The following is a 125,148-nucleotide window of genomic DNA, read 5'->3' as shown; positions in this document are numbered from 1 at the left end:
GGATGGACGTGAGAATTGGACCATGAAGAAAGCTGAGCATCGAAGAATTGATGCTTTTGACTGTGGTGTTGGAGAAGACTCTTGAGAGTCCCTTGGACTGCAAGGAGATCAAACCAGTCAGTCCTGAGGAAATCAACCCTGAATATTCATTGGAAGGACTGATGCTGAAGCTAAAGCTCCAATACTTTGGCCACCTGTTGTGAAGAACTGACTCATTAGAAAAGACCCTGATGCTGGGAAAGATTGATGGTGGGAGAAGGGGACGACAGAAGATGAGATGGTTGGATGGCATCACCGACTGGATGGATATGAGTTTGAGCAAGCTCCCAGAGTTGGTGATGGACAGGGAAGCCTGGCGTGCTGTAGTCCATGGGGTCGCAAAGAGTCGGAGACGACTGAGCCACTGAACTAACTGGCCGAAAGTGAAGAGGCGCTGCCCTGGCTGGTCCTGGATCAGGGCAGTCCCCGTGGAGATTGGGGGTGCAGGGTTCGCAGGCGGGGCTGAGGGCAAGGTGGAGACCCCCGTCTTCCCACCATTGCTTTCGGTTCTCTGGCGGCCTTCCCTTCCCTCCCAGAGACTCTCAACAGACGCGAAAACCACGCAGCCCTGCGGGCCGCGGGGTGGAAGGCGGTCCGGGCGGTGGGCGGGCCCCGAATGGTGGGCGGGGCCTGGAGGCGCGTGGCCAATGCGGGGGCGGGACTGGGAGGGGCGGGACTGGGGGGCGGGGCCGGGGCGGCGGGACCGTTTCGGCCTACTCTCCCCACAGGTCCCTAAGCCCTGGGTTCCTGCCGCCGCAGAGCCCGGCTCCCACCGTCCCCAACCCAGCGGTTGCGGAGAAGGGCAGCCCGGCACGCGCGAGCTGGCACCCTCCAGGGAGGCGGGCTCTGACCCGGTGCAGCCATTCCTGCCTGGCTCACAGCCGCCCCCGAAGCGGGCACTGCGCTATTGGTGTTACCATTTCTCTCTCTCGCTCGCTCTGTCACACACACACACACACACACACACACACACACACACACACGCCTCACAACCTGCCAAGTTTATGCAGCTAGGAAGAGAGGGGCTGTAGTTTGAACTGTGTCCCCACAAAAGGCATGTGCGAGTATAAACTCCCACCCTGTGAATGCAACCTGATTTGGAAACGGGGTCTTTGCGGATGTCGTCAAAATGGGGTCATTAGGTGGCCCTAATCCAATCACTGGTGACCTTGCAAGAACAGAAACCAGAGTCAGGTGATAACGCAGGGAGGAGGCCCTGTGAAGACAGAGCCTGGGAGTGGAGTGATGCAGACACAGACCGAAGAGCACAAGGACTGCGGCCCCACCAGAAGCTAGGGCCAGGCCAGGAGCGGGTCTTCCGCAGAGACTGAGAGCAGAGAACCTCCTCGCACCTTGGTTTCAGGCTTCTGGCCTCCAGATCTTAGAGAACAACTTTGTGTTGTCCTGTGGCACCTTATCAGCGGTCCTCAGGTGCCCCCACAGGGGGAACCAGGACTGGAGGCCCAGCAGTCTGTCCCCAGGCAGCACTGGCACCTGGAGGTAAACCCCAGGGGACTCAAGCAGACGAAGCGGGGATGGGGGAGGCTTCTGGAGAGAGTAGTGTCCCCACTGAGAGCTGGCATGGGGATGGGAAGGGAAGGGGAGAAGTTCAGTTTGGTATCTGTCCAGGGGTGGGTCCACGTGGCTGTCCAAGGGGCATATCCAGTGGGGAGTCAACTTTGTTGGTGAGGAGCTCTCCAAAAAACTAAGATCATGGCATCTAGTCCCATCACTTTATGGCAAATAGCTGGAGAAACTATGGAAACAGTGACAGACTTTATTTTTTTGGGCTCCAAAATCACTGTGGACAGTGACTGCAGCCATGAAATTAAAAAGCAGTTGCTCCTTGGAAGAAAAGCTATGACAAACCTAGACAGCATATTAAAAAGCAGCGACATTACTTTGCTGACAAACGTCCATCTAGTAAAAGCTATGGTTTTTCCATTAGTCTTGTATGGATATGAGAGTTGGACCATAAAGAAAGCTGAGCGTTGAAAAATTGATGCTTTTGAACTGTAGTGTTGGAGAAGATTGGGCCTGGCAGGAGCTGAGGCAAGCTGGGCCTTTGGAAGGGCAGGTTGTTAGCCTAGGGAACACAGGTCCGAGCTGGGAAGGGGCCGCAGAGAAGGCCTGGGGTGGGAGGCCCCCTGCCCTTGGACTGCAAGATCCAACCAGTCCATCCTAAAGAAAATCAACACTGAATATTCATTGGAACGATTAATGCTGAAGCTGAAGCTGAAGCTCCAGTACTTTGGCCACCTGATGCTAAGAGCCGACTCATTGGAAAAGACCCTGATGCTGGGAAAAATTGAAGGCAGAATGGGACGACAGAGAATGAGATGGTTGGATTTGTCACTGACTCAATGGACATGAGTTTGTGCAAACTCTGGGAAACAGTGAAGCACAGGGAAGCCTGGTGTGCTACAGTCCATGGGGTTGCAGAGTTGGACACCACTGAGCAACTGAACAACAAGCTCTGGGGAGAGGGGTGGGCTGGAGAGGCACAGCTCCATGTCCTCCCCATTCCTGAATGTAGGATTCAAGTCTCACTGAGGAGTGGGCTTTGTGTTAAGGGTGCTGGGGAGCCATAGCAGGATTTTATGCAGGTGGGTGACATATTGTGGTTTAGAAAAGTTCCCCTGGCTGGGTGCAGAGAATAAACTAAAGGAAGAGAAATCAGTGGGTTGAAAGCTGCCTCCTAATTCCTAGTAAGAAGCTGAACTAAGGGCCTGTGGGGGAGGGGCAGAGTCACAGGGAAGGAGCGGCGGGCTCAGTGGAGGACTTAGGAGGAGGGGTGAGCCCTCGGCCGGAAGGGGACTTTGGTGGGGGTGGGGAAGATGGTTCTGAGGTTGCCCTCAGAAGCGGCCCACTGTCCTGGGCTGCGGTTTCTTCCTGGAGACTGAGGACAGACACTGCAGGCTTCTCAGGGCTCCCAGAAGTCAGCCCTGAGGCGGCTGGAGAGGAGGTGGGCAGGGAAGCTGGGAGGCCTCTGGCTTGGGCCTCCCAGCCAGGACTTGGGCGGGGGGCTTCTCAGCAGGGCTTCAGTCTCCATGTCCATCTCCTGGCCTGCCGGGGGCCCTGCTCAATGGCGGGTTGGCCCACGTGACCCAGGGGCCTTACGGCCTGCTGGCTCTGTGGGCTGGCCAAGGGAGCTGAAGTGGTGCTTGGGCCTGGCAGGAGCTGAGGCGAGCTGGGCCTTTGGAAGGGCAGGCTGTTAGCCTAGGGAACACGGGTCCGAGCTGGGAAGGGGCCGCAGAGAAGGCCTGGGGTGGGAGGCCCCCTGCCCGTTAGGCCTGGGTTCTGGCCTGCCCTGGGCTGAGAAAGGAGGGTCTCTCCCCTCCCCTCCTTGGAGGCAGGGGCCACCTGGGGCATGGGAGGAGGGGCAGCTTGAGACCACTGGTTTCCACTTGGAAGCCCTCTTTCTTTGGCCAGGGATGGAGAAAGGCTGGGGTCAGAGTGCACACATCCCCATGGAAACAGCAATGAGCCTGGCCTCTGGGGGACCCTGGCTCTGATGGGGGATGGGGCGGCCAAACCGGGGCTCAGGGACTCCTTTAGCTAAGGGGCCTGGGCTTGGCCTCTGGTAGCAGCTCTGATAGGGAGGCCTGGGCCTGGGTCGATGGGGAGCAGGGAGGCAGAGTGGGCTCCAGCCCGGGTCACATGGAAATCATGGAGCGGGTCGGGCTTCCTAGAGCTGTATGCCCTGGTGGGTGGTAACAGACAGCAGGCAGCCAGAGGTGGCCTGGCTGCAGACTTCGTGGCCAGGGGATGCCCAGCTCCGTTTGACCCCTTGTTCTGTCTGCTGGGCTGGTCCCAGAGCTAGCAGCCAGGCCTGGGGTACCCTGGTCCTAAATGCCTTGCCAGCATGGCCTTGGTCGGAGAGGCTGGGTGGGGGGCAGCAGCTGGGGGCTGAGATGGAGGACCACTGAACCCCAAAAGGTCAGAGCAGGGCTGGCTTTGCCCTCTGAAATCCTCTCCTGTGTGGTCACTACTTCACATCGGGAGCAGACTCGCAGTCCCTTGGTCTTCTGTAATCTCTCCTCTCTGAGTGTGGGGCTTTCATTTGGAGAAGTGACTGAGTCTCCAAGAGGCCGAAAACAAGCTTCAGCCCCAGCTGCTGACGTCCTTGAGTGCCCCGCAGCCCTCTGGGCCCACTGGGCTTGGGGCTCCCACTGCCCTGGGCCTCCCCAACCAGAAGCCTACCTGTCAGTCCTGTGAGGGCCTCTTTCTCCTCTGCACGGATGGAGACCCAATTGTGGGAAATACACTCTCCACGGCAGAGGCCCCAGAGTGTGCAGGGCTGGGGCTGTCCAGCTGGCCAGATTCGATGAAAAGGGCTCGGGACCCCCACAAGACAGCAGGGCTGGCCCAGGGAGGCCTGCGCTGGGCGGGAAAAGATCAGCCAGCCCCAAATAACTTTCAAGAAAATCCAAACACGCACTTCCATGTTTTGAATAAATTTACATGTTGATCGCACTATTCTAAATGCAATTTTTTTTTAAGAGGAGCCCTAATTCCAAATCTGTGAAATCAAAAGAGATGTGGTGGTATCTGTCTTGTACTGCCGTGATTTAAAGCTACTGAGGAGGCAAGCAGTTTTCAGGCTTGTGCCCCATAGGGATTCCAGAGCCAGAGAGGCAACTAGTCTTCTCCCTACAGCCTAGAGATACGGCAAAGTGCAAATGTGAACGGGCCAGCACCTAGCAAACACCTTCCAGGGGCTCCTGGAGGCCGGAGGTGAGTCCTGGTAGTGCCAGATGGGGGAGGGGTGTCTTTTCTGGCCGCTCAGGCTCCCCAGCACGCTGCAAGGGGGCAGCACACAGTAGGACCTCACCACATGGCTCTTGAACGGAAGGATGAACAATCCTGTAATCCCTTTCAGCTGGACACCGCGAGTGGCTGCCCCTGGGACGGGGGAGACCAGCGATGAGGTGGCTCTCTGGAGCTAAGGCTGGATAGGAAGACCGTCCTTGAACAGGGCCCCGGTTGGCACACTCTGTCCACCCTATGCACCAGCCCACTGTCCTCACGGCATGCAACAGTGATCTTCCCAAAGCTGGCCCCTGACCATGGGCTGGCACTCCTGGGCCTGCCCTGCCGTTCTTCCCCGCCCCAGCCTCACTAGAATGGCACAAGCCCCCAGCAGTTTTGGGGCCTGAGACGAGACCTGTTTCTGACCACGGATTTCCCCACCAGCCCCAGATCCAGACCAGCCAGACAGGAGCCTGGGCGGTGGGGGAAACGGGCTGAATCCTCGCCCTGCAGATATTCTGCAGAAGGAGCCACCCGCCTCCTCTCCACCGCGCCAGCCTCCCTGTCGTTTGTGACCATCTATGCCCAGTTTGTAATGTGGGATCCAGGAGCGCAGGCACGGCGAGGACCTCTGCACTGGGAGCCCCCTCCACAAAGCTCCCCTGCGAGTTCCGGCTGGGATTCGCCGGCGGGGCCGGCTGGAGCCTGACCTCCGCCCTCCCGGATCGCGGCGGCACGACCAGACAAGGTACCCACCCCCGCCAGCGCTCCTGCTGGCCTGGGACCCCGAGCCACTGGCGCGAATGACTGCTGGGGAGCGGGGCCCGCGGCCAGCACGGGCGGACCCCCTGCGCAGGGCGCGCGGGGCGGCCGGGAGGGCGCCACCTCCCACGTCCCGGCTTGAGGGCCGCCGGGGCCGCGCTCGCGCGGGGCGGCCTCGCCGGCGGCGATTGGGCGCGCGGCCGTGACGTCACCGCGCGCGCGCGCGCTCAGGGGTCTGGCTCCGGGCTCCGGGCTTTCGGTTGAGCCGCCGCCTGGCGCGCGCCCGTGCCGAGTAGCGGGAGCGGGGCGCGCGCCCGGCGCCAGGCTGAGGCGGCTCGCGGGGTTCCCGCGCCCCCTTCCGCGGCCCGCGCCCTCGGCACCCCCGCGGCAGGCCGTTATCCCAGACCCCCGGCCCCGGGGCCCCCGCCCGCCCGCCGGGCCGCCGCCGCCGCCCCGCCCCGCTTGGATTTGAAAAGCCCGGCCGCAGCCCCGCGGGCGCCGCAGCCAATCAGCGGCGCGCACTTTCCCGCGGCTTCTGCGAGGCGGCGGCGGCCCGGCGGCGGCGGCGGCGGGCGGGAGGCGCGGGGGCGGGGTCGGCGCCGCGCGCGGAGAGCCTCGGCCTGGCCGCGCTGCGCCCGCCGCCGCCGCCGCCGCCGCCGCCGCCCCCTCCCCTCCCTCGGCCCTGCCTCCCTCCCCCGCGCGGTCCCGGCCCCGGCCCCCTTCCCGGCCGCCGCCGCCGCCGGAGCCGGAGCCGCCGCGCCGGAGAGCCGCCGCCGCCTGAGGATGCGCCGCACAACAGGTCACTGGCGCCGCTGGCCCAACCGCCGCGGGCCTGAGGGGCGGAGGGCTGAGGGGCTGAGGGGCTGAGGGGCTGAGGGGCCGGGCGGGCGCGGCCATGTTGGGCCCGGCGGCCGGCGGCTGCACCTGTGCCGGCCCGACGCGGGCCGGCGGCCTTTGTTCGCTGCGGCGCCGAGCGGGCCGGGCCGGCCTTTGTGAGGCGCGGGTCGGGGCCGGGGCCGGGGCCGGGCGGCGGCGGGAGGGGCGGCCGGGGCCGCGGGGAGGCGCTTTTTTGTCCGCCGAGGCCCCGGTTGACACTCGGGCTACCGGCCGTTGGTCAGCGCGGGCGCCGGGAGCCCCAGGCCTGGCAGGTGGCGGCGCGGGGACCCCGCCCGGGGGCTGCCGGCCCTCGGCCGCCCGCGCTCGGCCGGACGGTGGTTCCCTCACGGGGCCCCGGGGGCGCGCGCGATGGAGCGGCCGGGGCCGCCCGGCAGGCTCTGCCCCGCTCGCCAGAGGGCAGTTAAAAAAAATCTCGGCGTTGAAGACACGCGGGTCTCGAGCCCGGGCAGAGGGCACAGGAGCCGGTGCCGCCGGCGTCTGCTCCCCCGGTGTCCGCGCCGGTGCCGGGACGTGAGCGGCCACAGGCTTGACAAGTTAGTGCCGCTGAGGCAGGTGATGAGGGCTCGGGGCGCGTGTGCGCGCGTCCCAGAACCGGGGACCCCCTCGGTTCGGGGGACTTCAGAGCGAGGTTAGGGAAGTTCTTGAGGACTGACAATCCCGCGCTCTAAGGCCTTGACTTTTAAATGACTTAAACGCCGAGATACGTGTTCCCTAATCGCCCAACGACTTAAAAAGTTAACGTTGCCACTGCGCGTTGATAACACCGACCGTCATATTTATGTATTTTAAAATGAGATGGTCGAGATGGAAGATAAGTTAGGAGCCATCTCATTTATGCAGCGCTTTCATTTTCCCAAATGTTTTCCATGTCCTCGTTACATGTGTAAGTGTGACCAGAGCAACATGAAAAAGCACCACTCCAACCAGTAGCTCGGAGGAAACCAGTCGTGGGAGCGCAGCCCTTTCCTGGTGTGCTCCGTGCGTGCTCCGGCGCCCCACCACCGACCGGAGTTCAAATCTAAACTGCCGCCTGGAAGTGAAGAGGACTCAGGCCTTAAGCACGATTACTTTGAGTCATTTCCTTTTCTTTTCTTCCATTTTCTCAGACGCTCCGCAGCCTTCAGTTTTGGGCCAGTGGTTGGTAAAGTGAGTACTTTTGCACGTTTGTGAGTTTCTGTAAGCCTTTTTTTTTTTTTTTTTAAACTCTGATCTATATAATACAAAAATCCTCGCCTCCTGACTGCATTACTGCAGATCAGGCTGGGCTGGGATTCCAGTGGTGAACATTCCAATTTAAAAGTATCAGAAAAATAACTTTCTGAATTTCAAAAAGTGATGGGCTTGATACTCCCTGGTGGTCCAGTGGTTAAGACTCTTCGCTTCCAGTGCAGGTCCATGGGTTTGATCCCTAGTCAGGGAACTAAGATCCCACATGCTGTGTGGCACTACAAAAAAAAAAAAAAAATGGGCAGTTTATTATTCTGTGTGCACATTTGTGATATATATTATGTCTAAACTAACATAATTTGAAATTTATGGAGACACAACAGAACAAAACAGTGAGTTAAACAGGCTACCATATGTGACTACTACGTTTATGGGTTTTATTCCACCGATTTAAACAGGGCTGTTTAAATAGTACCTGCTTAAATGTGAGGACTCAAATGAGGAATAAGTCGGAATTGCGAGACTTACACGTTAGGAATTAGAGATCTTGTGACTTAGGGAAGAGTGGGTCAAGCCTGCCACCTATTCAAATGACCTCTCCTCCTGCAAGTAGTCCAATTAAAAAAAAAAATTTACTTTTGGGCGTGCTGGGTCCTTGCTGCTGCTCAGGCCCTTCTCTGGTTGTGGACAGTGGGGGCTACTCTCTAGTTGCGGTGCGTGGGCTTCTTGAAGTGGCCTCGCTTGTGCAGCACAAGTCCGAGGGTCACTCGTTGTGGCGCACGGGCTTAGTTGCTCTGCAGCACGTGGGATCTTCCAAGACCAGGGATGGAACCCATGTCTCCTGCTTTGGCAGGCAAATTCTGTACCACTGAGCCACCAGGGAAGCCCCTACAAGTAGTCCAGTTTTAAAAGGCTTACTCATATGGCATAATGTAAACTAACTAGTTACTTCCTTTTTTATGGCTTGACGCTTCAGTTTAAAACAGGTAAAAGTAGGTGAAGTTATATTTACTAAGAAGTGCTGGTGAGGGGATAGAAAACACTAATAAAATGTTGCTATATGAGATTGGGGTTGTCCTTGAGCACACACAAGCATGTGCTCAGGTGAAGCTAAAGTTCCAAATTTATTTTCTCCTGCCATTTTTAATCTAGACAAATAGCCTTTCTCAGTAAACAATTCTAAGTAAACATTTAATCAGTGGGAGTTGAAATTATTAAGCTTTTTACTTACATATTCTGGTATATGGTTTTTGGTTGGTTGATTTTTGTTTTTTGTTTGGATATAATGCTTGGCTATAGAATGTATGCAATTTTGGATAAGCCTCTTAGTCTTCTAAGCTTCACTCCTTGCCCGGCTGCAGTAATTGGGTCCTTGTTCCTCAAATATGTGGTGACCTGTCTTGATCCCGGCCTCTGCGTGGACTGGTGTTGTGTGTGGACCACTGCTTGTCTTTTCCTTAAAGTTTTTTTTATTATTTGAATTTTATTTTTGGCTGTGCTGAGTCTTCCTTGCACTTGCACGGGCTGTCTCTAGTTGTGGCTTGCAGGGGCTACTCTCTTTGCGGAGTATGGGCTGTGCGTGCTCAGGCTTTCGTAGTTTGTCACGTAATTTCTCCGAGGCATGTGGAGTCTTCCCGGACCAGGGATCAGACCTGTATCCCCTGCACTGGCAGGTAGGTTCCTAACCACTGGGAAGCCCTGTCCTCCCATTTTGAACACAGAGGACTCAGCCCTTCAGTGGCCTTATGTGACCTTTTTCCCTTTTGGATGAGCTCTTGGAGGTAGGATTCTTACAGTCTCGGGTGATCTGGCCTCTGCTCATGCCTTCCTATGGCAGGCACTCAGTGAGTGCTGAGTAAATGGGCTTATGACTTGGGACAAACAACCCATTTTAATGCCAGCGTGTGGCCTGTTTGCTTCTCTTTTTTTAAAGTCCTGGTGAAGCAGAAAGGGCCCTTCTGGAAGTAACTGAATATGGAAAGTAAGGGGCTGGCTTAAGGTCTCCCTGCTTTAATCAGGGAGCCAAGACACTGTTTGCCAGGAAGGCCTGTTTCCTTTCTTTTCCTTTTGTCTTTGTAGCTAACTCAAATGTTAAATAAAAATTAACTGTGAAATATTGCAAGCATATAAGTACAACAAGTAACAGAACAGACCTGTATGTACCACCAGGATGAATCAAGCAGTGACGTTTCTACCGTACCTCTCTCCCTGTCCCTGGGGAAAGTAAAAATATATACAGAAGCAGGAGGTGACATGGAAGTTCCAGAGGATTATGTTTATACTTTGCAAACTGTCTTTATGTGATTTGTTAATTTTGTTTTTAGGAATTGTTATTTAGGGTAAGCACTTTGGGGAGAAAAAGACTTAAATGAGTTACCCCAGCGATTGGTCAGCATTTTGCACTTTTCTGTTGGTTACAGTATAGTGTTTGAAGGAGCTGATTGATTTGATGAGATTTGCTTTGCCAGTTAAAAAATTCAAGATATCTCAAATTAGTATTGTTCTTGAGTCTGTCTTCCAGAAAGCAAAGGGCCAAAGATGAATTTTTCAGAGCGTCTTAATATCTGTAATACTTAATACTTTCAACAAGGTATACAAGGATGGAAATGGCTAAGTGGTGGTTGAGCTGAGTGCCAGCCTGGTGCTCAACAGCCCTAGTGGTGAAACTTCCCTGGTGGATGTGGAGAGAAGAATGTTTTGTCTTCCTGGAAGGAGTTGGAGTTGGGAGCTCAATTTTTAAGTTAACTGGGTTGTCACAGAAAGAATCAATGGTATGAAATAAGTTTGTTATGCTGTTAAGGGTATGTTTCTATCAGTAGTGTTTCACATTGTAATTAATTTTTCACTTGTGTTTGCTGTTGTGTTACGGAGGCTGACAGGTCAGGAAGAGTGTTTCCGACTCCAGCTTTCCTCCCCTCAGTCATCTCTCCGTGCTCTGCCTGTCTTTCTGAAATGCGCTTGTGGTCCTGTGAGAGCCCACTTTTCAGGGATCTCAGGGCCCTTTGGGGTTCAAGACCAATCTCTCACTGCTCTTTCTGCCTTTCACTGCACTTTTTTTTTTTGGCTGTGCTGTGCAACTTGTGGGGTCTCAGTTCCCCAACCGGGAATTGAACCTGGGTCCTCCGCGGTGCAAGCTTGCAGTCCTAACTGCTGGATGGCAGTGGGAGTTCCCTCACTGCACTCCTTAGCTTGATCTCACCTGGTCTTTTCAGCCCTCTGTTGTGGCTGAGCTTTTCCTTGGGCCTCTACTCGGTCAGTTTTACCTCCGCTTTCCCCTGTGACCCTCACACACACACACAGACTCACTCCAGTGCCTATGTGGGCACCACTGGCTTTCCTATGCATTCCTTCTCGTTCAGCTCTCATCGTGCACCTCACTCCTAGAAAGTGGCCCCAGACCCCTGCCTGCCTTGGGAGCCCTCAGGAGTGTGTCTTGAGCTCTGGTGCTTGGCCGGCCCCTTCCCGGCCCGCCCGGCCTCTGTCTCAGCTGCGCTCGCCTCTGGCCTGTGTCAGGCACTGCAGCCACACTTGGCCCCTGGCCCCTGCATCTGCAGTTCCTTCTACTCAGACACCTGCCTGGCTGGCTCTTTACCTGCCTTTAAGTCTTTGCTTAAACTTCCCTTCTCAGGCACCACCCTTGACCCCTGATTTATGATATCCTTTTGCTGTCTGGCCCTACCCGTCTGCCTCCACTTCTTTTGCCTAGCTTGTATCCTCTGACATTCCGGGTGTTTTCCTTATTTGTCTATGTGCCAGACTGCATCAAGAGGTCTATAACAGTGGAGATTTTTCTCCTTTTGGCTTTAACTACTGTCAGGTTCCCAGTGCCTAGAACAGTACCTGAGTGAATGTCAGTCCTTCAGTGACTGTATGAAGACTCTCAGCCCCTGTGTGCTGGCCAGTGCGTGAGAAGTGGTGTGGATCGAGGGCAGTGGTGTGACTGTGCTTGCCCTGGTGTGAGGTGGCAAAGGTGGAGGCCCAGGGCAGGTGAGACAGGCCAGGGAGGAAGCTGGTAAGCCAGTGCTCGAGGACGATGGCTTTCCCCAGACCCAGGGAGTCTCCAGGAAGGGTGGACTGACGCAGGAGAGAGGGCCGGCGTGGCCCTCATGGGCTGGGGCAGCGCATGGCACTGAGGGTAAGGGGGGACGGCTGAGTGACCCTAACACTGACATTTCGAAAGATTTGAGAGGGCACCATTTTTGTCTCACTGCAAGCTAGTAAAATGGAAAGTGGGCCTCATTTCTGATTTACCTCGGTACCTTCAAAAAGAAACTGATCTCACCTACCAGCTGAGAGGTGTCCCTGGTGCCTTCCTATTCATAGAGGAGGAAGCCCTTGGTGTTGGGCGTGGTGTGAAGGCCCTGTGTTTTCCTGAGGTCTTCACTGGCGGGCCCCTTGCAGCTGCTCTGAGGTCTCATCGCCATGCTGCTGCCCCCAGGATGAGCCGCGCTCTGTCGCGTGGCTCCCTCCGTCCCCTTTCCCCGCCGGTGCTGCCAGCTCTGTATCCACGGCACTTGGGATGCTCCCAGGTTGGCTGTTCCTCTGAGCGCCAGGCCCTGTCCTGGCAGCACATGGCTTGGGCTCTCACCCTTCATGTCTCCAGGTTCTGAGTTTTTCAGGGTGAGCTCTAAGTTGTCTTCTGGGCTTCAAGCGGCGCCCAGTGTTAACTGAGAGTTAACTCGTGGAGATGTTCATGCTTTCGAGTCTTCTGTTATCCCAAAGATGTGTGTGTGTGTGTGTGTGTGTGTGTGTGTGTGTATGGCTGTGCTGGATCTTAGTTGTGCCAGGGGGGAATTTTTTTTTAAGTTGTGGCATATGGAATCTAGTTCCCTGACCAGGGATCAAACCCAGGCCCCCTGCATTGGGAGCTTGGAGTCTTAGCCACTAGACCACCGGGGAAGTCCCCTAAAGATTTTTATTTAATAAAAATTGAATTCCTGGGTTTTTACAATTAAAGTATGTGTTAGAAATAAGAGCTTCCTGGAAATTCCCTGGTGGTGTGGTGGTTAGGACTGCCCGGTTGCCCTGCTGAGGGCCTGGGTCCAGTCCTTCCCTGGGGAACCAAGATCCCCCAGGGCGCACAGCAGAAAAAGAAAAGAAGAAATAAGAGCCTTCTGTTTGCATCCCCCCAAAGATTGGAAGTCGGTGCCATCTGTGCAGAGTGGCTCCCCCTGTGTCTTAGAGCAGCAAATCTTCGTTCCCTCCTCTCACTGAATCCTCACAGCAGGAATCTGAATCCCAGAGATGTTAAGTACTGACCCAGAGTCACAGGCTATAAGTGCTGGACCTCCTGCAGGGCCTGACCTCTGCTTCTGTGCTCTGGGAACTCATTGTTCTGCCTCTCAGGGGACATTTGAACATCAGACCGTCTAGACAGGAATAGGAGGATGGGCTGTTATATTTCGTTAGTATGGCCATGTACTTCTGGTGGCATTCCTCCATTCATGGAGAATTAGGAAATTAGCTGTGTTCCATTGATGAGCCAGAACTCGTGTCCTTGCTCCCCTGGACTTGACAGACCTGTGAGGGGGCTGAAATGGGAGAGATGGTGGACAGAAGACTACATCTTTGAAAAATCTGTGAAACTGTCTTGCTCAATAACCGAACCTGAAAACTGATCAGGCCTTTGGTCCCATAAGCACTCACCAGGAGATCCGGGGTGGGGAAAGGAGCACAGGAGGCTGCGCTGCAGGGTCGCCGTTTGGCTGAGGACGAGCGGCCCTGCAGGACTGGCGACAGGCCTCCTCCACCGGAGAAGAAGGGGAGTGTGGGCCATGCAGGCTCCTGGAGGCACCGTGGCCGGTCGCCCTCCCACAAAGGGGCTGTGTGTCTCCCGGGCAGGCCAGTTAGGTGGGGGTGAGGCGGAGCGCGACTTGTGTGTTTGTGACAGTGGAACGCTGCCTCGGTTTCTCATTCAGGAGCTTTCCTGTTTTCAGCTGTTACAGTGGTTTTGTTTAAGAAAGGAATTAGTGTCATGTAGAGCCACATACAGAATTTGTCAAGAAGGGCCCCATCGTCTGGGGCTTGCTTCCCAGTTGTGTGGCGAAGGAGCAGCTGGGCCGGCTGGCCTGGGTGCTGGCGGCACACGGAGCGGGTTCGTGCATTTGTGGTCTCCATGACAGAGGGGGAAAGTCGTGAAGGAGACTTGCTGCAGACTCTGCTGCACTTGGTCCGTCTGTACATCCACAGGGCGTCACGCCTGCCTGGGGGCTGAGGCGCGTACAGAGCGTGGAAGAGGGCCCGGGGTCGGGTGGTGAGGGCTCTAGAAGAGGGCACGCCGGCGGAGAGCCCGTGGCAGGAGAGGGCCGAAGGTCAGAGGGGAGGGCGCTGAGTGCCTAGCAGGCTGTGGGGCAGGGGCCGCTCTCGAGGCTGCACGGAGCATTTTCATCTGCAGAGGAGCGTGAGGCCTTGCGGGTTCAGGCGGGCGTGTGAGGGTGGGCGATGCGCCTCTGTTTGCTTTGGAAAGCGCGTTTCTCAGGGTCATCTGTGAGCTGGTGGGGGGAGGATCGGGGCGAGGCCATGGGAGGTGGCCTGTGTGTGCTGGCTGTCTGCGTTAGTCTCCCCAGCTGTCTCTCTGAGTGCCCCATGGGACTGGGCAGACTGCCCCCCTTGAAATTGGGTGTGGCTTCGTGGTTTGCTTTGGACAGTGGAAAGGGACACGTGACCTTTGACTGGAGCCCTGAGAGCCGAGTGCTTGGTTACGTTCCCGTGCCCCTGCTCCTGGTGGCAGCGCACAGGTACACGTTCCGAGCGAGAAGGAAGCCTCGGGGTGAGCCAGGTCGCTGCCCGGTAACTTGGTCCTCCAGACCTGGTCCCCAGATTGGCCGCGTGGGCCACCCTGGACCATCTCAGAAGCACGGGCTGGGGCCCACCTTCTGCCTCCCGAGGCCTGAGCTCTGGGGCAGGTGGCCACCTTCGCAGGGTGCCTGAGCCCACCGCGCTGAGGACTGTGCCTGGAGTTCCCCAAAGGCCCAGCGCTCAGGCCTGGCGCAGCCCTGCTGAGGGGCGCGGGTTCCGCAGAGGAGTCAGCGGGAAGGGCCTACAGTCAAGCCACGAGGCCCGTGGGTTGTGGGGAGGGTGTCAGTGACCCCTGAGTTTCTGACAAAGCCAGACAGCAGCCCATTCACTGTCCAAGCAAGATCTATTCTTGTGAGATTTCATTTACTTGGGTTTCGAGGTTTAGAAACAAGGACAAGGCTAAAGAGGAATTTTTAAAACTGTCGTCGATGCCCTCACCCCCAGATCAGTTTCTCCGGGGCACCCACACTGTCACTGCCCTTTCTCTCTGGACTCCCGGCTTGCTGTCCCCCACCTGCCCTGCCTGCGAGTGGAGGCTCCTTGCTGGCGGCCCTCGCCCCTGCTCCCCACAGTGCCCCAAGGACAGTGCCACCTGGACGCCTTTGATGGGCACTGAGGACCCTGGGCACGTCCGTGTGGGGCAGCTTGCTCTGGGCCCACAGGGGTCCCGTCTGTGTGACTCGGAGCCTGGGCCCTGCCCAGTGTGGGGTGCCAAGATCTCCGACTGGTCTGTGGCTGGGGTCCTGGGGCGGGAGCACTGGCCGGCTTCAGGCTCTTTGCTCTTCCTCAGGTGCGAGGCGGGGGCCTGGGGGAGCAGCGCCCGCAGGGGAGCTCAGGGAGACCCCAAGGGCGCGCCCCTGAGGGTTCCCCTCTTTATTATGCATCAGAAATTGTCCCTGATTGCGGAAGACCCCTTGGGATTAGGCCTCATGTTGACAGTTTACGGATTCTCTTCTGTTGAGTTCTGAAATCTGTATAAAACAGTATTTATTTCTTTAAGTTCAGCTTCTTATAACTTCTTTGAAGATGTGACCGGTGTTCTGTTTGTGCAGCGCGGAGGCTGAGCCTGTGTGCATGTCTCAGGCCCTGGGTGCTCACAGCAGCCCTGTCGGCAGAGGGCCCGAGCCGCTCCGTCTTCGGCCGGTGCCCCAGGCCTGGCGCCCCCTCCCCTCCCCTCCCTCTGTGAGTTCCCAGCACGGGAATGAGGTAACAGAAACAGTTGTGGATTCCAGCTTAGAGTTTGTGGAAAGCTGCTTTTCAAGGGCATGTGGTTCCTTGACGGATTGTCAAGGCGAACAGTGAGCTAAAGCGGCTCTGGTGGTTTGATCAGGACGTCCCTGGGGGCCAGGGGCTCGGACTCGGCCCGCCCAGTGCTGGGGCCGCGGACGTTCCTGGTCCGGAGCGGCCCCCCACACGCTGCACCTGGAGATCCGCCTGCTGCAGCAGAGCTGGTGCGGCCAGAACAGTTATCTCTTGTAATCGGAATACATTTCATGAAAAATTTGTATGAATCAGAAAAGTGGGAGGAAACTTAGATAACTAATCCTACCAACCAAATGTTTAGGGATATATTTCCTGTTTGCTTTTCATTCATCAGACTGAACCAGGTGCCCTAAAGACAGTTGCCTTTGTGAGGGTCAGAACGAGATGCAGCAGTCTAGGTGACTGTTCCAAGGAGACAGCTGCTTTGCTCTTTCAACTGTTTCTTATATCTATCTATTAAAAAAAACTTGCCTATCTTACAGAGTTGAGAACTTTGAGTTTTGTGTGTTACGTGTTCAGTTCTATCTTCAAGAGATAAGAATTTAGTGTTCTTTCCGCCCCACTTCCCCTTCCCCGGTCTTCCGAGTCCAGTGGTGTCCGGCTGTCTGCGCCTTGCTGATGAGCTGTTCCAGAGAGCCGTGGCTGAGAGCACAGCGGTGTGTGTGTTTACAGTCTCGCAGTGTGGACTTGTGTGCCAGGGCTCACCTGTCACTGCTGGCGTGCTGTCGGTCTGCGTCACTCCCAAGGTGCCCGGTGCCGGGGGCTGTTGGCCCCGGTCCGCCATGCTCCCCGGCTGGGGCCACCCTTGAGGCAGCTTGGGCCTCCTCACAGCATGGTGGCTGCTTCCTGCCGCAGGAAGTGAAGCTGCCCATCCTTTTGCTTATTTCTTGGTTGCACCACGTGGCTTGTGGGATCTCAGGTCCACTGCCTGGGCTTGAAACTGGCCCACGGCAGTGGAAGCCCGAAGTCCTAACCACTCAGCCGTCAAGGAGCTCCCCTGCGGACAAGCCTTTTATTTATTTATAAAAACACTTAAAAAAAAAGGATGTGTTTGATCTATTTGTTTTTTGACTGTGTGGCACGCAGGATCTTAGTTTCCCCAGCCGGGGATTGGACCCGTGCCCCGCAGGGGAAGCCCAGAGGCGTAACCCCTGGGCCACCAGGGAAGCCCTGCCAGTCCTTTCGGAGGTGAGGCCAGCTCTAGCCTGACATCGCTCTTGCTGTGTGCAGTTGGGAGCAGCCACAGGCCTGGGCGAGGATCAAGGATGTGGAGAAATAGACTTTATCTCTTGGTGGGGGGATGACAAAGAATTTTTGGCCATCTTTAATATGCCACAGGTTTTGTTTGACTTTTTTTTTTCATTTTAAAAAATTATTTTAATTGGAGATAAATTATTTTACAATATTGTGGTTTTTTTGCCATACGTTGACATGAATCAGCCATGGGTATACATGTGTCCCCCCATAATCCCCCTCCCACCTAATATACCACAGTTTTAACAGTTCTTACTTATTTTAAAAATTTTGTTTTGTGTTTTAGCTGCACTGCAAGACTTGTGGGATCTTGGTTCTCTGACCAGGGATTAAACCTGGCAGTGAAAGTGCAGATTCCTAATTGCTGGACCACCAGGGAGTTCCAACAATTTTTGGTTTGAATGAATATTTATTAATTGTTACATTGTTTAGCTGAACACAATTTTCCTAGTGAAAAAAAATTTTTTTTTTTGTCTATTTGCTTAGTTTTCCATGCATCTGTTACTAATGCAGGCTCAGGTTTTCCAGATGAGTTGTGTAAAAAGCCTTTTGAGATGGTCAGTTACGCGTTTTTCCCTCGGGGAGCCTGTCTGCTGGAACTGTTTGTCTTCCTGCTCCAGACGGGGCTTCCTAGACGTGTGCCACGGCTGCAGGCGCTTTGTCTTCTGCGGGAGACCACTCACCCCTTAGGTCTCATGTCTTCCAAGGTTTGCCATCATGTTTTGGTGGTACGTCTTTTGGGGGGTTATCTCAGAAAGTGTGGGAGGCAGCGTTAAATTTTAGAGACCTTGCATGCCAAAATGATCTGTTCTGTGTTTAAACTTGATGATAGCTTGTCTAGATACGTAATTTAGATTGAAAATAGCTTCTCTCAAAAAACTGAAGATGGGAATTCCCTGGTGGTGTAGTGGTTAGGACGCCTTGCTGTCACTGCTGAGGGCATGAGTTCAATCCCTGGTCAGGGAAATAAGATCCCACAAGCTGAGCAATGTGGCCAAAAATGAAAATAGCTGAAAAATCTGACGATACTGCTTTGTTATTCGGGGGTTTTTCATGAGTGTTTCCTTTTTTAAGATAACTGATGCTGGCCTGTCACCTATCTTCACCCCAAACCACGTGGTCTCTTTTGTGTTCATCCTGTGGAGTGCTCAGTGGGTCTTTTCAACCTCTTGATTCTGGGCATCTTATTTCTTTGCTGATGTTTAGAAATCTTGACTCCACTTGTTTATATTTCCCCCAGCTTTATTATGGTGTAATTGACAAGTAAAATCTTCAGTTTTCAGTGTGCAGTGTCTAGGGGTGTGACAGGCAGCTCTCCGTGGGGTTGAGAGTGTCATCATGTGTCTGTGAGGTGATGGGCGTTCACTGAACTTAGCGTGGAAATCATTTCCTTGTGTACATCAGAATCATCGTGCCATACACCTTCAGCTTACACAGCGTGTGTGCGTGCTCAGTCGCGTCCCACTCTTCGTGACCCCTGGACTGTATCCCACCAGGCTTCTTCATCCATGGCATTTTCCGGCTCAGAATACTGGATTAGGGTGCCATTTCCTGCTCCCGGGGATCTTCCCAAAGTCTCTTGTGTCTCCTGAATTGGCAGGTGGATTCTTTACAACTGTGCCATCTGGGAAGCCCTGAAATTTATACAGTGCTGCATGACTGCATGCATCTCAATAAAACTGGAAAAGAAAAGGAATTAGGACTGAAAAAATTGTGTACAATGTAAGGATTTGATCCACCATATGCACTGTGAAGTGGTCCCTCTAATCACCTTAACACATCTGCCTCCTCTCTTAGTTCCCTTTCGTGTGTGGGGGTGAGCGTGCTTCACATTTTCTCTCCCAGCAAGTTTCGAGTACGAAGCCCGCTCTTCTGATTATAGTCCCTGGACTGTGTGTCTTTAGAACTTGCTCACCTCACAAACGAACGTCTGTCCCTTTGGCAGTACCTCTCGGTCTCTCCTGCCCCTCAGCCTCTGGCAACCAACCACCCATTCTACTCTCTGCTTCTACGAGTGTGACTTTTATTTTACATTTCACGTAAAAGTGAGAGCATGTAACGTTTTAATAGAGCGTCCTCTGAGCTGATCCATGTGCAGATGGCAGAATTTCATTTTTAATGCCTGAATGATATTCCACCATGTGCATAAGCCCCCTCCTGTTTTTTGGCCACTCTGTGTGACATGCAGGATCTTCGTTTTCCCACCAGGGATTAAACCCTGGCCACCTGCATTGGGAGCATGGAGTCTTAGCCACTGGACCACCAGGGAGGTCCCTAAAGCCCATTTTCTTTTTCCATTTGTCTCTGCGCGTGGACTGTTGGGAGTGAGGCTGCAGAACGTGAATCTGTGGACGTGTCTTCAGTGTCTGGGCTCATTTCTGTCTGGTGCGTCCTCAGAGGTGGGCTTGTTGCGTCCCACAGCAGCTCCGGTTTCCATTCCTGAGGAATCTGTTCTCTCTTCGCAGTCGCTGCACCGGCTTACATGCCCACCAGCAGTGCGCAAGGGCTCCCTTTTCCCTGTGGCCTCACTAACGCTTGTGATCTCTTTTTGATGATAGCCATTCTGACAGGTATGAGGTGGAGGCTCATTATGGTTTCATTTGCGCTTCCTGAGCATCTTTTCCTGTGCCTGTTGCCCATCTGTATGCCTTCTGTGGAGGAATGTCAGTTCAGGTCTCTTTCAGAATTTTAAAAATCTTGTGTTTCTGGAACTTGTGCCACATGGATGTTTCGTTAGCGTGGTCTTCAGATTTTTTCCTTTTTCTGCCCCGTGCTGCTTCCTTCCTGCCCCTTCCTCATTTACTTTCCTGTTTCCTTAGGTTTCCTCTTCCTCCTCCCCTCACCTTTCTTCTCCTTCCACCTCCTTTCCCGCCCCCATCCCTCCTTTCTCCTGCCCTGGCAGCTCTGTAGGGACCATGGTGTCTGGGTCTCTCTGTTTGTCCCCTTAGTGGCTGTGGAATGCAGTTACAAAGAGAGCAGTGGTTTTTAAATTATTTTGGAAATATTTTTACATTTTCACAATGTTCCTTTAAAAATCGAAAGAAAACTATAAATAGATAATATGTTCACATGCTTCAGAGTTGAAAAGTTTAGTGTGAAAACTCTCTCCACTGCCGTGTCCCCAGCCACCTAACCTCCTCCTGGAGGCGCCCAGGCTCCAGGGTGGCCCGAGCGAGCCGAGGACAAGTATGTGTGCTTGGCGGGTTCTCTCTTTCCCTCTAGTGTGTGCCTCTAGATTCCTAGCTTTCTTTTGCTTTTACATTTTTATCTCTCAAGTTAAATTTTCCCCAGATGCCTAATGGCCCTCGATGCAGGCCCGCTGTTGAGATGGAGGTCCAGGAGCTGATGACGGGGCTCTGGGTGGGGGCTTCGCCGAGGGCCGATGGGTCGGGACCCACCGGCAGGGTCCTGGCAGGTGGCCTCAGCGGGCTGTTTTGCAGTCTGCCGCCTGGAGCGCCTGCTCCAGTGCCCCCGTCCTTTGAGTGCGCTCCACTTCTCCCACTGGCTGCAGGGCTATGTGTGGGGCGGTTGGGACTTTGGTCTTCAGACTTCGGGCTCCCAGTGTCGTGTAGCACATGCCCCTGCTCTTATGCCTTGTAAGGCATGTTTTAGAGGGAAAATAGGAACTACCTTACAGATATGTGAATGATACATCTTAATATGATGATGCCTTTCCTACTCAACAAAAGATTTGATAGTTTAAAAATTAACATAAAATTAATCAGTTAAGCTCTTTTGAAGTATATAATTGGGTGGTTTTTTTTAGTACATTGTCAGTACAGTGTTAATGCAACCATCACCACTATCTAAATCCTGAATATTTTTGTCACCCCAGTAGGAAGCCCGGTGCCTGCTGAGCAGTCACCCCTCCTTCCTGCGTGTCCCCAGCCACCACTCTCCTTTCTGTCTCTGGACTCTCCTGTTCTAGACGTGCTGTAGAGACAGAGTCGTGTGGTAAGTGGCTTTCTGTGACTGGCTTCTTCAGCTCTGCGGTGTTTCTGAAGCCTTGAGGTTTGTCCGTGTTATGGCATGTGTCAGTATTTCATTTTTATGACTGAAAGTCCTATTGTATGGCAGGGTCCACTTTTTCCCCCGCCAGGTGGCTTGTGGGATCTCAGTTCCCCCAGCCAGGGGTCACACCTGGGCCCCCAGCAGGAGAAGCATGGGGTCCTAACCGCTGGACACCAGCAGAGTCCAGATCACTTCTGATCTCATCTGTTTATCAGTTGTTAGGACATTGGGTTGTTTTTTTTTCCTTTTGAAAAATAATTTTGTGAAAATTCTTGTAAAAGTTTTTGTATGAATATATGTTTTTAGTTCTCTCTTGGGTAGATTCTAGGAGTGGGATTGCTGGTTCGCGTGGCAGTTGAGGGACTTCTTGATTGTTCCCAGCTTCAGCTGCTCTATTTTCCATCCCTGGCAGAGTGCGAGGGGTCCCGAGATTTGCCGCTCTGCACAGAGACAAGAGGACAAGCAGGCCTCGGGCCGGAGGCAGCGCCAGCCTGAGTGTCCGCGCAAGGCTAGGGATGGGCCACAGGCAGAGAGCGCCCGGGTGGCTGTGCCCAGGGCTGGCCTCGAGCTGGCCTGTGCGCCAAGCTTCTCTGAAGTGAGCACAAAACAAGGAGCAGGTCCGTTACAAAGGCCTTACTGTCTGCAGAAGGAGCAAAACTTTTGCTGTGAGTGAGTTCTCCGTTCTGTAAACTAAAGCCTCTCAGTAGAGAGTCTGGCAGAGTGACGAGCTGCTGGGTCCTCAGTCCGTATTCTGTAGCAGATTCCATGCTGATCCCGCTGCTCCACACGGAGTTTTTTGCCCTGAGACTGGAGGTCCTATGGTCATTGTGCGGAGGCAGCACCAGTCTGTTCCAGGGAGACTTGTGCAAACGCTGGAAAGCAAGGCAGTGTCAGGGAGTGTGTGTGCGCGCTTCCGTTGTGCTCGCAGACTTGACTTTTCCATTTAAGTCTCTCTTCTGCTTCCGGACGAGTGACGAGCTTGGTGCCTCTCTGGGTTCTGGGGGAGGCCTGCCTGCTGTCCGGCACTGAGCCTGCCCCTGGGGACTCGGCTCAGCGTCGCAGCATGGGCTCCGCAGGCTGCAGCTGCACCTGGAGCTCCAGGAGGGCGGGTGCGGCGGCCTCCTGAGCGCAGGGAGGACGCTCTTCTGCCGCCCTTCCACCCTCCCCCAGGCCTTCCCTTCCCCTCTCCCCGTCTGTACCTTAGACCCTCCGTCTCCCCCTCTGGAATATCAGCTCCCCAGGAACAAGGTGTGTGCTCTGTTTACCGCCCTGCTTCCGCATGTTGGAAAGGGGCCTGTGCGCACTGGCTGGTTCTAAACCATGTCGTGTCATCCGGGCACTTCTTTGGAGAGTGGTGCTTTTCCCTTCATCGTGGACACCCCTCCTCTGTTCCATGTGGCCTCCCCAGCTGCTTGCCATGCCAGCGCCGGCAGTGGAGCATCTGTGACGTGCATGGAGTGGGTTACGCCGTCTTCAGAGCTTGTTCCACAAGGCTGCACGGTGATGCTTGGCTCCCCATGGAAAACCATTCGTCACCCTGAGCTGTTAGTTTCTGCTTTAACTAACACGTTTTTGGTTTTCACTGTAAGGGCATCAGGGTTTTCTTTCCTTTTATAACGACTGTATGTTGCATTTTGTTTTTAGACATTTTAAAAGGGAAAGGCTTTGTAGACAAGAGGTGCCCTAAGCCGCCAGCCTCCCTGCAGCAGCAGCAGTAGCAGCTTGCCTCTTGGAGAGGTGACTCTTCCCTTCAGCTTCCCCACGTTCGCTCTGCTGACCCACTCCTCTGTTGTCTTTGTCCTTGTGGATTGACCCTTCGTTTGTAATTCTTTTTTGAAAGTACTTACTTATTTACCTGGCCGCGTCAGATCTTTGCCGCGTCGTGGGGGTCTTTTGCTTTGGCGCGCAGACCCCGGCTGCGGCACGTGGGCTGCGCGGCTGTGCTGTGTGAGCTCTGTCGGCCTGCGGCATGCTGGGGGTTAGTCCCCCGGTCTCCCCTGCATTGCACGGCAGACTCCTAACTGCTGGACCACCAGGGAAGTCCCTGAGATTCTTGGCTGTCGTTGCAGTTGGGGTTTCTATAAGGAGTGTAAGTAAATGTGAGAAAGGAAGCCTCACATTTTTTTAAATACAAAAGTGGTTTTAGAATTACCACTCCCCCTATTTTCTGCGTCCTGTGTTTTCCCTCTGGGTTTGTATTTTTGCTCTAGTATGTCTTTTAGCATTTCTTTTGTGGAAGGAATATGTATATTAAACTCCCTTAGTTTTCGCATGTCTGAATATACACTTTGGCTCATGCTTGGTAATAATTTAGATTAGAAATTCTCTCTTCCCTGAGCACTTTGCAGAGGCTCTGCCATCTGCTCCTCTCAGTTGAGGCTGCACAAAGCCTGTTTCCGTTCCTCTCCTCTTGCTGAAGTCTATCCATTAACTTATTCTTTATGGGGACTTAGGTGTAAAGATTTTCTTTTTTGTCCTTCATATTCACAAAAGTATGTGTTTAGGTATTGATTTGTTTCTCTTTATCTTGCTCAGAACCCTGGTGCCCTTTTTAATCTGAATACTTAAGTTTTGTTTCATCTCTGGAAAAATTTCCATCATTATCTTTTTGAAAACTGCCTTTCCCAGATCCTTCCTAGTTTCTCCTGGAACTCCAGGGGAATGTAAACTCCCTGAAAGCAGAATGTTCTTCACATGTGTATGTGTGCAAAAAATTGGCATCTTAACCGTCATTACATGCACAGTTCAGGGGTATTAAGTACATCCGCATTATTGTGCACCCATTACTGCCACCTGCTTCAGAGCTTTCCCATCTTGTGAGACGGAACTGTTTTCCAGTTGAACACCAGCTCTTCATTCTCTTTTCCCCATTGCCTTGCAAGCTGCTTTCTATCAGTACTTCCTGTCTCTATGAATTTGATTACTCTCAGGACCTCATAAAAGTGCAGTCAGGGAGTTCCCTGGTGGTCCAGTGGTTCAGTTCAGTTCAGTCGCTCAGTCGTGTCTGACTCTTTGCGACCCCATGGACTTCAGCACGCCAGGCCTCCCTGTCTATCACCAACTCCCGGAGCTTCCTCAAACTCATGTCCATGGAGTCGGTGATGCCATCCAACCATCTCATCCTCTGTCGTCCCCTTTTCCTCCTGCCTCCAATCTTTCCCAGCATCAGAGCCTTTTCAGATGAGTCAGTTCTTTGCATCAGGTGGCCAAAGTATTGCAGTTTCAGCTTCAGCATCAGTCCTTCCTATGAATATTCAGGGTTGATTTCCTTCAGGATTGACTGGTTTGATCTCCTTGCAGTCCAAGCAACTCTCAAGAGTCTTCTCCAACACCACAGTTCAAAAGCATCAATTCTTGTGCTCAGCTTTCCTTATAGTTCAACTCTCACATCCATATATGACCACTGGAAAAACCATAGCTTTGACTAGATGGTCCTTTGTTGGCAAAGTAATGTCTCTGCTTTTTAATATGCTGTCTAGGTTGGTCATAGCTTTTCTTCCAAGGGGCAAGCGTCTTTTCATTTTATGGCTGCATTCACCATCTGCAGTGATTCTGGAGCCCAAGAAAATAAAATCTGTCACTGTTTCCATTGTTTCCCCATCTATTTGCCATGAAGAGATGGGACCAAATGCCATGATCTTAGTTTTCTGAATGTTGAGTTTTAAGCCAACTTTTTCACTCTCCTCTTTCACTTTCATCAAGAGGCTCTTTAGTTCTTCACTTTCTTCCATAAGGGTAGTGTCATCTGCATTTCTGAGGTTATTGATATTTCTCCCGGCAATCTTGATTCCAGCTTGTGCTTCTTCCAGCCCAGCACTTCTCATGATGTACTCTGCATGTAAGTTAAATAAGCAGGGTGACAAGATACAGCCTTGACGTACTCCTTTTCCTATTTGGAACCAGTCTGTTGTTCCATAGTCAGTTCCAACTGTTGCTTCTTGGCCTGCATACAGATTTCTCAAGAGGCAGGTCAGGTGGTCTGATATTCCCATCTCTTGAAGAATTTTCCACAGTTTGTTCTGATCCACACAGTCAAAGACTTTGGTGTAGTCAATAAAGCAGAAATAGATGTTTTTCTGGAACTCTCTTGCTTTTTCTATGATCCAGTGGATGTTGGCAATTTGGTTCCTCTGCCTTTTCTAAATCCAGCTTGAACATTTGGAAGTTCACGATTCACGGACAGTTGATGCCTGGATTGGAAAATTTTGAGCATTACTTTGCTAGTGTGTGAGATGAGTGCAGTTGTGAGGTAGTTTAAACATTCTTTGGCATTGCCTTTCTTTGGTATTGGAATGAAAACTGACCTTTTCCAGTCCTGTGGCCACTCCTGAGTTTTCCAAATTTGCTGGCGTATTGAGTGCAGCACTTTCACAGCATCATCTTTTAGGATTTGAAATAGCTCAGCTGGAATTCCATCACCTCCACTAGCTTTGTTCATAGTGATGCTTCCTAAGGCCCACTTGACTTCGCACTCCAGGATGTCTGGCTCTAGGTCACACCATTGTGGTTATCTGGGTTGTGAAGATCTTTTTTGAATAGTTCTTCTGTGTATTCTTGCCACCTTTTCTTACTATCTTCTGCTTCTGTTAGATCCATAGTGTTTCTGTCCTTTATTGTGCCCATCTTTGCATGAAATGTTCCCTTGGTATCTCTGATTTTCTTGAAGAGATCTCTAGTCTTTCCCATTCTGTTGTTTTCCTCTATTTCTTTGCATTGATCACTGAGGAAGTCCCCTGGTTAGGACTCTGCAATTTCACTGCTGAGGGCGTGGGTTCAACCTCTGGTCGGGGCACTTAATATCCTGCAAGCTGTGTGAAAAAGTGAAAGTTGCATCCGACTCTTTGTGACCTCATGGACTATACAGTCGTGGAATTCTCCAGACCAGAATATTGGAGTGGATAGCTGTTCCCTTCTCCAGGGGATCTTTCCAACTGAGGGATCGAACCCAGGTCTCCCACGTTGCAGGTGCATTCTTTACCAGCTGAGCTTCGGCAGGCTGTGTGATATGAGCGGACACAGTGGAGCCGTCAGCACTGTCCTTCTGTGAGCAGCTTCTTCCGCTTAGTGCAGTGCATGCGGGGTGTGCGCGTGCTGTAACGTGTCTCATGCTTCGTTCCTCTTTAGGGCAGAATAATATTCCATTGTCTGAGGATCTCAGTTTATCAATTCATTCACCTGCTGAAGGACACCTTGATTGCTCCCAGGTTTTGGCAATGATGAAACTGATATAAACCTCCATATGCAGGTTTTTCTGTGGATGTAAGTTTTCAGCTTCCTTGGGTAAATTCCAAGGAGTGGGATTGCTGGATCGTATGATGAGAGTATGTTCAGTGTTGTGAGCAACCACCAAACTGTGTTCCCAGCAGCAGTGAGGAGACTTCCTGCTGCTCCGCATCCGCTCGGGCAGCTGGTGCCGTCAGTGTGGTGGACTCTGGCTGTGCTGAGTGGCGTGGAGTGACTGCTCTCCCTGCGGTCCTCCACGGGGCATGCCTCAGGCCGGCTCTGGAGTGGAGAAGCCCCTGAGCAGTCCCAGCTGCCTGGCAGGGCTGCGCAGCATCGTTCCTCCCAGGCCCACCGTTTGTTTCTTGGCTCGGGGTTTGGGCCCCCACCGCCTTCCGAGGCAGTTTTTGAGGGTGACTGTCTCTTCAGGGGCCTCCAGGGGTGTTTGCTGTGGGCCCAGCCCTGGGCTGCTGGAGGAGCGGCTCAGCACACAGCGCTCTGACCGCTGACCTGTGGCGAGGCCGGTGCTTAGTGCCCAGGAGCTGCAGCATGGGGGCGGCCACTTGCTGAGAGGAGGCAGTGGTGGAGCCCGAGGCTGGCCCAGGCCACGACCCCGCACTCTGTGCCCTCTGAGCCCGCAGCTCTCTGGGGTCTGGGCGCCCACCTGATCCTGCCTGCTGCTCCAGGCCTGGCTCGGAGGCCTGTGTCCTGTCCTTGCTGCCGTGCCCGGAGGCTCATTGCTCTTCCCATCTCATTTCTGAATCTGGAGATTTCCCTCTCTTGTTTTGAATTAGGTGATATATATAGTTCACTTTTTTTTTTTCTTTAAAAAAAATAATAATTTGGCCATCTTCACCAGAAATCTCCTGAAACGTGTTAAAATGGTAACGGAGTTCATCCTAATGTTGAGCCGTCATTTGTGAATAAATGCTCTGTAGCTATGATACCTTATTTTACTATGTATGGCAATAACTGGGTTTGATTTGCTTCTGTCATGTCATTGTTTTTTATGGTCCTACTCTACTGATCTTGGTCGATAGCTTTTTTTTGTACTACTTCTCTGGCTTTGGTGGGAGAGGTATGCCGGCCTTACGTAGTAATGTTTGGGAAGCTCTCCGTCACTTTCCATGCTGTGGAGCAATTTAAACAATAGGAACGCTGCGTTTACGTGATGAATAATACACAGCAGTTGGAAAGACTGAGTTGTGCTTGTTTTTTATATCAACAGTGGAAATCAGCGTGTGTTGATCGAATCGCAGGTCCGGTGTGGTAGCATTTCTTGGCATGCAAACCCCATGCAGCAGTTCTCCATTCCTGGGTGTGTTGCATAGCCTGGAATGGTGGTTTGTGAACCGATGGTGGGGGACTGAGTGGGACTTGGGCTTCCTGAACAGGCAGATGCCATCTTTGTTTTCCTCAGTCACCCTGTCCAAGGCCTGCAGGAGGTGGCGCTGTGCTGGTAGCTTGTGTTCGGCTTCTAGCTGTTGGACTTGGGGCTCCCAGTGGGTGCTGTGGGCACGAAGAACCAGAGCCCCAGGACACTGTTGTGGGTGTGTGGTGGGCGGTAGGCAGCCTGCTAGACTGAGCCTGGCTTTTCTCGCCTGGGGCCCTGGGTGCCCTGAGCCCGTCTTGCCTGTCCTCGGCTGGAGGTGCACATTGTCCAGAGGTCTTCTTTTATGTCAGAAAAGCTTGAAGCAAATGTGGCAAGATGTTGAAAGCTGTCACTTTGGACTGGTGGGCGTGCATATGTGCCCTGTCGTTATTTGTACTGTTTTGCTTCTAAAACTCATCCCTCTCCCCCGATTGAGGGTCACTGAGCCAGTGAAGCCCTCTGGGCCGTTCTTCCGTGAATTTTGTGGGCTTTGCAGGTTTTCTACCTCTTGGTTGGGTTTTATGTTTTTCTCGGAATGCTAGATAGAATGAAAGATTTTCTAACTTACTGGTATAATCTTGGTAAAAAATGAAAGCTCCTTGAAAGATCAAGTCAATGGTCGGTGCCGTGTTGTAAGTGAGAGTGGACCCTCTTTAGAGGGCCATGCCTTCAAGCGTTGTCCCAGATGGAATCCTGAAAAGTAGTGAGCAGCCCACAGTTTCAAGTTGAGGGAGGGAAACAGACCAGATGCACAGAGAAACAAGTACCTTGGGTGAAAATAAAGCACCAGCAGTAGACACAGGTCTGCAAAGACCAGATATTCAATACTTGTGTCTGATATATGCAAAGATTTAAAAGAAACTTGAAAATTCCAACAGGAACAGGCAATCTTGAAAATGTGGTTCACATGTAGATAACGATCACCTACGCCAGGCATTAAATCCAGGGGAGCCAGAAATCTGAATCTTTGTGTAAGTATTCCAGACTTCAGTGTTGGGACTGGCCTCTTGATTACCCGTCTGTTGGCTCTGTCTCTTAGTGTCGTGGTCTTAGCTGTTGCTCTGACCAGGGCTGCCGTTTGCACCCTCACTCGCACAGGCTCCTTGGAGCTCCGCGGAGCCTCTGGGCAGCAAGCACGGGTGCTGCAGCTGTTGTCTGTGTTGTGTCTGTGAGGGTGTAGCGCGGCGTTGCGCCTTTTGCTGTAGTCACTTGAATGTTAAGAAGCTGAGGAACAGGTAGCCTCACTCTCGTTCACCGTTTCTGGTGTCCTTCATTTCTTCCTAAAGGTCCCATGTCAGTCTGGTCTCATTTCGCATCAACCTCGAGAACTTCTGTTAGCATTTCTCATAGTGAAGATCTGATGGCAACAACTTCTTAATTGGTATTTCTTTTAAAATATATTTAGTCATCATTCTTGCAGAATATTTTTTCTGGGTATCAGATGCCGGGTGGACAGTTTTTTCTTCTTCTCCCCATTACTCTAATCATGGCTGGATTCTGTTTCTCATGAGAAGTTGAATGACCATCCATGTCATTGTTTTGTATTTAATGGACCTTTTTTCCCCCTCTGCTATTCAGGGTTTTTCTTTATCTTGGTTTAAATGTTTCCACTGACTATATAGAAGAAAACAACAGAATGGGAAAGACTAGAGATAATTAGAAAATTATCAAGAAAATTAGAGATACCAAGGGAACATTTCATGCAAAGATGGGCTCGATAAAGGACAGAAATGGTATGGACCTAACAGAAGCAGAAGATATTAGAAGAGCTGGCAAGAATACACAGAAGAACTGTACCAAAAAGATCTTCACAACCCACATAATCACGATGGTGTGATCACTGACCTAGAGCCAGACATCCTGGAATGTGAAGTCACGTGGGCCTTAGAAAGCATCACTACGAACAAAGCTAGTGGAGGTGATGGAATTCCAGTTGAGCTATTTCAAATCCTGAAAGATGATGCTGTGAAAATGCTGCACTCAATATGCCAGCAAATTTGGAAAACTCAGGAGTGGCCACAGGACTGGAAAAGGTCAGTTTTCATTCCAATCCCAAAGAAAGGCAATGCCAAAGAATGCTCAAACTATTGCACAATTGCACTCATCTCACACACCAGTAAAGGAATGTTCAAAATTCTCCAAGCCAGGCTTCAGCAATACGTGAACAGTGAACTTCCAGTTGTTCAAGCTCGTTTTAGAAAAGGCAGAGGAACCAGAGACCAAATTGCCAACATCTGCTAGATCATCAAAAAAGCAAGAGAGTTCCAGAAAAACATCTATTTCTGCTTTATTGACTATGCCAAAGCCTTTGACTGTGTGGATCACAATAAACTGTGGAAAATTCTGAAAGAGATGGAAATACCAGACCACCTGACCTGCCTCTTGAGAAACCTATATGCAGGTCAGGAAGCAACAGGTAGAACTGGACATGGAACAACAGACTGGTTCCAAATAGGAAAAGGAGTACGTCAAGGCTGTATCTTGTCACCCTGCTTATTTAACTTACATGCAGAGTACATCATGAGAAGTGCTGGGCTGGAAGAAGCACAAGCTGGAATCAAGATTGCTGGGAGAAATATCAATAACCTCAGATACGCAGATGACACTACCCTTATGGCAGAAAGTGAAGAGGAACTAAAAAGCCTCTTGATGAGAGTGAAAGAGGAGAGTGAAAAAGTTGGCTTAAAGCTCAATATTCAGAAAACAAAGATCATGGCATCTGGTCCCATCACTTCATGGGAAATACATGTAGAAACAGTGGAAACAGTGTCAGACTTTATTTTTTGGGGCTCCAAAATCACTGCAGATGGTGACTGCAGCCATGAAATTAAAAGACGCTTACTCCTTGCGAGAAAAGTTATGACCAACCAATAGATAGCATATTGAAAAGCAAAGATATTACTTTGCCAATAAAGGTCCGTCTAGTCAAGGCTATGGTTTTTCCTGTGGTCACGTATGGATGTGAGAGTTGTACTGTGAAGAACTAGCTGAGCACTGAAGAATTGATGCTTTTGAACTGTGGTGTTGGAGAAGACTCTTGAGAGTCCCTTGGACTGCAAGGAGATCCAACCAGTCCATTCTGAAGGAGACCAGTCCTGGGTGTTCATTGGAAGGACTGATGCTAAAGCTGAAACTCCAGTACTTTGGCCACCTCATGCGAAGAGTTGACTCATTGGAAAAGACTCTGATGCTGGGAGGGATTGGGGGCAGGAGGAGAAGGGGACGACAGACGATGAGATGGCTGGATGGCATCACTGACTCGATGGACGTGAGTCTGAGTGAACTTCGGGAGTTGGTGATGGACAGGGAGGCCTGGTGTGCTGCAATTCATGGGGTCGCAAAGAGTCGGACACGACTGAGCGACTGAACTGACTATACCTGGGTGTGGGTTCTTTTACATATATCCTGCTGAGATTTGGGCTTCCCTTGTGGCTCAGCTGGTAAAAAATCCACCTGTAATGCAGGAGACCTGGGTTCGATCCCTGGGTTGGGAAGATCCGCTGGAGAAGGGAAAGGCTCCCCACTCCAGTATTCTGGCCTAAAGAGTTCCATGGACTATATATATATAGTTCATGGGGTTGCAAAGAGTCGGGCACGACTGAGCGACTTTCAGTTCACTTCACTTCTGCTGAGATTTGGTGAGCTTCTTGAATCTCTGAATTTATGTCTCACTGAATCTGAAAAGTTTTCTGTTTAATTTTTCCCAAGTGTTTTTTTCTATCTCATTGTTTCTTCCCTCTCCTCTGGGTAGGAGTGGGAATCCAGACCCTTTGATGTTGGTCTATAGCACAAGATTGCTGGGAGAAATATCAGTAACCTCAGATATGCAGATGACACCACCCTTATGGCAGAAAATGAAGGGGAATTAAAGAGCCTCTTGATGAATGTAAATGAGGAGAGTGAAAAAACTGGCTTAAAACTCAACATTCAAAAAATGAAGATCATGGCATCCAGTCCCATCACTTCATGGCAAATAGATGGGGAAACAATGGAAACAGTGACAGATTTTATTTTCTTGGGCTCCAAAATCACTGCAGATGGTTACTACAGCCATGAGATTAAAAGATGCTTGCTCCTTGGGAGAAAAGCAATGACAAACCTAGACAGAGTATTGGAACTCTGACATCCCCTATAGACAGTACTAGAGATATTACCTATAAAGGTCCGTATAGTCAGAGCTATGATTTTTTTCAGTAGTCATGGATGGATGTGAGAGCTGGACAGAAAGAAAGGTTGAGCACTGAAAGATTGATGCTTTTGAACTGTGGTGTTGGAGAAGATTCTTGATAATCCCTTGGACTGCAAGGAGATCAAACTAGTCCATCCTAAAGGAGATCAGTCCTGAATATTCATTGGAAGGACTGATGCTGAAGCTCCAATACTTTGGCCACCTGATGCAAACAACTGACTCATTTGAAAAGACCCTGGTGCTGGGAAAGATTGAAGGCGGGAGGAGAAGGGAAGACAGAGGATGAGATGGCTGGATGGCATCACCGACTCGGTGGACATGAGTTTGAGGAAGCTCTGGGAGTTGGTGATGGACAGGGAGGCCCGGCATGCTGTAGTCCGTGGGGTCGCAAGGAGTTGGACACAACTGAGCGACTGAACAACAAAACAGATCACTGAGGCTCTGTTTCTTCTTCTTCTTCTTTTTTTTAAATAATTTTACTCTTTTTAAAAGATCATTTCTACTGATCAATTTTCAAGTTTCTTTTTTTAATAATATTTGTATTTTATTGAAGTGTAGTTAGCTTACTATGTTTCAGATGCATATGAAATAGAAAAAGTGAAACAAACTAGACAGAAGTAAAAGAGCATCATATAGTTGGGTTGTTTTTAAACATGGCTGCTCATTAGGAACATGTCTGGAGTCTGGAGGGAAAAGCAATAGCTGAGCATTTGTATTTTTGAAAAGAACTTCAAGATACTTCTGTAACACATCTGGATTTTAAAAAGGGATAACAAGTTTTTCTGTTAGATCCTAGTTTTGGTGATATAGATTTCTATTGTTTTTCTGTTGACCAATCATGATACAATGGTATTGAGTAATAATTACATAATCACAATAGTAAAAGATGTTTATTGGTTTTCACAATCGGGTTTCACAATCAGTTCAGTTCAGTCACTCAGTCATATTCAACTCTTTGCTACCCCATGGACTTCAGCACGCCAGGCCTCCCTGTCCATCACCAACTCCTAGAGCTTGCTGAAACGCATTTCCATCGAGTCAGTAATGCCATCCAACCATCTCATCCTCTGTTGTTCCCATCTCCTCCTACCTTCAATCTTTCCCAGCATCAGAGTCTTTTCCAATGAGTCAGCTCTTCGCATCAGGTGGCCAAAGTATTGGAGCTTCAGCTTCAGCATCAGTCCTTCCAGTGAATATTCAGGACTGGTCTCCTTTAGGATGGACTGGTTGGATCTCCTTGCAGTCCAAGGGACTCTCAAGAGTCTTCTCCAACACCACAGTTCAGAAGCATCATTCTTCGGTGTTCAGCTTTCTTTATAGTCCAACTCTCGCATTCATACCTGACTACTGGAAAAACCATAGCTTTGACTAGATGGACCTTTGTCGGCAAAGTAATGTCTCTGCTTTTTAATATGCTGTCTAAGTTGGTCATAGGTTTTCTCAATCAATAACCAGACAAAAAGTAAAAGATAATTACAATTGCAACCATAATGGGAACATGATTAACAGTATAAAATAGTTACATACAGTTTGGGCATCAGGCAGAGTGTTGTGGTAAGTGGAGGTGTGTGCGTGCCTGTGTTTTCATCCACTCAGCCAGTCTGTATCTTTTGGTTGGTGCATTTAATCTATTTGCATTTAAGGGAATGGTTGATAGGTATGATCCTATTACTGTTGTCTCATTGTTCGGGTTTATTTTCTGTAGGTCTTTTCCTTCTCTGTGTTGCCCGTCTAGAGAAATTCCTTTTGCATTTGTTGTAATGCTGGTTTGGTGGTGCTGAATTCTCTTAACTTTTGCTTGTCTGGAAAGCTTTTGATTTCTACATCGAATCTGAAGGAGAGTCTTGCTGGGTAGAGTATTCTTGGTTATAGGTGGTTCCCTTTCATCATTTAAAATGTAGCATGCCATTCCCTTCTGACTTGTAGAGTTTCTCTTAGGAAGTCAGCTTGATGGGAGTTCCCTTGTATGTTGTTTATCGTTTTTCCCTTGTTGCTTTTAATGCTTTATCTCTGTCTTTAATTTTTGTCAGCTTGGTTGCTGTGTGTCTCAGTGTATTCCTCTCTGAGTTTATCCTTCCTGGGACTCTGTGCTTCCTGGACTTGGTTGACTCTTTCCTTTCCCATGTTCAGGAAGTTTTCAGCTATTATCTCTTCAAATATGTTCTCAGGTCCTTTCTCAGGTCCTTTCTCTTCTCCTTCTGGGACCCCTGTAATGCCAATGTTGGTGCGTTTAATGTTGTCCCAGCAGTCTCTTAGGCTGTCTTCATTTCTTTTCGTTCTTTTTTCTATATTCCGTTCTGTGGCAGTGACTTCCACCATTCTGTCCTCCAGGTCATTTATCCGTCCTTCTGCCTCAGTTATTCTGCTGATGATTCCTTCCAGTGTGTTATTAATCTCTGTTTGTTTGTTCTTTAGTTCTTCTAGGTCTTTGGTAAACATTTCTTGCATTTTCTAAGTCTTTGCCTCCATCATTTTCTCGAGATCCTGGATCATCTTCATTATCATTATTCTGAATTCTTTTTCTGGAAGGTTGCCTGTCTCCACTTCATTTTGTTGTTTTTCTGGGGTTTTATTTTGTCCCTTCACCTGGGACATAACTTTCTGTTTTTTTGTTGTGGTTAACTTTCTGTAATCTGTTTTTGTTTTAGCTGCTCTGAGAGTGCTTCTTCTTGCTTCTTCTGTCTGCCCTCTGATGGCTGAGGCTAAGAAGCTTATGTAAGCTTTTTGATGAGAGGGACTGAAAAAGGGAGAAACTGGGTCTTCCTCTGGTGGGCACTGAGAACATCCAGGGAATTTGACTTTGGAAGCCAGTGGGGCTTGACTGTGGAGCTTCCACAGAACCGGGGAGACAGGCCATTGCAGGGCACAGGCAAAAGCTTGCGCACCAGGAGCCAGGAGAGAGGAGCAGCGCCCCACAAGAGACCGAGCCAGCTGTGCCTGGGAGAGTCTAGGAGCCTCCGGTGGAGGCGTGGGCTGACAGTGGCCTGTGGGGTCAGGGGCACTGAATACAGCAGTGTGGGCATAAGTCCTTTTCTAGAAGGTCACCATTACTGGCATTATCCCTAGCATAGTTTGGGCTCAGGCCAAACAACAGGGAGGGAACTCAGCCTCGCCCATCAGAACAAGACCCAGATTCCCCCACAGTCAGTCTCTTCCATCAGGAAGCTTCCACAAGCCTCTTATCCTTATCCATCAGAGGGCAGACAGAATGAAAACCACAGTCACAGAAAACTAACCAAACTGAACACGTGGACCACAGCCTTGTCTAACTCAGTGAAACTGTGAGCCATGCTGTGTGGGGCCACCTGAGATGGGCAGGTCACGGTGGAGAGTTCTGACAAACGTGGTCCACTGGAGAAGGCAGTGGAAAGCCACTTCAGCATTCCTGCCTTGAGAACCCCATGGACCGCATGAAAAGGCAAAAAGATAGGACGCTGAAAGATGAAGTCCCAGGTCGGTAGGTGCCCAGTATGCTACTAGAGATCAATGGAGAAACAGCTCCAGAAAGAATGAACACACAACCAAACTGAAAACAGCGCCCAGTTATGGACATGACTGGTGATGGAAGTAAAGTCCAGTGCTATAAAGAACAATATTACATAGGAACCTGGAATGTTAGGTCCATGAATCAAGGGAAATTGGAAGTGGTCAGACAGGAGATGGCAAGAGTGAACATTGACATTTTAGGAATCAGTGAACTGAAATGGACCAGAATGGGTGAATTTAACTCAGATGACCATTATATCTACTACTGTGGGCAAGAATAGAATCTCTTAGAAGAAATCGGGTAGCCCTTACAGTCAACAGAAGAGTCCAAAATGCAGTACTTGGGTATAATCTCAAAAATGACAGAATGATCTCTGTTCATTTCCAAGGCAAACCATTCAGTATCACAGTAATCTAAATCTATGCCCCAACCACTTATGCCAAAGAAGCTGAATAGTTTTGTGATGACCTTCAAGACCTTCTAGAACTAACACCAGAAAAAAGATGTCCTTTTTATCATAGGGGACTGGAATGCGAAAGTAGGAAGTTAAGAGGTAGCCAGAGTAACAGGCAGGTTTGGCCTTGGAGTTCAAAATGAAGCAGGGCAAAGGCTGACAGAGTTTTGCCAAGAGAGTGCACTGGTATAGCAAACACTCTTTTCCAGTAACACAAGAGATGACTCTACACATGGACATCACCAGATGGTCAATACTGAAATCAGACAGATTATATTCTTCGCAGCCAAAGATGGAGAAGGTCTGTACAGTCAACGAAAATAAGACGGGGAGCTGACTGTGGCTCAGATCATGAATTCCTTATTGCCAAATTCAGACTTAAATTGAAGAAAGTAGGGAAAACCACTGGACCATTCAGATATGACCTAAATCAAATCCCTTACAATTATACAGCATACAGTGACAAATAGAGTCAAGGGATTAGATCTGATAGAGTGCCTGAAGAACCATGGACAGAGGTTCATGACATTGTACAGGAGGCCATAATGAAAACCATCCCCAAGAAAAAGAAATGCAAGAAGGCAGAATGGTCATCTGAGGAGGACTTGCTAGCTGAGAAAACAAGTGAAAGGCAGAGGAAAAAAGGGGTGATACATCCATCTGAACGCAGAGCTCCATAGAACAGCAAGGAGAATAAGAAAGCCTTCCTCAGCGATCAATGCAAAGAAATAGAGGAAAACAACAGAATGGCAAAGACTAGAGATCTCCAAGAAAATCAGAGATACTAAGGGAACATTTCATGCAAAGATGGGCTCAATAAAGGACAGAAATGGTAGGGACCTAACAGAAGATATTAAGCAAAAGATATTAAGATATCTTAAGCAGAAGATATTAAGAAGTGGCAAGAATACATAGAAGAACTATCCAGAAAAGATCTTCATGACCCAGATAATCACGATGGTGTGATCGCTCACTTAGAGCCAGACATCCTGGAATGTGAAGTCAAGTGGGTCTTAAGGAAGCATCACTACAAGCAAAGCTAGTGGAGGTGATGGAATTCCAGCTGAGCTACTTCAAATCCTAAAAGATGATGCTGTGAAAGTGCTGTCCCCAATACACCAGCAAATTTGGAAAACTCAGCAGTGACCACAGTACTGGAAAATGTCAATTTTCATTCCAATCCTAAACATAGGCAATGCCAAAGAATGTTCAAACTACCGCACAATTGCACTCATTTCACATGCTAACAAAAGTAATGCTCAGAATTCTCCAGGCAAGGCTTCAACAGTACATGAACCGAGAATTTCCAGATGTTCAAGCTGGATTTAGAAAAGGCAGAGGAACCAGAGATCAAATTGCCAACATCAGTTGGATCATAGAAAAAGCAAGAGAGTTCCAGAAAAACATCTACTTCTGCTTTATTGACTACGCCAAAGCTTTTGACTGGGTGGATCACAACAAACTGGAAAATTCTTCAAGAGATGGGAATACCAGACCACCTGACCTGCCTCCTGAGAAATCTGTATGCAGGTCAAGAAGCAACAGTTAGAACTGGACATGGAACAGACTGGTTCCAAATAGGAAAAGAGTACATCAAGGCTGTATATTGTCACCCTGTTTATTTAACTTATATGCAGAGTACATCATGCGAAACGCCAGACTGGATGAAGCACAAGCTGGAATCAAGATTTCCAGGAGAAATATCAGTAACCTCAGATATGCATTTGACACCACCCTTATGAAAGGGAAGAAAGCAAAGAGGAACTGAAGAGCTTCTTGATTAAAATGAAAGAGGAGAGGGAGAAACCTGGCTTGAAGCTCAACATTCAAAAAACGAAGTTCATGGCACCAGTCCCATCACTTCATGGCAGATAGATGGGGAAACAATGGAAACAGTGAGAGACTTTATTTTCTTGGACTCCAGAATCACTGGGGACAGTGACTGCAGCCATGAAATTAAAAGACGCTTGCTCCTTGGAAGAAAAACTACGACCAACCGACAAAGGTCCGTCTAGTCAAGGCTATGGTTTTCCCAGTGGTCATGTGTGGATGTGAGAGCTGGACCATAAAGAAAGCTGAGCACTGAAGAATTGATGCTTTTGAACTGCGGTGCTGGAGAAGACTCTTGAGAGTCTCTTGGACTGCAAGGAGATCAAACCAGTCAATCCTGAAGGAAATCAGTCCTGAATATTCATTGGAAGGACTGATGCTGAAGCTGAAACTCCAACACTTTGGCCACCTGATGCAAAGAACTGACTCATTGGAAAAGACCCTGATGCTGGGAAAGACTGAAGGCAGGAGGAGAAGAGGACAACAGAGGGTGAAATGGTTGGATGGCATCACCGACTCCATGGACATGAGTTTGAGGAAGCTCCGGGAGTTGGTGATGGACAGGGAGGCCTGGTGTACTGTGGTTCATGGGGTCGCAAAGAGTCAGACACGACTGAGCGACTGAACTGATCTCGTGGAATCTCTGTTTTCCCCAGTCCTCTGGAAGGCCTGTAATCAAATTCCACTGGCCCTCAAGGCCGGATGCCCCGCCCCTTTGTTGGATCCCCAGGCTGGGAAGCCTCACGTGGGGCCCAGAGCCTTCACAGCAGTGCTTGCGCTTCTTTGGTGTTCCTGTTTTCCAGTTTGTGGGTCACCCGCCCCGCGAGTGGAGTATTGATTTTATCCTGAATGCGCTCCTCCTGCCGTCTTGCTATGGCTGCTTCTTTGTCTTTGGACGTCGGGTATCTTTTTTTGGTGGGTTCCAGCATCCTCCTGTTGATGGTTTTTAACAGCTAGTTGCAATTTTAGTACTTTGGCAGGAGATGAGCACGCGTCCTGGTTTTATCCTGTATATTGTGAGTGATGCGCCTGGAGACACTCTTTTTTCCCATTATGTTCTTCTTGAGTAGTCTTTTTCTTTCAGTTGTGTTAAAATTCTCGTAACATTTACTGTCTTAACCATCTGGGAGAATTACTCAGCTGTGCTGGGTCTTAGCTGAGGCACGTGCGATCTTTCAGTTGTCGCACAAGAGCTCTTCGTTGCAGCGTGTGTAATCTAGTTCTTTGACCAGGGATCGAACCCAGGTTCCCTGCATTGCGAATACGGAGTCTTAGCCGCTGGACCACAGGGAAGTCCCCCCTCTTAACCATGTTTAAATGTGCAGTTCAGGGTGTTAAGTACATGCACGGTGTTGCAGCCATCGCCACCAGAACGGTTTTGTCTTGTGAGCCTGGAACTTGGCCCCCATTAAAACACCAGCTCCCTGTCATGCCCTCCCTTAGGTCCTGGCATCCACCTTCCTGCTTTCTGTCTGTGGATTTGACTACGCATGAGAATGCAGCCACACAGCATTTGTTAGCCTTTTGTGTCTGGCGTACTGCTCACTCAGCGTAACGTCCTCAGGGTCCGCGTGTGGCAGGTAGCCACCTCCCCTTCCTGTCCGAGGCTGCAGCACGCCCCGCTCTGTGGATGGACACAGGGCAGCGATACCCCACGTGCCTGCCTTCCGTTCCCTAGTGTGTCGGGTGGGCTCGTTGGTCCTGTGGGTGCTCTGAGGAAGCCCTGCTGTTTTCCTTCCTGTCCCCGCCCCCGTGCACAGGGCTCCAGGCTCCTCGTGTCCCCCCGAGGCCCTGCTTTCCATGTTTTGATAGTGGGTAGCCATCCTCATAGGTGCTGTGTGAGGTGGCATTTCTTTTGGGGTTTTGATATTTTCTCTTGTTTTTTGGTGGGGGAAGGCCCTCACTGCGTGACTTGTGGGATCCCGGTTTCCAAGTAGGGACTGAACCCAGGCTCCCAAAAGTGAGATCCTGGAGTCCCGGCCGCCGGGCTGCCAGAGCTGCGGTTTGCCCATAAGAGTGGGCTTGCGGCCCCGTGCGCAGGCCGTGTGGACCCTGGGGCTGGGCGAGGTCCGTGTCCCCTGCTCACCAGCCACAATCGCCCTGCTGTGCCTCGAGGTCGTTGGCTTCTCTTTCTGTCCAGTCAACCTGATGTGAGCGGGACTGGGAACCCACTCAGACTTGCCTTAAAAACCCCATGTGGGTCACAGCGGACGGTCCTGGCCTGTGCTCGGTGTGGGGGCGATCCCCCACTGCCCGGCCCCCACAGAGCTGGCCCAGCTGCACGCTTGGCCCCCCAGGGGGTGTCTCGGTGTGGTGGTCTCTTGGTGGTGGCAGGGCTGAGCTCCGGTGCAGTGCTGTCCATCGAGGGCACCCCGATGGGGGCATTCCGTCTTGGGGCTCTGCTTCTCCCCGGTAGCTCGTCCTGGAGGGCCTCCTTGCTGCCGTCGTGGTGTGCTCTTGGCGGGGGTCTTCCCAGCGGAGTGGGTGCTGGCCTGTTCACTGTGAGCTGCCTTCACGGGGTGTCCCGAGTGAGGGGCAGCGGCTCCCGAGGAAGCCCCCTCTGCCCGTGGGGCTCAGACAGCCCATCTGGCCCCGGGTGCCACGCGCGGTCCTTGGTGTGCCCCGTCCAAGGAGAGCTGAGTGTCCTTGATGTTGCGCCCCCTCCTCGTCCCTGCAGTTAGCGTGGGCCAGGCCGATGGCAGGGGGCCTGCCGCCACCTTCCCCGTCCGTCTGGGCTTAAGCTTTGCCGCCCGGTGGCTGTGGGCGGGCCTGGAGCCCTGCCCGGCCCTGCTTTCAGCTGTGTCTCGGGTCCCTCCTCTTGTCCTCTGCCCAGGCCTGGCTTTGCACTGGCCGCCTCTGGTGCTGCCCTGGCGGCAGGTGGAGGGGCAGCCTCCGTTTCCTGCGGGCTCTGGGGGCAGTGGCGTGACTTCCTTTCCGCGCCTGACTTGTGTGTTCTGCCGCGAAAAACCGGTCCTCATCCTTTCACTTTGTGGTTTTGTGACTCCTGTCATTTCTGTGATATTAGAACTGCGTGTTGGGACTGAAATCACAGGAAACACCATAAATTGCCTCAAAATCCCCGAAACTCCCCAAATGTATAGAGTTCCCTTGGCGTACTCATCTTAGGTTTGAAATTAAGATGTTTCTTTTCTCCTCTTTTTCTAACGCTGCAGTGTTCTGAGACGGAGGCACCTAGGCTGAATGGAATTCAGCGTCAGGAAAAGCCCTCTTTCTGCTCCAAAGGTGGTGAAGTGCGTGAAGATGAAGCAGGCCCCGGAAGTCCTGGGCAGTGCCAACGGGAAGACCCCTAGCTGCGACGTGAGCCGCGAGTGCTCCGTGTTCCTGAGCAAAGCCCAGCTCTCGGCCGGCCTACAGGACGGGGTCGTGCAGAAGTTCAACGGCCACGATGCGCTGCCGTTCATCCCGGCCGAGAGGCTGAAAGACCTTACCTCCCGCGTCTTCAATGGAGAGCCTGGTGCTCACGATGCTAAACTGCGTTTTGAATCCCAGGAAGTGAAGGGACTTGGGACCCCACCTCACACTACCCCCGTCAAAAATGGCTCTCCAGAAATTAAGCTGAAAATCACCAAAACCTACATGAATGGGAAACCTCTCTTTGAGTCCTCCATATGTGGCGATGGTGCGGCCGCCGTGTCCCATTCGGAAGCAGACGGACAGAGACCAGAGTACAAGGCCCGGAGGAGCCGCAAGAGGAGCGCACAGCGTGGCCCTGTGCTGGAGCACGGCCTCGGGGAGGCCGCCCTGGCGTCCAGGCTCTCCAGTCCCGTGGACAAAAAGGTATTTGTGAACGAGGGGCTCTGGGCGGGTGGCAGGGGGCCTCGGAGGACACGCAACATGTGAGAAGCGATAGGAGGTAGGCGCGGCCCCCGCGGCCTGCTCTCCACTTGCCCTGAGGGCTCGCGGTGGGGACATTCACATCCTGTTGAGCAGCACCAAGGCCTGGAGACGAAGTGTGAAGACCGAATGAGGTTCTGAATCTGGGCCTGGCCATTCCAGAGCCCTCAGCCTTCAGGCGATCCTGTTTCACAGAGCTCCTCTCCACCTGATGGCGGTCAGTGGGGGACCCTGTGGGGCTTCCTCGGTCTGTGCTGTCTGAGGAGTGCTCCCGCTGGCTTCCCCTCGGTCACTGTCCATCCGGGGTTCACTGCCCCCTGCAGGGGCCCTGCAAACGGCTTGCCCCAGTGAGCACGGGGCATGCCTCCCACCTGCATGCTCTTGGTCCCCAGCGTGGAGCGTGGTGCTGGAGTGCGTGTGAACGCATGTTCATTCGCATGAATGCTGCGGTGGGAATGTGGGATGGAAACATGGTGCTTATGCCAACAAGTCTTCAGTGACGTGCGGGAACCTTGACCCTGGCAGAGGAGCTGCCGAGGGCTTTGTGGCGCCCGTTCCTGAGCTGGTCGTCCGCATAAACAGGGTCTGGCAGGCCTCTGTGCGCTGGCCAGGTGAAGCTCCAGGCCTGCTTTCAGGAGTAGGGGCACCAAGGCTGGAGTAATCACTGTAAAATTATAGTGAGGAATCTTGTTTACGGTCCCACAGATAGGATGGGAAAGGACCGACATTTCCCTGGAGGAGTTGAAATAATGAAGACCTTCAGGGTTTAAAAGTGTCTGCTGAGTGCTGGGGTGGGGGGCGCGGGGCGGCTCTGACGTAATCACGGTGGTGGCCTGGGCTGATACGGCCCTGCTTGAAGCCCCCTGATGGATCCATGTTCCTTTATAGGGAAGAGGCTGCTGGTTGATTTTGTTAAAACTTGGGCAAGTCACCTGTTTTTGTCTCTCTGAGTCTGACTGCACCCTCCGAGTGGGGACAATACTTTGCCTCCTGAGGGCATGGGCATGAGGCCGAGGTGACACTCAGTGTGATGCTGGGATGTTGTGACACAGCCTGAGAGCTGGCGTCTTTGTAGGAGTGTGTGATGCGCCCGCTCTGTGCCAGTCCTTACCCCGTGATGGGGCGTGGTGACTGCGCTCTCTTCCGTGCACGTGTGTGGGACAGAGGCTTAAAGCCGGTCAGCGATTCGACTGTGCTCAGCCCCCTGGCGAGGGTGCCACTCTTGCCAGGCCTTCAGCCTCCTCCTGGCCTGGGTTCTGAGGTGCAGAGGCTGAGGCTCCGAGAGCCCAGGCCTTGGGTGGTGGAGGTGGGGCTGGGCCTGCTGCCGAGCCCCCATGTCCTGGCACTCCTGGGGTCCTCTCTCCCGAGGACTGACTGTCAGACAAGGGGTCAAAGGGGCGGAGGGCCAGAGGATGAATTCCATGAGAATTCTCGACCAGCCTGTGAATAAAGCTCCACTGAAGGCCTCCCCCCAGGCCAAGGAACAGGGTTTCTGCGAGACTTTTGTGATGTGGGCTCCTCTGTGTGCCAGGCACTTGCTGACCTTTTAACCGAGGGCAGGAGAGGAACGGCTTTGATGAGGTGCTGTCAGGGCTGTTACCTAAAAACCGTGAGGGAGCCGTGTGGGCAGGCTCACTTCCGTTTAGGTGTGTGTGTGCACGTGTGTGTATGGAATCCCTGGTCTGACTCACCCTTGGTCTTCTGTGGATAGGAAGCTGGATTTAGGGCTAGGTACTCAATGTATCTCATGTTCATTTTCAGATTCCAGTTAAGAGAGAATCCTGTCCGAATAGCAGCAGAGACAAAGGCCAGCTGCTGAAGTACGATGTCGGGGACCTGGTGTGGTCCAAGGTGTCTGGCTACCCGTGGTGGCCCTGCATGGTCTCTGCCGACCCGCTCCTGCACAGCCACACCAGACTGAAAGGTACCATGGGGGGCATACTGGGGGCTGCTTTTCCGTCTTGTCTTCTGCACTTCATTGTTCTCATCTCCCAACTTCTTTCTTCCTCTTCCTTCAACAGCCCTACTGTGGTTCTTTATTTCCCCCTTTTTTATTGTGCTTTAATGCACAAACATAAGATTTACCATCTTAACCGAGCGCTCAAACGAGTGGTATGAAATACATCCACACTGCTGTGCAGTGGTCCCCGCCACCGGTGCCCAGAGTCCGCTTCCTCTGTAGAGCTGGAACTCTGTCCCGTGAGGTGGCGCGTCCTCAGGGCCCACCCCGGACCCTGGTGGCCCCGCTGTGCTTTGGCGCTGTCTGTGGTGTGCATGTGCATCTCCCTAGTGACTAGTGACGGGAGCGTCATCTCACAGGCTTATTGGCCATTCATACACCATTTCAGTCGGCTTGTTGGTGGAGGTGGGTTGGATTGTTAACACTTTTTTTGTGGTTCATTTTGCAACTTTGAAGTTAGTGATTCAGACGTGACATATTGTTTTTATTTTTATATCCAACTTAGTATGTACTTTATCTGATTGAATTAGTATTAAAAGAGAATGGTTTTTGCCTTGTCATTTGCTTTTCAGGTTTTATGATAATTTATTATTATTTAGATATATAGTAATTACTTATGTCAGCATGATTTTCAGAAATTAGTATTTTATATTGTATTTTAGTTTAAAAAATGTCCCAGTTTATTTTATTAGGTGGGAAAAAGGAAAAAAGACTAGAAATAATCATGTTTGGTGTCATGAAACTGGAGTTATAAATCAGAGAAGGTAGAGCTAGTATGAAGAACGTAATGTGTCATGATACAGATTAGAGCACATGCTGAAATAATAATTGGACAATGAAACGTAAGAGCTCATGTGGTTTTGGAGGGAAAAAAAACAAAATCGAGTGGTTTGAGTGTCTCATAAACAGTTCTTCTAGAGTAAACTTTGAGTTTGGTGTGAGGAAGGTGAGATGTGGTGATGCAGGGCTGGAGCTGACCACGTTGGCGCCCAGGTGGCTGTGCCCTCCAGAGGTGTGGGCAGGCGGGGTGGGGCCTGCCCCAGTGGCCCCTCTTGGCCTCTGGCTGGAGGCCTGAGCCTTGCCGGGGCCTTGCTGCTGGGAGTGGGGTACAGCGGTGCCCCCTGGCAGGCAGACTTGGGAGGCACAGACGGGGCTGAGAGGCCCTCCTGTGTCCTGAGACCCCGGCACACATATGTGTGGTGCAGGTGTGCCGGACGGCGGGGCTGGGGAGGAGCCGGCGGGCTGGTTCCGGTTCTGACTTGGTGCAGGATGTGTTGCTTCCTCAGCTTGCCAGCATCAGGGAGTCCCTGTCAGGGCTTCCAGGGCCCCAGGATGCACCGCAGAGGCCTCTGGATTTGGTCAGAGTACGACAGAAATACCAGTTGAGGCAGAAGCCAGGCTGCCCTGCTGTGGTCGGGGTGGGCCTTCTGTCTCGGTGGCAGCCCTCCCTCCCAGCTCCAGGTGGCCCAGGCAGAGCCTCCGGGCCCCGCGACTCCACACCGCTTGTCTGCAGAGCGCATCACATGCAGTCTCTCGGGGGCCTCTTTAGCACTGGGTTTCTGCCTCATTTCAGCCTCTCAGTGTCTCAGACCGTACTAACTGAAGGCGTCTTTCCATGTCTCTCTGTTCCAGTTGCAGGGCTTAATTAACTTCATTACACGGTCCCCCGGTTTAGGGTTGAGTCATTTCTATAGTCTGCAGCAGCTTCATCACTTCATGGCAAATAGATGGGGAAACAGTGGAGGCAGTGAGAGACTTTATTTTTGGGGGGCTCCAGAATCACTGCAGATGGTGACTGCAGCCATGAAATTAAAAAAAGACACTTGTTCCTTGGAAGAAAAGCTATGACAAACCTAGACAGCATACTAAAAAGCAGAGACATTACTTTACCGACAAAGGTCCGTCTAGTCAAGGCTATGGTTTTTCCAGTGGTCATGTATGGATGTGAGGGTTGGACTATAAAGAAAGCTGATCACCGAAGAATCGATGCTTTTGAACTGTGGTGTTGAAGAAGACTCTTGAGAGTCCCTTGGATTGCAAGGAGATCCAACCAGTCCATCCTAAAGGAAATCAACCCTGAATATTCATTGGAAGGACTGATACTGAAGATGAAGCTCTAATACTTTGGCCACCTGATGCAAAGAACTGACTCATTGGAAAAGACCCTGATGCTGGGAAAGATTGAAGACAGGAGGAGAAGGGGACCACAGAGGATGAGATGTTGGATGGCATCACCGACTCAGTGGACATGAGTTTGAGCAAGCTCTGGGAGTTGGTGATGGACAGGGAGACCTGATGTGCTGCAGTCTGTGGGGTCGAAAAGAGTCAGCCACGACTGGACTGAACTGAACTGAGAGCAGCGTCTCTGAGTGAGACTGACACACCTCCACTGGTGTGCGTGCTCCGGCTCAGCACTTCTGCACGTTTGCTTAAGGAACGGCAGCCATGTCCTCCTGGTTGAGGTGCAGACTCTGGAGAGTTGGCTGCCGGGGCCCGGCTCAGCCTGTAGTAAGCTGCTATGCAGTGTCATTAAGCTCCAGAGATGATTAGGGTGTCTTTCCTGAGTATGAAAGACAAAGGTGATGATAACACTACTTTTGGGGAAAGGTCTTAGCCCAGAGATAGTGAGCTCTCAGATGTTATCATCATCCTCTTTTTTTTTTTTTTAACTTTTAAAGCCAGAGTTTGTATTGTGTCTACCCCCTCTCCCCTGGTCACCTCTGGGCTTCTTCCTGAAAACATTGCTGTTTGCGCAGTTATTTCCCCTGCACAATCCTTGTGTTTGGTGATTTAATTTTAATAATTTTGTGCCAACTTCCAATATTTATGTTGCCAGGTATCCCCCCAACTTTCCTAATGCCAAGTGGTTACAGTTGGATTCTGTCTTGTCTTGTTTTTCATGTGAAATATTTTGTTTATTATTATTTTTTTTCCATTTAGAAGTTTTTCAAGCCCACTGTTCAGAGTGGAACAGTGCTGTGGATGTCATCCACTCTCAGCTAGACTTGCCAACCCTTAAATGCTTTGTTTCACCTGCTCTCTCTCTCTCTTTTGTATATAAATACATTCCCCTTTGCCAGCTCATCTGAGTGGGTGCTGTACCCATCCTGACACTTCACCCTGACTTGTCAGTGGGAGTCCTCCTGGAACAAGGCCAGTACCCCGCCTGCATGTGAGAAAGTGGCCCATCAGTAACTGACCCTTCGTCTCTTGGGGCCTTGCTTAGATCTCCTGGGAAGCTCCAGTGTGGCCATGTACTTGATCTTTTTTTCACCCTGAGGTTGAGTCAGGGTGCCTTCCCAGCCCCTGTAGGCGAGAGCAGACCCCCAGCCCTGGCCTTGTGAGCAGACTCAGGCCCACAGAGTCAGGCGAACACCATGCAGGTAGGGCCCAGACTTGGCCCTTCACTGAGACCTTCTTGAAAGAAGGGGTTCAGTCCAACAGTGTGCTTCACTAGGAACTGTCTTGGGTTGCAGGGGAGGCAGCCTTGGTCAGCACAGGTCAGCTTCAGAGGACTGACAGTGTGCGTTTGGAAAGCATCTCAGAAGGCTGAGAGCCAGGATGAGTTGCAAGGGGAATCAGATGACCTTTGGAAAGTGAAGGGGTTAGAGGAACCTGTGAGACTGTGGGGCTGGCCTATGCCGTGGCTCCCGCCCACGAGGTGTGGACCAGGGTGTCCAGTGGGCTCTGGCCACTGTCTTGGTAGCTGACCAGTGCTGCACTCGGGGCCCGGCTCCCTGACTGCCTTCCTCTGAGGTTTGGTCCTCCCTGAGGATCCACTGGTCTGCTGAATGCTGCTTTCCATTTTATCCTCTTTTCATGGTTAAGGAGCTGGCGCTTTCCTGTGAAGGTGAGCTCCCTCCTAAGAGATTCCTTAGATATTGAATGTTGCAGTCTTCACCCTCTTTAATGCTCCCGTTGTTCCAGATGTGGCCCCTGGGAGCCCACGGGGCCCTTTCAGCTGTGTGCTCCTGCCCTGGTTCCATCTGTCTTGGAGCGCTTTCTTACGTGTGTAAACACTAACCACACTGTGGGCTCCCTTTACACTTTCTTTGCCCCGGTCCTTGAACCAGCTATTCCTCGGAGGAAGCCTGGGTCCTTTTAGTAGCGAGTGGTGTGTGGCCGCCCAGGTCTGGGTTCTGGTTGTGTCCCAGGCCTGGAAGGCAGAGGACGGAGGGTGATGCGGGTCTGCTGGCACGCTGTCCCCCTCCCTCTGCAGCACCTGGGATGGCGGGCCTGAGGCTCAGGAGTCCTTGCTGGGAAGACGGCGTGGAGGAGGGTGGCTTCGGGTGCAGAGCTGGCCGAGCAGGGGCTTGGGAAGCAAGGCCTTTTGATTCCTGTAAGGTGGAACTCCCTCAGCCTGCTCCTGATTCCCACCCCCGATTTTCTCTTTCTGTATGTGCTGCTTTTTACTTATCATACTTGGGATTACAGGAGTACTTGAACCTGAATCGGTAGCAACGCATTTAAGCTTTTTTTAAAAAATAATTGTATTCATTTATTTTTGGCAGTGCTGGGTCTTCTTGCTGCTCAGGCGTCTCCCCAGGCGTGGGGAGGCGGGGCTCCTCTCTGGTGGCAGCATGCGGGCTTCTCACTGCAGTGGCGCACGGGCTTGGAGGCCCAGGCTCAGGAGTTGCAGCGCGTGGGCTCAGAGCACAGGCTCAGTAGTTATGGTGCCTGGGCTTAGTTGCCGCACAGCATGTGGGATCTTCCCAGATCAGGGATTGAACCTGTGTCTCTTACGTTGGCAGGGGGATTCTTTACCACTGAGCCACCAGGGAAGCCCACACTTGAGCTGTAAAAACTGAAGTAGAATCTGTGTGCGGAAGAGAGCACAGCTGTTTAGAGAGTTCAGATTTCCTTTGCAAATCTAACCGCGTTTTTGTCATTTGTAGCAGCAGAACTTGTCTTGGTGACTGTCTTCCAGGGCATGCGTGGACAAGCCAGCAGCTCTGAGGCCTGACCCTCTAGGTTGGAATCAGGAGATGATTGGTGTTTTGGGTATTACACCTAAGAAGACTGGATTCTCTTGAGCCTGGGAACGTTACGGTCTCCCTGGTGTACCTGGGTCCTGCTGGTCTCCCTGCAGACACTGGGGCGTCAGGTCCGCCTCTTCTCTGTGTGGAGGCTCTTATTCTTGCCTTTTCTGTGTTATATAGAAAGGAGCCCTCATTGCTGTATTTGTAAATTCCAGCATTTTCTGAAAATACTACAGATAATCTGACTTTCTCACCTTCTGAGTTGATATTGTGATTGTTCCTTTCTGCTTGTTCTGTCAACTAGGAAGAGAGGTGAGTTAGGGTTTCCCGCTGTGGTGGTGGACGTGCCCTTTCCTATTTGAGTTTTTGTCAGTTTCTACTTGACCTGTTCTGGGGTTCCGGTGACCCCCAAGGGACTGAACCAGGAAATGTGGGCCTGGCCACCCTTGTCCTTTGTTTCCCATGGAGCAGACTCTGGTCTGCTCGGTCTCGCCCAGGTTCAGGGTCCACGTTGCGCCTGATGGGCCGTGATGGGGAGGAAGCGAACTCAGCACAACATTAAACTGCCCGAGCTCGTGGTGGAGGCCAGCTTCTCTCAGGACAGAGGGCGGGTGGGGCCTTAGTGAACAATGTTTTCCTCCAACTTACACAGGATGAAAATCCAAGGTTGCTAACGGGTGGTGGGGCAGTTGGTTAGTTATGGTGGTCAAAGAGAGTAAGGGATTCTCCTCTCAATTTGGACCAAAATGAAATTCAGATGGCTTAGAAAAAACCTTAAAAATAAGAGAAAGTTGGGTTATGTTTGTTATGACATTTCTGAGCAGAAAAGAACTTAAAAAATGTTAATTTTATAAGCTTGGGATCAGCCTGTCATATTCTCTGATTTTTTTTTTTTCTAGCTGACATGTAAGGAGCATTTTTACTGTCTTTAGCTATTTATTTTAAAAAATTATGTGCGTTCATATTATTTTATCATATATACTATAACATTTTTCTTAATTCTGCAAATGCTATGGCATATATCTATATTCATTTTCATGATCAAGAGGTCTTTTGAAATACTAAAATAATGGAAGAAGTCACAAATCTTTTGACATAGTTTTGAATCTTAGCTGTATTAAAATCAAAAGAGGTATACACACTTATAAACAAGTCAAATTGTCCTGAGAGATTAATAGTGAAAAATAGTCCCCTGCCCCCCCAGAAGTCATTATTTTTAACTCTTTAAGCATTTTCTTTTGGTTTTAGCTACTCTTTTATCATTAGATATTTTCTGTTGACTTTCTGTTATGGTAAATGAAGATTGATCTCTTCAATCATTTCCTGTTTCTTTCCCTTCCATTCTTCCCATATAATTAACTCACTATTTTTATTACATCAAACATAAGTGTTCATTTAATTTTGACCATGTAAATATCATTCAGTGAAAAACAGCTGTGTTCGGTAATTGCATTTTATTTCTTGTACAACCTTTTGTCTTTTTTTGGAGATAACTATTGCATTTCTTGTGAAATTGTATAGTTCATTGCCATTTAGCTTAAATTTTTTCAAGTATTTATTCTTCTGTCTTTAAAACTCATCCTGTCATGTGGTGAGTTTCCCTGATTGGGGGTAAAAATGGGCCGCTCTGTGCGAGTCCCGCCTCCCCTCTGCCGCTTGGATCTCGTGTTCGCCTGCCTTCTTCTTCCGTGGAGAGCCCATGCGGCCGTTCCCCTCTTCCTCCGCTCGGCCTCTCTCCCCTTCTCTCTCCCCTTCCTCGCGCTAACGGGCCCCACTTCCCCCTGTTTTACTGTCACTGGCCGGCAGGCACCTGAGACTCCGTGAGATGCTTTCCTTGGTTACCGATCGTTTCTGGGCTCCACGCTGTGCTCTTTCTCAGTCAGTTCTCCTGTTTTGCTGCAGCATGGTTTTTGGCATCCTGAGGAAGGGGTGGAGGTCGCTTTGAGATCCTGGGCTCAAAGGGTGCAGCTGTCGTCACACTCGAGTTTTGGTCTGACTGGGTGTGGGATTTTATGTTGAACGTAGTTCTCAGAATTTTGAAGGTATTACTGCATTTCCTTCAAGCATCCAGAGTTGCTGTTCTCTGTCATTTCATGAACATGGAACTGCCTCTCCCTCCCTCAGCAGCTCGACTGTCCCAAAGATGTGCCCGGACCTGGGTGTTGGGTGAGGTGCTGGGAGGGGTTAGTTCTGACACGTGTTCCTGTGTTTGGTAAATTCTCTGATGAGTTTCTCTGTTTTTCTCTTTGGAAGGCCAGTTATTTATTTTCATGGTGGTATTGTTAAATATCAAATGGCGCTTTCTCTCTCGTTCTTTTCTTCTGACAGCAAACTCGAGTTCTTCTCTGTCGAGCGCCACCTCCTCCTGGTGTGGTGTCTGTGGCCCTGCAGAGACTGTTGGCTTCTGTGTGCTTTGGACTCTGTTAGAGGCTCCTCTGGGTCTGGGGTGCCTGCGCTGGGCCTTCTTCCAGAGGACGGCAGTCAGCTGCCTGCGGCCCGTAGGGGGAGCTGTTGGCTTGTCTTAGAGGCGCTGGCTGGCTAGTGGTCGCCTGGTTGAGGGAGTCTCCAGCTTTGGGGGCAAAGACAACACGGGAAGGGTTTCCTGTGGTGTGCTGGTTCCCTGGGGAGTGCGCTTTGCTGCCTCGTGTCCAGTGTCCTGTGTGAGGGGACAGGGGCCGGGGGTGTGGCTTCTTCAGCATCTGGGGGCACTTCGTGGCCTTGAGCTGCCCCAGCCCCCAGCGTGGTGAGGGCGGGGGGCTGGGATTTGAACTCACGGCTGCCCGGCCTCCTGGCTGGTGTCCTCTCTACTCTGACTGATGGAGTGTCTTCTTCTGTGGCTCTTGGAGGGAGATGAGTTGTGAACCTGGTCAGGGGTCTTTCCTGGCCAGCTTTGAGCCCTGAGTCTCCCGAACGCATTTCCCCTTTTGCTATAGAGTGTGGTCGGGAAAAAAAAGGATTTATTTTGTGGTTAATGGATTCTAACAGCACCAAGTGAAATGACTTCAAAGCCACTCCTAACTTGATATCAGTAATTATTAATAGATTTGCCTAATTTCATCCCAAATTCTAACTTTCAAGTTCTAACATTTTATTTTAAAAACTAGGTCAGAAAAAGAGTGCACGCCAGTATCACGTACAGTTCTTTGGTGATGCCCCAGAAAGAGCTTGGATATTTGAGAAGAGCCTTGTAGCTTTTGAAGGAGAAGGACAGTTTGAAAAATTATGCCAGGAAAGTGCCAAGCAGGCACCCACGAAAGCTGAGAAAATTAAGGTGACAGATGTTCCTTAAGTACAATTTTAGACGAAACTTTTATTTTTATTCTTAATTATTTATCTTGTTTTGAACTTGTGGTTGCTTGAAACACTGTAATGGCCTCTTATGTCTGTCACTGCTCTCTTTGCCCAGCGCGCTGTGTTACACAGTACGGCAACTTTGTTTAGACGCATGGTTTATCCTGATGACTCCCAGAGATAGTTTTTCTAAGTTTTGTTTTCCTTTATGTACGTGCACACACACACACACACACACACACACACACATATCTATATATGATATTATATATAAGTATTTGTTGTAATTGCAATTGATTTCTAATTTCAAGAAACAGTTATACTGGTCTGAACTCTAAAACCTTCAAGTTAATTGGTTTTTATAGTTTTTGGTTTCTAAATTTACCTGAAATTCTAAAAGTATCCTTCTTTAAAGTGAGTTAATCTTTAATGTTTGTTTGATGAAACTTACATGTGTCTCATGTTTTCTTTGCAGCTGTTGAAACCCATTTCAGGGAAGTTGAGGGCCCAGTGGGAAATGGGCCTCGTTCAGGCAGAGGCCGCCGCACGCATGGCGGTGGAGGAGCGGAAAGCCAAGTTCACCTTCCTCTACGTGGGGGACCAGCTCCGCCTCAACCCCCACGTGGCCAAGGAGGCGGGCGTGGCTGTAGAGTCGCTGGGAGAAGCAGCAGAGCCCTCAGGAGTCGAGGAAGAAGCTGCAGACAGCCCTAAGTCCTCGGGGGAGGAGGGCGCGCCTGTCAAGAGGAGAAGGAGGGCCAAGCTGTCCAGCTCCACCGAGAACCTCCCCGGCGACCCGGGGCCGGGGCGGGCTACACCGCAGAAGGTGGCCGAGGCCGACTCCAGGAGGGGCGCGGGATCTCCCCCCGGCAGGAAGAAGGCTGCGGCCTCCACCCCGAGGAGCCGGAGGGGCGATGCGGCGTCCCAGTTCCTGGTCTTCTGTCAGAAGCACAGGGACGAGGTCGGTGTAGGGATGGCTCTAAGGGGTTGTGCTAAATGCAGGGGTCTGCCTGTGAGGCCCGTCCTTTCAGCACCCAGCCCCAGCCCCGGCCCCGGCCCCCAGCACTGTCGGCCAGGCCATAGTGCGCCTCTGTACACGCGGGTCTCAGGGGCAAGTGTCATTAGGGGGAAGCCAATGCAACCCTTGGGGGCAGAGATCCTTGCCTTTGTGCTCTAGAATATTCCTCCTGACTATGGTGGGAAGGTCCAGGGACAGTGGGAGGTGGGCTGCTCTTTGCTAGAAGCTTGTCCTCACCCTGACCTCCAGCCCAGGTTAGTGCCTTCCCCAGGAGGCAGCCCAGAAGCCTCCAAGAGGTGGTGCGAGATTGGATTTACGGAACCTAATGCTGCCATGGGCCTGAGCGTGTTGGCACCTGCTGCTGTGGTGTGTGAAGGGCAGCCTGCTGTCAGTGGCTAAACATTTGACTAGTTTTCTTTTTTTTTAACGGTTTATGTTTTTTATTTCTTTATAAGCTATGTCAGCATAAGCACGGAGGAAATACGCCTAGAATTTTGCCAAAGAGGTGTCTTGGGCAAGATTTTCAGTTACCAAGCATAGAAATATTCACGGGTGTATCTTGCAAAGAGGTCAATTAATAGATTCTTATAGCAGTCTGAAAAGTTCTCAGATCCACTCACCATCAGTATTATTTATGTTTAAAAAGCACTTTTTATTTTGAACAGTTAAAATTCACAGAAAGTTGCAAAGGTGGTATAGAGAGGTCTAGTGGATCCTTTACCCAGTTCCCACAGTTCACACGTTACGTAAATATCAAAACCGGGATATTTACATTGATAGAAAGTGTGTATATAGCGCTATGTAATTTTTGTCACGTAAATAGCTTTGTGTAACCATTACCACTATTAAGATACAGACCTACTCCATCACCACAAAAGATCTCCATCATGCTACCCCTTTAATCTTGTCCTATATGTGACCATCTCTACCCTCTGGCAATAACTGACTTATCCTCCATCTTCATAATTTTTTAAAGGCAAGCTGCTGCTGCTAAGTCGCTTCGGTCGTGTCTGACTCTGTGCGACCCCATAGACGGCAGCCCACCAGGCTCCCCCGTCCCTGGAATTCTCCAGGCAAGAACACTGGAGTGGGTTGCCATTTCCTTCTCCAATGCATGAAAGTGAAAAGTGAAAGGGAAGTCGCTCAGTCGTGTCCGACTCTTTGTGACCCCATGGACTGCAGCCTACCAGGTTCCTCCGTCCATGGGATTTTCTAGGCAAAAGTACTAGAGTGGGGTGCCATTTCCTTCTCCATTGACTAGTTTTCTTAATCACTTATTGTAGAGTGAACTGAGCTTATTTGGACATCGTCAAGTCTCGATTCCACTTGAAGGGCTCAGGCCGGTATCGTTGGTTCTTTGCTGTTACTTGAAATGAGTGGGTTGGTGGGACTCTTCTCAGGATTGCAAGGCAGGTGTGATATTAGAACGCCTGTTATGATTCGTCATTGCAGGTTAAATAATCACCTCAGTAGGTGGAGAAAAAACATTTGATAAAAGTCATTGCTTTTTTTTGGTCACGCCGTGTGGCTTTTGTGGTCTTAGTTCCGTGACCAGGGGTTGAACCTGAGTGGTTGGCAGTGAGAGCATTGACTCCTCACCCCTGGACCCCTGGGGAGGTCCTTAGTCGTGATTGCTTTTTGATACAAAGTTAGCAGGCAGGAGTAGACAGGGTCTGCTGAGGGGTGATTTTCAGAAACAGTTAGCATCATGACGGTTGAGGATACTTCAGAAGCGCCTTCTCGGATCGTGAACGAGGCAGGGTGCCCTTGTGCCACCACTGGTGTTAAATGCAGTGGAAGCATGGCCGAGCAGCAAGAGGAGGCCCTCGGCAGAGCCCCCGGCCCTGGGGGAGACAGTGACGCGGAGCAGCCCAGCACCGGGGAGCTGGAGCATCACGGGGTCGTGTCCGTGAGGCCGCAAGGAGGGAAGGTAACAAAATAGATATGACTTTGGAGAAAAACGACTGATGTTTCAGCCGACCTAAGTGGAGATTAATGGGAAGGCTCACTGTCCTGAAGCTAAAGTTGTCATCCCCCTCTCCTAAGTCCAGTGTCCTCCGGGGAAGCTCCCAGCAGGAGTGTCTGCCTTTTTAAGCAGGTGCTAGCATAGCCACGTTGGAAGGGAAGCTCGGCCTGAGGACTGGCCCTGCACAGAGGAAGCGCTCCTACTGCCAGCAGTGGGTCTCCCGCTCAGGACCGGTGCTGGCCCACACTGCGGACTTCAGAATTCAGTGGCTCCAGGAGGAGAGTTCTGTCAGTCTAGGAGAGGGAGGGCTTCTTCAGCCAAACAGTTCACAAACTGGAAAGGAACGTTGTTAAAATGAAACGAGAGCTGCGTGTGCAGAGCTCAGGACAGTCCTGGAGGAGGAAGGGGAGAGGCTTTGAGAAGAGCAGGTCATAGGAGACCCCAGGTGCCAGTGAGCTGACCGGCTGCTGAGCCTGAGGCGGCAGGGACCACACATCACGGCCACCGCACAGCCAGCACCTCTGTGGCCAAGGGCCCGGGGCTGCAGTGGGAACCCATGTGCACGGCTGTGGAGGGTCATTGCTTACGTCTAGTTTCAAGAGAAATTCGGCAATATCTAGTGAGACTGAAGATGCACGTTCTTTTTGTCTTAAAATTTCACCCCTAGGGATTTGCCCTAGAGAAATTTCGCCCTAGCACGATGTTGAGAGCTGTAAGACGTTCTGGCAGGCCCGGCAGGCTGTGGTCCACTCCTGCAGTGTTCCTCAGTCGTGAAGGCAGCCTTGCTGCACGTCCAGGATAGGGACCCTCAGATCCCATCGCCGAAGTGTGAAAGTGTAGCACGCTCGCCCGCTGCCCGCTCCCTGCCTCCCGCATCTGTCCACAGAGGCTGGGCGTATCCAGACCTGTGCCTGCTCAGGTGCCAGGCAGTGCCGCCGTGACAGCCTGCCCCCCAGCCGCGCTTGCGCCGCTTCCCAGTCTGCATCTCCCTAGAACGTGCACTCGTCTGAGTTTATGAGGGAGACCTCGGGCCGCTTTCCAGAGGACACCCTTTTTGCTGTGGGGACCCAAATTGCTCTTAGTCAACCCTTCTAGCACTAAGGTATGTGCTGAGAGCAAGCAGGCTGACCACTCCAGCAGGTGCTGATGGGTACAGCCCTGCAGCTCCTGTAAGGGAGCCCTGCAGCTCCCTGCACAGCCTCTCTGGTCTGAGCATCCCTCCAGAGCTTTGCTGTGGGCACCCTAGTGCACGCTTACCCCAGACTGCAGGTGCGCGGCCACAGTCAGGCCTGCAGCAGACCCAGACGCCCGCCTGGCCCTGCCTCTGCCGGGTGGGGCCCGCAGGCCTGCCCTCCTGCGGGCGCGGGGCTGGCCCGGCTCTGAGGGCCTGGTGCTGTCAGCATGGTGCTTGCCTGTTCCTGCAGGTGTGCTGTGCTGCTTCTGTAGTAAGTGACACTGGTCTTGAATGCACCAAACTGCTGACTCCAGCGTGTAGAAGGATCTGGCTTTTCTAGGTGCTCTTTTCCTGTGGAGAGTGGCCGTGCACCCCAGGGTGGTTTTTGTTTGGTGGTTAATGAACCAGTGGCCGGCCCTGGAGGAATGGAGTGGGTGGAGTCTCCTTTTCTGGAGTCACTGTGCCCATTAAGGACATCTGGTCGCCACTTGCTGCTCTTTTAAAAAAGCAATTTCCAACTTTCTTCTTGCAGGTGAAGAAGAGGCCGTGCTCCTTGCAGTGGTTTTCGTTCCTTGTTACACGCTGTGCCCAGTAGTCTTTGTGCAGCAGGCTAGGGTTGGCCGTGCAGCCCTGGCTCCTCCTGGAGTCCAGCTCCCCCTGAGGCCAGGGACAGGAGCGTGCAGGACGAGGGTCCACGGGGCCAAGGCTTCTGCCGGGACCAGGCCAGGGGCGTGGCCCCCAGCAGCTGGGCGGCACCCGCATGTGGCTTCCAGGCCTCCCGCGAGGAACGTTGGCTTAGGGCGCCAGTGTCCGTGGCGCTTTGATCTGCTTGTTTGGCCATGTGGGGCCTGAGTTGTGCGCGGGCGTCTCTGGCGCACGCTCAGTAGTTGTGCTGCTCGGGCTTAGTTGCCCTGTGGCCTGCGGGGCCTCAGCACCCAGACCGGGGCCTGAGCCCCTGCCCCCTGCATTGGAAGGCGGGTTCTGAACCTCTGGGCCACCTGCGAGTCCCCAGGAGCAGTTTTATTAGCAGATGTTTTCAGCACAGTTTCTGATTTTTAAAGGATCTTTTCCCACTCTATCTGCCCTGGATTTTACAGCTGCTTTAGAGGTGGCAGTGCCTCTGTCTCGGTTCTTTGGGTGCACATTTGTGTTGGGTGCCTGCTGCTTTGTAACAGGTCACCTCTGAGCGCAGTGGCCTAAAACAACCACCTGCACTGATGACCTCAGAGGCTGTGGGTTGGGACTTCAGGAGCAGCTTGGCCAGGCGGTTCCACCTCAGCGTCTCTCGTGAGGTCGCTTTAAGATGTCAGCTTGGTGGGGCTGCGTCACCTGAGGGCTGGACTGGGGCCGAGAACCCTCCCCAAGGTGCCACATCCTGGTGCCCGTGGGGCCTCCGTTTCTTGCCGGTGGTCTCTCCAGTAGATGTGTGTGTGTGTGTGTGTGTGTGTGTGTGGCGGGGGTGGGGGGGGGTGCCATCACAGCAGGAGGCCAGCCCCCCAGCAGGTGATCCCCAGGCCAGGGCGGAGGCCCTCCACGCCCTGGACACGAAGTCTTGGGGGCCCCTGGAGCATTTTTTCGAGTCTGAGACAGCAGGAGGCTCTCCAGGGTACACGTGTGTGGAGGCTGAGGACGGGAGAGCCTCTCCAAGGGACTTCTGGGGTCTCGAGTTGTGCTGTGGGCTTGTGGGTACCTGGCTTTCCATGTTTCCTTTTTCCAAGGAGGGGAAGGTTTCCATGACTGTGATGGAGGGGCTGGGCGAGGGGACACGAGCTGCAGACCCCGCCCTTGTTGCCCTCTGGGTGCTGAAGAGGGCCAGGGAGTGCTCTGCCCTGCTGACCGTGCAGGGACCCAGGCAGCAGGGGGCCGAGCCTCGCCGGAAGGGGCGCCCTGAAGCCGCCCGCTGGCCTCTGCAGTGGGGGGACGTGCGCGGGCAGGAGCCTCGGAGGGCGGGTGGGCACTGTCTCAGGGGCCGATGGGCTCCTCGGCTCCGGGGGTGAGACCCTCAGGGAGGCTCCCTGGCCTGAGATGCTCATGGGGGGCGCCCTCCTTCCTCTAGAAGGTCTGGAGGGAGCAGAGAGGGCAGGGCCTGGGGGGCAGAGCGGGCTGGGAGGAGGCTGAGGGTAGGGGCGGCGGGCTGTGTGCTCTGCTGCTGCTCCTCGGGCGGCGAGGGCAAGCCAGTGGTGCCGCCTCCCATCGAGCTTGTCGGCAGCCGTTCGGTTCCCTGAGCCCGTCAGTGTGTGGTTGAGCCCTTCCTGAGGCGTCTTCTGGAGCCGCTTCCGCTGAACTTGGTCTTGACCGGCTGTGGAGGTCTCCCTCCGGGACGACTACTGCCTTCCCTGCCTGCCTCCCCACTGCGGGCATGTGGCCCGGGCTGGGCTCTGCCCAGTGGCTCCCTCCTCACCCTGCTCTCAGACTCCATCTGCTGCGCTCCCGGCCTGGCCCACCCTGCCCCACGCGGCTGGCTCACTGGGGAGGTCGTGACTGCTGGTTTTGCACATTCTTGTGTGTCTGAGGTAGTTTATTCCAGCAGGGCGGTGGTCACCGTGGAGCGCGCACCACACTTCAGGCCCGTTGCCAGTAGTTTTCATGAGCACCCGTGTTTGGTGAGGCTGGCATGGTGACCCCTTCTTGCGTGGCTGGGCCCCACAGCAGGGGGGGGTGCAGGGCGGCGGGGGTAGCAGACTGGCACCAGCTTGACCGATGCCGTCACTCCTGTGGCAGCTGTGTGGGGTGGCATCCTCGTGAGCCCGTGGGCAGAGTGAACGGTCGTTGCTTCACTGACCTATGGTGAGGCCTAAGCGTCGGCCTGCCAGGGACACCCTGGTCAGTGTCAGTGTTTACCAGTGTGGAGTCAGTTCTCGGCTCCTGAGCGTCCGTACCAGGTGGGCTGGGGCTGCTCTGGCTGCAGTGAGTGGCCTCTCGTGTGGTCCTCAGCATGGGGCGCACAGACATGCACGGAACCTCTGAGGAGCAGAGCGGGGCCCGCGGGGTGGAGGGGCTGTGGCCCTGCCCACTCGCCTCACCCCTCGTCACCGGGCGGTGGGGCCTCCTCCCCGCCCGGGGTGCACAGTGCGGGTGGGGGCTCCTGGAGGCCTTGGGAAGGGGCTCCCTGGGGCCCTGCAGGGCCGGAGTGCTCTGCGACCCTGCTGCCGGCTTCTGCAGGGCGCTGGGAAGTCGTAAGGCGCCCGTCGTCGGCTGATGTAGGGAAAGTGCACTCTTCTCTTTCGTCATTTATCATTTCCTGTGTTTATACAGATACAGTTGACTCACTCCCACCAGCCCCGATTTCAGTGGGTTACGACGTCAGGTAGACGCCGCTTTCCTTTGGAGCTCTTCTGGGACGTGGTTCCAGGATGCGGAGATGAGTGTGCCTGTGGTTCTTCCTACCCCTTCCTGTGCCCGCAGGTGGTTGCTGAGCACCCGGACGCCTCTGCCGAGGAGATTGAGGAGCTGCTCGCGTCGCAGTGGAACATGCTCAACGAGAAGCAGAAGGCGCGCTATCACACCAAGTTTGCGCTCGTGGCTCCGCCTCAGTCCGAGGAAGACTCTGGTAACGGCGCCTCTGTGCCCGCATCCTCTGCCAGGCCTGCCCAGCGTGCCACGGTCGTGATAAAGCCACCTGAGCGTGGTGTCACCAGAGCCACGCGGTGGGCATGTGAGGGAGGCAGGCAGCCCGTGTGGCCTCCAGGGCCGGAGGCATGCCTGACGGGCCGGGGTCAGGCCTCCTGGCAGGGCCTGCTCCCGCCCCTCACACTCCTGGGGGCAGGGCTGTGGGCTTGGAAGCTCACCGGGTGAGGAGGCTGGCCATGGCCTGGCACTGGGTGTGGGCAGCCTCTGGTTGTCACTGTGAAGAAACATGGTGCCCCTTCGCCATGGAGCTTCACACTGAGCTTGGGGACACATGTGACAGCCTCAGCCGTGCCATCCACGTGCTGGACGCCCGTGGTGGGGACTGACTCCCGTGATGTGGACATAAGTGGGCGTGTTTGGGCGTCAGTTGAAAATGGAGAAGAGGCCTACATCTCTTGAGGCTCGCTCCTGAGGCGCTTTGGAGAGGCCAGGTGCAGGGCGTGTGCATGGGGGCTGGAGGCCAGCTCAGGAGGAGGGCGCCGCCCTCCCGTGTGCCCCAGTGACCCCACCCTGGCTGGCAGACTCTCGCCCCCCACGGCCCCGTCCAGTGACACCAGTAGTGAGCTTCACTCATGTGTGCAGGGCTGGTTGCAAATGCTACAGTTGAGAGTAGCAGGGTGTTTAGGATTTGTGTATTTTTTTTAAAAAGCAGAAAGTTTACCGGATAGTTCATCAGTATGTAAATCTAGGAAAGGTCCCTTTTCAGTGACTGCTGATTTAAGAAGAGGTGGGTTTTATTGAAGCCAGAGTCTCCTCACCCCTGAAGAGTGAGCGTGACCTGATCGTCTGCTGTGTCACCAAGGACCGTCTGAGTGATTGGCAGGCGCGGTCCCTGCCCCTGGCATGTCTGGTGTGTTTGTTCTGCCAGCCTCGAGGCCTCCCGCAGGGGCCGCGGGGCTGACGCCCAGAATGCAGTGCCCGCGGTCCTGGCCTATCGGTGCTGGGCTCACAGGTGCCCCTTCTGCTTGTTTCTGTAAGAGACGACCTGGCGAGGGGAGAGCCTCCCTTGATGGGGAAGGACAGTGACTTCACCTCCCTGGGGGCTCTCTGCCTGGCATGCAGGTCCTGAGGGGGTCCTGGCAGCTCAGGCCAACCTTGGCCCTTGTTGGTTGCAGTCAGGCAGCAGCTTGGTGGGCCCCACCAGCCACGGCTCTGTGGGCCTCTCCTGGTGTTCCCTGAGGCCACCTGGTGCTGTGCTGGCCCAGAGCTCAGTGAAGGCCACTCTGGCCAGTTCAGCCGGTCTGGGTCCAGCGCTGGAGAGGCCAGCGCTCCAGCGTGGCTCTCCGCGAGCACTGTCGGGCCTGCACGTTGAGCAGGGCCTCGGGACGCAGGGGCCTGAGCCTCTGGCCACTGCACCCTGCGGCCCCAGCAGGGCTTGAGGGCGACAGCGCCCTCCCACGGGATGCTGGTGGGAGGAAACCCTGAACCTCTGTGATGCGGTCCTGCACACGCAGGTCCTGGGTTTGCATTGAGTAGACCTTGGCGTGCTCAGATCAGCCCTCTCTCTAGACCTGTACTCTTAGCTTACGTCTTGCCTTTCTGTCAGTGCCGTTTGGACCCCTTAAGTTTTGGGTCAGGTGGTCTCCCTGGGGACACCTAATGTGCACAGTCCACAAATGTGCTTAGTTTGTGATGTGCTTAGAAAGTGCTTAGTTTGCAGATGGATGTGGAGTGTTTTCCTTAAGATGCCTCTTTAAGGAAATGTGTTAAAAGTAGCAAGTTGTTTATATTTTTTAAGTTCGACTTAAATTCCACTAGTCTTTGAACATAAGCGAAGGATTTTGTGAAAATCCTGGGTACATTGACGCTGTGTAACAGATAGCAGGGTGCTCGCCCCTGGGCGAGATCGGGGTTTCTGCTTGCCATGTGGGACGTGCCCAGAGCTCCACCTGTGACCCTGGGGCCCGGAAACGAGCAGGGTTTCGGGGGGCCTGTCACAGCTGGACCTGCACCTGTGCGCACTGAGTGGCTGCTCGGCGCCCCCGGGGGCGGCTTGTGGGAGGGTTTCACGTCAGCTTCCCATCCTCACCCCAAGGTAACTTAAATGGGAAGAAAAGGAGCCACACGAAGAGGACGCAGGGCCTGCGCGGAGACGCTGAAGTTGAGGAGGCCCCCAGGAAGAGGCTCAGGACTGACAGGCACGGCCTGCGGAAGGTAAGCGCGCCGGGCCGGGCCGCGGGGGTCCTTGGGGAGCTCCTTCCCGGAGGCCGCTGAGCAGAGCACGCGTTTGTCTGCCGGGGGATCCAGCAGGTCTGAACACTGAGCAGCACTGGGTGTTTCTGAGTCAGCAGAAGCGTGTGTTTAAAGTGGCTCTTCCGTGAAGACTGTGTCAGTCTGTGTGTAAATACTGAGTTGACAGATGAACGTCAAAGTCCACTATGTTATTTTTCAAGAAGTTGAAATATCCATTAAAAATAGGTTTTATGAACCCATCCCATTTATTAGTAATTCATACAATTGTTTCTGTAATTAGGGGTACTAAGCAGGCTGTGCAGACCAGTTTGATGCAGCAACAAGGCACCGATGTAAAGGCAGCCCCAGGACCTGCTCTAGCAGGGGCCAGTGGTGTCCAGGGCAGGGCTGGCCTGGGGCCTGGAGGAACACAGAGCTGACCGAGGCTCAGGGACTCGGGGAGCCGGGCCTGCGTGTCCGGCGTTGGTGCCTGTGTGTGTGGAGCACTCGGGCTCTGCCAGGCCCTCTGTGACGGGACCCAGGTAGTATCGTCACAAAGCGAGATTAGGCTTCGTACCTCACGGCTGAGCGTGTGTTTATCTAGTGGTAGCTCTTCCAGGGTAGTTGGACTCTGACTCATCACTCTGAGTGTAACTGTAACCTGTCTTTTTTGGCTGTGCTGTGCACCCTGTGGGGTCTTTTTGTGGTGGGATGTGAGATCTCAGTTCCCTGACCACGGATTGAACCCAGACCCCTGCAGTGGAAGAACCAGCGGACTGCCAGGGAATTTCCCAAACTGTCTTTCACTGATGTGAATTGAGAAGTTGTTCTTTTTATTGCTTTTTTTTTTTTTAATTGCTTTATTTCAAAGAATGGAAAATAAATCTCATGTGTTGCTCAAGCACAGAAGTGTAGCCACCCCATCATCTGTCTTATTTTTTTAAAGGTGTATTTGCAGTTCAAGGGAGCAGGCAGGTCCCGCCCTGTTCTTCTGGCTCGGAGAGCGTTGTTCCAGGGCCCTTGTCGGCTCCAGCAGTGAGCCAGCTAATGAGCCAGGTGACCCCTGCGCTGATCCTCCTGTGTCCAGTGACTGGGGCCTGGGCTGAGAGTCTCCTCTGGCTGCTGCCTTGGAAGTGGTCCTTTACTGGCCGCCATGCAGACACTGGTTGCTTTGGAATCTTCGTGTAAATCATTTACCTAAAAGTGTGACCCCAGACATTTGAAATATCAAAATTCATATGAAGTAGCTAGATAGAAATTTACTAACTAGCAGCTCAGGAAATAGTGCATGATTTTGAAAAGAGTGGTGGTGCTGGTTCGGTTTGTACGAAGCCCACTGAGCCACATCGTGCGTGATCCCCAGTGTGCCCTGAGCACGGGCGGCCAGGGCGCGTGCTGTGTGCTGCGCCTGTCGCTGGGCCCCGGGCTGTGTGCCCAGGAATCGGCGGCCTCCTGGGCGGCGGGTGGCCTGGGGCAGCGGCGCCACGGTGCTGTCCATACCACGGTGTTTGAATTGGAACGCTAGACGCGTGTTCATTCTTTTTTGCTATTCCATTGTGAAATGTGCTTTTTGACGGTCTCTGTGTGTGAGCTTTATCTGGAGCTGGTCTCAGAACTGGAAACCATCAGTGAGAGGGTGGAGTTATCCTGGGCTTGGCCTCAAGCAGGAGGGTGGCTGCCTCTGAGTCAGTCCGCTCCATTCTGAGGGCAGGGTGGGCAGTGCACCGAGGAGGCCCCACGGGAGGCTCTCCATGTGCGTGGGGTGGCCGGAGGGGTGCAGATCGGCCCCTGTGAATGGAGAGGGGTCGATGGGCAGCCGCAGGACAGCTGTGCGGAGCCTGTGTTCCCAGGAGCGTTTCTGCGGTACGGCTTTCCAGCCCCGTGTTGGTTCCCATTGGAGACGTTCTTTCATTCTTTGCTTTTTCTTTGTTCTTCCCTCCTTCTTCCCTTTCTCTCTCTTGTTTTTTTTGTAACAGAGAGAGACGATCACTGACAAAACAGCCCGCACGACCTCTTGCAAGGCCCTTGAGGCAGCGTCCTCACTGAAGAGCCAGGCAGGTAATGTGGTCAGCACTGCTGCCAGGCCCACGGTCTGGGCTGGGGGTGCAGCACCGGCCCCATCCTCAGGGAGCCTCCCTGCAGGCGCGGACGGTGGGTGAGCGGGAGGCCGGGCCTGCAGGCTGAGCTGGGAGGAGGCGCCCGTGCCGACAGGGTCCTTGCTGTGGTGGGAAGTCGCTGCAGTGCTCGGCCGCTGCTCACCCAAGCCGCTCTTCTGACTTCTACCCGGCTTTATTGTCTTCAGTTTCAAGTTATACTTGAAAGGTGATTCAAATCAGAAATGTCTAGGCTTGTGACTTGATGGTACGAGTTGTTGCGGTAAATTCCACTGTGTTTAGTACCAAGTTCTCCATGCGTATTTGCTACAGTGAAAGTGATGACTAATTATCTCTGTTCTATGTGTTGAAAAAACTAGCTTAAAATATTTGGGGAAAATAGCTCTCAAAGCGATAAAGGGGAATAGGCCACCACTTTTTTTTAACCTTTTCATTAATTATGTTTTTGATGTATCTGTCTGAAGAATGCTTACCATCTCCAAATCTTAATTTAAAAGGAAAATAAAATTCAGAGTAAGAGAAGATTGAAAGTGACTCTTTTACTTATTTTATAAAGAACTATGCTGGTTTTTAAAACTTAATTTAACAGACTTTTTTTTACAAAAGCAAAACAGGTATTTGTAAGTAGTTTGAACAGAGTGGACATTTGATGATAGAATTGATACTTTTGAGTGTGATAGTGGTATTGTGGTTACATTGACTGCCTTATGTTCGGAGATGTTCTACACTTCTTGTAGGTGAGATGGCCTGTCTGGGCTTGGCCGCAGAGAAACGGGCAAGGGGGCTAGCACCAGGTGTGGGTGGGCTGGCGAGGCCCAGGCTGAGCTTCGGGCTGTTCACTGCCCAGCTCGCCAGCCTTCATCGTCCTATAGCTAAAAGTTAATGCCCAGAAAATTCATCTTTAGAAATTCAGTTATTAAAGGGGTACTTTGAAAGCAGGAGGGAGATTGAAGGTTTAAGGTTTCAAACTTTATTTTATAAACCAAAATTATCTTACAGCCACGAAACACCTGTCTGATGCCTGCAAGCCCCTGAAGAAGCGCCACCGGGCCCCCGCAGCGGCCGCCACCACCCTCACCTTTAGCAAAAGCTCATCTCCTTCCGCGTCCTTAACTGAGAACGAGGTAAAATCTTAATGAGGGTGGTCAGCACGCACTCACACGGAGGCTGTGTAGTTGCCCACGTTGAAGTGGGGTAGAGGTCAGAGCTGATGATGGGAGATAGGTTCTCTGGGCTGTGTGTGTTCCATGTGGAAACACGCCCGGCGTGTGGTGCACATGCGTGGCTGCACTCAGGATGGATGCATTTTATTGTGCTTGGAACCTGTCTTCAAGATGTTGGTCTGTGATGTTCCACACGGGCCTGACCTGACCCTGCGGGCCTAGGGCAGCCACCCCCAGGAGGGCGGGCCGCTGTGCCCAGGCCCTGTGTGTCCGTGGCCGCGGGCCTCCAGCTTCATACTTAGCCTGGAGTGTTCTTCAGTGCTTGAAGGTGCGGTGAGTCAGGACTGCCGTGGCCGTGGCCCTCCTTTGTGGGCCTGGTGGCCTGCGCTGTGGACAGAGCTGCTGGAGGCTCTCACACCCGTGGGCTGCGGCACCACGAGCACCGTCGAGCCTGCCTCTCTGTGTGACCAAAAGCAAAACGGAGGCAGCCTCCAGATGGAGGTCTGGTCTCTCTGTGCAGGGGGAGTTTGGGGTTCCGTCTCAGGACCGCCCAGGGAGCTTATTTTCAGGTGCAGCATCCGCTCACCTTGGTCCCTGTGGTCCTTTCCTCGTGGTGGACGTGAGTCCTGTCTCTAGAACGTCTTTGAAGAGACGCTCACTGTGGCTGTTTGGCACAGGGCTCTGAGGCAGCAGGCGGGTCAGCAGGGGGCACTGCTGACGTGGCCTCCAGTGCGGGCTATGGTGGGGACGCTCTGGTGCCTGTGCCCATTAGAGGCGGGCAGGCCTTCTGGGGCGAGGGCTCTGCATGCATTCAGGCTGGTGGGCAGCCGGGGGAGTGCAGGGCTGGGACGGTGCCCGCAGGCCTGTGTGGGCTCCCTGTCGTTGAGCCAGCGCAGGTGACGCAGTCTTTCTCCAGACACGGCAGTAGCCTGCCTCGGGGCCCCTGGAGCTGACTGACAAGTGAAAAGGCAGGCTCCGTACAAAGCTTTTTCCTGTTTTTCTTGTCCAAGTATCCTAACGTTAAGTGAAAGGTGATCTGCAGTTCTAAAGAAGAGGAACACTACAAGCTTCAGTTCTGTAGACAGTGTCTCTTCAGTTAGCTGTTTTGTTAAAAACTTTTTAATGAATTTTTCTGGTTTCATACTTTGGCTCACTTATTTGGTAGAGTTTTTTTAGTTCTACTGTTGAGACATACCATCAACAGAAACTCACGAGGCCACCGAGGTCTTGTGTCCTGTTCCTTGTCATGAGGCGTGTGGGTCAGAGGTGCGGACCTGGAGCAGCGCCCCAGGCCCGTGGGCGGAGGGGAGGACGTCCATCAGGGGCCCCGGGTTGCTTCGGACCAGGGCGATCCTCGTCTCCTTGGCTGAGACATCTGGTCTGAGCTTGGGAAGACTGACGGAGCATTTTACAGTCAATAGACTTAATTGATTTTTAATTCTTTGGAACTTCAGAAGTAAATAGGTTATTGAATACCTATATATCATGTATTAAATACATTGAGATGATACACACAGACACTGTTCTGCACTTCGAAGGTGATACACAGATTCCATAGTGTGCGCTCTCTCTCTCACATAAAAACGTTTAGATTACCAGGCTTTCTCTGTCAGCCACTTCTGTGCAGCATATATAAATCTCACATTAGAATTCATTTTTACAGAATTGTATCATTTATTAAAATTCACTTTAGGTGAGCTAGAAGGCTTGTCTGTGTCTGTGTTAACACTGCTGAACTCCAGTGTGCAGTCACAGTGTCTGCCAGGCAGAGTGCCTTTTTTAAGCACGAGAGGCAGTGTAGTATGTGAAGAAACCCTCGAAACAACCAGCTCCGGTTCCAGTGGGCCCTGGGTGACCGCTGGGCTGCTGTTGGCAGGGCTCGCCTGGCCCCGTTCAGGGTGGGTCACGTGCCCTTTGCATGTTTGCAGTTTCTCCTTTCACTGCCATTGTTAGAATAAGGCGCTCTCACAGGGTTGGTGTCTGCAGGTGTTATGGGTCGTGCTGCGGTCTAAACACCTCTCAAACAGGACTGTGTGGCCAGTCAGGCTCACGGCAGAGCGGTCCTTCCATGGCAGCGCTGGGTCTTCGAGGAGGACAGATGGGAGTCACGTGCTTGCATGGCAGAGGCCTGGGAAGAGTTAATGGGATATGAGTGTTTTGTAATTTCGTTTCTTATTCCTTTAGTAGAGCAAATTCTTATTTTTTTCACCTTCATGGTAACAGCTTTTGTGGGAGCCACATCAGCCAAGCTGGATTTGAACTCGGCTGCTCTGTGCTGCACTTAACATGACGTAATTTTCCGAGATGTCTGCTGCAGGCGGCGTGTCGTCATGCACACTCAGTGGTACTCCTTTCACAGGCAGTTACGGAAGATGTGTGATAATCTGTTTTTACTGGTATTAATAACACATACAATGAAGAAAACATAAATTTTAAGACCAAGGTAAGATACCTAATCAAGGCCATTTAACCAGTCACATTCATCTCATAACAGAAACACGTTCATATCCAGTGGTCGAAAGGGTGCCCTTGGTCAGGGGCTGTCCTGGGCCTGAGACAAGGACAGGACACTGAAGGGGTTCACTCTGTTAGAGGTCATTTTTTCTCCTCTAGTTCATAACTTTCTGAGTTTTTATTGAAAAAAAATGTCAGCATCTGTACCTTCAAAAACAAAGAACAAGCAGCACACTTGAAAGAGTCCTGGTCGACTGTGGTCATTGCTAATGGGATATGTCCAGCCCTGTAGATAGCAGACTAACCTCCAACATAAAAGGCAGGAAGACTTTTGATTCTGTCTTTTTTTACTAAACAGTTTTACTATGACACTAGCTGTAGTAAATTTATAGGAAAAACTGTCGTTTGCAATATCGCTGTGAACCATTTAATCTCCTGATTCAGTAACTGTTCTCTAGGAGTCCCGTCACCAGGTTACTCACACCCACCTCTCCCTCGGTTGCTTTTGTAGAACACGAGCCATCACATTAAATGTCTCAGTCTTGGGTGGCCACCTGGTGTGCCCCAGGGGCCCATGTGTCTGCATGGTGGGGAGAGGCCTCCGTGCCCATCAGCTCACAGAGGCGGGGGGCTCTTCATGCTACCAGGCGCGTAGCACTCGACTCAAGCTGAGTAGACGCTTCAGATGTGTCTTACATTTAACGAGAGTTTCTCACTGACGCTTGTATTCTAAACCGTTAAGTGATGCACCGCATGTAAAGCACTCGGGGTGCCTGGCGCCTTGCAAGGACTTAGTGGTTCGCTATTGTGACAATAATGGTTATAACAATAAAAATAATAAAATCATCATCATTCCATTTTTATCCAAAAGTATACATTTTGCTTTGGCATGCAAAGTGGTCCTTGGGCCTGCACGATGCTGATGGGGCTGAAGTAGACCCAGAGGCGGCACGTGCTGGGCATGGCCCCGCTTCCGGCGAGGCCTGTGGCTGGCCGGTGACCCTGCTCAGACATAGTGGGACGTGGGCCTCCAGGGTGGTCGTGGTCACGTGGCTCCTAAAGGAACGGTGGAGGATTCCTCAGAACTAATCACTAAATTGTAAAATGTCAAAAAACAGCAGGGTAAAAATGACCTAGTCCAAAAAGCCTCTACCCAGAGTAAAACTCCCCCCTGGAAGGCCTGTGACCAGAGTTAAGAGGCTCACGTGAGATGATAGCTTGAGGAAGTTTGAGTTGTAGCCAGCCCGCCAGCTGCCACCACAGTTGGCCACAGACGAGCCTTCCTCTGATGGGGAGGACTCGGTGTGCCCCACGAGCAGCACGGAGTCTGCATCAGCGGAGTGGGGAGGGTGCACGGAGCAGGCGTGAGGCCACACGGAGAGCCTCGGCTGGGCAGAGAGGCTGGGACGTCGGGATGGTGGCCAGGGGGAAGGGCAGCTGTGTCTGCATCGTTCTGCTCCGGACACAGTGGCGTCTCGCTTTGGGGTGCTGGGGGAGCCGAGCTCCCCAGAGGGCGTTCTGGCTTCTGGAGGAGCTGAGTGGAAGGGGCCCCAGGTTGGAGAGGGCTTAAAGACGAGCAGTAGTGTGTGCGGGAGTGCAGGTGGACGGCGTGCTGTGTGACGTGGGCGGTCCTCACTCCGGAAGTCAGTTCTGCTGTTTGTTTCTGCCTGTTGCTGAGGTGACTCTGGTTACACTGCGCACCCTGCCATGACCACCCCTTCCACTCACCACACCTGTGTTGGCAGAGTAGGAGGCCAGAGGTGGATGTGTGTCTGGATGTCCAGAAGTTGAGGTGGTGGCCATTCCAGAAACGCAGGGGCCCTGAGACTGTAGTGCAGCGGCCCTGGCATCTGCAGGCTGCCTCTCCTCTCTGCCTTTCCGTGAGGCATCCTCGTGAGGGTCAGGGGAGGTTGCGTCTCACCACTCTCCAGCACCTCGAGTCGCTGCACCTCCCAGCTGAGAGCAAACGCCCAGCAGAGGCTGTCTCTCGCTCGGCGTGTCTGCCCCACCCCCACCCCACTCCACAGACTTGGGGGTTAGACTGCCCCCCAAGTGGTCTCTGGGAGGCCCAGCGCTGTGGTCTTCATGGAAGTCCATGCAGAACCATAGGAATGTTCCAGGCGGAGTGCTTCAGGTCCAGGATGGGGGTCAAGGGTGGCCAGTTGAAAAGGTCTGGTGGCCAGGTCTTGGATGGGAGCAGCTGGACACAGCGGAGGAAGGGCAGAGGAGGGGGAGGCCTGCCACCCCTGGGTCTCTGGGCCCAGCTGCTCGCCTCGGTGCAGGACCGGGAGCGTGTGAGCCTGGCCAGACCGGGGCAGCTCTCACGCCCAGCGAGTCTCAGAGATGGTGTAAAGAAGAAAACTCAGGCTGTTGGTTAATATCTAGATCCAGAAACATACAAGGTGTCCATGTATGAGCTTAAAATTAGGGTTCTCTCCCCAAAGATGGCTGTGAGCGGACGTTGGCCCCGCTGTGGCAGACGGAGCGCTGGGGCTTTGTCCCTTTCAGTAGCAGTGTGAGTGCTTTAAGTGTGGCGTGTCCTCCGTTGGTCGGGCAGTGCCAGCTTGCCGGGCACTTCTGGAGGGCTCGGGCAGGGGAGTGTGGCCCAGCTGGGCAAGAGAGCAGCCATTTCCCGGAGGAGAGGGGGCGGCGGACACGATCACTGTGGTTTCGTGAGTTGACTGGATTGACTTGATTTCCTTTCCGTTCGGCTTCTAACTTCCCAGCTTCTGAGACGTGTCTGTCTGCTTTACCTATCAGTTCACTGTTCAGTTTGTTCCGGTCAGGGATTCGTGTGTGTTAGACTGGATGAGAGCTGCCTTGACTCAGTGTGAAACTAGCGTTTATGCTTTTAAAATCAATAGTTTTATCACCTCAGCTTTTAAAAATCTGTGAACAGAAGTAATTTCTGAGGACCCAGTTTATCTATTAGATTATGAACCTAAATGACAGATTTTTTGCTAAGAGTTGAAGTACTACTGTCTTATTACAAAAGGCTTCTCAAAGTGCTGTCAAACTTGTGATTGGTTTTCAGTGTTTTTCCCAAGAAGTGTGTTGACTCCTGTATATTTTAGGTTTTTGGTCAGTAAAGTTGATTTTCATCCTCTTAAGTACTGTTTTTGCTGTTTTACCTAGAATAGTAGAAGTTACTACTGGTTGACTTGCCAGTGACGAGAGGTTGACGGTCTCCCGCAGGCAGCTAACCGTGTTAGGTCCCCGTGTACGGTGCTCTCTGGCCTTGGTGTAGGAGTGGGGTCTTTGCACATTATTCTTTAGTGCGTGTTTGGAAGCGTGTGCTAACTGCTTATTCAGGGCATCTTGAACCTTGCAGAAATGACTGAAGTGGGTGGGGGGCAACAGTGGGGAGGGCTTGGTGGCTCAGCCTCTGCTGACAGCCGCCAGCGGGGCCTCCCCAGCGGCCCTCCCCAGCCCACTCTTCGGGTGGCAGCGGCTGGGGACACAGCTGGGACCACGCTGGGTTCTCAGGACGTTGTAGAGACTCGTTTTCACCTGTGACGAGGGCCGGCCTTGAATGTGGAGCAGCAGCCCCACGACCTGCTGGGGCACCTCCGGGGGCTGCTGGGGCTCTGGGGGCTGCCTGGTCAGATGTGAGGACAGGGCCAGGCTGTGTTCTCCCGACTCAGACCTGGGCTCGGGGCAGCCAGGAACGGTAGCTGTAACACATGTCCAATAACTTTTGTTTGCATTGTAGCACTTCAGGTGATGAATGACTAACGAATTATTTTCATTCCACCCTGATACTTCACTGTGATGTCAACTTGGAAGACCTGTTTGAGATTAGTCTTTTGGTTTTAAGCTTATTAAACCCCCGGGGCACAGGCGTTGCATCATTTGTCAACCGTACCCTCTGTGAACGAGCGTCTAGTGATCTGACTCCCACTTTACAAAAGCGTAACTCAAAAGTTATGTCGGGTATGAACTGTGTTGCTCAAGGCCTGTAACTGTATTCAAACTGATGTGGTGTCACCTTGTGAAGGGGTTTTGTTAAAAGACTTGAACCTCACTGTGTAACACTGTCCGAGCGTAGGGCCTGCTGGGAGTCCCGAGTCGCTTCTAGCAGTCAGGTCGCCTGTTCCCTAGGCGCACGTGTCCGTTGGTGTCTCGCTGACAAGGCCCTGGCACGCTCCGGAGACCGCGCCAGCCTGCAGGAGCGTGTCCCTGCCGCCGCGAGCCGCAGGGCGCGTAGGTAGCGGGTGTGCGTGGGGGGCAGCTGCGCCCCCGCCCGGCCCTGGGGTCTCTCCCGGCGCCTCCTGTCGGATGTGGAGGCCTCCTAGAGGGCGTAGCCTGAGCGTTGGGACTGTGTTGGGACCGTGCAGGTGAATGTGTCTCCGAGTAAGCCCGGCCCTGGTGCCCCGGAGGTGGAGCTGCAGCCGGAGCTGGTGCCGCCCGCCCCGCCCTCGTGCGTCAACCCCGGCCTGCGCTCCGCCCTCGTGCGTCAGACCCCGGCCGGCGGCGGGGGGCCTCGGGCGGCCTCTGGCGCGGGCAGGGGCGCGCTGGGATGCCAGCGGACCCTCCCCACCCGCCACGGACTGCACTGTTGTGAGGTCTGCTGCTGTACATGTATCTTAGAGCCCGGCAGAAAACGCGCCTCCTGTGTGTCTTGAACATTTATATTTCCATTCAAAAATATGTACTCCGTGTTTATTTCCTCAAACCAGACTTTGTTAACTTAGGAATATCTCCAAGTGGAAACGTGCTCACTTTTTCTGTAAATCTTAAATAAAAGGTGCTGTTCCTTCCTCTGACCCTGGACTGGTCTGTGTTTTCTGTCTTTCTCTCCGTGCATTTTTTCTTTTTCTTTTTTTTTTTTTTAGCTTTTAGATTTGTCGCAGCCTTGTCGAGGGGAGGACCTGGGTGGTGGGTCAGGCGCCGGGTTTGTCCCGGGAGTCCCCGTGAAGGCCCTCCCGTGGGTCGGTTCTCCGGCGGCCGTGTGGGGCCAGGGCCGGGGGGCCGCTGCCCACCTGCTTCCTGCCTGCTGCCTGGCACCAGTGCAGACCCTCCTGGGGCTCGCCTGTTTGTGCCTCGGACACACACGTCAAACGGGGTTTGCACCCAGGGCGTTCTCCCTGCTGCCTTCTCTGGGGCACCAGTGTGGAGGAGGAGACGGTGAGCCGTAGGGAGGGCCTCGGGCGACAGTGCCCGTCTAAGCCGTCTCCTTCCTGTGGGAGAAGGTGGGAAAGTCAAAGGTACAGCCTGCTTTCTCTGGAGATGGGGCTCCGTCAGACCTAGGCGCGTGGCCAGGCTGGCACGGGGGCCCACGTCCGTCAGCCGCCCGCAGACGCCAGGCAGCCTGCACACCCCAGAGAGGGCACGCCTTAACTTCGGATTTCAAGTCAGCAGAAGCCCCTTGTTCGTCAGGGGTTTTTCCTTCCGCTTCTCCCTGTCATTTCAGGGAGGTAAACCTGGGGAAGTGCCACTGGTAACCGGAATTGGATGAACTGGCTGCAGGGTTTATTTTGTTGGGTTTTTTTTTTTTAAAAGAAACGTGGCCCAATTGAGTTTCTAGTTCTGTGTTCTTGGTAAACAGCAAGCCTGGGTCATAATTACTTGTTGCTGTGGTTATTGAGGTGTCCAGGAAATTAGCTTATTACTTCTGCTCTGCTGAAAATTCAGTTTTCAGTGTTTATTTGCCTAACATCTGGTAAATACTAAATGTATTTTTTAGGCTTTAAAAAATTTGAATTTAAGGTTTCTGATTAAACATTTATTGGTTTCTGTCCATAAAGATTTACTGTTGCTGGTCTTGTGAGGGAAAGGCTGTGTCCAGCGGCAGGAAGGGGCATTTGCCCGCCTCTCCCAGACACTGCCCTCCCCACCTGCCCCTCCGCAGGGAGGAGGCTGTGGGACTGGGCGGGCGGGGCTCTTGGGCAGTTACTGGGCCGCACATCCGGACTACGGGCCCCTGCCCTGGGGGAGCACGCGTTGTAGCCACGCGTGCCGAGCCGCTGCCCATCCGACCACCGTGTTGGGTGTGGACACGTCTCTTTTAGCCTAAGATCATTGACCCTTTATTGATCGGGTAAGAAAAGTCAAGCTCGTCGGCCCCATGCCTGTCCTAACTCACCTGCAAGAGTAAACTGGGTTTTCACAAAAGTTGCTTCATTTTTAAGGAACATGGCGAGAGGTGGCGCGCGTGCCCACGCACACCGTGACCTGCACACCAGGCGGGGGCCGCTCCCCGTGTGTGCACGCGCGCAGCGGGCCCACGCCGAGGGGGAGCCGGCGGGGCTGCTGGCGGCCACTGTGAACTGTCGTCCGCCTCCTTCCTCCCAGGTCTCGGACGGCCCCGGAGACGAGCCCCCGGAGTCCCCGGACGAGAGCGCTGACGAAACCCAGACCGAGGCGTCCGTCTCCTCTAAGAGGTCAGAACGGGGAGCCACCGCCAGGAAGGAGCACGTGTGCCAGGTGAGGGGCGGGGCCGGGGCCGGGGCCGGGGTGGCCTCCCTCCACCAGGCCGGCGGGCGCGGGACCCCCTGAGCCTCCGGCCCTCTCCCCACAGCTGTGCGAGGAGCCGGGCAGCCTGGTGCTGTGCGAGGGCCCCTGCTGCGGCGCCTTCCACCTGGCCTGCCTAGGCCTCTCCCGCAGGCCGGAGGGGCGGCTCCTGTGCGGAGAGTGCACCTCAGGTACGTCCCGCCCCGCCCCTTTCTTCGCACCGCACAGTCTCTGCCTCCGGGTTCGGGTTCGCTGCACGGTCTGGGGAGGTGCGTGGACGGCCCATGCGGCTGCGGTCACCGCCCACCTCCTCTTCCCTATCCCGGCCGAGGGTATCCGGACTCGTCGGAACGGGTCCAGTTGGAGGAGCTAGCGGCGCTGGCTGTGGGGCGCCGTCCCCATGGAGGGAGAGGGGGTGTTTCTTGGAGGAGCCCCTCCCTGCAGCTGCTCGCCTGTTGGAGGGCGCAGCCCCTCCCGGGCAGCCTGGTCAGACCCCCGCGGGCAGGGCCCCTCGAGGGCCGGCGGGCTGGAGGAGGAGCCGGTGCCCCGCCCGAGGCGCGGCGGCTCAGCCCTGCTCCGTGCCCCTTCTCGCCCCGGCCGCCAGGGATCCACTCCTGCTTCGTGTGTAAGGAGAGCAAGAGTGACGTCAAGCGCTGCGTGGTGTCGCAGTGTGGGAAGTTCTACCACGAGGCCTGCGTGCGCAGGTTCCCCCTGACGGTGTTCGAGAGCCGGGGCTTCCGATGCCCGCTTCACAGCTGCCTGAGTTGCCACGCCTCCAACCCCTCGAACCCAAGGCCATCGAAAGGTACAGAGAAGCTCCGTGCGGGTGTGAGCAGATCCGAGCCACCGAGGGCGCGGGGTGGCAGGCTTGTCCCCGAGAGCTTTGCCCCACGTAGGTTTGGATACCTTCCGTCACTGACGGGACGCAGGTGGGGGTTAGGGTTTTTCTTGCTGATTTCCCTTTTTCCTGCCTTAAATGTCATCCTAATGATTGCTGGCTTGAGGAAGGAGGGCCTGAGCCCTTCTGACAGATTCTGTTTGTTCAGGCTTTGATGGTCCTTCATGTGTGAGAACCGTATTTCAAGTCCCATCTGTATCGTACAGTGTGGAGTCTGTGGGACTCAAGGGCGGCTGGTGTCTGCTTCCTGACACCAGTGGTCCTCAACCAGGGGCCTGCACTCCAGGGGGGCATAAGGCCGTGTCTGTAGGTGTTGGGGGTCCCTGCTGGCGTGCACAGGGCAGCCCCCATGGTCCCCTATTGGGCGGCAGCGTCCAGGCTGAGAAACCCTGGTTGACCTCCTTTTAGAAAACAGCATTAAATGCCTGATGGTTTTCCGATACCTTGTTGAATCACCATTGCCTTAAGGAAATGTGTCTTCACAACGCCTAATGGTATTCTTACTCTCCCACCCGAGTCCCTGTTTTCTTCTGCTGCCCCCGGGGTATTTCTGCAGCAGCGCTGTGAGCCTGCAGAGGCCCGGCCCCCCCGGCTGCCCCACTGAGGTGTGGGGTGTGGGCATGTCCACTCCAGGTAAGATGCTGCGGTGTGTCCGGTGCCCCGTCGCCTACCATGGAGGGGATGCGTGTCTGGCCGCGGGCTGCTCGGTGATCGCATCCAACAGCATCATCTGCACGAACCACTTCACCGCCCGGAAGGGCAAGAGGCACCACGCGCACGTCAACGTGAGCTGGTGCTTTGTGTGCTCCAAAGGTGAGCCTCCCGGGGCCGCGTGCCGAGGGCCAGCTGTGGCCCTTCTCCAGCTCAGTCCACCCGCTGGCGATCCGTGTTTGCCCACGTAGTTGCATTCGTGGTCTCTGAGTTAACCACCGTCGGGCCACAGACTCGGGGGATAGCTTTCGTGGTAAAAAGAAAGCGTGCTCCTGTGTGACGCAGATCCCGGGAGTTGGGGTGGGGGCTGGGGCGGGGGGGGCTAAGGGCACCCTTGTTGCAGGGGGGAGCCTGCTGTGCTGCGAGTCCTGCCCGGCGGCCTTCCACCCCGACTGCCTGAGCATCGAGATGCCGGACGGCAGCTGGTTCTGCAACGACTGCAGGGCTGGGAAGAAGCTGCACTTCCAGGACATCATCTGGGTGAAGCTCGGGAACTACAGGTGGGGGAGGAAGCGCCCGCCCGCCGCCGCCGCGGTCACTGTCTTCTTTTCCTTTACAGAGCTGAACGCAGTGAAATTCTGTCACTCTCTCTGAAGAGTCTGTGAACCCTGTTTTTAATATTTATAATAGATGGTGGCCGGCAGAAGTTTGCCATCCCAAAAATGTCCCCCCAAATATTCAGAAAATGAAGCACGAGGTTGGAGAATTCCCTGTGTTTTTCTTTGGGTCTAAAGATTATTACTGGACTCATCAGGCGCGAGTGTTCCCGTACATGGAGGGGGACCGGGGCAGCCGCTACCAGGGGGTCAGAGGGATCGGAAGAGTCTTCAAAAACGGTACGGGGCTCCGCGGGGTCGGGCACGGTGCTTGGGGGCCTCTGCTAATGCTGACTTCGTTTCCAGCGTCTGGTTTCTGTGGGAAACGCTGGACGCAGCATCTCTTCTAGCTGTAGCTTCCATGCTTTGGATAGGTTTGTTGAAGCAGAGGATAAGACGTGACGTCTAATAAGTTTCCTAACATTGTGGTGACCACCACTAGCATGGATTAGAGCTCTCTTCAGTATTAGCCTGCAGGGATTTCTCCCCGCTTGGCTTTATGTGAGAGGGAGTGCACTGCAGTCTGTGGCTGCTGCACCAGCTCTCGGGGCTCCCTTGACCCGTCAGCAGTCACACAGGTGCCTCCTCCCCACAGCCGGGTGGGGGACAGAGGGGACAGAGGGCTGGCCTCGTTTGGGGGACGCAGGGGTCAGGAAGGGCAGCACGTGAGGGGGCCTAGGCACTCGCCCCCTGGGGAGGCACCCCGCCCCCCGCCCCTGTTCCTGCACATGGCCCACCCAGGTTTCTCCAGGAGAGGTGGTCCGGGCGGGCAGCTGGGCAAGGGCAGGGTCAGCGCCCCTTGCCTGGAGGCCCTGCAGAGCCCCCCTGATTCTTAAGCTGGCTGGCAGTCGTCCGCCCCTGTCTGTGTGGGTGCCGTGTGGCCTCCTCCTGGTTTGAGGAGACTAGAGACAACACTTGGCAGCGAGATGAAAGTCTAGACAAAGTCCTTAACGTACAGGCCGTAACGGGTGGACGTACCTATTTGCTAAAGTCTTTTACCGGCACTCTGTTGACTTCTAGCACTGCAAGAGGCTGAAGCGCGTTTCCGTGAAATCAAACTTCAGAGGGAAGCCCGAGAGACGCAGGAGAGCGAGCGCAGGCCCCCGCCCTACAAGCACATCAAGGTGACCGCTCCGGCGGGGCTGGGCCGCTCCGGGCGGGCTTCCTCCTGGACAGCTACGCCGGGTGTCCTAGGCGGGAGTGGGTGCTGCCACTGGCCACGTGTCCTCTGGCTCGAGGCCAGGGTGCGGGCAGGGCTTCCACGCAGGAGGCCTGCGCTCAGCCCAGTGGTCAGCCACGGAACTGCAGTGCTGGCCTGGCTGCCCAGAGCAGGGCACGAACGACAGGCCATCCCCCTGAACCCCACTCGCTGCCACCGAGTGCTAGACATAAGCCCAGATGAGAGGTGGTCAGCCCAGGCCACCCGACCCAGGAGGACCTTCTTCAGATGGCGCGGGGAGTGAGGCGGCGGGGCAGGGGCCATGTTCCCACGTGCTGCTAGCCGGGGCCCCGGGTGGGTCCGTGCCGCCAGGGTGGGCACCCGTTCTCTGCCTCGAGGCAGGTCAGGGGCTCCGTCTTGGGTCCCCATACCTGGGCCGTGGTCAGCGTCTGTGACTAACGTGCATTTAGCCTTCGCTTTGGGATGAGTCCCCTGGAACGGAACTACAGGGCATGTGAGAGTGGCGCTGGGGTTCCCGAGGCTGTTCCAGCCCCTCCGCCCCACCTGGGCACCCGTGAGCAGGTGCCTCTCACCATAGCCTCCTGGCTGCTCTTCCTGCGCCCAGCCCCTCCTCCCCTGCCGCTTTCCTGTGCGTTTGCTCTGAGCTCAGGAGGCCGGGGCTGCCCTACCTCTGTGAGGAGAGGGTCCGGCGGCTGTTCGCCCCTCCTGGGGATTCTCTCGAGCGCAGTGCTGCTATGAGGCAGCCCAGAGGAGGGGTCACAGGAGGCTGAGCTCGGCTCTCGCCCGCAGGTGAACAAGCCCTACGGGAAGGTGCAGGTCCACACGGCGGACATCTCTGAGATCCCCAAGTGCAACTGCAAGCCCACCGACGAGAACCCGTGCGGCTCGGACTCGCAGTGTCTGAACCGCATGCTCATGTTCGAGTGCCACCCGCAGGTCTGCCCCGCGGGGGAGTCCTGCCAGAACCAATGCTTCACCAAGCGCCAGTACCCCGAGACCAAGATCGTCAGGACGGACGGCAAGGGCTGGGGCCTGGTGGCCAAGCGGGACATCAGGAAGGTGCGGGCGTGCAGTGTGAATGTGTGTGTGCGTGTGCGTGCGTGTACGTGTGTGAATGTGTGTGCACGTGTGCGTGAGCACATGCATGAACGTTGATGTGTGAATGTGTACAGCGTGTGTGTGTGAGTCGAGGGCTCACTCACCTCTTCCTTCTCCTAGACTTCACTAGCTCATGTTGCTTTTGCACTCACTGAGAACAGGATTTCAAAAAAGGTTTATGAATTGTTACGATTGAATATTATAAAACATTGAATAGAAGACGTCTACCGAAGTAAAACTCTAAAATTCCACGAGTCGGGCCTTCTGTCAGAATTCTGACGGCAGCCGTTGGGAAGTGAAAGGTTTACTGAGCTGGGTGGCCGGAGCATCGGTGAGCAGTGCTGTGGAGTCGCTCTCACGAGGCCGTCCCAGGACTGGGCAGGCAGGGCCAGGCTACCGGGAGACACGGACCACACGGCGTCCGCGTTCAGGCTGCCTGTCGCAGCTGACCCCAGCAGTGTCGAGAAGGACAGAGGAGTTGAGAGGTGCTTGAAGGACACGTGCCCCGGCCCCGTTCGTCTCGCCCTGACTGCCGGTTTAGGGGCTCTCGCGGGAGAGCTTGGTGGTCTCCACCCTGCTCTCTGCTGGGGAGGGTGACTGTTGTAGTGCCGGCCGCGGGCACTGGGGGGGCAGGGGCTGGCGTGTCGCTCCTTCCAGGGTGCTGAGAGAAGCTCCTCACCCACAGCCTTTAGAGCGTATGTGGTCACCTGACTGACTGATGGGCAGGGACGTGGGGCTCCGGGCTGTGCCCGGCAGGGTCTGCTGCTCACCCCACCGCGCCCTCTGGCCTCCAGGGGGAGTTTGTGAACGAGTATGTGGGCGAGCTGATTGACGAGGAGGAGTGCATGGCGAGGATCAAGCGTGCGCACGAGAACGACATCACCCACTTCTACATGCTCACCATAGACAAGGTAACGCGCGCGGCCCAGGCTGTCCCCGCACAGGAGCGCGCCGTCTGGCGTCGGGGCGCACGCCACATGATGCTGCTGTGCCGTGAGCGCGGCTGTGTCTCACACGCCTGCGGCCACTGCCTGGGGGCTGGGACCAGCGCCAGGCAGCCCGCGAGGGGCTTCTGAGAGCCCCGTGCGCCCCTGATGCGCTCAGGGACACCAGCAGTCCTCCCAGGGTCAGAGAAGGGGGCTCGGGAGGCCGCCCTCAGGGACACGGGGAGACTCCTGGGGTATCTGTTCCTTGTCTGAAGCCCACGTCCGTCAGCAGTTGGGCACGTGTGTCCTCTTCGGGGACCAGCGTTCTCAGCGGTGCTGAGCTGGACTGTTATAGGTGGGGTGGAGGAGGGCAGGGCCGTCAGGACACAGCGCCCTGCTGACCAGCCCTCTCCAGGGGCTCTAGGGGACACGGCCACCCCAGGAGATGGCCAATGTCTGCACCCCCTGCCATCCCCCACTTCCTTCGGGGTGTGGTCGTGAAGGAGGTTATTTTATAAGAAATGAAAACCCTAGGCCTGTGCCTTCCTGTGTTTCAGAGTCTAAACTTGAACTACTTGTGTCTTGTAAGAAATGCCAGTTTGATCACTTAACACACAAATCAGTCCCTGAAATGATAATTCACCGAGGGCCCTGGCCGAAACAAAGAGAAAGCCCATGAAATGGTTCCTCTTCCATCTTTTTCCTGCAAGAATCAGAGAAAAAGCCCTGCCTCCCTAAGTGTGCCTCCCTTGCAGTAGAGCAAGGTCTCTGTGAGAAGACCCTCACACACGCTTCACTGTGGTGAGAATCTGAGATACGAAGCCCAGATCTGAAAAGAAGTATTAGATACGTTACAAAACAGTTAAAACCATAAAGTGAGATTTAGAGACAGAAAAACAAGGTACTAAGGAATAAATCAGGCAGATTTGATAAAACGGTCAAAACTGGGAGTTACCATAAATTCACTGAAGTCAACCCATTGGATGGGTTAAGAAAAATTAGATGGTGACAGAGGAAGTTTCTGCCGCTGAAGAAGCTCCCGAGAAACTGCCCAGATGCAGCAGACGTGCCGAGACCGGGCGGGAGAGGTGGGGAGACGGGAGAGGGATGTTCAGTAGGCGTGACAGGAGAGGCAGGAGGCCTGGGGGAGAGGCTGTGCAGACAGAGGTCTCTGGGATCCGTGTGGCACGGATCGTTTCACGGAGAGGCCGTGCGGGGAGAGTTCTCTGGCATCCGTGCGGCACGGATCGTTTCATGGATGAAGCTGACCAAGTTTTTGAGTGGGGTAAATAAAAATCTATACCTTTATACATTTTTTAAAAAGCAAAACAAAACTGTAAGATGCCAAACATTGTGAAGACTTGGAAAGCAAGCAAGAGGGGCTTCCCTGGTGGCCCTGCACCTGGGGGCTGGTGCTGGCGCTGCCGTGGGCCTGGGATCCATCCCTGGCCTTGGAACTGAGACCCCACAAGTTGGGCAGTGAGGGCCCTTCCCCAGGACAGCGGAGAAGAGAAGGGCAATTCTTGGAGCAGTGATGGGATGGCCGGCCTCCGCCCGAGTGCAGTCCCGTGTCCTCCTGACTCGTCTGCCCCGCTGCTGGTCTGGCTGGACCTGCAGGCTTGTCGGTGTCTTCAGCGGGTCCGTCTCGCCCCCATCAGCGCATGCCTCTAGGTGGTGGGGTGACGCCCGACCTCTCCCTCCCCTGCCGCTCGCTCACCAGCGCTCGGTCTCTCCTCGTGGTGCTGGCCTGCCCTCCGTGAGCCAGAGAAACAGGACTGGTTTGGGGGTCTCCCATCCGAACAGCCACGGGAGACCACGGTTTCCAGTGCGACACTGCTATCCGCGCGGGCAGAGCCTTGGGGGAGCGCTGGCCGCACCGCAGGGGCCCCGTGACGCCCGAGTTGTGCCTTGCAGGACCGCATCATCGACGCCGGCCCCAAGGGGAACTACTCCCGGTTCATGAACCACAGCTGCCAGCCCAACTGCGAGACCCTCAAGTGGACAGTGAATGGGGACACGCGCGTGGGCCTGTTCGCCGTGTGTGACATCCCCGCAGGTACGCTGCACTCGGGGCAGCACTCTGACGACCCGTCCCAGGCTGCGGCGGGTCAGGAGGGCGGGGTGGTGGGGCAGGTGTGTCTTGCTGGGAGCGTCCCCTTCACAGAGGGGGCTGGGAGGCTCCGGGGCTGCCTGCGCGGCCACGGGGCTCTCGGCGGGGAGGACGGGAGGCTGCGCCCCCAGTGCCGTGTCCCCTCGCAGGGACAGAGCTGACCTTCAACTACAACCTCGACTGTCTGGGCAACGAGAAGACGGTGTGTCGCTGCGGAGCCTCCAACTGCAGCGGCTTCCTCGGTGACAGGCCGAAGGCGAGTGAGGGCGGGAATGGGGTCTGCGGGCCGCGGTGAGGCTGCCTCGGGGCATCACGGGGGCTCATGGTCTGGGGCCACGAGCCGAGGCCGAGTGCAGTCAGGGTGGGTCTGTGCCCGGGCCTGGTGCCCGCGCCTGTGTCTGCAGTGTCCCGTGTCTGCGGACCCACCTCCCCGGGCCTGCATCCCAGCTGCGTGATGCCTGCAACAGCCCTGCTCCCTGCGGTGCCAGCAAGGGCGGGGGCGGGGACAGCGGTGCCCTCCCGAGGATGTGGGTCACCGCAGGCGTCGGGCCTGGAGCTGCAGCGTGCCTGCCCGCCCTGCCTTGCCCAGCTCGGCTGTGTTCTCGCATCCTGAATGAGGTCCTTCGGGGCCTGGACGCGCCACTGGGGAGCAGCCCGTCTGCCACATGGTCCCCAGGTGGATGGACCGCCATGCCCTCGGCCTCCGTGGCCCCTGCAGCCCCTCCTGGGCTCCCAGCCTCCCGCGGTGACTGTGCTGGCTTCCCCGTTCCAGACGTCAGCACCCCTGTCCTCGGAGGAGAAGGGCAAGAAGACCAAGAAGAAGGCCCGGAGGCGCCGCACGAAGGGCGAGGGGAAGAAGCCGTCCGAGGACGAATGCTTCCGCTGCGGCGACGGCGGCCAGCTGGTGCTGTGCGACCGCAAGTCCTGCACCAAGGCCTACCACCTGCCCTGCCTGGGCTTGGGCAAGCGGCCCTTCGGTGGGTCGGGGGTGGTGCCCGTCTCTGCGGGGAGGACGCTGGGCTCTAGAGAGGGACACTGCCAGCTGCTGTCAGGAGGGAGCCCCAAGGCCCTGGCCCCAGCCCGGGGGGAGGCAGACACGCGAGCCTGGACAGGAAGCTGGGGGCGGAGGACAGGCTGGCAGGCAGGTGGTAGTTCTCCAGACTGAACAGGGCACCTTCATGGGCACATCCGAGGCGGGGCCCCCGGAAGCTCGATCCAGCCACACCCGGTCCTGGGAGCAGCCAGGCCGGCCAGTGGCCTGGGCATGGACACAGGCCCACTTGCCCGCCAGGTCTCTGAGCACCAGCTTTAGCTTTTTTTACGTTTTGCGAGTCGTGTGCAAAGTAGGGCCCGTCTCACTGGAGTGAGAGCTGAAGTGAGTCCCCATCCTGAGCCCCCGTGTGTAACACTCACTCTCCTTGCAGGGAAGTGGGAGTGCCCTTGGCACCACTGCGACGTGTGTGGCAAACCCTCCACTGCCTTCTGCCACTTCTGCCCCAACTCCTTCTGCAAGGACCACCAGGACACAGCGGCCTTCAGCTCCACCCAGGATGGGCGGTTGTACTGCAGCGAGCACGACTTCCGGGCGGAGCCGGCCCGGAGCGCCCAGACCGAGCAGCCCTGCCCGGGGCCCAGCAAGGCCAAGGGGCGGCGGCGGCGGCGGCGGTGTTGGCGCAGGGTCATGGAAGGCGAATAGCGCCTGGCTGGGGCTGGGTCTGACCAGGGGTGGCCATGGGTGGGCAGGGAGGGCCGGGCCTGGCAGTGTCAGAGGACCCCGCCCTGGCCCCCGGCACAGACGCACAGGCCTCCCCGCGGAGGAGCGTCCTGCCACTGAGCCATCTCAGCAGCGCCCGCTGCGCCCGCACTGACCGTCCGAGCCACGTGGGCGCCCCGCGAGGCGCCGACGTCCCAGGACAGACAGCCTCACTACACAGCGTCACAGCTACACTCGAACCTCAGCCCGTCCCTGCCCCGCTGTCCTTCTAGGCCGAACTTAGGACTGAAGATTAACTGGCACATGAAATGCATTTCTCTCACCCAAGGGGTATAGTGTTTCCCTGAGGGTCTCTCATCCCCAGTCTTCACGACGTTGCCCACCTCCCGCCCGCCCGCGTCACTCAGGAGAGGAGCCCAGGGTGGGGCCTGGCAAGCACCGGGACCCAGGATGCCTTGGGAACGTGGTTTTGACTGTTGCGCTTATGAAACAGCTGTATGGGTTTTTTTTTGTACTAATGTGAAGTTTTTCTCAGAGTGCTTCTTTTCCATCCTAGTGAGAAGCCGATAGTATAGCGAGTGAGCCCTGGAGCGGCTCTGGCTGTGGACCGGGCCCCACGGCGGGCCTGCACCCCAGGCCTGGGCGGCTCCCCGAGGGGCCCTCACGCGGAAGCATTTGTGGATAGTTTTGATTGGTTTTTCTTTACCAGTTTCTGGCTTTTACTCTCAATATATTTTTGCTAAACTTGTTTCACAAACTAGCACCGACTGCAATGCTTGTTTACTGATGCGTCCCGAGTTCCCGCAGCCACAGGACGGAGCGGCGGGCGTGGGCCCTGCTGAGGAGCCTGGGCTGCCCGGTGCCCCCGCTGGGCTCGGAGCTTGAGGGGAACCTGTGTCCGACAGCCCTTTCGGGCCAAGGAGAGGCTGCCTGGGCGGGGGTAGCGGGAGCCGGGCTGGGCAGACGGGCTCGGCAAGGGCACTCAGGCCGGGCCGCCGGGCGTGGGCACCTGGCCTTGCAACAGCCGGCCGACGCCCCGGGGTGCCGCGTGGACCTGGGCCTGGGCACGATCCCAGCAGGAGCCCCCCTGCCTGCCCGTCTCCACACGAGGGGAGCGGCCATTCAGCAGGTCTGTTCTCTGACCCTTTCACTGAAACTGCCTGGACGACGTACATCCTGCGGTTTACGCACCTGCCCCAGAAAACCGCGCCTGAGGCCCCGTTCGTCTTGCCGTCCTGCGGCAGAATGACGGGGTGTGTGATGCAGTGCTGAGCCGTCGGGGTTGGGGGGTGGTCTCTACGGCCCTGACCCCTGGGAAGCATCTGTTCTGGGTCTGAGGCTCCCACGGCCTCCCGAGCACAGACCTGGGTGGGCGGGGGGTGGGGGGTGCTGCTGACCCAGGCCGTCCCACTGGCCCTTTTCTAGTGACCCTGGGACCAGAGGCAAAGGCGGCTGCGTCCTCGGCAGCCCCACCATCTCTGGGGCACTGGGGGCGTTTCCGTGCAGAGCTCTGTCTGTCAGACTCCGTCTGGAGGGTACTGGGAGGACGTAGGCCACCTCCTGAGGCCCTGTGCTCAGGGGGCTGGGCGCAGCCCTGCCCTGCAGAGCCAGGCCTGGGGAGCGGCCCCCATCCTCTCCTGCCAGGAGGGGCCTCTGCCCACCAGAGCACCGCCGCTGCTCTTGCAGCCGCTGTTCCACTTTGGGCACGGGGGTGCAGGTTAACTTATTTTTATATTTGACAGTAGTCAAGTTTTGCGATCTTTGAGTCACTCTGATATTTCCAAATTCTTTTATGGTTTTTCTGAAGGAAATACTGGAAAACTTAATTTAGATGTGGTTGCCCTCTTTCCAAAAATTATTATAATGAGCAAATAACACTAAGTTCTGAGTCTCTAAGAAGCCAATTCACAGCTCTGAGCAGAACCCGGGCCTGGAGGAGCAGTGGAGAAGGGCCCTCCCGGCGGGGCCGCCCCGAATCAGAGGGGTGCTGGACGTGGGGAATTCAGTCTGCTCTGAACCTCAGCCTCAGTCCTTGGTTGGTAATGTGAGGCCAAAACAAAAGAAAGCTGCCTGAGGGCCTCGGGACTCAGCACGGGGGTGGACAGGCCCCCCGGGTGCTGCCAGCCTCCCGGCCCCCGTCCTGTTCTCCCAAGGGGTGGGGTCACCCCGACACCGTCCCAGGACCCACCCCCCAGCTGGCAAACGGCCACGTGTGTGCAGCCCCTTCTCCAGCCACCTCACGTTCGGGAGTAAGACAAGCCTGTTCGTATCACTCAGTACAGAGACTGTCAGGTGCCAAATTCTTGACCCTACGAGACGTGTAGCGAACGAGGACACGCTCACGTACAACGCTGTCTGCAGGCGGCACGGTGCCCACCGCCCTGCCAAGAAGGGAGCCGAGATGACTCGAGCAGCACACTGCTGCCAGTGTCGGTGGCCCGCAAGGGGGCCAGGCTCCAGCTCTGGGGTACCCGGTGCTACCGCCAGTTCTGACAGACTTAAGAACTTGAACTTCACTTCTGGGGGATATACTGAAATGTAGATTCGCTGTTTGGGGGGAAATAGCATTTTAAGGTCGGAAATTGTGTCTGAAAGATTGTATGAGTATTTTTGTATTAAAAAAAATTTAAAGGCTTTTTTCTTAAACTTATTTTATGTGGGATTGTGTTGTTTTTTTTCCCCAATTTTCCCGATTTTTTTTTGGGGGGGGGGGGGCTCGCTGCACAACACGTGGAGTCCTAGGTCCCGTCCAGGATTGAAGCCGCACTCCCCTTCGGCAGAAGCAGGGGTACTAAGCCTGGCCTCCGGGCCGTCCCGCCCCGTCCCAGAATCGTCTGTTGCTGAGCATCTGACACCATCCTGACGTCCGGGGAAAGGCCACGGTGGCCCCGGAAGTGGTCGTGGCGGGGGGGCTCTGAATCTGCCCCTGTCCCCCAAAACGTGGCAGAGTCAGAAGAGGAGGCTTCGCGCGCCTCAGCGCCAAGGCCCCTGGGTCTCCTGACTCAGAGCCTCTGGTGTGCGCCCCCCGCCCCGCCCCCCCAAGCAGAGAGGTCGAGCTGGCTGGAAACAGCTCCGGTGGTGGTTCCTTAGAAAAGCTAAACTTTAATTAGGTGGTCTTTACAATGAAAACAGGTACCCAAGGACTGGTCTTACACGCTCACAGCTGTACAAAAGGCGAGTACAAAGCCTGCGGGCGTGAGCACGGCCCACCCTGGGTCCCGGGCCGGGCCCCCCCGCCCCACGCTCAACCACCACGGGCGGCACCTTTGACCCTCAGCCGCGCGGGGGCCGCGCCGCCCGAGCAGGAAAGCCCTGCAGGTCAGCGGGACTCGAGAAAAACTAAGAAAAGCTCCAAGTCTAACAGGAGGAGCTGTGGCCAAGATTACGAAGTTACAACTTTTTTTTGGCTAAGTTTAACATTCAAAAATGTAATACTGAATCCAAAAGTGTCTTAAATCACACAAAAAGGACCCATATTAAAATTTAGAAAACAAGTCCAGGACGCCCCAGAGAAACCGGATCTAAAGCGTAAGTGGGCGGGGACGCGCCCGGCGGCCCTAGGACACGTTGGCCATGGGCTTGTACTTCTTGAAGCGCGTCCACTGGCCGGTGGCGTAGTTCATCTCGAAGACCGTGTCCACCAGCATGGTGGTGCTGCCCTGGCCGTCCGACTTGGGCAGGTCCTCCGTGTGCTCGCTCAGCTTGATCTGGATCACGTCGCCCTGCTCCTGGCACGGGTTCTCTGCGGGGGCGGGCGGGGGCCGCTGGGCGGGGACCCGGGGCCACAGGGCCGGCCCCGCCCCCACCCTCACAGGACCCGGGCCCCGCCCCCGCCCGCCGGGCCCGCCCCCCAACCACCGCAGGGCCTGGCCCCGCCCCCCGCCCCCCCCCGCCCCCCGCCCCCCCCGCAGGGCCTGGCCCCGCCCCCCCCCCCCCCCCGCAGGGCCTGGCCCCGCCCCGGACCCACCTCGGGAGCCCGCCATGAAGCCCAGGATGAGCGCCTTCTCTGGCCGAGTGACCTTGTTGGCCGTCTTGAACATCTCCTGCGCCGCGAACATCTGCTCCCTCTGCGTGGAGGCTGGTGTGGGCACTGGGTCCCCCCTCCCCGGGCGCCGTCAGCACCCCAGCCCCCCAACCTACCGTGAGCGACAGGTTCTTCTTGGGCTGCTGCTGAGCGGGGGGCTGCTGGGCCTGGGGCGCCACCATGGCCACCGGAGGCGTCTGGGCCGCAGGGGCGGCGGCTGGGGGCGTGGTGGGCGTCAGGGGCGAGGGGGGCGCGGCGGGTGGGGGCGCCGCGGGGCTGGGCCCGCTGTTGTACAGGGGCGCGCGCTGCTTAAACTGCGCCGGGAGCGCCGGACTCGGCGCGCCGGGCTCCTCGGGGGGGCGGCTGGCCTGCAGGCTGGCGTCCCGCGAAGATGGGGCTGCGAGCAGAGCGGAGCCTGCTGAGGCCCGAGATCCCCCACTCTGCGTCCAGCCCCCGAACGAGAAGTAGACGCGCTCTGGTCCACGGCCCAGCCCCCTGCCCCCAAAGCGAGCCGCAGGTCCCGGGGAAGGGCGGCGGGCCGCTCACCTGGCGGCGTCTCAGAGCTGGGGACGTAGGACGAGGCCGGGACCACGCTGGGCGTCGCTGGCAGGTAGCTCGTGGAGGGCAGCGCGGTCTCACTATTCAGAGACCCGAGTTTCTGGAAGACAGAGGCCACGTTCCTCCCAGAGGAGCCCTGGGCCCTGACCCCTCAGGGCCTGACCCCCAGCCTGGAGCCTCCCCGTGGGCTGGGGGCCTGGCCGGGCCGTCCCGTCTGGTCAGGAACACCCCCCCCCGCCCCCCCGCCCCCAACCGAGCCATCTTTGAGGAAAGAATCCAACGATGCTTTTCTTACCACAAGCATGTGATAAAAGGAAAACCCAGTCCTTTCAAGACCGTGAGAACACACAGCTCTGCAACGCTCCCCGGAGGAGACCGATGGACAAGGTGACACCGGGTGCCCGCCTGTGCGGCCCCCACAGCAGGGGGGCCTCGGCGCAGGGACGCCCTCCTGTGAGGCTAACTGGCCTTGCCGCGAGACTGAGGGGACGCCGAGGAGCCCCCCGCTCTGGGTCCATGTCCACACCAGGGCCCCCTAGGCCCCCATTCTCCTGCGTGTGTCCCCATGGACACGCCCCAGCGGCTAACGCTAAGACAGGGGACCCACTCCGCCACCCAGGGCCCGCAGCCCTACCTGCGTGGACACCAGGCCGGCTGCGTAGTCGGGGGTGGCATTCTCCACGACCGTCTCCTCCTTGGCGGGCTTCTCCACCGCCTCTGTGTCTGCGGGCAGAGCACGGCCTCAGCACCCCCAGCCTGGGCGACGGACCCCCAAAGACACGGCTGCCTCGAGGGGCAACCGGGCCGGTCCCGGGAGATGAGGCCGCCCGTGGGCACAGGCGGCCGAGTACGCACCCAGGGCCCTCCTGCGCCTCTTGGCCTCCCGGCCGGCGCCAACCACATCCAGCTCGGAGATGTCCAGGAGCTGCAGACAGACAGAAGCCCCTCAGCCTTGGCGAAGGCGCACCAGGCCAGCCCGGAGCCGCGCAGGGCCTGTGCCCACCTTCACACCCCTCTCCTTCCGCAGGGGCGTCCTGGACGGCGGAATGGGCGTGCGGTTCCCAGCGGGGCTGAAGACGCTGGGGGCTGTGGGGCTCCTGAAGGGCGCCTGCTTCGGGATGCCTTTGAGTGGAGCTGGGGCGGGGGGAGGAGGGCGGCTGTCAGGAGCTTCAGGTGCTGCCTGACGAGTCCCCGAACCCTCCTCCATGCCCCCAGGGTCCTAGGGTATCCGTGAGGGCAGGGGGCGTGCAGACCCCAGGGCGGGGCCGTCCCAGCTGCACCAGCACCGCCCCCACCCCCCGCGGGGTCCCTGACGCAGGAGGGACGGTGCCTTCCCGCCACTGGGTCCGGCCCAGCACCCACACCGCGGCTCGCGGGTCCTCAGCAGGCGCAGCGGGGAGCCCCCAAGCCCCTGTGGAGGTCAGGCCCGCCCGGGCTGGAGAGGAGGACGGGGCCGCGGGGCGGGCCCCCTGCAGCAGGTTACTGCCCTCTCCGACCCCCGCCTATGGACTAGCCCCCGGCCGGGCCAGGCAGACAGCGCAAGGGGAGCTCCAGCCCCGAGGGAGGCCGGGGGGCCATTGGAACTTCGCACGGAGAAGCCGGGCCGTCCCGGGCCAGCCAGGTCCCTCCTTGGCAGGGCGGAAGAGCCCCCCAGTCCACACGGCAGGACCCTGTCGGCTGCAGACGGCCGTGCCTTCCCAGACCCCCCGCCCCGGGTGGCGGCCTTACTCGTGGTGTCCATCTTGCGGAGCAGCCCCCGGCCTTTGGCGTGGAAGGGCACGCCCGCGCTCCTCTTGAGCTGCTGGGCTGTCTCGGTGGCTGGAAGACAAGGGCTGTGTCAGCGCTCCCAGGGCGGCGCCTCTGACCGTGGGCTCACAGGGGAGCAGACAGCGGGGGCTCCTCCCTGGTTGGGGAGCAGGGTCGAGGCCCCAGCTCCACGAGGCTGCAGACCACTGCGGACCCCGGATGCTGTCCAGGGGAGCCACGGTGGCGGCGCTTTATCTGATTCTTTGCAAACAGGCCACTTACACACTTATCGACACCAATACCAGAACCACTTAAAATCTGCTATCAGTCAAAACAATCAATATCCTAGCCTCTTTTCCAACAAGCACCTTCTACGTACATTTTATAGCTGCTACTTAGGGAAACGTTTAAGAAAACGACCAAACATCTTTATAGTCAAATTCAGGCCATTTGCAACTCCAGAACAGTCAAGGGAGTAACTGTCTCATCACCTGTGTGATTCAGCTGGTTCAGACATCATTTTTGGAACAAAGATTATAAATACTTTCACCTGAAAACTAGCAAGTTTCTACAGGAGATTTTTAGAACATGCAGTTTAGCCCAGAATCAATGAATTTCTAATAGAAAAAGCTATGTAGAACACTGTCTTTAAAAGATAATTAGGAACCGTAAAACCTGAAGGAACCTCAGAACAAAAACTACTAACGTGGGACAAAAGGCATCGTGTGCCAGCAAGCCAGTCTCCCGAAGCCTGCAGGACCTCCCAGGCCTGGCTGCGCAGGGCGGCCCCAGCCTCAGGCGGACAGAGGCCCTGGCACCCCCAGCCCCAGCGTCCCAGGCGCCCCCAGCCCCGGCGGACAGAGGCCCGGCACTCACACTTCTGCAGCAGCTCGGCCCTCAGCGTGGCGCTCTTTGGCTTCCGTTTCAGCTGAAAGTGCTTCACCGGGGGGGTGAGGGGGCCCGCGAGTGTCGTCAGGGCGTTTTTGTTCAGGTACTGGCACTCCAGCGGGAGCATGGCGGACGCCTCGCACTCGTTCACTGCTCGGAGAGCCGGCGTGTCAGGAGGCGCACCTCCGCACGCAGGCCCCATTTCCACAGCCAGTGTAGAGGCGCAGTTTCCTATTTATGTTCGTGGAGCTTCTGCTTTGAACTCAAAACAGAGAACAAGTACCCGCTGACCGCACGCCTGCCCTCACCCAGCAGTCAGGGCCACTGACCTGGGCCCAAAGGCCCCAGAATCCCCTGGGAGCGGCTTGAAGGCCAGAGCCCCTGGCCCAGCACAGCTGGTGTCCTCACGCCCAGAGCAAGCAGAGGGCGCCCGCGGCCGTCCCGGGTCTCCCACGCCCACCCTGTTGGGGGACACCCCTGGGCCCCGCTGGCCCCTGGTCCCGGGAGCAGCACCCAGGCCGTGTCCTGGCCCGCGTGTAAGCTGGGGGCGAGAGCTCAAGAGCAAGGCCCGGGGAAAGCAGAAAGCAGACGGCCCCACGCTCCCGGCCCCGGGGAGCACTCCGAATCTCCCCAGGGCTGCAGACAGAGCGGGCCCCTCCCACCAGAGAGCGCACCCGGGAGGGCCTGGAGCTGCCGGGAGCCTGGACGAGCTGGGCCCCAGGACACAGACACCCGGGTGTGGGCTCCGGTGCTCTGGGGTGGCCACTGAGCAAGCGCAAGGCTCAGAGCGGGAGCGGCCACCTCAGGGCTGGAAGCAGGGGCGGGCATCCACCCCGGACGCCCAGGCCGCCGACCCTGCAGCAGCCCCGGGGCACGGGCCCGCCTTTCCAGGGCTGCGGTGCTAGTTCTCCAAACTAGAGGGGTTCGGGGAGGAACAGGCCTCCCGCCTCCGTGTGTTCTCCTGTCCGTTTGCAAACAGTGCCTAAGTGGTTTGGAGTTCGTGTTCTAAACAGATGCGTCGCAGGTGTTCTCAGCACACACTCAGAAGCGGCCAGCCGGTGCCAGGGAGCACCCAGGCTCCGGGGTACAGCCTGCCCGGAGCTGAGGGGAGGGCTGTGCGGGGTGAGGACAGGTCACACGGCGCCCGAGCCGGGGAGGGGGGGACCGACAATCACCTCAGGAGCGCTGTCAGGGCAGGCCCCCCTCCCCCGCAGACCACACGCCCGCCCTACCCTTCTCTCTGAGCTCCCCTAAGATGTCTTGGACGTTGGGGTTCTGCTCTTCCAGGTCCAGGTTAAGGGCCCCGGAGTCAGGAAAGGACTTCAGGATGTCAGCCACCATGAGCACCCAGGGGTCCGAGTCCAGGCTGGCGAGCTGGATGATCTCCGTGAGTGCGCCCTTCATCTGCGAGACAGCACAGGTGCGTCTGGGCCCACCCCGTGCTGCCCGCGCGGGTCTGAGGGCAGGCGCCGAGCTGGGCCTCTGAGCGCCTCGCCTTCTCACACCTTCTCACACGTGGGCCCGCGTCAGACCTGCAGGGCTCCTGGGGGCGCTGAGGGGCCAGCCTCAAGGGGGCCTCCCAGCGCGCGGCAGACGGAACAGGAGCCGGCAGACTGGGCAGCAGTTGAGGGAGCTGGCCAGGGTAGGTGGTGGAGCGCGGTCCTGGCGGGCAGGGAGCAGGCAAGGGCTGCCAGGAGGCCCGGGCCGAGGCCACAACTGGGCTCCTGGGATGGAGCAGCACCTGGGGAGGCTGCCCTCCCGAGGCCCCGGTGACAGGGGCCTGGGCCTGGGCTGTGGCCGCGTCTGCTGAGGCCCCAGCCACCTCCCCAGGCCGCCAGCGGCTGAGTGTCCCCACTCCCTGCAGCTTGGGGCCCAGACAGAGCCGGACTCACCCGGCCCCCTGGCCCCACCCCGCAGACCGAACCCCCCAGCACGGCCCTCGGGAACAGGGGGCCCTCCCACCTGGGCCCAGCCCCCGTCCAGCACGCCTGGCTGCCTGCCGGCGTCCGGGGCTCAGGGCACGAGGCCCAGCCTTGGTGCCCGACACCGGTCCCTCCTGCTGGCCGCGGGCAGGGTCGAAGGCCAGCTGACCCAGCTCTCAAGGGCTGCACCCTGAAATACCCGGAAACGTGTTCTCTCGCCGTGTGACTAAATGGTAAGCGTCCTTTTTTCATTTAACGCTGGTGGTGGGGCTGTTACAGCGTCTGCTACCCTCCCCCTTTGATTTAGCTGAGCTTCACTCTTTCCTCCGTTAAAAACAAAAGCTATGAAACGAAAAACACTTTTATCTGTCACTTACTAGAATGAGTTAGACGGTAAGAACGTGTCTGTGACAAACTAAATCTATATAAAATGCAGAACAAGAACACCCCGACTCACACCCCTGGCTCACCAGGGGCTCCACAGGCAGGCTGGGCCCTGGGCACCGTCAGAACCGTGAAACCCAGGCAGGCAGATGGCAGGGCGGCCGCCCCGCGCCCGGGCCCAGGATCACAAGAAGGGGCTGGGGCAGTGGGCCAGGCACATGGCGCAGCGTTTGGAGAACCACGTGGCCGCTCCTCAAGAAGACCGACACAGGGCCCCTTGGAGGCCTTCCGCGAGGAGGCCACGCTCTCACTGTGGAGGGCCGGGTTCAGCCGCTGCCCAGGGAACCGAGATCCCACAGGCCGCAAGGCACAACCAAAATTAAAGAAAAAGACAGCCCCCGCGGAGCATGAGGGCCAGCAGCTCCATGCTGGGGCACAGACCCAGAGACTGGAGACACCCGTCCTCCCAAATTTGCAGGCAGACAGCTGTATTCATAACACCCCCAGAGCAGCAGCGACTCCAAGGCCATCATCTGATGAAAGCTTCATCCGCACAAGGGAACTCTGGTCTGGCAGCTGAAGGACACACACGGTAACATGGGCGAACCACGAAAGCTCTGTGAAAGCAGCCAGACTTGAGCGCACACGCCGCGCGGTTCTGCGCAGGTCACACACCAGGACAGGTTACCCCGTAGGCGCGGGAGGCGGACGGCGGTCCCAGGGCTGCAGGTGGCAGGGCAGACTGCGGGGCTTGGGGTCGCCTCCTCCGGGCTACACAAATGTTCTGGCCTCAGAGAGCGCGGTGAGGCACCCAGAGCACTGGTCTATGCGTTTCAAGAGTGAATCTAACCTGAGTATCTCAGTCTGAAAAACTATGAGCAAAGAACAGGGGGCCGCAGCCGTCCCCAAAGCTGGCAGCACACCTGGGATCCCGCCTGGAGGCGGCGTGTCCCCGACCTAGCTGGGCGTCATGTGCCCAGGTGTCAGTTCTGGGCGACAGAGCTGGGCTCTGTGGAGAGGAAGCCGGCAGGGGCAAGGACGGTCCTCGGCCCGGCCCCCCGACACGGAGCTCCTGGAAGAGCCACACTCGCAAGCGCCTGCTTCAGTCCAGTGGAGTCACAGTCAGGGAGGAACCAGGAGAGGGGCAGCCAGAGTCACACGGGAAGAGCAAAGGGCGGAAAACACCAGTGTCCACGGGGTACACCCCCACCGAGCACACGGCGTCTCTGACCACTCACAGTGCCAAGAACTTTTAAACTCTACAAAATGAGGAGATAAAGCAGAGAAATGAGTTTAGACACGGCAAGACAACAGGAGGTAACAAAAGCAACAAGAAGACCATACCAAGAAACAGACTTAAGGCATCACGCAATGTCTAAGGACGCCCTCCAATGGCCAGGAGCCCCCAGAGCCGGAATGTACGACAGAGACGAAGTGCGTGGTGCCCCCAGTACCGTATGGATGGGCGCTGTCCTTCAGTAACCTCTAAGTCCGGGGGACCCCACTCAAGCTGCAGGAATATTTCCTTCACAAAACTACAGTCTGATTCTAACTTCCTGTGAGAAAAGCAATACAAGTAAGAAGTTGTAAAAGAAGCTAACACAAGAAAGATCAGTCCTGCCAGATGCCACAGTTATAAATGCCACGTGGGTTAGACACGGCCTTCACCTCTCACTGTATTCCCAGATAAACTTCAAACGAATCGCATTTCAATTTGAGAAATGAGACATAAAGGCCCTGGAAGGACCATAGAAGTCTCTCTTTTGTGTGACTGGTGAGAGCAAGTCCTCTGGAGTTACAATTCTAAACTGAGGAGCCATAAAAGACAAGAGCTTGAAGTTTACCACTTAAGTATTTTTTCTATGAAACATTACACAAAAAAATCCAATCCCATAAATGAAATCAAGAGAAATGTCACACTGAGTGGAAAAAAAAATTTGTAATTCCTATCACAGGCAATTAAACACACACACACTTGTTATATCGTATAGACGTCTCTACTATACATAAAGAACAAACAAGGAGACTGATTCTACGTGCCAATTTTTAAAACTTTACCATTAGAAAAATGATTTAAAATTGCAAAGGATACTCGGCCTCATTCAAATAAAAGAAGTGTAAAATAAATGCAGAAGCAGACAGTTCCCCATGGGGGAGGGCGGGGCAGGGGCCGCTGCGGCCCCAGGAGCACAGGCCCAAGGCCCTCGCCAGAGCATCAATTCTTCGGCGCTCAGCCTTCTTCACAGTCCAACTCTCACATCCATACATGACCACTGGAAAAACCATAGCCTTGACTAGACGAACCTTTGTTGGCAAAGTAATGTCTGCTTTTCAATATGCTATCTAGGTTTGTCATAACTTTCCTTCCAAGGAGTAAGCGTCTTTTAATTTCATGGCTGCAGTCACCATCTGCAGTGATTTTGGAGCCCCAAAAATAAAGTCTGACACTGTTCCCACTGTTTCACCATCTATTTCCCACGAAGTGATGGGACCAGAAGCCATGATCTTAGTTTTCTGAATGTTGAGCTTTAAGCCAACTTTTTCTCTCTCCTCTTTCACTTTCATCAAGAGGCTTTTTAGTTCTTCTTCACTTTCTGCCATAAGGGTGGTGTCATCTGCATATCTGAGGTTACTGATATTTCTCCCAGCAATTTTGATTCCAGCTTGTGCTTCTTCCAGCCCAGTGTTTCTCATGATGTACTCTGCATATAAGTTAAATAAGCAGGGTGACAAGATACAGCCTTGACATACTCCTTTTCCTATTTGGTTTACTTAGCTTTAAAGAGAAACAGATACATCACAAAACACGTGGACTGGTTTGAAGATTTCATTAAGAAACACAAGCTGGAGCAGATGCCGCGTATAATGTTTACGCTCACATGCCTGGGCCAAGGGGTCCAAAGCTGTTCTGGATGTGTCTGAGGGTGTGCCTGTATCAGATCAACCCAGGAATTGCAGGGAGTGAGGGGGACCGCCCTCCCTAGCGTGGCTGCCCCTCATTCAATCAACTGAAGACCTGAACAGAGCAGACAGGCTAGTAGATCGAACTCCTCCAGCCTGAGTACTAAGCTGAGACTGATCTTTCCCAACCCTGGGACTTTACTGAGATATTGGCCCTTCTCTGGCCTGCTGGTTTTTCAGACTGTTCTCAAACTTGCTGGCTGCAGATCCTGGGCCTTTTCAGGAGGCTGTCATAAGCCAACTCCTTTTAATAAAGCCAGGACCTCTTTCTCTCTCCCCCTCTACATGGCATATATAGGTACACATAAGGCTTCCCTGATGGATCCATGGTAAAGAATCTGCCTGCAATGCAAGAGATGCAGGAAACTCAGGGTTCAATCTCTGGGTTGGGAAGATCCCCTGGAGTGGGGCATGGCAACCCACTCCAGGATTCTTGCTGGAGAATCCCACGGACAGAGGAGCCTGGCGGGCTGTAGTCGGTGGGGCCGCAGGGAGTCGGACACAGCTGAGCATGTGTGCAGAGCGCACACACGGCGCACACGGGCGTCCTGTCGGCCGTTTCTCTGGAGAACCCTGACCCAGCGTGGGACACGTGCTGCTGTTCAGGGCCTCAGTCATGTCTGACTCTTGGCAAACTCAAGGACTGCAGCACACCAGGCCTCCCTGTCCCTCACCATGTCCCAGAGTTTGCTCAAACCCATGTCCACTGAGGCGGTGATGCTACTGAACCATCTCATCTCTGCCGCCCGCTTCTTCCTTCTCTTTCAGTCTTTCCTAGCATCAGTCTTTTCCAGTGAATCGGCTCTTCACACCAGGTGGCCAAAGTGTTGGAGCTTCAGCATCAATCTTTCCAGTGAACACCCAGGACTGATCTCCTTTAGGATGGACTGGTTGGATCTCCTTGCAGTCCAAGGGACTCTCAAGAGTCTCCTCCAACACCACAGTTCAAAAGCATCAATTCTTCTGCGCTCAGCTTTCTTTATAGTCCAACTCTCACATCCATACATGACCACTGGAAAAGCCATAGCCTTGACTAGAGGGACCTTTGTTAGCAAAGTGACGTCTTTTCTTTTTAATACGCTGTCTAGGTTTGTCATAGCTTTCCTTCCAAGGAGCAAGTGTCTTTTAATTTCATGACTGTAATCATAGTCCACAGTGATGTTGGAGCCCAGGAAAGTACAATCTATCGCTGTTTCCAGTGTCTCCCCATCTATCTGTCAGGAAGAGATGGGGTCAGATGCCATGATCTTGGCTTTTTGAATGCCGAGTTTTAAGCCAGCCTTTTCAGTTTCCTCTTCCACGTTCATCAAGACGCTCTTCAGTGTCTCTTCCCTTTCTGCCATCAGGGTGGAGCACACACAGCCCAGCTATCTGGTGTCCCTTCTGGTGTCCCTTCATCTATGGTCCCACATAAAAAAATAGCAGAAAGCTATCCCCGAAGGTATCAGACCCTCACATAACTGAAGAAAAGTAACTAAGACAGCTAAGTAAATTAGGATGTTTTGGAATAAAAAGTTTAACACTAAATATATAAATAAAAATGCCTTTCAGAAAAGTAAATTATCCAGAAAGGCCTAGTTCTTTCAGTCTAGCTAAGTAAATTTTTCATTACAATTTCTTGTAATGACAGGCAAAATCCAAGAATAAACTACAGAGGAATCAACCGAAGAAAGCTGGTATACTTCTGTCAATGCTGGACCAAAACACAGACACAACATTGCCGGCCACAGAGGCCTTCACCCAGGGACCTGCGGCCCACTCGCAAGGCAACAGGCACGGCGCTCAGCGCGTCACAGCGCAGAAAGCAGAGGCCGATAAAACCAGGCAGGTGTATAATCGTAAGAGACAACAGAGGGAAGCATACCCACTGATACGGACGAGTAAACAAATCTGACCTACTGAATACATACTGGGCAATGGGTCGCAAAACTAGATGAAAAAAATGCTTCTCAAACTCACTCGCCATGCTTATGAAAACTGACCATATATTTTGCCATTAAGCAAATCTTACATTTCAAATGACTGAAATAACACAGACTATATTCTCTGACAAGCACTCATCCCAGCTAGAAATTACTAGTAAAAACAAGTAAAACCTCTCTCCCTCTAATGTACAAAAATTAAAAAACATTTTAAATTACAAAGAGATCAGTGAGGAAATCATCGTAGAAGTTACAAGATAGTGTGCCTTGGTGATGATGACACCATCAACAGTTGTGGGCACAGCCAAAGACGTAAGAGAGGAAAACCCGCCCTAACACGGGCATTTTAGAAAAGGAAGGTGGCTGAGAAATGAGGTCAGTGTCTACACTAAGAGATGAGAAAAGGAACAACATAAATACCAAGTAAAGGAAGGAAGTAATCAAAGGACAAGAATTAGTGAACATGGGCTCCTCTGGGGTCGAGTGGTTAAGAGCCCACCTTGCAACGCAGCGGCACCAGCTTGATCCCTGGTCCGGGAAGAGCCCTCACGCCGAGGGATGACTGAACCTGTGGGCCACACTCCTCTCCGCCACACTGGAGAGGAGCCGCCTCTCCACGCAGCCAGAAAAAGCCCGAGCGCAGCAACAAGACCCACCACAGCCAAAAAATAAAATGCATCAGTAAACAAACCTTAAAAAAAAAGAAATAACCAAGATTAGCGAACAGAAAATGAACAGATAACAGAACAATGAACAAAGTCAAAAGGTGGTACTTGGCAAAGTCTCCTGAGGCTGACAAACATCTGCTGCGATGAACCCCGGGGGAACCCGGGGGAGGAAACCGCAGTGCGCATGCTTCTAACATTCCAAGATGAAAAGGGCTGTCGTCCACTGTATGCTAACAAGGCCGCAGTTTTAACACAAACTGCCAAACCACTAGAAAACATACAGCATCCAGAAAAGTTAAGAAGAACATCAAACCAAACGTCAATACTCAAATATCTTCCCACAGGGAAAATCCAGCCCCCCAGCTGGCTTATTACTTAAGTTCTACCAAACATTTAGGAAGAAATAATTCCACTATTAAACAAAATTTCTAAAAGAGAGGAAAACAGAAGCCGTATCACCACCGCATTTATAAAGAAATTCAATACCAGTATCTAACGAAGACCGCCCAGGCGAGTAAAACTGGAGGTTAATCTCACCCATGAACACTGACACAAAATTCCTACACAAAGCGTCAGGGCCACAAGCGCTGCGCTGCGCTGCGCTCAGTCACGTCCGACTCTCTGCAGCCCCGTGCGCTGCAGCCGCCAGGCTCCTCTGCCCACGGGGTTCTCCGGCAAAAACACTGGAGTGGGTTGCCGTTTCCTTCTCCAGGGGGTCTTCCCGACCCAGGCATCAAACCCACACCTCTAGTGTGTCCTGTACTGGAGGCGGGTTCACCACCACCGCACTGCCTGGGAAGCCATGAGGACGGCACAGCCCTACACATACAATGACCAAGCCGGGCTTACCTCAGGGAAGCCAGTTAATTACAAAGTTAATGCTACTTTGTAAATGTGGCAACCAACATGTCAACAGACAATAAAAACCTTCATTCGTTCACGTTCACCCTTCCCATAACTGCTAACAAAACCGGGTCACTTCCTGGTTGGCACTGAGCCAAGAGACACAACCAAGCTAAAAGGTGGGAGAGGAGGGATTCATTACTTGCAGCAAGTGAGGAGAAAACTACCCTAAGCGAGGTTACCTGCATATTCATGAAAGGGCTTAGTTGACTGAGTCCCAGGGGTCAAGACTATCACTGCATCCTCTACCTGGGTGGGGGCCTTAGTTCTTGCAGAACTCAAAGACAGGTATCAGATTGTTATGAATATCCCTTGAGGAAGAACTAGGACTCTTGTTTTATGGCAACTACGTTTTCTTGACTGCAGAGACATCACTTTGCTGACAAAGGTCCATACAGTCAAGGTTATGGTTTTCCCAGTGGTCATGCATGGATGTGAGAGCTGGAGCAGAAAGAAAGCTGAGCACCAAAGGACGGATGCTTTTAAACTGCGGTGCTGGACCAGACTCTCGAGAGCCCCTTGGACAGCAAGGAGATCAAATTAGTCCATCCTAAAGGAGATCAGTCCTGAATATTCATTGGAAGGACTGATGCTGAAGCTGAAACTCCAATACTTTGGCCACCTGATGTGAAGAACTGACTCACTGGAAAAGACCCTGATGTTGGGAAGGACTGAAGGCGGGAGAAGGGGATGACAGAGGATGATGGTTGGATGGCACCACAGACTCCATGGTCATGAGTTTGAGCAAGCTCTGGGAGATGGTGAGGGACAGGGAGGCCTGGCGTGCTGCAGTCCATGGGTCGGAAAGAGTCGGACACAACTGCGTGACTGAACAACAGTCCCTTGACTGCTTTTCCTTTGCTCCTGCCTTCTCTCACTTCCCTTAAGATCATTAATTACTAAGACCTGCTCAAGGGCAAACTTTGTGGCCAGGCTTAGATGGCAAAATGGCCTAAGCCCAAAATCGCTTTTTCTTAAAGTTTGGCTGTGAACTCAGGACAAGTGTGGTTAATAAATAGGTTGGTGGAGGGTGGGGTGGTGGTGCAAACTTCCACCCACCCTAGGCCAGGTTCCTGGAGGGCTCTGCACCAAAGAAATGCTTTGCAGAAGTGAAAGGCAAAACCAGACACCAGGGAGCCCCCCCACAAGCATATCCTAAGAGAAGCACAGCTGCCTAGTTACAGCTAAGAGCTTCTAGGATCCAAAGACTCCGCGAAGAAAGCTAGGTCAAGACACAACTGGAAGACATTTGTAACATAAATTAGTGGGAAAAAAGATTAATATTCCAAATTTATGTTTTAAAAAAACTCCTACAAAGTGGGAACTCCCTGTGGGTGTGGTTAGGACTCCAAGCCTCCACCGCAGGAGGAACGGAACTAAGACCCTACCAGCCACCTGCTGCACCAACACACAAACACACTTTTAAAAGCTCCTACAAGACAATGAAAAAACCACAATGGGGAAAACAACGTTTGGACAGACAATTCACAAAAAAGAACACTGAACCCACACGGGAAAAGGTGCTCCAGCACACGCGCACTAAGGGGACGGAACGCGATCCGGCGGTGAGAACTAAACCGCGGAAGCAGACAGACACACCCACACCCCTCACTCGAAACACCCGACTCCACACCGTGACGTCCAGCCCAAAGCAGGGGAAACCCAACTGGACGGCTGGAAAAGGCACAGCCAACCGACACGTCGCAAAGCGGGGCGGGGAAGCGGTCCCCTCCCAAGGCAGCGCGCGGAGGGGCGGGGGGCTCCGGACGCAGCCTTCCTCTGCTCCTTAAGCAGCGTGAGGGGGACAGGCGGGTTGCCGGGTGGCTCGGTCAACCGACCAACGTGCGCTCCTGTGCACGGTGGATGCTGAGGCTCCGATACTGTGGCCACCTAACGCGAAGACCTGACTCACGGGGAAAGACCCTGATGCTGGGAGGGATTGGGGGCAGGAGGAGAGGGGACGACAGAGGACGAGACGGCTGGATGGCATCAGCTACGAGTCTCAGTAAACTGGTGGTGCACGGGGAGGCCTGGGGTGCTGCAGTCCATGGGGTCGCGAAGAGTCGGACACGCCTGAGCGACTGAACTGACGGACGCGGCAGACGTCCCGTACACGCCGGGGCAGGAAACCACCGCGAACTGCGGGAGCGGAGAGGCGCCGAGACGGGAGCCGGAGGGCGTGTGAACGAGGACAGTGCTCACCGTTTTGAAAAACTCCGTATTTTGCGCAAAAAGTGACATAATGTACCGTTAAGGAGGAGAAAAAAAGAAAAAAAAAAAAGGACAGACCCACTGAGGAGAACGAAGCGAAAAACGCGAGCGCGTGGCAAGACCCCGGAGGGCCAGGTGACCCAACCGGGCGGAGACCCCAGAAGCTGAGGGACGGAGGCCGGCGGCCGAGCCCCTCCAGCGCGGGGAGGGCCGAGGAGGGGGCGCGGCCCGGGCGGCAGGGGGTACGAGGGGCGCGAGCGGAGGGGAGAGGCGGCTGCGCGCGAGGGGGCCGCGAGCGCCGGGGTCTCGCGTCCGCACCGCCGCCCGCCTCACCTCGTCCACCGTGCGGCGCGGGAGGTGCAGCGTCCCGAGCAGCAACTTGAGCTTCACGGCCGACGAGAGGCCGTGGAAGCAGAGGCGGATGTTGTCGATGACCGCGGCCGTGAGCAGGGACGCGATGCTGGGCGGCGCCCACAGCTCGTCCGTGGCCCCCAGCTTGTTGTGCAGCCACAGGCCCGTGTCGCTCTCCCGCATGGACGCCATCTTGGGGGGGAAAAAGCCGAGCGCCGCCGAGCCGGCATCTTAAGAGGACACCTACGCGCCCGCGGCGAGGACCCCCAACATGGCGGCGCCCGCCCGGCGCGCCGTGGTGACGTCACCGGAGGGCGGGGCCTCGGCGAGGCGCGAGGTCCTCATGCCGGCGTCCGTACGGAAACATGGCGGCGCCCGCCCCAACGCGCTGCGGTGACGTCACCGGCCTCAGTGAGTAGCTTCGTGGCGGCGCGAGGTCCTCTCGGCGGCGGCCGTAAGGTAACATGGCGGCGCCTGCGGCCGGGCCCCCTGGGTCGCGGAAGATGACGTCATGGGGGCGTGGGCACGGCGGCCTGGCGTCGGCGCCGCTAGGCCAGGGTGTGGAGTGGCCGGCGGGCGCGGCCGCGCGAACCGGCCCCCTCCCCGCGGGACGGGCGCCCGACGGCGGCCGCGACCCGGGTCCCGCAGGCTGTGTTGGTCGGGAGTCTTCGGCAAGCCGGAGCGGCTAGGGTCCAGCCCGCGCCCGTCCAGCGCGTCCGCGCGCGCCCCCCGCTGCGGGCCTGGCGCTGCCCCAGCTGCTGCGGACACGGGGGGAGCTTGTCCTGTCCGAGCCTTCGCCCTGGCGGCCTCGGGGGAGGGGGCGCGCTGCGGAGGGTCCTGCGCGCCACACGGCCGGCCTGCGGGCTCCTGGCCAGTCTCAGGGAGCACCCCCGGGGCCCGAGCTTAAGTGCCCTTCCAGGCGGTGGGAGCCCCATCTGAAAGGGAGTCGGCCCTGCTTGGTGGGTGCTGAGGGGGGCGGTTCTTAGCGCCCTTAGGCTCCAGCCAGCCTCGGGCCGGACCTCGGGCTGGGCGGATCTGGGGCTCCAGCCCACGGCCCGGGGAGGGAGGGCGCTGCTGTAGGAGAGAGCTCCTCACCGCGCAGACTTGCCTTCCGTCTGCCCCGCCCCGCCGGAAAGACGGCCTGTGGCCCAAGCGCCCCAACTCTCCCCTCTGGGCCACAGGCTCCAGCCTTGCCCTTCACCCAGACCCCTGGGGGCAGAGGGTCAGGGAGCCCGGGCTGTGGAGAGGTCAGCGGGTCAATCACGCCCTTCCCATCAGGGCCAGCTGACCTCGGGCTCGCCTGCATTGCGGGCGGACTGCTGCCGAGTCACCAGATGTTCCAACTACCTAGCCTCTGTTACAAAACTTCCTGTGTATCCTGGCTCCTCCCTTATCTCTTGAGAGCAGTCTCAGGGTTAGCTGAGATGCTGTGTCCTGGACTTAAGTCCTCAGTTTTGTCTACCAAATAAAACATAACTTTCAAGTTGTACTTTTTTTTTCCAGTCCACACCAGCATCTTAACTTATTTGCGCTGTTTCAAGTTACCAAAAATCTGGAGAAACCATTTCAAGTAGGCAGTCCTAAAACATAATTACTCGTAAAGTGTGTGTGTGTGTGAAAGTCGCTGGGTCGTGTCCGACTCTTTGCAACCTCACGAACTATATGGAATTCTCCAGGCCAGAATACTAGAGTGGGTAGCCTTTCCTTTCTCCAGGGGATCTTCCCAACCCAGGGATCGAACCCAGGTCTCCCGCCTTGCAGGCGGATTCTTTACCAGCTGAGCCACAAGGGAAGGTGATTACTCCTAAAGAGTTCATCTAAAAGCTCTTACTTCATTGACATTTACTTACAAGCTTTGACTCTGCCTCTGCGCACCAGAAGAAAAGTTTGTATGGGTCCTGCCCTATTTGAGTTTTATCATCTCAAGTTATCTTTGTTGCTGACAAATTTTGTAACAGGAATTATCAGATTTTAAAATTTGACTTCTGGTAAACCTACCTAAGTCCTTATGGCAGAAAGTGAAGAACTAAAGAGCCTCTTGATGAAAGTGAAAGAGGAGAGTGAAAAAGTTGGCTTAAAGCTCAACATTCAGAAAACTAAGATCATGGCATCTGGTCCCATCATTTCATGGGAATTAGATGGGGAAACAGTGGCTGACTTTATTTTTGGGGGCTCCAAAATCACTACAGATGGTGACTCCAGCCATGAAATTAAAGATACTTACTCCTTGGCAGGAAAGGTATGACCAACCTAGATAGCATAGTAAAAAGCAGAGACATCACTTTGCCAACAAAGGGCCGTCTAGTCAAGGCTATGGTTTTTCCAGTGGTCATGTATGGATGTGAGAGTTGGACTGTGAAGAAAGCTGAGCACCAAAGAATTGATGATTTTGAACTGTGGTGTTGGAGAAGACTCTTGAGAGTCCCTTGGACTAAAAGGAGATCCAACCAGTCCATTCTAAAGGAGATTGGTCCTGGGTGTTCTTTGGAAGGAATGATGCTAAAGCTGAAACTCCAGTACTTTGGCCACCTCATGCAAAGAGTTGACTCATTGGAAAAGACTCTAATGCTGGGAGGGATTGGGGGCAGGAGAAGAAGGGGACAACAGAGGATGAGATGGCTGGATGGTATCATCAACTCGATGGACATGAATTTGGGTGAACTCCAGGAGTTGGTGATGGACAGGGAAGCCTGGCATGCTGCAGTTCATGGGGTCGCAAAGAGTCGGACACGACTGAGGGACTGAACTGAACTGAAACATAAGTACAATGAAAATATTAATGTCGATAAGTCTAGAGATACAGTAATTAAACCAAGTTTGTTTTCATTCATTAAAAATTAATCCCAGGGACTTCCCTAGTGATCCCAGTGGTTAAGAATCTGCCAGCTAACGGGGGGAACATGGGTTTAAGCCCTGGTTTGGGAAGATTCCACAGGCCGCAGGGCAACTAAGCCGGTGTGCTGTGACTGCTGAGCCCATGCACGCCCTAGAGCCTGCGCTTCACAACAGGATAAACTTCGTGTGATGAGAAACTCAGTGGGTAAAGAATCTGCCCGAAAGGCAGAAGACTCAAGTTCAATTCCTGGGTCGGGTAGATCCCTTGGAAAGGAAATGGCAACCCACTCCAGTGTTCTTGCCTGAAGAATCCCATGGACAGAGGAGGCTGGTGGGCAACAGTTCATAGGGTCACAAAGAGCTGGACATGACTGAGCGACTAAACCACCAGCAGTGTGGTGAGAAGCCTGTGCACCGCAGTGACCGCAACTGGAGAAAACCCACATGCAGCAACAAAGATCCAGGGCAGCCAAGAACAGAAATAAATCCTGGATCATGTGATCCTGAAGTTCATTTGAGTGTTAGCCAATTAGAGCTCTTTTACCAATTAATTTTGGCAGGACCGCATGCCTGCAGTGCACACACACACGTGGGTTCATACCACAGAAATCCTGTACTTCTGAAACCAAGCAGGGCCCTGTGGGCTCATGGACACACAACCTTCCTGTGTCCCCTTGACTACAGGTTGCCTCATGACGTGCACCCCCCTCCCCAACCCGTCATAGCTTTCAGGGCATTAGCCGGTAGTGGCCCTCTCTGCTCGGCAAAGCAATAAAACTTTCCTGCTTCACCTAAAACTCGTCTCCAAGATTCAGTTCACTGCTGGTTCACAGAGACTGAGTTTCGGCGTCACTTCCATCCCCAAATTTCATCCGTGAATCAGGTACAGTAATGCAAAACCCATCGGTTGCAAAAGAGGTTGGTTTCCCTGGCGGCCTAGTGGTTAGGATTCCAGGCTCTCCCTGCTGTGGCCTGGGTTCAGTCCCTGGTCTGGGAGCTGAGATCCTGCAAGCCTCATGGTGTGGCTAAAAAAAGAAAAGAAGTTGGATTCAAATTGGGTTTCTGCCCCATAGAACAAATAAAGGTCACCTGTTTAGATGGCGAAACTCTTTTCACTGATACTTATGGAAAAGACACAAGACTTGTCTTCTCCTTGACAAGTCAAGTTTCAAGTCACCTATCCCACTTTTGTTTCTCTCTTTTGAGAAGAGTTACTTTCCTGAAATTTGCAATTTCAAAAGGTGGTCTAGATAAGTGTTTCTGGAGAAGACCAGGTGGGCCATTTACATCTTAGAAGCAGAGGAGGAACAAGGCAACTTCTAGGAGTAACTTCTGTTTCCTGAAGGCCACAATATTAATATATAATATATATTTAAGTCTCAAGCTAAGTAAGGGAAGTCTGAGGAGCGGTAAAAAGATTGATGGGCTTTGAGTTTTTCTGGAGCCTCATCCCAGTCCTGTAAAGACTAGATTTGTGAAATAAGGACAGCTCTTTTAATTCATCAAAGAATGGGGTGGTGGCAAGGAGTCGGACACAACTGAGCGACTAAACAATAAAACGTTCCAGCAGGTGGACGGGTATGTCAGCACTTTGGTGTCATTTGCCCTGCTGACATACCCGTCCACCTGCTGGAACGTTTTATTGTTTAGTCCCTCAGTTGTGTCCGACTCCTTGCAACCCCGTGGACTGCAGCATGCCAGGCTTCCCTGTCCTTCACCGTCTCCCTGAGTTTGCTCAAACTTCTGTCCATTGAGTCAGTGATGCCATGCGACCATCTAATCCTCTGCCACCCCCTTCTGCCTGCAGTCTCACAGCATCATTTTTTTCCCCAATAAGCTGGCTCTTCATGTCAGCTGGTCAAAGTATTGGAGCTTCAGCTTAGGCATCAGTCTTTCCAATGATTATTGAGGGCTGATTTCCTTTAGGATGGACTGTTTTTATCTTGGTGTCCAAGGGGCCTTAGAATGTTTCACTTTCCCTCATCTAGCTTAGTGGAGAAGGCAAAAAAAAATCCTCCCAGGCTCTGAATATCAGCTATGTTTAGTTCAGTCCTACCAGTGGCTTTTGATCTTGGTAATCTACTTTAAAAAAAACCTGAGAGGATCCTCAGTTCAGTTCAGTCGCTCAGTTGTGTCTGACTCTTTGCGACCCCATGAATCACAGCACGCCAGGCCACCCTGTCCATCACCATCTCCTGGAGTTTATCCAAACTCACGTTCATCGAGTCAGTGATGCCATCCAGCCATCTCATCCTCTGTCATCCCCTTCTCCTCCTGCCCCCAATCCCTCCCAGCATCAGGGTCTTTTCCAATGAGTCAACTCTTCACATGAGGTGGCCAAAGTACTGCAGTTTCAGCTTCAGCATCATTCCTTCCAAAGAACACCCAGGACTGATCTCCTTTAGGATTGACTGGTTGGATCTCCTTGAAGTCCAAGGGACTCTCAAGAGTCTTCTCCAACACCACAGTTCAAAAGCATCAATTCTTTGGCGCTCAGCTTTCTTCACAGTCCACCTCTCACATCCATACATGACCACAGGAAAAACCATAGCCTTGACTAGACGGCCCTTTGTTGGGAAAGTAATGTCTCTGCTTTTTACTATGCTATCTAGGTTGGTCATAACTTTCCTTCCAAGGAGTGAGGGTCTTTTAATTTCATGGCTGCAGTCACCATCTGTAGTGATTTTGGAGCCCCAAAAATAAAGTCTGACACTGTTTCCCCATCTATTTTCCACGAAGTAATGGGACCAGATGCCATGATCTTAGTTTTCTGAATGTTGAGCTTTAAGCCAACTTTTTCACTCTCCTCTTTCACTTTCATCAAGAGGCTTTTAGTTCGTCTTCACTTTCTGCCATAAGGGTGGTGTCATCTGCATATCTGAGGTTATTGATATTTTTCCCAGTAATCTTGATTCCAGCTTGTGCTTCTTCCAGCCCAGTGTTTCTCATGATGTACTCTGCATATAAGTTAAATAAGCAGGGTGACAATATACAGCCTTGACGTACTCCTTTTCCTATTTGGAACCAGTCTGTTGTTCCATGTCCAGTTCTAACTGTTGCTTCCTGACCCGCATATAGGTTTCTCAAGAGGCAGGTCAGGTGGTCTGGTATTCCCATCTCTTTCAGAATTTTCCACAGTTTATTGTGATCCACACAGTCAAAGGCTTCGGCATAGTCAATAAAGCAGAAATAGATGTTTTTCTGGAACTCTCTTCCTTTTTCGATGATCCAGCGGATGTTGGCAGTTTATCTTTGGTTCCTCTGCCTTTTCTAAAACCAGCTTGATCCTACCTGGTTTTAAGAAATTCTTTACCTACGGCCCTCAGTTCCAACCTTGATGCGAAGAGGCTCGCCTCCAGCCTCAGGTGGTCCCATTTCTAAAGGTGACCACTGAATGGTTTCTTCGGGATGGAAGGCCATTCAGACGGCAGACTGGAACGGGCATCATCAGTACGGGAGCGTGGAGGGAGCAGAGGTGAGGTCAGTGTCAGGGGCTCTGTTTGCCGTAGGCACTTTTACAGCCCTTACCTGTCACTACCCTTCTCAGCATCCTCAGATGAAGCTGTTTGGGCGTTTTGAAGCTTTGGGGGCTTTTGCATATCAATTAAAAAAGGTACAATAATAGGGTGAGAGCTCTCTATAAGTTTAATAATTTAGAAGTCTCTCCAGTCCCGGGGATCTATTTTAGAAGAGGAGAGCTCTGATCCCCCTTGTGTCCCGCAGACCCTGTGGGCAGGGGTCCCAGAGACCGGCCAACAGGGACGGACCTTGTCCTCTGTCGCCTTTCTCTGTGCCTACAAAGTTCAGTGAGGCCGGGAGAGCCTCCGGGTGGCCCCTTCACTTCCCGGGGAAGGCCGCAGGCGTGCACTCACGTGCCAGTGTCTGAGCTCAGCTGGCGCCCTCGTCCGCGCGGGACTGCTGAGCCTTTGCGGCGCGGCGCCCAAGTCGGCGGTGAGCCGTGAGCCGAGCTCCGGGAGCAATCTCGGCGAGGCAGTGCGCATGCTCGGGTCTGCGCCGAGACCCCCGCGGAGTCTCCCGGGCCGGGGGCCGGGGGCCGGGGGTGAGGGGCGGCTGACTCTCTTCTGGGTCGGGTCTCTCTCTCTGGCAGAAACTGCTGCGGATGCTCGGGGCTCCGGGATACCCCCACCGGGCTCCCAGTCACCCGGGGGCACTTGCGGCTGGAAGGAGCAGACGTCCCTGGTCGTGAAAGCGAAAGCCGCTCAGGCGTGGCCGACTCTCCGCGACCCCAGGAACTATACAGTCCTTGGAATTCTCCAGGCCAGAATACTGGAGTGGGGAGCAGTTCCCTTCTCCAGGGGATCTTTCCAACCCAGATATCAAACCCAGGTCTCCCGCAGTGCAGGCAGATTCTTTACCAGTTGAGCCCAAGAATACTGGAGTGGGAACTTCTCCAGCGGATCTTCCCCATCCAGGGATTGAACCCAGGTCGCCCTGTTCTTGGGAGCTGAATTAATTCAATCTGTCCTTTCACTACCAGAGGGTTTATTCAGACCATATAGCAACTTTTTTTCCCCCCAACTTAAGCAAAACTTAACAAACCGGCCACTCCTGTTTCCCTGGGCCTTCTTCCCGTCCTCCTGGGTCCCTGACTAGGAAATGCACCGGCCCAGAAAGGTTACAGGTCAAGTAGAAACCGCTTGAATAAAAATGTCAGGATCATCCCTTAAGAGCAGTGAGGGTTGGCCAGGAGGAGAGCCCTCCGGAACACCCGGGGGCACCAAGGAGCCAGTGGGGCCCGCAGTCCCTGCAGTCCCCGTGGTATTGAGCACAGGGTCGGGTGTCAACTTAAACAAAAATAGCCACAACCCCGAAGTTGAGAGTTACATTTTATTTGGGGGGAATTTTTAGGACTTTAAGCCTGGGAGACAGCATCTCAAGTGATCCTGGGAGAACTGTCCTGAGGAGGCGGGTGGGGCGGAAAGAAGTTTATAACTAGCGGTGGTAGTCTGAACAGCAAAGGATTATTGTAGTTAAGGAAAGCCAGATATCTCAAGCTAAGGTATTTAGCACTTTGCTAGGTATGTGCTTCGTCGCTTCAGTTGTGTCTGACTCTTTTCGATCCCATGGACTGTAGCCTGTCAGGCTCCTCTGTCTATGGAATTCTCCAGGCAAGATTACTGGAATGGGTAGCCATTTACTCCTCCAGAAGACCTTCCTACCCCAGGGATCAAACCCACGTCTCTTATGTCTCCTGCATTGGCCGGCAGTTTTCTTTCTTTTAACTGGAGGATAATTACTTTACAATACTGTGCTGGTTTTTGCCATACATCCACATGAATCATCCACGGGTGCACGTGTCCCCAGTCCTGAAGCCCCCTCCCACCTCCCTCCCCACCCCATCCCTTGGGTTGTCCCAGAGAACTGGCTTTGAGTGCCCTGCTTCATGCATCGAACTTGAACTGGTCACATGTTTCACACGTGGTAAGAGGCAGCTTTCAGCGCTGGGCAGGGGTTCTTTACCGCTGGCACCACCTGTGCACGGCAGGTGCAGGCGTCTGGGCTCCCTGAAATCACTCCTTGCACAGGCATCTCAGCCTTCTGGGCTAGCGTCCTGCAATTGGCTGTCATACGTCCTTAGTTCTTCACTCACTGGAGCGAGTGGTGGCGGCTCGCGGTGGCAGCTCACTGGCTGATAGCAGGCTCTGTTGTTCCCGGACTCAGAAATTCATGTTTGGAGGGCCGAAACCCCTGATGGCCGAGACGTCTTTGTTTATTGACGTGGCCGGAAATATTCCATTTCACAGGGGCGAACTCCAGCTGTCCTCTGGGGAGGGTGGGTTGTCTCTGATACCCCAAGCTAGCATCGACAGAAGACTCATCAATAATTGATCTAAGAAAGGGAAATTTTTATTGGCACCAACCTGATGAGCCTAACCCGGGAGACAGTCTCTCAGCTCTCGGGCCTGCCCGCCAGAGGTCAGAGCGAGGTATGTGAGCTGTTGAGACAGAGGCTGTACGTCAGACGGCTCAGCCACAGGCCGTGCAGTCCAGGCCTGCACACACCCGGCGAGGGCGGGCTGCGGCCCCCGCTCACTAGGGCGAGAAGAAAGGTTCTCTCCTGGGGTCTGGTGAAGGCAGGCACTCCGCCCTTACTCGAGGGGCGGGAGGGGGCCCAGACGGGCAGAGAAAAACGGTACGTTCAAATATTTCTTGTTTCGTCCAGAATCACGACACAGAGAAAGGACCGGGGCACGGGAAGTCGCAGCTAGCAGGTGTAAGTTTCTATATGTGTCAGTGGAGTGAGCAGACGACACGGCCTTACTGCTCAGCACAGAAGCCGTAATGGGAAAGGGTGAAAGAGTGCCTGCATGCGGATGACGGAATCAGTCTGCTGTGAGCCAGTAATGAACACAGCCTTGTACATCGGCTGCACTTCAACGAGAAAACGGAAACGATTCCGTTTTGTCACAAAACACGGGTTTTGTTTCAGCACACTACTCTTTTCCATTTCACTAATTTCCGCTCTCACTTTTAAAATTCTTTTCTTCTGCTGACTTTGGATTTAACTCGCTCTTCGTTTTCTCGTTTCCAAAGGTGGAAGCTTAGATGGTTGCCCACAGAGCCGCTTCTGTTCTAATATATGCGAGCAACGCTATAAATTGCCCTCTAAGCACTGCTTTTGCTGAATCCCACACATTTTGATAAGTTGTGTTTCCTTTTTATTTAGTCATTTAGTTCAAATTATTTTAATTTCTCTTGAGAGTTCTTCTTCGATTCATGTGTTTTTTAGAAGTGTGTGGGTTTTCTTGTGGCTGTTGTTTTGGGGGGTTTTTTGGGGTGGGGGTGGTTGTGGCTCTGGTTCAGCTCGTAGGATCTTAGTTCCTGACGGGGGATTGAATCTGAGGCCTTGGAGGGGAAAGCATGGAGTGTCCTAACCAGTGGACTGCCTGGGAATTTCCAGGCGTGTGTTCTAAAGTCTCCAAGTGTTGGGAGATTTTCCAGTTATCTTCCTGCCTCTGGTTTCCACTTCAGTTCCACTGCGGTCTCAGGGCAGACACGGTGTGATTTCTGCGATTCTGAGTTTGTCAGGGAGTGTGTTTCGGCCCAGAGTGTTGTCTGTCCTGACGAGTGTTCCCAGTGAGGGTGAGAAGAATGCGTCTTTATTTATGCATTTCTTTACTCCTGACTGCTGGGTCTCCATTGCTGCACAGGCTCCCTCGAGCTGTGTGTGGGAGCAGGGGCCCCTCTCGAGCTGCGGTGCGTGGCTCCTCAGGGTGGCAGCCTCTCTCGTTGCAGAGCATGGGCTCTCAGCTGTGCCCAGGCCTGGCTGCTTCACGGCACATGGGACCAGGGACGGAACCTGTGGTCCCTGCACTGGCAGGCGGATTCTTAACCCCTGGAGCGGCAGGGATGTCCAGGAGAAAGCGTGTCTTGCTCTGGAGTGTGCCGTCTGTAGATATCTGGTATGTGAGGTTCACGGTGGCGCCGAGTTCACCCACGGCCTTCCTGATCTCTGCCTGCAGGGTCTCCTCGCTGACCGGGGCATGGAAGTCTCCGACCATCACAGTGGATTCATCTGTGTCTTTTCTGTGCTTGCCTTAAAATCCATTTTATCTGATAGTAACATAGTGATCCTAGCCTTGCTTTTTAATGAGTATTTACGTGGTATAGCTTTGATCCATTCTTTTTTAAACAAATTTAGTTAATTCATTTATTGTCGGCTGTGCTGGGTCTTCGAGGCGATGCTGGGTCTCTCACTGGGGTGGCTTCTCCTGTTGGGGGGCATGGGCTCAGGAGTTGTGACGGGCTTGGGGACCCTGCCGCAGGTGGGCTCTTCCCGGGCCAGGGATCAAACCCACGTCCCCAGCGCTGGCGGGCAGATTCTCAGACACTGGACCCCCAGGGAAGTCCTGTCCGCTCTTTCACTCTCACCCTTTCTGTCTCCTTAGGGTGCAGTTGTGTCCATATAAACAGCACGTAGCTGTGTTGGTTTCGTTGTCGTTTTTTAAGAGTGACAGTCTGTGTCCACCACCTGGAACATTTTGTCCATTATTGTTGAATAAAAATCGCTGACATATTGGTTCTTTCCTTTGCTGTCTTCTTTTGGATTGGCTCTTTACCGCTCATTTTGTCACGCACATTAGTTTAGAAGTTATTCACCGTCTCCTTTTTGTCAGTAGTTTCCCCAGCAATCGCAGTGGGTGATTGTGATTCACTGCTTCACTTATTACAATCTAAAACGAACAATACCGATTTCAATGTGTGTTCATGTGGCCTACCACTTTGTTGTAGAAATCAGTTATTGTTGTCCAGTCGCTCAGTCGTGTCTGACTCTTTGCGACCCCATGAGCCGCAGCACGCCAGGCCTCCCTGTCCATCACCATCTCCTGGAGTTCACTCCAACTCATGTCCATTGAGTCGGTGATGCCATCCAGCCATCTCATCCTCTGTTGCCCCCTTCTCCTCCTGCCCTCAGTCTTTCCCAGCATCAGGGTCTTTTCTGATTTATCAGCTCTTCGCATCAGCCTACGACTACTTTAAACATCTAAAAATATTGGACAATATACAAACCAAAGCTTTTCAGGTGGAGATAAGCCTGCAGAACAGTGGAGAAGGGGGGCAGCAAGACCGGTCCACAGTCGGCTGACCTGCCCCTGGAGGAACGTTCACCAGTGGTGTCTGTGGGACAGGGAGGAGGAACCCCAAGACCACTGGTGTACGCTGACTTGAGGAGACAGAGTTCTGAACTTGGGGGCTCACGGGGACCGGAACTTCCAGGGTGGAGCTGTAGAGAGAAGAGGCTCAGCTCTCAGGCTCTGCCCTATGTCCCGTCAGGCCCTCAGCATGTGAACCAAGCGCCCAAGGCCGGGCGCGACCCCGAACAGCCCTCACGGGGCCAGAAAGGGGCTGTGTTTCCAGTGGCCACGGGGCGTTGAGCGGAGCGCTCAGAAAGCTACTGCTTTAGTAATAGGGTCAGACAGGCCCAGACCAAGGAGTTTTCTGAGCTTCCCTGGCGGCTGAGATGGTAAAGAACATGCCTGCAGTGCAAGAGACCTGGGTTCAATCCCCGGATGAGGAATATGCCCTGGAGAAGGGAATGGCAACCCACTCCAGTACTCTTACTGGGAGAATCCCATGGATAGAGGAGCTTGGTAGGCTACTGTCCACGGAGTCACAGAGTCAGACACAACTGAGTGACTAACACACACACAGACACACAAGGAGTGTTCCAAGCCTATCTAGTGAAACTTAAAAGGAAGACCCAAAAGGATCAGATTATTTCCAGGTGACTTAAGTGCATTACAGAACAAAGGTCAAAAACATTAAAAAAGAAACAAATCCCAGCGACCCAACATTATAAACAGTACAATACTGGCATCCAACGAAAGCACCATAAATGTAAAGGAGCAGGAACAAGAACTCATAATAAAGAAGAAAAATCAGTTGGGAACTGAACCAGAAATAAGACAGATGAGAAGGTAAGACACAAGGGCATTAAAGGTTATACAACTATCTGAAATAGCTGGAAAGCTAGGAGAAAGATGTAAAGGTATTAAGTAGTGATATTAAAAGCCCCAGATGAAAGCACATGTCGGTATAAAGAATTGTACGTGAATACTCAGAGCAGCTTTACTTGTAATGGCCAAATGCTGGAAATTACCCAAATGTCTATCATCAAACAAATGCACAAATTGTGGTTTTTCCAAACAATGGAACACTGCTCACCAATAAAAAGAATGCACTATTTAAAAAAATTTTTTTCTTTTCTCTTATTTTTATTCTTAAAAGAATGCGTTATTGATGAGCCCAACAACATAGACAAATCTCAAAGTAATTTTACTAATTTAAAGAAGTCAGACAAAGGGCCCTCCCTGGCGGTCAGTGGTTAAGACTCTGCTCAGGAGTGCAGGGGGCACAGGGCACAGGGCCACAGGGGGCACAGGGGGTGCAGGGGGCACAGGGGGCACAGGCGGTGCAGGCGTGATCCCTGGTGGGGGAACTAAGATGCCGCATGCTGCATGATGTCGCCAAAAAATAAAACAGACAAAAAGTGGAATATATGGCATGATTCCACTTACATAAAGTTGTAAAAAATGCAAACTAGCAACTGAAAGCAGAGTGGTTGTTCTGGGGGAGAAGCCCGTGAGAGGAGGTGGCGACCGACAAGAGGCTGAGGGTGTTCGGGCGGGGGTGGGGTGGGGTGCTCCCACCTTCAGGAGGTGAAGGCCCCGCAGGTGCATGCTGGCCGTAAAAATAAAAGTTATCTTAGCAGCAAAAATGAGTTTGCTGGAGAATAGCAGAGAATTGCAGTGCGGGACAAAGATGCAATACAAAGGCCAGAGGCGGGTCTAACAAAGGAGAGGCACGTCATTTTCTAGAGAAAAAAGTGGATGTTGGGAGGGGTTGTTCTGAACCAAAGTCCACTGGAGAAAAGTGAGAGTTCAGAGTGGGGGTGGTTTCTGTCTGAGTTGCTGGGGTGGTGACTGCTTGTAGGAGATGCCAGGCACATGTTTCCCTGTGAAATTGAAAGTGAAAGTCGCTCAGTCGTCTGCGCCCCCATGGGCTGTGTAGAACGGAGAATAGCAGAGAATTGCGGTTTGGGACAAACAGGCACTGCAAAGGCCAGGATACCGGAGCGGGGAGCCTTCCCTTCTCCAGGGGTCTTCCCGACCAGGGATCAACCCAGGTCTCCCGCATTGCAGGTGCTTTCTTTACCATCTGAGCCACCAGGGAAGGCCAAGAATGCTGGAGTGGGCAGCCCTTCCCTTGTCCAGGGGATCTTCCCGACCCAGGAATCCCCTGCATTGTAGACAGATTCTTTACCAGCTGAGCCACCAAGAATACTGGAATGGGTAGCCTATCCCTTCTCCAGCGGGTCTTCCCAACCCAGGTCTCCCACATTGCAGGCGGATTCTTTACCAGCAGAGCCACCAGGGAAACCCAGTTTTCCTGGGGGGACCTGTGATGAATTCTTCCGGTGACTGATTTTGAGTGGTACTGCAGAGAGCGCCCCCTTCTGGCCTCCCGACTCCATTTTAGTGAGGTTTCCCTTTATTAATTTTCCCACCTGTAAGTATATCAAAATCGATCAAATTGTGTATTACAAGTCAACCACACCTGAATGAACGTAAAAAAAAAAGTGACAAAATATATTTAATGATGCTTTCACTGTCCTACCAGAAATACAGATCCTTGAAAGGGTATTTTATCCAGAGCAGTTTAACCTCATTTACCCCTTCTTGTTGCCCGGTATTTTAATTCTGTTTCCTACTGTTGTTTAGACGAATCACAGCCTCTTTATACTCACTCCCAGGTTCTCCTCTCACTGTGTCCCCCGCTTAGTTCCAGATCTTCCATTTCGGATCTCTTATCTTAGCCTGAACTACATCCTTCAGAATTTCCTTCCTAAGGACGTTCTGTCTCTGAATGCGTGTCTATTTTGTGTCATTCTTTGTTTAGAACTATACGTAACTTTTCTTAGTAAATACGTACAGGAACGTGCACCCAGCGTAAACACACGGCTGAACTTGCACAGAGTAAACACACTGTCTCTGACACCGGAATCCGGAATCCGGAACGGAGACCCGCCCCCGCCGTGGGATCCCTGCTGCGCCTGCTCCCAGCGCGGGCCTTCTACTGTGCTGCTGAGTCCAGGATGCTTGGATTCTGTTGAGGAGTTTTGCCTCAATGTTCATAAGAACCGTTGGTCTGTGGTTTTCTTGGAGGGTCTCTCTGGCCTTGGTAGGTTGGCTTCATGGAAAGAGTTAGGAACTATTTTATACTCTTCAATTTTGGGGAAAAGTTTGAGAAGGCTTGGTGTTAATGCTTCTTTAAATGTTGCTAGAATTCGCCAGTGAAGCCATCAGACCCAGGGCTTTTTTTGTTGGGAGACTGTTGATCGCTGACGCAATCTCCTCACTTCCCCATTGTTCTAGGAATCTGTGTATTTCATCCAGCCAACCCAACCTGCTGGCGCACAGCTGCTCACAATATTCTCTTTTAATCCTTTTCATTTCTGCTGAATCGGTAGGAATGCCTCCACACTTCGTGTCTGAGTTTAGTAATTTGTGTCTTCTCTCCTTTTTTCTTAGTCCATTTGGTTAATGGTTTCTCAAGTATGTTGCTCTTTTCCAAGCACCAACTTTTTGCCCCATTGATCTCTCTCTATGGTTTTTCTAGTCTCGAGCTCTTTCATTGTATCTCCATCCTAATCTTTCTTTCCTTCTGCTAGGCTTTTTCTTTTTTTTCTTTTTGGCCACAGCACCCAGCTTGCGGGACCTTAGTTCCCCGACCAGGGATTGAGCCCACGTCCTCAGTAGCAAGAGTAGAGTCCGGGACCACCAGGGGATGCCCTCCTTCGTGTTAGGTTACTTGTTCCTCTTTTTCTAGTTCCTTAAGTTGTAAAATTAGGCAGTTGGTTTGATCTTTTTCTTTAAATGTAAGTGTTTATAGCTATAATTTCCCTCTCATCACTGCTCTCGCAGCGTCCCATACATGTTGGTGCGTTTTGTTTTCTTTTCATTCCTCTCCAAGTCATTTCTAAGTTCCCTTGTGATTCCTCCTTTGATCCTCTGATTCTTCAAAGTTCCGCTTTTCCTTCTGTCATTGAGTTCCAGCATCATCCTGCTGTGGTCAGAGAATACACTTTTTATGGCATCTAGCTTTTAGAGATTGGAGAAGGAAATGGCAACCCACTCCAGTGTTCTTGCCTGGAGAATCCCAGGGACGGGGGAGCCTGGTGGGCTGCCATCTATGGGGTCGCATAGAGTTGGACACGACTGAAGCGACTTAGCAGCAGTAGCAGCAGCAGCTTTTAAAGTCTATTGATGGGAATTCCCTGGTGATTCAGCAGCTGGGATTCTATGCTCTTGCTGCTAAGGGCCTGGGTTCAATCTCTGGTTGAGAATTAAAATCTCACAAGCTGTGCAGTGCCTCCCTGCCCCCAAATCTATGAAGACTTAATTAGTGACAATGTTTCTCCTGGAAAGCATCCCACGTGTGCCTGAGAAGGTTGGGTGTCATCAGGTGGGTGTCCTGGACGCGTCCGTTAGACCTGGTTGGCAAGTCCTGTTTCCTGACTTGTCCTCTGGTTGTTCTGTCCCATGCTATGAGTGGGGTGTTCAAGTCTATTGTTACTGGAGAACTGTCTCTTACATTCTTAGTTTTTGCTTCGTGTATTTTCACAGTCTGTCATTAGGTGTGTTAACATGTATATTTTCCATATCTTCCTGCCCTATCAAACCTTTTATTAACATGTGATAATGTTCTTCTTTGTCTACTGTAACCTTTTCTGATGTAAACTCCTTTTTGTCTGGCCATGGTTTAGCCACCCTGGCTCTCTTCTAATTATTATTTGCAGGGAATACCTTTTCTCATCCTTTCGCCTTTGATCTATTTGTGTTTTGGATTTAAACTGAGCTTCTTTCAGGGATGGACTTTGCTGGTGTCCAGTGGTTAAGAATTTGCCTTGCAAGGCAGGGGATGGGGGCTCGGTCCCTGGTGGGGAACGAAGATCCCACAAGCTGGGGAGCAGTAAGCCTGCCCTCTGTGACTAGAGAGCCACAGATAAGAGTCTCAGCCCTGCAACAAACGAGGACACAGCTCAGAGCTGACACAGCCTAATAAATAAACACGCTTTTTAAAAAGACGCAAATAAAAAAAATAGAGCGAGCCTCTTGCAGACAGCATGGAGCTGGATTGTTTGTTTTTACCCTTTCGCTCCGGTTTTCCAAGGCCCAAGATGAAGATGCTCTCTTCCAAGTAGCATGTGAATTTTCTTCCGCCACTTGCGGGAGCATCCCTAGTCCAGAGCTATTTTAAAGTAACTTCCCCGCCGACACATTCTTGGTGCTTCCAGTGGTGTGGGTTTTGCTTGTGGCGCCTGTGCTACAGCCACTCTTGCCCCTACAGTGTCAAGACAGTCCAGCCCCAGGCTTGCAGGCCAGCAGAGAGGCCTGCGGGGGACTCACGCTGCGCCCGAGCCGCTCACCCCGGGTGCCCGAAGCCGGGCTCGCACTCCTCTCCGCCCGCTGTTTGCTGGCAGAGCCTCTGCCGCTGGAAACCAGCCTGCCCTCCCCCTACCTCCAAGCACATACGCCTTCCCCTCCTCCGTTTCTGTGCCCGCTTGCTCACTGGCAACCCCCCTGGGCTCCACCTCCCCACTGGGCTTCCCCTGGCGGGGGCAGGGTGGTGGTGGTGTAAGTGCAGGGGGTCGGTGACAGCCCAGAGTGGGCGCGGTGAGTCTGGGGGCGGATCTCCTCCGGACCGGGGCCAGGGTCCCCAGACGATGCCCGGGGCGGCGCGCACGAGGAGCAGGAGGCAGCCTCCTCCCGGGCCCTGATCAGATGCCCCTGGCCGCGGCCCCACAGTGGAGGGCGCCGAGGCGTTGGGGGCTCTGGGCCATCAAAGCCAGTCGCTCCCAGGGCTTCCTGGACTCACGCACCGGCCACGCTCGCGTGGACCACACCTCTCCGCGTCCATCTCCAGCCGGACAGCTGCTGGCAACCCAGGCAACAGGTGTGGGCTCGAGAAAGGACTTGCCTGGTGGTCTAGTGGTTAACAATCCGCTTGCCTACGCAGGGGACACAGGGTCAGCCCCCGGTCTGGGCAGACTGCGCCCGCTGTGGGACCACTGAGCCCGAGCTCAGCAGCAGGAGAAACACTGCAGTGAGAAGCGCCCGCCAGGCAACTAGACAAAGCCCGCCCGCAGACCCACAACAGCCAAAAATAAAGGCATTTTAAAAGAGGAAGGGGGAGAAACTGGACAGGGAGAAGTGATGGGGAGTCGAGGGGCTCAGAAAGTTTGGCCCCCTGGGATATGAAAGAATTCACAGCCGGCTTGCGGAAGACCCAGTGGAGACGGAAGGTCCGTACCCGGGGAGGGGCGGGGGCCGGCGGGGCGCGGGGACCCCGGCGCGGGCGGGGGTGGGGCAGGGACTCAGGACCCGGGCAGCCCTGCGGTGCCGCCCCCGCGGGCCGGCGGCGCGGTCCTCTCGGTACCCACTCGGTCGCAGGGAGGACGCAGACGAGGCCCGAGAGCGAGCGGGGCAGGGACGGTGAGGCTGGACCGCGCCTCGGGGCTCTGGACGAAGGGCGCGGAAACGCGCGCGTCCGGGAAGGCGGCCCGTCGGAGTTTCCGGACGCCCCCTGCCCAGCCCAGCCCTCCCCGGAGCCGAGTGTGGCTATCGCGAGCCCTGCCCCGCCCCTAGGCCAGCGCGCCCGCGTCCGGTCGGGGCCGCGAACGTCCCATCCCGTGCCCGGCCGCCACCCGACCCAAGGCCCGGGGGGTGGGGTGGAGGCCGTCCAGCCCGGCGCTGCCCCCACCAAGGGGGCCCAGCGCTGCCCCGCGCCGCGCGGGCCGCTGGCGGCTCCAGGGCGCACGGCCCGGAGGTCGCCTCCTCCGCATCGGGGCTGCGCCTCGTAAAGATCCGGTGGACGCCAAGTAGGCAGCACCCTTCTCAGAAGGACGGGTGGTTCCCGCGCGCCTCGGGGCGCCCGCGGGGGCCACACTCGGCTCTTTACCCACGACCTTGTGTGATCTCTCGGGAGCAAAGGGCGCAGAGAGGCCACGCGACCCGTCCCAGGTCACGCAGCCGCCGTGAAGTGTGTCCGGACACGGAGCGCTGGAGGGGACCGGGCAGCCCGATGGTTTCTTACCTGTGCCTCTGGCCTGAAGGTCAGGCACGAGGCTGAGCCGGGGCGAGGGGCGGAGACCGGACGGCCCCCCGGGCCTGGGTCGCTCCCGAAGCCGAGCTCCCCGGAGCAACCCGCCCTGACTGGACCCACTGGCCCACTGGGCGCAGAGGCCGCGCGTTTGCATTTCGCTGTCCCCCAGCCCCGGGCGGGCACCGAGCCCTCTACCTCGGTATCGGTCCAGGGACACCCGGGTCCTCGGGCCGCCGGCGGTGGCTCTGGAGCTGCTGTCCAGGTGCCGCCTCCTCCAAGCAGCCCTCAGGAGCCCACGCCTGTAGGGTAGGGCTGACGGCGCCTGGGTGCGGATCCCGACCGGGGCCGCGCGTACCCAGTCCGGAGCCATCACCTCGGTCCCTTTAAGCGAGCGGTCCGCGCGGGCCGGGGTTTCCATGACGACGACGTTGGATGCGGGGCGGGGGAGGGGGGGTGCTGGGGCGGGGTCGGGGCGCATGCGCGGTGCGCTCCGGGCGCAGCGCGTCTTTCTCGAGTCGCCGCGCCGCTGTCGCGGGGTCCCCCAACCGCGGTAAGGGCGGGACGAGGGCTCACTGGACGGAGAACGCGGGAGAGGGAAGGGGTCTCAGAGCCCGGGGGGCGTGGCGGGAGTGGGGGCTCGGGGACGTGGGGAGCCTCCAGACCCAGGGGGCGGGGTTGGGGGGGGTTCGCTCGTCCCAGGGGGCGGGGCCCTGGAGGTGGGCTCACGGGTTCGGGGGGTTCGGGGCGGGTGGGTCGCGCGAAACCGAGCTCGGGGTCGGGGTCCGCCTGCCCAAGGGGCTGACGCCGCTGACTGTCGGCTCCTGCAGGGCGCCCGGGCTCCCTCCGCTCGGCCATGGCCCCCCTGCCGCCGTGCGGACCCCCGAGGTCGCCGCCGCCGCGGCTGCTGCTGCTGCTGCTGCTACTGAGCGCCACGCTGCTGGGCGCCCCGGCCCGCGCCGAGCCCGCCGCCGGGAGCGCCGTCCCCGCTCAGAGTAGGTGCCGCGCGCGCACGCGGAGGGGTCCCCGGGGGCCCTGACCCCACTCGGGCGCGCGGGAGGGGCGTGGCTCGCCTTTGTTCCCCGGTGGTCCGGGCGCCCCCGCGGGCGGGAGGCGGGGGCTACGCGGAGGCCGCTGCCCGGGGTTGGGGGGACCCCGCTGCGAGCGCGCCCTGACCCGGGTCCCCCCACCCCGATCCCCGCGCAGGCCGCCCGTGCGTGGACTGCCACGCTTTCGAGTTCATGCAGCGCGCCCTGCAGGACCTGCGCAAGACGGCCTACAGCCTGGACGCTCGGGTGAGCCTCCCGAGGGGTGCAGGGAGAGTGGAGGGTGGAATCGCCCCTTTCCGCTCCTTCCGGTGGCCTCCCTGGCTCCTTTCCCGAGGTCACCGGAAAGGACAGCCTGTCCCAAGCCAGCCTTTCCCAGTGGGCAGAGAGGGTGAGACAGGAGACCGCCCGAGTGGGCTGGAAGGCCAGCTTGGGCCCAGCTGTCTGGGGGCTTCCCCCCCCCACCCCGCCCCCGGCCTCCTCTGCCAGGGGGTGGGTGCAGGCCCGGGTGCCCGGAGTCACCCCCCAAGTCTGGAATGAACAGTGCCCCTCCCCTCCACCGTCGCTGGGCCCCAGCTAAGGAAGTTTGTAACAGAAAGGTGTATTTCTGGGAAGGGGAGAAGTAGGAAGAATGGGACACCCTGCCCTGCTCCCTCTTCTCCCAGTTCCCAAGGGCTCCCCCAGACCTGGAGTGCCCCCTGGGGATGCGTCTGGAGCCACCAGACGTCCCCGCGGCCAGCCCACCCTGGGGGGCTGGAGGACCTGTCAGGACAGAGGGGCCCCTGAAAGAGAAGCCAGAAGAGTTGTCTAGGTGTGGGGCTCAGGGAGGCTGTGCCCAGGGCAGGAGCAGCAGAGGCAGGGAGAGTGCGGGGAGGTCTGGGGAGCAGCTGAGGTTCCCCTGCAGTCAGTCTGCGGGGCTGGGGCTGGGGGTTGTCCGGACACAGTTGGGTTCAGGCATCAGGAGTCCTGGGAGCTGGCAGGTCTTGGGGGGAAGCTGGGAGCTGGGCGGCCCCCAGGATCGAGTCTCTGGGTGCCGCCTGATGGAGCTCTCACACCCCTCATTGCTTTGCAGACGGAGAGCCTCCTGCTGCAGGCCGAGCGCCGGGCCCTGTGTGCCTGCTGGCCGGCTGGGCACTAAGGACCCACACGAGCACGTGCCCTCACCAATAAAAGCCTGGTCCCCACGCTGGTGTCCTGTGTCCCTGCTCTGGCCACCAGGGCCCACCGTTGTCCCCCGGAGTCCCTGCCTGGGCCTGGGTTTCCCCGCCGGGCAGCTCTCCCACCCTGGCACCAGGCTAGGGGTGTGCACCCGTGGGCACGGTGGCCACCGCCTTCCAGGGTCCTCCCCTGTTCCCTGTCTGCACCTCCTTTTTAGCGTGGAGGGTGCACTTGGCCATGGCCATCTCTGTGCCTGGCGCTGCTATCCCAGGTGGCCTGAGCTGGACACTCCTGGTCCCCTGCCTGGGAGGGCGACCCCAGTCCATGGCCCAGCCTGTCCTATCCTTGGCGCCTGGGTGCACACAGCTGTTCAGATGCTTTGTCCAGGCCCTTCCTTACCCCAGTGGCTTCCCAACCCTTGACCGTGACTTCCCTCCCGTCCTCTTCTCTTCTGCTGGACCCGCCCAGCCTGTGGGTGCTGCTCCAGGTGTCAGAACCACAGGGAACAAACCAGAGTCTTACCTTGGCTTCAAGGGGGCTGAGCTTGATGTCTGAGGGTGAGGATGCCCATGGGCTGATTTCAGTCAGGCCAGAGCGAGGCCTGGGGGAGGGACAGCTGGAGCCGCAGGCAGCCTCAGTGGCCTTTGGGCCTGGGCGTGGGGGGCAGGGACCGGAGCCACCTGTCCTGGGGCCCCCAAAGGAGCAGAGGGTGGCAGAAACAGGCACCTCCATCAGGGCACTGCCAGAGAGTGGCCACATCCCACGGGTTGGCCTCCGTCATATGGCCATTGCTGGCTGCCAAGGAGCCCAGATTCTCAAACACGAGGATCGCTGAGCCCTTTTTGGGGGGAGCAGGCAGGCACTTCTTAGTGTAGCGTGTCCCAGGAAGTACTCGGGACACATTTAACCTGAAAATCACCGGTTTATCTAAAATCGAAGTTTAACTGGGCCGGGCAGCCCCAAAGCCTGGCTCCAACTGGAGCCCCTGTGAACAGAAAGGAGGGGTCCTCATGGAAAACCTCTGCAGGGGGTGCCCTTTGGGAGGAAGAGACAGGGCGGCAGGGGCCGCAGGCAGAAGGGCTAGGCGGCGGCAGAGCCGTCTGCCCGCAGAGGGCGGCGGGCGGCATGAAGGCCAGGCAGGTGGGCAGGCTGAAGTCTGAGCTGGACCTTCCTGGCTGCTGGCCGAGGATCGACTCGGGCTGGGGACAGAGTCGGCGTTGTCGGGAGTGAGGGGCCAGGGCTGGGGGACAAGGGTGAGCAGAGAGGCCCAGGAGGCCGTGGGGCAGACACACCTGGGAAGGCGCTGCGGAGAGAAGGCCCTTGGGGCTTGGGGGTGGGCGCGGGGAGGTGATGCCCCCGAGGAGGGGGCATTCACAGGGCAGGGAGAGAGCAGAGCCCCCGGCGGGGGGCTTTGGGCAGAAGCCAGCCTGTCGCAGGCCCTGGAGGCCGAGCAAGGCCCCAGGTGGGCCCCCTGGGGTGGGTGGCTCTGGCCACGGCAACCTTGGTGGGAGCAGAGTCTGTTGAGGTGGGGAAGGCCCGCTCGGGGGTGGTGCTGGAGAAGCCACTGGGGCCCCGGGAAGGGTTTAGCCTTGTGTGCAGGCAAGGCCAAGGACATCCTGGCTCTGTCCTGAGCAGTACCGCCGCTTTCTGCTGACTGGACCAAGAGCGTATTCGTGGCCATGTTGGGGCCACGTGAGCTGGGACGGCGTCGCCTCTGGGGCAGCGCTTGCTGCCCCTGCAGACTGTTCACTCGATCATTCCCACTCGTCTGCCTTCGTCACGTCCGTCCATCCTCCAGCAGTCTGGTCCTTCCCAGCGTGTCCCCCCGGCCTGTGCCCTCTGGCTCCCAACCAGCTGGGCGTTCCCACTGCCCACCTTCATACTTCTCGTTCGGAGGCACTGCTTCTTAGATTCCACACATCTCGCGGTGGCCTGCCTGCAAGTAGCTTCCTAGACAACCGTGTGGTAAATCAGCCGTGTGAAAATTTCTGCGAGCACATTGGCCTCGTGGTCCCCGCCACCCCCGGGCCTTAGCACGTGCTGTCCCTCTCCACGGAGTTCCCACGCGGCCTCCACCTCCCACCTCGCTCTTCAGCCCTCGTCCCAGCTTATTCTCCTTGGTCCCGAAGTCCAGCTGGAGCGCTGCCTCTCTGACTGGAGGCTCCTGCACCCAGCCCCCAGCCCCCAGGCTGTAAAGCATCGGGAGAGCAGAGCTTCGGCGGGAAGGCCGGGTGCTGCGTCACAGACTCCGGGTTAGGAGCAGGCAGCCTGGGTACAGCAGGCGGGTCAGGAGCGTCGCGCCCTCCCTGCCCTCAGGAGCTCTCAGAGCCCAGGGCCCAGCGAGCTGCCTGGCAGGTTCTAAGCAGGGGACCCAGGCCTCCAGCTGGGCGGCTGGTTTCTCTTGCTTCCTCCCTTCACGTTCTCTGGGAAGAGCCCCTCGGGCTGGGCCCTGGCCGCCGGCCCCAAGTCTGCTCCTGGTGCCTTCGCCTCCCAGGCTCCTGGCCCTCCGGCCCACTTCGCCAGCACCCCCGCCACCTCCGCAGCCCTCCCGGGTCCGCCTCTCCCTAGGATCCCGGAGACCCTCTCTGCTCTGGGTCCCCTTCCCCCAGGGTGGGGGTTCTCCCACTCAACGAACAGTCCGGTGCTGGGCCTCCTCCTCCCCATTCTGGGGTCTGGGCGGGGGTCTTGCTGTGCTCAGAGGACCCCCACTATCCCCGTTGGGGACCCGTGGGGCTCTGGTAGGTGTCAGGCCAGGGTAGTTGGGTCAGTCAAAGTCAAGACGTAGGGGCTGGAATTTGTGGGGTGGACCTGGGTGAGTGACCCTGGAGGTGCTGGCAAGACTGCTGGACTCCGCCCGCCCCAGGCTCCCGACAGCACCCAGGACCCTGCCCCCAGTCCAGCTGCGTGAGGGGACTCCCCTCCCTGGGCCCCAGACTGAGGCCGGGCGGCAGGGCCTGGGACTGCCCAGCTGCCCGCACCTCTCCCCTCTTCCT

General features: G+C 54.8%; 3 protein-coding genes and 1 non-coding gene across 13 annotated transcripts; 3 read left to right on the top strand and 1 right to left on the bottom strand.

Moving 5' to 3' along the window:
* The first annotated feature begins 6,136 nt into the window (after positions 1–6,136).
* On the top strand, positions 6,137–85,604 carry NSD2 (nuclear receptor binding SET domain protein 2). 9 transcript variants are annotated; one of them, XM_059887841.1, is made up of 25 exons: positions 6,137–6,352; positions 7,557–7,596; positions 20,768–20,886; positions 21,356–21,608; positions 40,669–41,293; positions 43,112–43,274; positions 51,394–51,560; positions 52,056–52,538; positions 59,141–59,285; positions 61,401–61,519; positions 63,514–63,595; positions 64,651–64,775; positions 73,563–73,694; positions 73,789–73,912; positions 74,326–74,526; positions 75,253–75,432; positions 75,674–75,830; positions 75,961–76,166; positions 76,947–77,050; positions 77,896–78,165; positions 78,999–79,115; positions 81,045–81,186; positions 81,390–81,496; positions 82,013–82,217; positions 82,665–85,604. In XM_059887841.1, exons 5-25 carry the CDS (start codon positions 40,697–40,699, stop codon positions 82,934–82,936), a joined length of 4,098 nt encoding a protein of 1,365 aa, XP_059743824.1. In that variant the 5' UTR covers positions 6,137–6,352; positions 7,557–7,596; positions 20,768–20,886; positions 21,356–21,608; positions 40,669–40,696; the 3' UTR covers positions 82,937–85,604. The 9 variants fall into 9 exon arrangements, with proteins under 9 accessions (XP_059743824.1, XP_059743823.1, XP_024849516.1 ...); XM_059887840.1 differs by lacking the exon at positions 21,356–21,608 and having other exon boundaries at positions 20,771–20,886; XM_024993748.2 differs by lacking the exon at positions 21,356–21,608.
* Positions 80,840–80,963, top strand: LOC112447191 (small Cajal body-specific RNA 23). The gene has a single exon (XR_003035297.1). It is a non-coding gene; the product is annotated as a small Cajal body-specific RNA 23 (non-coding RNA).
* A 429-nt stretch (positions 85,605–86,033) lies between the features above and the next one.
* On the bottom strand, positions 86,034–101,763 carry NELFA (negative elongation factor complex member A). 2 transcript variants are annotated; one of them, XM_059887679.1, is made up of 12 exons: positions 98,133–98,396; positions 97,859–98,050; positions 91,403–91,574; positions 90,159–90,320; positions 89,265–89,354; positions 88,540–88,670; positions 88,392–88,461; positions 88,171–88,259; positions 87,525–87,636; positions 87,095–87,375; positions 86,922–87,021; positions 86,037–86,696 (listed from the first exon to the last, which is right to left on the bottom strand). In XM_059887679.1, exons 1-12 carry the CDS (start codon positions 98,304–98,306, stop codon positions 86,512–86,514), a joined length of 1,758 nt encoding a protein of 585 aa, XP_059743662.1. In that variant the 5' UTR covers positions 98,307–98,396; the 3' UTR covers positions 86,037–86,511.
* On the top strand, positions 100,696–122,181 carry C6H4orf48 (chromosome 6 C4orf48 homolog). The gene is made up of 4 exons (XM_002688453.7): positions 100,696–101,276; positions 120,782–120,946; positions 121,158–121,246; positions 122,070–122,181. Exons 2-4 carry the CDS (start codon positions 120,808–120,810, stop codon positions 122,133–122,135), a joined length of 294 nt encoding a protein of 97 aa, XP_002688499.1. The 5' UTR covers positions 100,696–101,276; positions 120,782–120,807; the 3' UTR covers positions 122,136–122,181.
* Positions 122,182–125,148: the final 2,967 nt, after the last annotated feature.

Source organism: Bos taurus, chromosome 6 (genome assembly GCF_002263795.3).
Source record: "Bos taurus isolate L1 Dominette 01449 registration number 42190680 breed Hereford chromosome 6, ARS-UCD2.0, whole genome shotgun sequence".
Classification (NCBI taxonomy): Eukaryota; Metazoa; Chordata; class Mammalia; order Artiodactyla; family Bovidae; genus Bos; species Bos taurus.
This window is presented reverse-complemented; position numbering and strand designations above follow the sequence as displayed.

Excerpts from the sequence above, each read along its gene's own strand:
- C6H4orf48 (XM_002688453.7), top strand. The coding sequence starts at position 120,808 with ATGGCCCCCCTGCCGCCGTGCGGACCCCCGAGGTCGCCGCCGCCGCGG. Across the intron at positions 120,947-121,157 it reads GAGCGCCGTCCCCGCTCAGA|GCCGCCCGTGCGTGGACTGC; the intron begins GTAGGTGCCGCG and ends ATCCCCGCGCAG. Across the intron at positions 121,247-122,069 it reads CCTACAGCCTGGACGCTCGG|ACGGAGAGCCTCCTGCTGCA; the intron begins GTGAGCCTCCCG and ends ATTGCTTTGCAG.
- NELFA (XM_059887679.1), bottom strand. The coding sequence starts at position 98,306 with ATGTTTTCTAGTGGTTTGGCAGTTTGTGTTAAAACTGCGGCCTTGTTA. Across the intron at positions 88,260-88,391 it reads GAGGCGCAGGAGGGCCCTGG|ACACAGAGGCGGTGGAGAAG; the intron begins GTGCGTACTCGG and ends CTCTGCCCGCAG. Across the intron at positions 87,376-87,524 it reads CAGCTCTGAGACGCCGCCAG|CCCCATCTTCGCGGGACGCC; the intron begins GTGAGCGGCCCG and ends CTCTGCTCGCAG.
- NSD2 (XM_024993749.2), top strand. The coding sequence starts at position 40,697 with ATGGAATTCAGCGTCAGGAAAAGCCCTCTTTCTGCTCCAAAGGTGGTG. Across the intron at positions 41,294-43,111 it reads CCAGTCCCGTGGACAAAAAG|ATTCCAGTTAAGAGAGAATC; the intron begins GTATTTGTGAAC and ends GTTCATTTTCAG. Across the intron at positions 76,167-76,946 it reads CGGAAGAGTCTTCAAAAACG|CACTGCAAGAGGCTGAAGCG; the intron begins GTACGGGGCTCC and ends GTTGACTTCTAG.